At 38.1% G+C, this 144,179-nt stretch overlaps 6 protein-coding genes across 9 annotated transcripts in view; 1 reads left to right on the top strand and 5 right to left on the bottom strand.

The window, feature by feature from the left end:
* Positions 1 to 8,693, bottom strand: part of LOC127446498 (suppressor of tumorigenicity 7 protein-like) — a 21,430-nt gene extending 12,737 nt beyond the window's left edge. Inside the window, exons 1-8 of the mRNA XM_051707462.1 lie at positions 8,488 to 8,693; positions 6,534 to 6,616; positions 5,423 to 5,582; positions 5,287 to 5,341; positions 3,961 to 4,076; positions 3,761 to 3,839; positions 3,519 to 3,607; positions 3,331 to 3,431 (exon numbers count right to left, since the gene is read on the bottom strand). Coding sequence (XP_051563422.1) covers positions 3,331 to 3,431; positions 3,519 to 3,607; positions 3,761 to 3,839; positions 3,961 to 4,076; positions 5,287 to 5,341; positions 5,423 to 5,582; positions 6,534 to 6,616; positions 8,488 to 8,656 — 852 coding nt within the window. The 5' untranslated portion in view covers positions 8,657 to 8,693. The remainder of the gene's footprint in view (positions 1 to 3,330; positions 3,432 to 3,518; positions 3,608 to 3,760; positions 3,840 to 3,960; positions 4,077 to 5,286; positions 5,342 to 5,422; positions 5,583 to 6,533; positions 6,617 to 8,487) is intronic.
* Positions 8,694 to 11,203: 2,510 nt separating this feature from the next.
* LOC127445979 (F-actin-capping protein subunit alpha-1-like) lies at positions 11,204 to 29,715 on the bottom strand. The gene is made up of 10 exons (XM_051706528.1): positions 29,636 to 29,715; positions 25,690 to 25,749; positions 18,886 to 18,949; positions 18,623 to 18,674; positions 18,192 to 18,255; positions 17,696 to 17,902; positions 16,136 to 16,215; positions 14,848 to 14,998; positions 14,489 to 14,551; positions 11,204 to 12,319 (listed from the first exon to the last, which is right to left on the bottom strand). The coding sequence occupies exons 2-10, from the start codon at positions 25,726 to 25,728 to the stop codon at positions 12,179 to 12,181; spliced, it is 861 nt and encodes a 286-aa protein (XP_051562488.1). The 5' UTR covers positions 25,729 to 25,749; positions 29,636 to 29,715; the 3' UTR covers positions 11,204 to 12,178.
* Positions 29,685 to 54,456, top strand: LOC127445978 (putative helicase mov-10-B.1). Of its 4 annotated transcripts, none has more exons than XM_051706526.1 (22): positions 29,685 to 29,831; positions 30,112 to 30,217; positions 30,363 to 30,496; positions 32,246 to 32,487; positions 32,687 to 32,942; positions 33,539 to 33,679; positions 34,021 to 34,183; positions 34,303 to 34,454; positions 41,026 to 41,196; positions 41,374 to 41,521; positions 41,613 to 41,774; positions 42,088 to 42,191; positions 42,361 to 42,458; positions 42,563 to 42,661; positions 45,712 to 45,823; positions 45,922 to 46,039; positions 46,271 to 46,462; positions 49,024 to 49,086; positions 49,188 to 49,313; positions 49,568 to 49,656; positions 51,276 to 51,388; positions 53,031 to 54,456. In XM_051706526.1, exons 2-22 carry the CDS (start codon positions 30,161 to 30,163, stop codon positions 53,981 to 53,983), a joined length of 3,693 nt encoding a protein of 1,230 aa, XP_051562486.1. In that variant the 5' UTR covers positions 29,685 to 29,831; positions 30,112 to 30,160; the 3' UTR covers positions 53,984 to 54,456. The 4 variants fall into 4 exon arrangements, with proteins under 4 accessions (XP_051562486.1, XP_051562483.1, XP_051562487.1 ...); XM_051706523.1 differs by having other exon boundaries at positions 30,360 to 30,496; XM_051706527.1 differs by having other exon boundaries at positions 29,706 to 29,844.
* A 5,198-nt stretch (positions 54,457 to 59,654) lies between these two features.
* LOC127446069 (rho-related GTP-binding protein RhoA-D-like) lies at positions 59,655 to 88,554 on the bottom strand. The gene is made up of 5 exons (XM_051706700.1): positions 88,370 to 88,554; positions 74,794 to 74,951; positions 70,629 to 70,749; positions 66,778 to 66,908; positions 59,655 to 64,583 (listed from the first exon to the last, which is right to left on the bottom strand). Exons 2-5 carry the CDS (start codon positions 74,947 to 74,949, stop codon positions 64,410 to 64,412), a joined length of 582 nt encoding a protein of 193 aa, XP_051562660.1. The 5' UTR covers positions 74,950 to 74,951; positions 88,370 to 88,554; the 3' UTR covers positions 59,655 to 64,409.
* Positions 88,555 to 89,561: 1,007 nt separating this feature from the next.
* Positions 89,562 to 129,417, bottom strand: LOC127446077 (protein phosphatase 1H-like). The gene is made up of 10 exons (XM_051706720.1): positions 128,823 to 129,417; positions 114,671 to 114,788; positions 100,013 to 100,339; positions 99,187 to 99,299; positions 96,408 to 96,492; positions 96,117 to 96,235; positions 95,900 to 95,963; positions 95,032 to 95,139; positions 94,657 to 94,808; positions 89,562 to 92,245 (listed from the first exon to the last, which is right to left on the bottom strand). Exons 1-10 carry the CDS (start codon positions 129,077 to 129,079, stop codon positions 92,098 to 92,100), a joined length of 1,491 nt encoding a protein of 496 aa, XP_051562680.1. The 5' UTR covers positions 129,080 to 129,417; the 3' UTR covers positions 89,562 to 92,097.
* LOC127446076 (uncharacterized) lies at positions 114,795 to 125,594 on the bottom strand. The gene is made up of 2 exons (XM_051706719.1): positions 119,945 to 125,594; positions 114,795 to 117,511 (listed from the first exon to the last, which is right to left on the bottom strand). The coding sequence occupies exon 2, from the start codon at positions 117,472 to 117,474 to the stop codon at positions 115,804 to 115,806; it is 1,671 nt and encodes a 556-aa protein (XP_051562679.1). The 5' UTR covers positions 117,475 to 117,511; positions 119,945 to 125,594; the 3' UTR covers positions 114,795 to 115,803.
* Positions 129,418 to 144,179: the final 14,762 nt, after the last annotated feature.

Here is a 144,179-nt window from a genome sequence, read left to right as displayed (position 1 = left end):
AATTTGTACAACGGCTACATTGGTAACTAAAAACTACTGTGTTTAAATTATGCTGCATCCAAGCCACTAGGTGTCAGTGTAAGTCAAAGATGACATTCTCAAAAATGACTTGAGTGCACCTTTAATAAAACAAATAAGAAAAATGACTGAAAACACACTCTAGTATCAGGCCATGTCCACACTCATACGTTTTCGTTTGAAAACACATCTTTTTCTCTACATTTTGGCCTTCCGTGCACAAGCAGACACAGTTTTTGTCCAGCGAAAACTGAGCTTATCGAAAATACTCTCCCAAGCGGATAAATTTGAAAACGCCGTCTTCACATTGTAGTGTGGACAGGGATAACGGAGATATCTGAAAGCAATTACATATTTGTTGTCATGTGATCCATTCAAACCAAAACAGTCAAGATGGCGGCCAATGTTGTAGCACCGTTGTTGTGCCTGATATTCACTTTAATAGCGCTGTCAAAGATAAATGTTACTTTGAACAACATTCACATTGCATTACTTTAAAGGTGACAGGAATTTTACCTGGAATTGCTGTCTGGCGACGGAACACGAGGACAACTGCATTTCAGACCATACATGGAACGGCGATTTTTCGCATGCGCAGTAAGGGGATTTAAGAGTTTTCATACGTTACAGTGTGGACAAGAAACTTTTGGAAAACGTTTGAAAAACGGCAGTGTGGATGGATAGAGTAAACAATAAAAAATGTCAAATGTGTCTGAATTCATTTGGATGTAGCCTCAAATACAGAATTCATGTGTGTTCATTAACACATTTCTAAAATTAAAAACATTCAAATAGCAATATCAAAAATTAATCCCTCTAATGATTAAAGAACATAATGTAGATGACTTCTTGATTAACCAAAAATGACAAGGAATCAGTATAAATGCATTTATGCGGTTAATATTTCTACTAGGGATGGGCATTTTGGTCATTTTGTCTACTCGAGTACTCGGACTAATTACTCGTCGAGTACTTGAGGGGCAATGACATGTTCATAACTTTATATATAATAACATGTCTGACAAACGTCTATAGCTGCTGCATTGTGTCTTGTTGTTCCAGTGTATTGTCTATTCATCATTATAGGCGGTTATAAAATAAAATGTTACAAAATGTACAAAAGATTGCATAATCAAAATATAATGCATCATATTTTATCATTATGTGAAGATTCATTGCCCAGCTCGGAAAGAATGTGCACAACGCGCATCTGCCTGTTCTTCCTTCAGGTTACCGTAGTAATCTTTGTAATCGCGCACCAGTTTTTTTTTAGTGACTGTCTGAACCGTCTATTTTCAAATCACATTTGGCTTATCAGGAGACGCCATAACCATCGTGTTTTTAATATGCGTGTTAAGTTGAAGTTCAGTTTTGAAGACACTGCATTCGGTTCCATTTAGCTGCGCTCTGTCAAAGTGTTTGAAACACTCGCCTGCTGTATATGCGTTGCTTCAGCGTGTTGAGTCCACTGCCATACTGCCTGGTGTGTGTGTGTGCATGTGCATGCGTCCAAGTGTTCGCTCTTGTGGGGAAAGCCTCGATGCTCCGTATTGTGTTTGCTGTGATTCATGAAGCATTCCATTCAAATCGGAAAGTTGGAATTTCCACCTTTCAACTGGGGAAAGTGCAATGGAATGACACTTTATATCGGACATCTAACTTAGAAACTCGTGCGGAAATCTTCATTCATTTCGTCGAGATGCAGGTGTGTGTTACATCACGCAAACATGACACCACACAGGGCAAGGAGGTTTACAGTCAGTGACAAACATTCACTTTTATTAAATAATGTCCATTAACGAGTCAAAGTTCTTACATTAAATGATAATAAAACATGATTAGCAAACGTTTTGCAGAGACAGGTGTTCAAAACACGGTTAATTACACTCTCTTTTGATTATCGTAATGATAGTATTGCAGCGTAGTATATCAGTTTGGTTGCTATGAGACATCTCTGATAATCAATGTACCCCTCAAAGTCATAACGTAATCAATCTCAAAATTAAAAATAAGCTTCCTCTTTCACACGTTTGAGTTTAGTTGTCAGGTAATTGTCACTGGATTTCGAATTAAGTGAAAAGTCACATCATGCATGATCATGATCGATCATTGCTGCCACGTCCGAGTACCCGAGTACTTGTGCCCATCCCTAATTTCTACTACTCAAATGTTATGATTGGTAACAGTTAAGATCTCTTATTCTGTTATTAAGACAAGGACATTTAATTTAAACTGTATTTTATCATCTTAATATTCTAGAGATAATTATAAGTAAGCCATTAGTAGGTTGATTTCCCCAAAACTGTAACACTGTGGCTCTGTAGCGCTTTTTCAAAATTGTTCTGTTTGTTTGAGCAGCCCTGCCAGCTTGGTTCAACCAATGGCGTGAGTTTGGGGATGGACTATCTCGTATTTCGACCAATGAGAAACAGAGGGTGTATTCAGAAATCTGTTGAAAACAACGTTTATTTTTGCAATTCCATTTGGTGACGCTAGTGTTGCAGAAATTACACACTTCAGCTTTAATGTACATTTACTCTTTCTGTTTATATCCATTACTGCATAAGAATCATGAAGGAAATGTTCAGAAAAGGTTCACCAAAAATTTTAAATATAAGAAACATTTTTATTTTTGCCCTGAAAATATTCTATGAATTTGGAGTGACAACAGGCTTGAATTTGTGTTTCCTGAGTTCTAAGATTTTTATTGTTATGGAATGGAGGAAGTTTAAGAACATGAATATCTCTCTACAAAACAAGTTGTATGTATGTTCTATGTATGCATTTATCTTTGTATGTATTTTTCTATGTATATTTCTATGTATGTATTTTGACTTGGATAAGGACCTTGGTGTGTGGATATTTTTTTTGTGAAAGTGTTTTTAAAGCTTTATTATGCTGTATATCTACACAAGGAATACTTTGATATTTAAAAGCAAGGCTACATTTAAATGTATAATAACATGTTTTTCCAATGTTTTGATTCTGATGCATAGTAGTAGAGTACTTACGGTAAAAGCTAATACTATAAATGATTGCAGGTGTGTTGTTTACAGGTCTTCAGCACTGATGAAGGGGTAATCCCGAAAACATTTTGCACTTTGCATGGTTTTTTACTCTGTTGGGGCCTCTAAATAAATAAACAATTTTTAAGAGATTTCTTCCTACTGCAAGCTCTACTTTCAATTTTATTATGCACAAAACAAGTTAACATGTGGCAAAACATACAAATGCTGTTCGCACCAACCTAACATTGCCCAGTATGTGAAATTCATAACCCGGGAACTCCAGTGGTAAATAGTAAACACTCACATCTCTCATCATCTTCGCAGCTTCTTTGATGCGTCCCAGTTTTCTAGCGCACATGGCCAGTCTGCGCTTGATGTACACTACAAGATTTGTGTCTTTACCAGCTGTAAAAGCGATAATAATAAGCATCTAGCAACAGTGTGATTTAAATGGAGTATATATATGTGTGAGAGTGTCAAAGTGTTTCATACCACTTTTAAGTGCTTGTTTGAATAGCCGTTCGGCTTCTGTGATGGTCGTGGCTTCTTCCTCAGCGAGGAGCACATACGCTGCAGCACATCTACAAAGAACAAAATTATACACAATATAGAGAGTTAGAAAAGCTAGACTCCATAAGCAGATGTTTGAGTAACTTAAGACTGACACATACAGTACAACAAGAATGATTGCTATGTTATATTGAATTTCATTGAAAGGACTGCCTGAAACGCACTCTCGGTTCAGCTCAATGGCCTGGTAAGCTGCACGAATACGTGCTTGTGGATTCCTCTCTCTCCAGCCCTTCTGCATGACTGTGGAAAAAAACAAGAGCGAGAGACAAAACAGGTGAATCAGTGGTCAAACTTGTCATGAGCTTAACAAAACTGTAATAAAATAAAACTTTATAAATAGGTGGAAGGTAAAGAGTTTAACCAGCATCCTCTGGTTTAAGTTGCTGAGTGTCTCCCAAGAAGAAGGTCTGGTAATCTTGTGCAGACAGATTCATGTCGTAGTATGTGAGGGGCTCTTTACCCGTCACCCAGGTGTATCTGAGCAAGGAAAGAAAATGAATGAATATAGATTATGTTTTTTCACTTTTGCCTTTGTTCTTAAAGGTGTAGTTCGCCCAAAAATGAAAACAATTCTCTCATCATTTTCTCACCCTCATGCCATCCCAGATGTGTATGAATTTTCTTTTTTCTGCTGAACACAAACAGAGATTTTTAGCAGAATATTTCAGTCCTGTAGGTCTTTACGATGCAGGTCGACATGGTCAAAGACTTTGAAGCTCCAAAAAGCACATAAAGGCAGCATAGAAGTAATCCATACAACTCTAGTGGTTAAATCCATATCTTGGGTGAGAAACAGATCAATATTTAAGTCCTTTTTTTACTATAAATCTGCTTTCAAACAGCCCTCCAATGTGCATTAACAAGAGTTCTTCTGTTTTATGCAAAACTTTGTGCATATCGCTACCTACTGGGCTGTTGTGCAAATATGATTTATTTATTCCTTATCCCTCACTTTTTTTTTTGTTTCTCCTACCTCCCCAAAATGTGGCGACATGCACAATGAATGTGAATCCCCAAAAAACAGAAGTACTCTCTTGAATGCTGTTTAAATGTAGATTTATAGTAAAAAAGGATTTAAAAATGTAGCTGTTTCACACCCACACCTATCTTAATGCTTCTGAAGTCATGGGTTAAACCAATGGAGTTTTATGGATAACTTTTATGCTGACTTGGTGCTTTTTGGATCTTCAAAGTTTTGGACCCTGTTGCCCTGCATCCTTTATGTGCTTTTTGGAGCATCTAAGTTTTTGACCCAGTTGATCTGCATTGTATGGACCTACAGAGCAGAGATATTCTTCCAAAAATCTTCATGTGTTCAGCAGAAGAAAGAAAGTCATACACATCTGGGATGGCATAAGTGTGACTAAATGATGAGAGAATTTTCATTTTTGGGTGAACTCTACCTTTAAGAGGAAAGTAGAGAGAGGACAAGAAACGACAGGGAGAGAGAGGGGAAACGGGACTTGAGCCGGATTCAAACCTGTGTCGCCTGCTCAAGCACCACAGCTCAGTGTTTTAAAGCATGTATGCTAATTGCTGAACCATGGCTCTGACTCATGGCCAATTTTCCATAATTCACAAAAGATTTTAAATCCCTTTATTCTTCACACTACAATTTTTTTTTAAATTAAAATATATATTTAATGCACATAATTAAAAAAATTAAGCAAGGTCGGTCGCAACATACCTGCTGTACTCCGCCCCTCTGAATAAGTTAAGTGGGTTCCTCCACACTTTACATTCTGAAAGATAAAACAGTTGCATGTTACATTTAATTAATAATGTGTAGAAAGATATTTACAAACAGTAGCTTCCACAAAAACCTGCAACATTGGTTCTTGGCTCCGTATCCCCATTTACTGAAGAGAAGAGGCCTGTTGAGCTGCTGTTCTCCACTCCTCCCAGAAGAGGACGCAAGTGACTGACAGACACCTGCTCAATGAATGAAGTGCCATACTTTCTGAAGTACCACCACTCAAATATCTGGGATGAGAGAGGAGAAAAAGGACCAAGAGAGAGGAAGAACAAGAGAGATAAATTATACTTTACACGTACCCACCTATTGTCACAAACAAAATTTTGCTCTGGCTTTATCTTTAAAATACAAATTTATAGACAAATATAAAGAGCATATATTTACAAAGATTTGAAATGAATAGTTCAACCAAAAATGAAGATTCTCTCATCATTTACTTACCCTCTTGCCATCTAAGATGTGAATGATTTCTGTGTTCTGCTGAACACAAACGAAGATTTTTAGAAGAATATCTCAGCTCTGTAAGTCCATACAATGCAAATGAATGGTGACCAAAACTTTTAACCTCCAAAAAGCACACAAAGGCAGCATAAAAGTAATCCTTAGGACTCCAATGGTTGCATTTTTGTTTTCTGAAGTGAACCAACCGATTTTGGGTAAGAACAGATACAAATTTGATTAAATCTTGACATCAGTAATCTTCTTGGTGACCATTATTTCTAGCTTGATTACACTTCCTAGCACCATCTAGCGCTCTGTGCATGCGTCAAGCACTAGGAAGTGTAATCGGGCTTGAAATCATGATCATGCCTAGAGACTGCAATGGCAAGATGTACAGTGAAAAAGGAGTTACATTTTGGTCTGTTCTCACCCAAAATCGGATTGGATTAAACCACTGGAGTCATATGGATTACTTTTAAGCTGCCTTTATGTGCTTTTTGGATCTTCAAAGTTTGGTCACCATTCACTTGCATTGTATGGACCTACAGAGCTGAGATATCTTTCAAAAAAATCTTCGTTTGTGATCTGAAGAAAGAAAGTCATACAAATCTGTCAATGATAAGAGAATTTTCATTTTTGGGAGAACTATCCCTTTAACTCTAACTTAATTAAATCTGACTGAACCTGTGTCCCAAGTTATTTTGCAACTAATTCAAGACACCAAAAAAAACACTCACCAAAATAAGACCAGAGATGAGCGAGGAAGTTCCAGTCAGTGCAACATAGAATTTAGGAGTAAGAGTGTTTAAAAACACAGATGCTGTGAAGGAATAACAAGATATTTAAAAAACATATTTTTTTTCCATACAACAAACCATTTTCAATAAGTTACAGACAATAAAATCAATGACAATCAATCAATGAAGTAATTTGTTCATAGATGTCCATTATCTAAAAATACTTTGCAAACAATATCACAAAACACAGTTTTTTATGGATAATTTCTTAAAGATCTGATTTCTATAATTAATCGACCAAAACAACACTTACAAATACAATTTTTGTGACCATTGCTTAAACAAACAAACACTCTGAAAAGTGCTTTTCTGTGTGTACCTCAATAAAATACCCATTTAATGCCTGAAAAATACTAATTAAATCTAAAACATGCTTATTTTAAAATGATGTCCATTTTGACATATCAGATTGTTTGATTGTAATTCCTCCAGTGATCAATGCATTTAACCGAAAGTCATATACTGTACACTGTAGAGGTAGGCCGATATATCGGTTTTACTGATTAATCGGTGCCGATAGTTTCTTTTTGGAGCTATCGGTTATCTGCAAATATCTAAGCCGATAGCTGCCGATTGTAACTTTTTCCAGTGATCAATGCATTTAACAAAATGTCATATACTGTACACTGTAGAGGTAGATCGTTTTATCTGCTTTTTGGAACTATTGGTTATCGGCAAACATCTTAGCCGATAGTTTTTTTTTTTTTATTCCTACTCATTCCTCCGTGGCTGGCGCTGGAGGATTCTACAGTTAGAACGGCTTCATTCTACAGTATTACCGCGGAGTCTTGAAGTGAAACAAAAACAATCACTGACCTTGTGAGGATTTACTGTACCTATATCTGTCATTATTGACAATACTTATTTATATATTTTTTCCTCATTTCAATGCCTATTTTGCTATTTTTATTATTTTGATCATTTTGGAATCTTGAAAGCCTTTATGTCTGAGCTGGTCACAGTAACAAAAAAACAAACAAAAAAAATACGATTTGTTTTTTAACATTCTATCAATCGATTTTAAAAACTACCGCCCGATTCATCGGTTATCGGCCTTTTCCACCACTTTAGTTATCGTATCAGCAAAATCCATGTTTGGTCGACCTCTATACACTGCATACATACACAAAAGACCATTTAACCTATATAATATGAATATTTGCATTTATAACACATCCTGTCAATAAACAAAATGTCAGTGTTCTCATGATAAATTTAAGCGAGTTACTGTGAATCAGGCAAATATTCATGTATTAAATATTTTATTATGCAGATTTCACTGTGCCAGAGGGCCATCATAAATCACTTAATCAGATATTAATAGATTAATCAAAACACTTTGATCTCTGTCATGCATTTAGCCTATTTAAGACTTTAAAAACAGATGACAGACATCAACACCAACATACTCAATAACAAAAAGTACGCTGGTATTACAAGGATTTTTAAACATGATAGGGTTTTTAATACATATACCATGATAATACCAGGTTTATTTTGACATGTACCACAGCAATACCATGTTTTTACATGGTGGTATGGCATTACCATGTTTTCTAAGAACATGTACCATAGTGATACCATGGTTATAGACATGTACTATGGCAACACCACGCCATTCTCAGAAGTACCATGGAGTACCATGTAAACACCACGCTACCTGGATATGATACTCATTCAGTCCCATGGTATACGTCAAAGTACCGTGATATTACCCTCTAATACCGTCACTCTACCATGGTACTGCAACATAGAGTGTATAGCTAGCCTAAAACACGTATTAGACACTTTTTACTATAGTGATTTATTTATTTTAACCTTTGTGCACACGGATGTGGAATAAACCCTGTGTTCAACTTTCAAAACATCCACACAGCTGATCATAAACACATACCCGCGTTCACCGTCTCCTGCAGCTTCAGGGGACTCCTCAGCACGTAAATCATCGTCAAGACCATGGCAAACCAGAGCGCACATATGTATGTCCACGACCAGCAGAGCCACGATTTTAATTTCTCGGTGAAACCGGGAGACTGAGGATTACTGCCGCTGCGGTCCGCCATCTTTCACCGTAGCCGTAAACATTAGAACTGTGGGATATTGGAGGAGAGAGTGCTGTGCTCGTACACTCCAGCAGGGGGAGCAGCTCCTGTTTATTTATAGCTCAGAGTGGCAGTGTTTCCAAATCTGAGCATTAACGTACTACGTACTGCGTACTGCATACTGCAGTACCCTAATGGAAAATCCAGTTTAAGTTGATAGTATAGTATATTTTTATATGTCAATCATAGAGTTAAAATACTTAGTTAATCATTCAGTTAATAATTGAATTAATATGTATACAATATGCAGTGATCTCAAATGACTGTAATCAATGTACTATGAATAACTGTATTATCAATGTTATTCAATATGTTACTTATTTAATTATTCTTTTATTGATTTAATACTCTGATTTACTCTGATGCAGTCTGAAACTATGGAAAACAGCTTAGCTTGCAGTCTCTCTGTGTAAGACCTTTCTGGGTCAAGGGAAAATGAGTTGATACAGACAGTGAGAGACCTTGGGAAACAGAAGGGATGCAGGTGTCAATCAAATGAGTAGGGAGTTTTCTATAAAACTTTGTTTGACCCAAAGGAAGTTAATGAGCAGAACTGGTGCTGATGACGCCAAGGTCGCCAAAAAAGGCATTGAGAGATGGTGAAGATGAAACTAGGGGGCATAGGATGATTTTATTGGAGGAAGAGGCCATCACACAAAGAGAGAGGGTGGAACAGAAGCTGTATAAAGGATGCATGATTCTGAAGTGTAATTTTAGATGCTAGGTGATCAACTGGCATCTCGGCTTTGTTGCTTTGTTCAATAAAGTCTAATCTTTGATACCTGGAACCCCTGGACTTTGAGAGTTTTCTTGCTAAGAGGGAAAGAGACTCCAATACTCCACGACATTAGCTGTGTTTTGGAACATGGTAGCTGGTTTCTAGCTGGTCCAAGCTGGTAATTAGCTGGTCCAAGCTGGGAGACCGGCTACCAGCTTGTCATACCAGCTCAAGGTGGTCAAGCTGGTTTTTGGTAGATGGTAGTTGGTGGACAAGCTTGGACCAGCTAGACCATGTTATTTAAAATAGTATAGCTGTGTCCCAATTGACGCACTATACACTATGCACTTACAATATACACTATGCACTCAGCCACATAGTGTATGAATGTTTAAAGTATTGTCCCAAATGGAACACTTAGTGTTTTGTTTTACTACACAGAAGCATTTGGTGTTGGACAGCAGACAACATTTTTCTGTGTGCATTTGTTTGTCCTATCACCAAAAAAATAAATAAAATAAAAAATAAAAAAAAAATGCCTTGTGTAAGCATGAACACTTGGCAATAAAGCTCCTTCTGATTCTGATAGTGACATTTCAAACGTGCAATGTGTTGCTGCTAGTTTTGGCGTGTTAGCCAACCTCAGTTTAACACTTGTATCTCAAACAATGTACATATTCACACAGCGTGGGGTGATGGTTAAGCATTCCACTCACATTTGTAAGGTGCTGCATTCTCCATTATTTACAGTTGTTTTGTCAGACCAGCAATGCAGCCAGGTAACTCCACCCCTTCGCTATGTATGGCAAGCCACGAGCGCTGAGTGCAGGAAGTGTTCAGTATTCCACTCTCCGATCTGACAGTTCATCAAGTGCATCATCCGGGTACTCTTAGAACACTTCTTTTTGTTACATTTTCAGTGTTAACATACTACTCACACTACTTACAAATGGCGTGCAATAGTGCAGAAGTGTGCAGTTTGGGACGCACCTTATGTGAAAAGTTTCATGCAACAATAAACGTTGCAAAGTAGTCTGCTTTTCTGTGCTGGCAATGAAATACTAGCGTACTGAATACTGCATAGTGTACACTGTATATAGCCTATTATATTCTACATTAAATGCATGACCTGAGCATGTTGCAGGTTTACTTCAGCAAGTGCAATCCGGTTAGCATCTTGGAAATATAAATGGTTATTTGGCATTTTTAATCAGTTTTTAACATTTTCTTTATTCATTATTTGATTGGACTGCCAAATGATGAGAAATTTGTACACAAAAGGGATGCAAATGCAAAAAAGAAAAGCAAAACAATGTATCAAGCTATTCCTTAAAACGTTTATTACTGAAAAATGCTGTCTTAGTAGGCAAACACTAAAATTGTAAGAGTGTTAAAATGCATTGCATCGATTACAGAGTATTCAATTATAATTACTACAATAATACAATAATATCCCACCTTCATTTTTTTTATTTTATCCAAAATATTATTTTTTGAGTCTGGGAATGTAAAGCCTTACGTATTATATGTAATATTCAGCTATGGTGTAAATTGTCCCTTCAGTAAATATATATATTAAATAATTATGAAAAAAAATAATAATAATAAATCAAATTCAATTGAATCGTGAAATTTCATATTTCATCATGCACTGCATAAAAGAATCATAAAAAATAATAATTAGATTTACAGACTAATTATAAGTATAAAGCTATATATTTATAATATAAAATATATTATATATAACAATATTATTAGAGCTTTAATATAAAAAGAATGATGAAGTCAAGTTTGGTGCAAATCATTTATTCCTCTGGGATCATATTTGTTCTTACATTTTGTAAAAAATATTTAGCAGTAAAAGCTAGGGTAGAAGGCTGAAGTGAGGGGTAACAAATATTTTGTGTAACTGCATACTGTATATATACCATTCTTAGACACCAGGGTATGACGATGGGACCGTTTCCACACAGAACAGTAACCTGAAATGACTTGTACAAATACAATGCTCACTTTGGCACAACCCTATCTGTGATCAATTGACATCACATTCATACATGATGGTACCTGACAACAATTACTGTGCTGAAAAAGAGCAGAGAGCTTTGACATGCTACATATTGGTAAAGGGATAGTTCATCCAAAAATGACAATTCTGTCTTCACGTACTCCCTCATGCTGTTCCAAATTAAGTCATCCAAGTTTGAAAGAACATGAGGGTGATTCACTGATGATAGATTTTGAATTTTTGGGTGGACTATCCCTTTAAATAATTAAATCTTCTGACTCAACTTGAAAGAGAACTTTTGAATTTTGAGTTGCAGAATTAAGGAAACAAAAAACTCTGACTCAGTTGATCATTTGGGATAAGTGCAGCTGCAAAGCAGCATTAAACTCCGTGTGCGTCAAGCATTGAAGCTGTGTTCTGGGGTGCGTATGCGTGATATTAGGGGGGCTACTTCTGACTCTGTACACTGGTGTCATGGGAGGTATTTGTTTAACAGCAAAAACCTTTGCTAAACCCATTAAAACAAGCTTGACAGCCTCCTACAATACAGAAAAGAGGCAGTCTCTTCAGCTGAGGTCAAACCGTGGCTTTTGGAAAACAAAAAATAAGGACAGACATTTTTTTAGCACACTTCTCGAAGGACCATCTGTCTTGGCCCTGCCCCTTAACTCAGGTTTAGGTTCAGGTTTACATATGAGCCCCTCTTAGCTTGTCTCTTTGCTTGTAACGCGAGCAGGAGTGGCGGCATGCCATGTGTCTAAGCGTTCTGCATCTCTTTGCCGATCTTGTAGCTGAGGATCTTGTTCCAGTCGATCTTGGTACGGGTGACAGGGAGCTGCCGGCGTAAGGCCTTGAAGGTGGTGTCCGACATGGTCTGGTAGTTCTCGCTGATGGCCGTCTGGAAGGTAGACGAAAGTGGAAATTTCACTGTATGGTTCTTCACACATTACAGATATGACTCGAAAGGTGCTAGAAGCAATAAGGTACGAACTCTGCTGTGTGTCGTGGCTTACAACACCCTTCACAAAATAGCACAACCTCGAATACCATGGTATTTCCAAGGTTCTCCAAAATACTTCCATAATACTTTTAGTTAATGCTATTAGTTTTATTATCCACATTCATAAAGTACTGTGGTGGAACTATGGTAAAGCAATAGTTTCAGATGTTAATACCATGGTACTGAAATTCATGAGTTTTGGTATTTACATGGTACTACAAGGTACTTCCAAGAATACCACTGTACTACAATGACACATTTCCAAACAAACATGGCATAAGAGGTAGACCGATATATCTGTGTCGAAATTAGCTTTTTGGGACTATCAGTTATTGGCAAAAAACTATGCCGATAGTAGCTGATTTTTTTTTTACTCTGTTGCCGGCGTTGGAGGATTCTATAGTATAACAGCGGCAGAGGTGAAATAAAAACAATCACTGACACCTCATGGGGATTTGCTGTATCTGCCAATATTCATCCATATATTTTTCCTCACTTCAATGGATATTTTGTTATTTTGGTTAGATAAGTGTTTTAAATTGATGCGAAGGCATGCAATAAGAAAAGAAAAGAAAAGTGAGGATATGGAAATGTGCCCTGTCAGCACATACTGTACATCGTGTCTCCAACTTTCATATCTTGTGAATAATAATAAACTTCATTCCTCATTAAACCTCATCTGGTGGTGTAATATAAATATATATATATATATATATATATATATATATATATATATATATATATATATATATATATAAATAACCCTTCATCTGGTGAATATATAGGCTATAAAAAGCTTAACTTGGTAAATACTTAAATATAGAACACTATAACAGAGCCAAGTCTCCGACATTTCAAAATAAGTCTCCCTGGTGTGTTTCGGGCTTGTTTATAGTTAAAAGTACTGCGCTATGAACCAAATCTTTATTTTTTCTGGTCATTACTGGGATTTAGATTGTACAATAAACTGATTCTAGGATTTTATAAATTTTGGACTCTTGTAGCCTCTGTGACTGTGCCCGTCATAGTAAGGAAAGATAAAGACTTTTTCGTATCAGGTTTTTACATTCCATAAATTGATAAAAAAAATATTGGCCGATAAATCAGTTATCTGCCCTTTCCACCACTTTATTTATCGTTAGATGCAAAATTCCATATCGGTTGACCTCTACATGGAACCATGTCCAAAATAACATGCTGGTACCAATCTACATTTTTTAAAACGTTACAGAGCGCAACAGTCAGATTCTGGACGTAAAGATTTCATTAGCGTTTTTACATAGGCCAATACATTTTAACTTATAACTAACTTATAAACCTTTAAAGACAGACCTACCATGAGCTCTGAGGTTGTTAATCGATGGTTTATACTTCCGTTGAACCCATCAGTCCACATTATTTCAACTTCATTTCTTAGAAATCGCGTTTAACAGCGGAATCCTGGTGAAAAACTACACTACCCACAATCCTGAGTAAAAACGGTCCACCAATCAGAGAACAAAGAGCTAAACAAACGCTGCAAAGCATGCACACTCCCATGACTCAATCTCGACGGTCTTCTTACATTCTTAAACTTATATATTTGCAAATATCTGAATATTTTGCAATAAAATGAAAATGAATTGTTTCTATACTTAATCAACAACTTAATACCAATAGTTTTATGTTTTTCCATCATTTTTAATTCAATTACATCATTCGCAATGTTTTATGGGATTGCAGTTCATGCCCTTATGAAAGACAGTAAGTACACCATCTTGTACCTTTGTCTTTCTGTCCGATTTTCAAATGCTTTTTTTCTTTAAACAAAGTTTGTAATGCTATGATTCACCTCAAAGCTGGTTAGTTTGGTTCATGGTTTAGAACTCTTAAGAAGTATTTTATGAAATCCCTATGGAAAAAAATGTATGTGAAAAATACTTCCGGAACCAATACGACTGAAAAGGTGGGCGGGGACTGTTGCGCTCTATTGCTTTTATAAACAGGATTCTACCTATTAAAAATGTCATTAAAATGCTATTCATAAAGGGCTGGAACCAACCAATCACAATCAACTTGTAAACAAACCTGATATTCATTTTCAGCATTTTCGATGATTTTGACAAACTCCTTGGCGGTCTGGATCTCATTCTGTTTAAGAGAAAGTAAAAAGAAAAAGTTCATTAGAGGCAACACAGATACGATAATGTAACCTAACCTGACAGGTAGATCATAGCACTAGCAACATCAAGGTCAGAACAAGCAGTTTTTGCAGATGTCCCAAAAGGACAATGTGTTTTCTTAGTCACATATATTAGAGCACCACACCCACTTTCATTACAAATCCCATTCATAGGGCAGCTGGTATGTCCTTTACATAGGGCAACAGGAAGCACAGATTCACACACTCACAAAGAACACAAAGAGCTCGAATTTAAACAACTTACAGAGACAATCAAAGACTCCTGAACGTCTTTGTGGCTGACCAGCTGTACGTTGCCATCCTCATAGTAATGAACCTGGATCTTCAACACTCCAACCACCTGTGCATTGGGCTGAGAAATGGAGAACTTCCATTCCGATCGGCAGCGCCCATTCCTGAATATGGAGATTTGTACGTTTTAAAGTGATAGTTCACCCAAAAATGTACATTTCTGTCATTATTTACTAAGCCTCATGTTGTCCCAAACCCATATGACTTTCTTTGTTCTGTGGAACACAAAAGGAGATGTAAGGCATAATGACAGCCTCAGTCTTCATTCACTTTCATTGTATGGACAAAAAGATGCAATAAAAGTGAATGGTGACTGATGCTGTCAGTCCCTTCCAGAGAGAAAGTCATACCGATTTGGAACGACATGACGGTGAGTAAATGCCAAGAGAATGATCTTTTTTGGGTGAACTAACCATTTAAGTTCAATGGTAATTGCTTAAAAGGACATGAAAAACAGGATTAATGGCATGCTCAGTTGTTATGTTGTGAAAGTAAAACCAATGTTATGTACTGCTTATTGGTCAAGATAAAGATAGCACAGAAATTGCTGTACAGCATTATTACTTTGTACTAGTAAGCAAAATAATTTTTGGTTTGCCTATAAAGTCACATTTCAATTCTTTCCATAAAGTTAATGTTATGACTGGATATTTTAGTGTTTGTTTACTTCAGTTTGATAGGTACAAATATTCTTTTTGTGCCTTTAAGCCATGAGTTGTATTGTCTGTATGTGTGAAAGGGCAAAGCTAGTTTGTCAGGTACAGTGCGTGGGCGACCTTAGCTGTCTAGAGCATCTGTTCTCTATACAAAAGACTGATGCACAATAGTTGCTAGTTACAGTAGGGTCATGATCAGGCCAGGGGCGGAGCCCATTCCATTTAAAGATCATATATCAATATACTGGCTGTATAACCCAGGGCATACAACATAGAGGAAGAACTATGATGTTCTGTGCAAGTTACAAAAGCCTAAACACGTTCTTTCCCAGCATTTTTCTTTATTACAGAGATACAATGAAGAGGCAAAATGAAATTACTATGAAGACATGAAATGGAATTTGTAAGTTGCAAGCCAGACTTGAACCTGCATCACCTGTACGAGCACGATGCTACTGCTGCACCATGGCTACAAAATGTATTAACTATTATTCTAACAATACAAAACAAAATATATAACAGATCCATACTCAAAGTCATACAATTTAAATTCAACTGGACAGAATGAATGAAAAAAAAAATTACCAGAAATTTTTGGGTTGAAACTGATGACCCTCGATACAGGCAATGATCGTTTGTTGTCCATCAATTGTTTTCCCATAAACCTAAAATCAACAGTACAAGAATCTGTCAGTTAAAGTGCAACATAAATCACACCCACACATACAAACTGCTTTAGTAAAGCTGAAGTGTGTAATTTCTGTGTGGCTATCGCCACTGAACGGATTAATTTGCACAAACAAACTAGGGATGGTATTTTGATCATTTTGTTTACTTAAGTACTCGAAGTAATTACTCGAGTACATATTTCATAGACATACTGTATGTTCATACAGTATATGTCATACGTCTTTGGTTGCTGTGTTGCGTCTCGTTCCAGTGTCTCGCCTATTCATTATAATAGGCTGTTATAACGTAATCTGTCCCAATAAGTGCAAAAGATGGCATAATGAAATATAATGCATCATATTCCCTATTGGGAAAACTGCAATGGAATGCCACTTTATGTTGGACTTCCAACTTGGAAACTTGTGTGTAAATCTATAACTCGACAAGATGCTGGTACGTCAAGCAAACGTGTCGGCACCCAGGTAGAACATGGCGGCACCAAGGTTCCGCTGAATTTCATAATGTAATCGATCTCAAAAATAAGAAATAAGGCCCCTTTTAGACACGTTTGTGTATAGTTGTCACTTAAGTTTGAATTAAGTGAAAAGTCACGTCACACATTTTCATTATCGATCATCGTTTTCATGATCGATCATCGCGGTCACTTCCGAGTACTTCTCGTGTGATCCTTAAAATAAACGCTGTTTTCAAAAAAGCTTTCTGAATATGCTCACCGTCTGCAGCCCCAACTGATAGTCCCGCCCCCTACTCGCACCAATGGTCGTGTCAATGTGTAGGGCTAGATGGGTTGCTCAAAACAAATGGGAATTTTCATAGCGCCACAAAGACACAGTTTTAACATTTTTGAGAAAATGAACCTACAACTGGCTTATCGTTGTCTCTGCATATTAAGCTTGGATAGGAGAAAGTATTTTAACATTGAAAGTTACACACTTCAGCTTTAAAGGAATAGTTTACCCCAAAATTAAAATCATGTCATCATTTACTCATCCTCATGTTGTTCAATCTCATTCATTGTTGCATGAATACAAACTTGGCAGATTATGTTTGGCGTGACAGATCTTGAGTAGGCAAGATTGAATATGCGCAGGTGGAATGAGATTTGAGTCCTATGGCAGAGGGCAACATTTCCAGCCAATACTGACTTAAATTTCAGTCTGTTTGTCACACAAAGCTATTACATGGCTTTAGAAGACTTGGAATATAGTGCTACTTTTATGGTACTTTAATGATGCTTTTTGTCCTTTTTGGAGCTTGACAACAAGTGGTCACTGCCTACTATGTTTGTGTTGAAAACAGCAGCTTGGACATTATGCTAAATATCTCCTTTTGTTGCTCCACGAAAGAAAGAAATTCATATGGATTTGGAATGACATGAGGTTGAGTAAATGAGAATCAGAATTTCATTATTAGGTGAACCGTAAACAAAGATGAAACAAAAGCTAGTGAACTCACAGTGCAGACTCCAGTGGGGTAGTGGTCTTTGACGTACGCCCTCAAAGCTTCATCGCAAGAATCCCTCCACGGCCTGAGAGCTGCCTCGCCCTCAAAGGACTGGAAGGCACTCGCCTCTTTTCTCAGGTGGTCAAACTTGAATGACTGTTTCTTGCGAGGGTCAAAGAACCGGCCGTGGCCTAGGTCTCCATGCTCAGTGATCAAAACCTGCAGATTGGGGGAACGTTGTTTTGAGGACAGTTTTTACTAATGTAGTTATAGTCAGGTTTGAGAGAATCTGTCTCAGTTTCAACAATTTTATTCAATAATGTTCTCTGAAAGTGGTGGAAAAAATTACCGTGATTTTTTAACTGCATGTGATTTGCATTATGTGTGAAAAATACACATATATTCCACCTTACCTGGACTACTAATACACAACATGTTCATACAATAAAACCAAGTTTAAATTAAATAAACAAAACTTTAATGATGCTGAAGTGAACATGTTAATCACCTGATCTTCTTGTCCCTCAAGTTTAGCAGGCGTGAACTGATCCATGTTGTACTGGGCAAAGGCACTATCACAAAGAGAAAACATTATATATCTTATTAAAAAAATATATAATTAACATTCTAGAGTCTACTACAAGCTCTTAAATTAATGACTTCCAAAATTGGATCTGATCTAAATCTGATTTGATTCCCTACATCAGAATTTTATTATAAAACCAGGAACAGGGCTAAATAAATCACTTTTCTAAAGATCTATTCATATTGTGAAGGAGATAAGGGAATTCTACAGTGAAAAATTCACTGTACTTTTGAAACTGGGCGAGTATTCAGGGTATCTGTCGAACAGAATATCCACTTATCCATTTTGGTTGCAGAAAAAAGATTATCAATGAGACAGTGAGAACAGTAATGCAATAAATCCAGTCTACTCACTGAGCCGCCCCTTCCCTGAGCAGATTGTCATTATTGAGCAGTAGCCGCACGTCTGAAAACAAAGAAAAGGTGTCATGTGATACTCTGAGAACATTATAATGTCAGTGAGTGAACACTTACTCAAACATATAATCATTTAAGTGAATTCCTCTTAAAATACATAGGCAGTATATGGAAAAGCTCTTAAAATAAAGGAAGCATAAAACGTGCAAGGTGTGCACTATATCTTTGATGTCTGTATCTCTGTTGCATGAACTTTTTACCATTGAAGACTTCGTTGAACTCTCCAGGGGGAGCATGGATGACAAAATTTGCAGCAATGCGGACCTGTGGCAAGTGAGTATATAATTAGGAAAACTTGATTTTTACATTTTTGGAAGAAAATACAAGTGGTGCTTGCCGGTGCAAAACTCGCCAACATGATGCAAGGGCAATGCTATGCAGCTGCTATGGTGTTCAGAACTTCTGTGTGGTTTTTAGTGTTGCTATGCGGTTGCTAAGGTGTTGCGTGTAATTTTTTGTGTGTTGCTATTCGGTTATTAGGGTGTTCTGTGTGGTTTTTAGTGTGTTAAAACATTCTTAAGAATTCAATTATTTTAAAGCACTATTTTCTTCTTATTTTCTAACTTAAGAAAAAAGTTACGAATATTTTGTATTCCTGAAGACTTCTTAATGTTCTTATTTTTTTTTTATTAAAGGCACGGTCACATTTACCTTCGCACAGCGAAATTCCATGGGGTGAAATACAGTCATCTCAATGGCAACCCGTACGATCATTAATTTCATGGAATGGGCTTCTGTTGGTGTAGAGTTCATGTTTGGTTAACTTTGATTAGCGAATCTCACCGCATTGACCAATAGGAAGTTGCTTGATTTGGCAGTGACTTCTGTGTGGGCGGTGCTTCGTACACAGCTTCATTGAATATTCACAACAGACAGGGATTTAATTTTAGCCATGTTGAGTTTCTTTTTAACTTCACTCTCCCAGAGTTAAGTGCAGCATTAAAAAGAGATTGCTTAGGGGGGCCTGGGTAGCTCAGCGAATAAAGATGCTCACTACCACCCCTGGAGTTGTGAGTTCGAATCCAGGGCATGCTGAGTGACTCCAAATTAGCCCGGTTACTAGGGAGGGTAGAGTCACATGGGGTAACCTCTTCGTGGTCGCCATAATGTGGTTCTCGCTCTCGGTGGGGCGCATAGGGAGTTGTGCGTGGATGCCGCAGAGAATAGCGTGAAGCCTCTACATGCGCTATGTCTCCGCGGTAACACGTGATAAGATTCGTGGATTGACGGTCTCAGACGCACAGGCAACTGAGATTCGTCCTCCGCCACGCGGACTGAGGCGAGTCACTACGCCACCACGAGGACTTAGAGCATATTGGGAATTGGGCATTCCAAATTGGGGAGAAAAAGAAAAGAAAAAAAAAAGAAAAAAACCAAAAGAGGTTGCTTGGCTTGGAAATTCGCTGTGCAAAGGTAAATGTGACCGCGCCTTTAAACGATCAACTTTTATAGTTGGATACCTTTTTACACTTGTCTCAAGATTTTCATGAATCTGGCCCCCTTACAAAAGAATCTAATCTAGCTGCAAACTTGCCGTAAATTTGCCACTCGTTATTTTCATTTGCAAATTAGCTTTTGATTCGGCGCAAATGTTTGCCAGAAGTTTGCAGCACTTCGCCGGTAGTGGTGAACCTCCAGCAAACCTTTGGCAACAATGGACAATTTGCCGCAAAGCTCATTTGCATGTGAAAATTATCAGTGGCAATTTTGCCATGAACTCTCGATTTTCGTAAGGGCATATGGTTTGGGTCCTTCAGCCGTTTCATTGTTAGCCAGGTAAAAATCGTACTTCCAATGACTTAAGCTACAGATGAATTTGTGTACTGTCAAAGTATGTACTGCATTTGATGAATAATGTACTTCTCAGCAGTTACAAAATGTATGTTTCTTTAGGTATGCAGTAAGCAGTACAAATACATTCCCGGACATACTTTATGCGGGAACATTGTCCCTTGACCTGAATATATGACGTAAATAAACAAAAATACTTAATAATGAAATAATTTACATGTTAAACAAGTACAATTTAACCACAAGGAACAACTTTCTTGGTATGAAAAGCACTTGCAGTCAAAAAGAGCAGCCCAACTTGCGGTTCCACAGCATTTTTTTGTTCATTTATCATTTTGAATATGATGTCTAAGTAAAGTGTCCAGTGGATGCACACTTCAGAATCTCGTCGAATGTAGTAAATTACCCGGGTATTGCCAACTGTTTTATGAATATTGAGGATTCTGACATACTACTCAACTGACATACTGGTTTATTAGCATACTGGCATTCTATACAGTAGGGAAGGGTTAGGGCATACCGGACACAAGGTTAGAAAAATAACAGCACACCTCTCCTCAACAAGCAGCATAATTTAAGGTATAATTTATATCTGTTAGCACAGATATAAAAAATACTTTAAAGAAGGGGTAGTGAAAGAGCATCCTCATAGATGCTCAACACCACAAACAACCTAAATACTTACCAGCTAGGCCTAATTGAACCGCTATCTCTGCGCTATCTTTGACAAGAGGTCAAATGCAGTATGTATGTGAGACTACACATTCAAACAGGCTCCTCTCTGGGTCACTCCTAAGAAGGCTGCAGGATTGAGGCTTTTCTTAGCAGCGCTCATGTAAGCACCAAGGGCAAATGACACTGAGTCCAGGCTAAGGCTACATGGCAGGGCAAAAGGGAGGGCTCCATTCTGGACCCTTTCCAGAAATTCTGAGAGTGAAATCCTCTCAAGAGTCAGTCTGTGCTGACAAACCTCTATCAGATCAATAGCTGACAGCTACTGTTAAGGCCAGCACTTGACGGGATGGCACACAGAAAAATAAAGTGTTGCATATTCGGATAGTATCTGGATATTCTTTAGCTGGATTGCATTTACACCTTGCAGTCAAATGCATCTCCACTGTGATCAGATAGAGATCCAATCAGTTATCCACGCAAAATAGAAAATGCCACTAACGCTGTAGTAACTGAAAATTCTGTCTTTTAGTGAATTTTAAAAGCTGATGGATAATTCAAATGCTTTCCATCACTTTGACAGTTAAGGCCCAGGTATACTTCGTTTTTGAAGTATTTTTCGTTTTTAGAAAATCTTGGCGGCGCGAGGCTGTGGCGATGCCGCAATTTGTGTCACACATACTGTGCGTGGAGGGGTCCGCAATGCGCACACCCAAAGTATACTTTGGCCTTTAGGGTTTTTCCTTCATTGAACATTTTTTGCCGGCCGCCAAAGCTACATTTTGGATCGCAAATGTAATGATACTCATCTCGCATTCGGCGCTTTGTAAGAGCTAAATTTGCTTCTTATCCGAAATGAGCAAGTGAAGCTTGGTTTCATGCGAGCATCACGCATAATTAGAAAACAGGAGAGAAATGCGAGCAAGTGGGGATTTGAGGAGAGAGACTAGATATTCCAAGTGTATTCCAATGGAATAATTCATGGGACATTGTTCGGGTGACAAGATTACAAGACGGCAGTGTCTGTGGTGCTCTTCACATTGCAAATGCAGAATATAAAAAAAAAAGGGCAAGAAACAGCAACACAGCACTTCAACAACGGACAACCAGGGGCGTAGTTTCCAGGGGGGATGGGGGGAGGTAACCCCCCAAAAATCAAAACAAGCAAGTACAACCCCCAATACTTATACAATGATCAATGGAAACATGTAGATGCTTCACGCTGCAAGCCCCACAATATTCAAGCCAAATCTACACCCTTGTGGACAACTGTAGCGTTACCTCATCACATAATTAATAACATACCAAGTTGTTTTCAGATAACTAAAATGCATTTGAATTTACACCTTAAAATGTGGTCAAAACCTCCGAATGTGGTTTCAGTGATCCGATCACAATGCATCTTGGGTGCATTTACACCCGTCATTTAATGTAGTCAAGTGCTATCCGATTCGTTCACCAAAAATGCATATTAATGCAAGGTGTAAATGGGCCAGAGATGGAGACTGACTAAAACAGCTAAATCATTTTATCACAGAGACAAAAGTATAAATATATAAAAAAAAGTAGGCAAAATACAGTTTCATGGCAAGTAAGAAATGTTTATTGCAAGTTAATTTTCTCAATTCGCCTGTTATTGGCAGGTGTGACAAAAAGTTCATTTTGGAGCCTGGTTCTTTTTTCTTTCTTTCTTGCATGATTGCACTTCAAAAAACTGAACTGGAACTGTCTGTTGAATCAAAGTTTTTTAGGAACCCTGCAATGGAATTTGCTTCCTTATACAGTCACATGTTCAAACAAGTTAGCTAACCTTGATTACTGATAGACTGTGAGGTGAAATCAATACATTACTGTGGCTGCATTAGTAACTGGCAGGCGCACACAGAATCTGCATCTGCAAAAAAAGATCCACAAATTTCCGGAGAACCGCAATGCCTGCAATTCATTAAATTCTACAAATCCCTTATCCCTTTTATATTCGCTTATTAAATATTTTGCCTCATTTGACTGTACGTTCACATTATCACTTTTCAGCTCCATCTAAAACTTTGTACTGTTTAATCCATTTAGCAGAAATTCAGTGATTGTCATTCCCTGAAACTAAGATAATCCTCCAGTTCTGGCACAATAACTCTCGAGCAGCAGTCCTGTACAATATCAGCGCTGCATTCTAAATTAAGCTCAATCTGATAAGTAAGAAATTAAGATGAGGCCTGGATAGCTCAGCGAGTATTGATGCTGACTACCACCCCTGGAGTTGCGACATCGAATCCAGGGCGTGCTGAGTGACTCCAGCCAGGTCTCCTAAGCAACCAAATTGGCCCGGTTGCTAGGGAGGGTAGAGTCACATGGGGAAACCTCCTTGTGGTCGCTATAATGTGTGGTTCTCGCTCTCGGTGAGTGAGCGTGGGCCTCCACATGCGCTACGTCTCCGCGGTTACGCACTCAACAAGCCACGTTATAAGATACGTGGATTGATGTTCTCAGACGCGGAGGCAACTGAGATTCGTCCTCCGCCACTTGGATTGAGGCGAGTCACTACTCCACCACGAGGACTTACAGCGCATTGGGAATTGGGCATTCCAAATTGGGGAGAAAGGGGGAGAAAAAATAAATAAAAATAATAATAAATTAAGATAGTGGACAGGCTACATTTGAAAATACAGAACCAGGCAAAACCAGTACGCTACACTCTTACTCCACTGAAAAACATGCTTCTTTCTGCTGTTAAACCACCAGAACCCTATTTTGTTGTTAGATTCTCCATCTTGTTGACACATTTAACAGGAGGAAGGAAATTGTTGATTTTTAGTTAGGTTTGGTGTTCACTTCCGTGCTTAAAAACTTCACCGCTTATAACTGACAAAGATATAAAAGATAAATAGTGTCTTCACCACTATGTTTATCCTATAATAGGACTGTTAAATCCCAAATAAGCTGACAAAACATGTAGCATAAAACACATGTACCCTGAATGCAGGACAAGTTGGGCAACTTTTTCAGAGTGTGTCAAAGATGACAAACAAAATATTATATCAGTGAGATCTTATCAAGTCTATGCTGCCTAAATGTGTTGCTATCAAGCAGTGTGCAGCTGCAACAAGCTTTCCACATCGAAGCATTTCTGAAATGCTTCTTCCCTCCTTCAACTGGTCTCAACATGACTAACTAAATGACGGTTTCGGTTTTTGCAGAGGTGGAGGGGTGGTCCACACATTGGAACAGCCTATCACTTGCGTCAGGTTAGGGGGCAGAGGGAGGTGGAGCAAGACAGGAAGAGCCGCCCGCAAGTAAGAGCATGCAGAGAGAAGGCTGGGTCACCACCATCACACAGTAGGGATGGGCGATACCACTTATTTTCTTATCGATCCGATACCAAGTACTTTTAGGCCAATATCGCCGATATCGATACCTCTATTGAACTGAATTTTTATGAATTATTTGGATAAAATTAGTAACTTTATTATTACTTAAATTTTTTATATATTTATGGGCCTAAACAGAAAATTATTAGGCTGCTTTGTTTACCCTTTAAAAATTATTTAGTATAAGACACATATATAACCTCTAAATTATTATTACTAAAACCAAGTTACCATATGGATACTATAGTAATGCTGTAGTAAAACCATGGTTAATTGTATCCATTTTTCACCACTTCGAAGCTTATGAGATCCATTAATTTTCATGTTATCTAAGTAATAAGATTAGTTTTTTTTTTTTTTTTTTAAACTTCAGAATCGATATTTTTATGTGAGGATCGATATTCTTGATACCACATCAGTATCGGAAGTATCGATACTTTAGTATGGATCCGCCCATCCCTATCACTCAGCTGATAATACAAACAAGACCAGAGAAGAGATTGCGCCCCTATTTCAATGCAAAATAAGCACTTCCTCCTGAGACATAACTTTACATAAATCTGAGATGACAAATGAGTACTTTTAAATAGGACGAGACGACTAAACTAACTTTCTAATACACATATATGTCAACGTAGGTAAACTGATCTGACATAACGTCTATATAAAGAACTCAACTGTCTTAAGATTCCAAATTAGATAATGCAAAAGCAATAATAAGTGCAGTATCACACATTCATCGCACATAATAAAGTTGATGTCAAATTCTAATTAAATTAATTTCTCCTTATTTAGATGTCCCACCATTCCGAGACTCCACCAATAGTCTGTAAACTCAACAATACTGGCTATTTGAATGTGAAACTGCATATACAACAAGTACAATACGTTATTTACGTATACTAGTTGAGTATAAATCATATTAATCGCTAATCTCAGTCGCCATCTACACAATCTGGGGAGTGTGAGAGCATCGATTATATCGAGTATCATATACGGTTACAGTTAGCCCGCTAGCTTCCTTAGCACATTCCTCGCCGCGGATCATAAAGATTTTAAAACATACAATATGCCTAATAGCACATTAGAGTGGTGCAGGACAAAGAAAAAGTGGTATATAAGTAAATAACGGACAAGGACAAGTAAATCGGGAAGTTTGAATCAAAAATCACATACCTTCTCCTCGTCGGTAAGCTGTTCCTCAAAATCCGCCATCTTGGCTCGACTGGACCTGCCCTGTCAAATTGCATCATGGGAAAACAATCATAAACTGATAGTATATATGAAAATACACTATATATATACACACACACACACACAAATACAGATCTGTTATATACAGATGCAAGGGAATGTAATGGTAGAAGAGGTATGATATGTTGGATAAATATAAAAAGACTAAACTGTGTATTGCACATAGTTATTGCTCAGTGGGGCAGTTTTAACTGTTCATGAGATGGATAGCCTGAGGGAAAAAACTGTTCCTGTGCCTGACGGTTCTGGTGCTCAGAGCTCTGTAGCGCCGTCCAGAAGGCAACAGTTCAAAAAGGTAATGGGCTGGGTGAGTGGGGTCCAGAGTGATTTTTCCAGCCCTTTTCCTCACTCTGGAAGTGCACAGTTCTTGAAGGGAAGTGACCGAGACTACCATTCTGCCTAATAGATCCTTTTGTGTTCCACATAGGAAAGAAAGTCATACGGGTTTGGAACAACATGGGGGTGAGTAAATTATACTAGAATTTTCTTTTTTGGGTGAACTGTCCCTTTAAGAGGATATGATAAGTTATTATTCGTGTATTAAACCATTTGTATCAAAGCAAACAATCCCACAAGCTTCTTAAAAGTATTAAGCTTATATGACAGAAGATAAATATTAAATAACCCATATTCTGAGAATTGCAGCTCTTAAACAAATAAAAATAAAAATAAATGGTTCAATACCATCACAAGTAATAGATTGGGAAATAGCAATAGATGAAATATATAGGATGGAATTTATAATTCCTAGGAAAAAAAAACCCCCAAAGATATCTACTGGAAGAAAGATGGCAGATAAAACATAAATATAAACAGACTAATCCAAGGTTATGAGTTTTTTGGAACTATATTTCCTTACATTAAGAATTAGAAATGTTGAAAACATTCAAACTCAGATTTAAAAATATATGTATGAATGTATGTATGTATGTATTATAGTACATTTTTATTAAACATATAAAAGATATTTGTAGAGTAGCCTGGGCATTATGTAAACCAGGAAAACTCTGAAGGCTGCATGGCCTACATGACTATGCTATGGGAAACCCTGAAGATCGCACATATGCTGTCTTATCTTACCTCAGCAATATTATACAGAATGGTACACAGTGGAGCATTCCTCAATCACTGGATGGGACAACCATTAGTCAAACTACTCTATTCTGTTTACATGAAATGTACACTTTCTTGTGGGGATGCACGCCTATTGGCTAAGATAACAGAAATGTATGCTTATTGGCTAAAAGATGATAACAGAAATGTATAAAAATGAGAGTTTGGAATGGGATAGTCAGATGATCAGCTGGCATCTCTGCTTTGTTGCTTTGTTCAATAAAGTCTAATCTTTGAAACCTGGAACTCCTTGACTTCAAGAGTTTTCTTGCAAAGAGAGAAAATACTTCCTTATTCCACGACATAAGCAGGGTTGGGAGGGTTACTTTTGAAATGTATTCCACTACAGATTACAGAATACATGCTGTAAAATGTAATTTATAACATATTCAGTTAGATTACTCAAGGTCAGTAACGTATTCTAAATACTTTAGATTACTTCTTCCGCACTGGTAGATTTTTTCACTTGTTTTGACTATAAAAACTCTGCCAGTACAGTAAGACAAAATACACATGTTAAAAATACATTCTCTGAAAAACCTAAATATCTTATGTAGTGTGTTGTTTCTAAAACAAGATAAATCAAATCGATTTTGTTTTAAGGATTTTTAGATATTTTTACAGGAAAACAATACAAAAATGATTATCAAGAATATGATTTTTGCCCTAATATCAAAGGTCTTACTAGAAAAAAGAAATTATGATCCAACGTGAATTTTTTTAATTAAAAAATATGATCGTGCCTGGTAACATGTGCATGTAAAATGGCTAGAAATAGCATTTTAGCTTAGCGTTTACACAAGGTTTCTTTCTATTTCTTCTGCTCCAAACTTACTTCAAACGTACTTCTCTGTCTGCTCGTATGAATGTAACACTTCATAAGAAAGTGTTTCACCGCTGTTCAAATGCACTTTGGATCGCATCATTTATATGTATAAATGTTTTACATCTGAAAGGACTATATATTAAATGAAACAAATGACAATAAAATGCAAAGTAATCTCTTCAGTAATCAAAATACTTTTTTAATGTAACTGTATTTAATTACCAATGATTTAAATTGTAACTGTAGTGGAATACAGTTACTTATATTTTGTATTTTAAATGCGTATTCTCGTTACATGTATACCGTTACTCCCTAACCCTGGACATAAGACATGTATTTTATGTATGTGTATATGTATATATCTGCATATATATTTAAGTATGTATATATTTGTATATTTATGCAGAATTACATATCTTATAGCTAAGTTTTGGGTAAAATGATTATATATGTATATATGTATTGATGTCTATAGAGACATGTGTATGTGTGTATGTATGATTGTTTGCACGAACATACACTCATTAGAACTGTACCATTTCTTTTTAATTTTTAATTGTATATTGATTTATGCATGATTTATAACTTTAGGACCTAGCTATTTTATTTGAGGTACTTATTTTGTACTGTAAGTTGTTTATGCCTTGCTTTACATTTTATACTCGGTGTCTGAATGTTAAATAGGCTATGTATATAATTTGTTTTATGCTGTACTTCCTCATTCGCCATATTTGGTAATGCGTACACTCTGATAATTATTGGAGCACACAAGTTATGCTGATTTGACGGAAATATAGACACATAATCTCTATAGGTATCATCTACCAGTTTTCATTAAGTTTGAATTTAATAACCTTATCCAGGTAATTAACTATCAGTGAAAAGTGTCTCTCCTGTTCCGCTATTTCTCTCATGTAACGCCCACGACATTTAGGAAGTGTCCCCAAAACTTTGTCTCACCATGAAACGTAATTTACTACGGAAGCTCTGAACCGCACGGTGAAATAAATAAATAAATAAATAAATAAATAAATAAATAAGTAGTGTCTCAGTTCCTTCCTGAGCCTGTCTTACATTTTTTTCTCTCTTCCTAAATTTTTTTTTCTCTCTTCCAAAACAAATTTTTTTCTCTCTTCAATTAAAAAAAAAAAAAAAAAAAAATATTATAATTAAATTCCACCATGAAACATCTTTTTGTTTAGAAATTACATTACTTACAACAATATTAACATTACCAGATGTACCCCTAACACTTCAAAAGGACAGACATAATAATAATTTCCTGTTTTCCTCAATACATTCCTTCACTTCCACCATGTAACACTGAGCAAACGGCATAGATGGTTTAGAAAGACCAACAATTTCAAACAAAAAAAATAACTCCAGTTGTTACACGACAAGTAATGCCATATCAAACATACAGTAACCTGATTTTGTCTTGATTAAGGTTTGCAAACCCTTAAATAAATAATAAATGTATTATTCAGCTATATAGCAACAGAGAAAGCGTTAAAAGCATAAGCTTTTTGAAGAGAGAAAAAAAATCATTTTTTGAAGAGAGAAAAACATTTTTTTTTTGAAGAGAGAAAAAATTTGTTTTTTTTGAAGAGAGGAAAAAAATGTAAGACTTAGGCTCAGGAAGGAACTGAGACCATTTTTTTTTTTTTTTTTTTTTTTTTTTTCACCGTTATTTTTTTTTTCCGCAAGGTGGATAAAAAAAATAACAGTGAAAAAAAAAAAAAACAGAGCTTCCGTAGTTCAGAGCTTCCGTAATTTACAAACATGACATCCAAATGTGAAACGTCCGGAGAACATTCCACTAAATGAGAAAAATATTTACACAACGAGAAGTATTAAATGTAGTTTAGTCCTAAATACATTTCCAGCTGACTTTCGTTTATCCCTTAGTGTTGTAGTTTTTTGACGTACCGTTTTTAAATCTGACAGAGTGAGAACAGTTTCGATTCAGCAGTAGACCACATCCTGAACATACTTAACTTTCACATAACTGACAGCACAGTGTCCTCTCTCAGAGCATCATACGAAGTAGGACTTGACTTCCTAGTGTTTTTGGGGGAGAGGATATCGAAAACTGACAAAAACGAGCTTCGGGAGATTTACAACTGTGAGTTTAAAAGGTTTGAATCAGTGACTAATATTGGTGTGACTGGCTGACTGTTCATTTAACGCGATTCAGTTGTTAAGTTTCGTTTTATTTGTCTCTTAAAGTAAATAGTGTGTTATTTGTACCAAAACTATACGGACTGTGCAGACAATTTATATGTAAAGTGCTATTTTACTTGTCTGTGTCATGTTATTCTTGCCTGTACATTGTAGAAATGCTACATTCACATTCTTAGCAATATTTGCATGTTACTGTGTGTTAAACATCTCTTTTTTTTCAGGGATGGAAGCAAAGAACCTTCATTTTCCAGTGTGATCAATGCTTTAAAAATGTTTAACAAAGCCAGCATAAAGCCTGGGAAAGTTATGTTTCATGGCAAACCAAAGGTGAGGTCAAGTATTGAACTTTTTTTTTATTGAACAAGTATTGGTATATTATATTTGTGCCGTTTCTCTCCTGCTCATCATAATTCTCATCTACTGACGGGTGCACATGTACTACTGCGATCAATGGAAATCTTTCACACAGCAGAACACAAGCACAGCGTCCCCAGACTCTTCACCAGCCCCAGCATCCTCTTCCTCTTCTCTTCCGACCACTAACCCCGTCCTGACACCGAAGAGAAAACTCGCTTCAGAAATCTTCAGCAAACTCAGAGTGAAACGGTAAGGGTAGTAGTAACTGACTGATCATTTTTGGGATATTTGTGGCTTTTAGTCCATATCTATTAGCTTTAGCGCCATCTCCACAGTTTTCCTGAGCAACCTCTGATGATGATTCTAATTTATTCTAAATGCTATAGTATATATATATATATTATAGTATATTTTTATATATCAAACATAGAAAAAGTGCTTATATAGAATAGTTTGAACATTATTTTAATCCAGGAAAATAAGGATGAGACTGTAAGTTCTTCGTAACCTTGCTGAGAGAAATCTGGGCACTCAGCCATGACAGAAAAGTACTAGGGAGAGAGTACTCTTCAAAGCACCGAATGGCACAGACAATAGTTAAAGATTACCACAGCCAATAGTCAAAGTTATTGCATACTTTCATAATAAATTAATTTAAAAGGTTATTGTAAAAGAGGACGCAAGAAGCAGTTTTCCTTCTTCAGGTGAAGCTTTATTTCCCCTCTTCCTCGACACCACTTTACAGTTACCTTTATACGCTCTCTAAACCCTAACACACACACTGTTTCTACAAATAAACTTTCACTACTAGGGAATCGTTGCTCTGGCTCGGCTCTGTCATATCCAGTCTCTCTCTCCACTGAGCGTTGTGTCGCTCTCTTTATGCCGCTCTCCCCGTGCTCACTGAAATTAGAGACAGGTGTTAGACAATTTAGCTCAAGTGTAAGCGCCCTTACCGCTTTCTCTCTCCGGAGAGATGCTTGACCACGCCCCCGCTGCTACAGTTATTTTTAAAAATAGACTAACCGCCAGAATTCCACCATTAAAAGGAAGTCAGAGAGTGAAATAATGGTGGCGAACAAGGAGAGTGGAGAAGCACGCTTATTGGTTAAGATAACAGAAGGGGTGTGCTTATGAGGTAATGTGTTATAACAGAAGTGTATAAACAAGTAAGCTTTGAATGAGAGGATCAGACGATACCGCTGGCATCTCAGCTTTATTGTTTTACTCAATAAAGTCTAACCTTTGACATCTGGAACCCCTGACTTCGAGAGTTTTCTTACTGAGAGAGAAAGAGTCTTCAATGTTCCACGACAATGTTTTGTATTTCTGGTCTCGAGACGTAACGTATCTCTGACCATCTCTTCATGTCATCTACACCCTCATGTGAGGCACTGTATATAAAAATGGTCATCTCGACTCTGTGAAGTTTCGGCATGTTTATTTTTCTTTGGCAGTTTTTTCAAATGTAATAGCTTAAACATTACATTACCCGCTAAGAAAATACGCCGATGCAAGTGAAAACACTGGAGACTGGAAATCGTGAAACACTTCGACTTCTGCGTTCAGGAAAAAGGTGGATATGATGGTGTTCTCCTGAATGAACTTTTAGCATGTATACACATTTAAAATAGTCTTTCTCATCAGTAAATCCGGACCAAAATTATTTGTGACTCAGCTTGCATTCAGGGGTGTGTACACATTTTTGTCCCATGAAGTGTCCTCAAGAAAAACATTGTCTTCTCGCTCTAATTCCACCTGACAATTTTAGAAATAGGAATGAGCCCTTTGATATATTCGATATATATCAACCGTTGTCTCTTCATATTAAGTTGGGAGAGGAGTACGTTAAAAACATTTTTACATCACCTTAGGTACAATATAATCCGTATGATATTGTGGTCACGTATTTTGGGTTGTTTATTGATAAAGTTTTGAAGAGCTTCCCTTCTCAAAGGTACATGTTCCTTTTATAACTCATGTCTCTCTCTCTTTTAGAGCTGAACTCATCAAAGACAAAGGAGGTGTTGAAATAACCTCTGACCCTAAGGACACCAAAGGGAAGGTTACATTCAGTATTGAGGAGCTTGGGAAGCTGTTTGTGGTGAAGTTTCATATCGTAAATCGGGGCCAGAGATGCATCTACTTCAGCGACTACACAGCTCTGCACAGGATGTGCTGCTTCACTCTAGTGGATGAGAGTAGAGTAAATCGTGTTTGCCCTCTTCTCCTGTGTCCAGGTGAGGAGAAACCTGAGACCATCAAATTCATAGACCTATAACATTTGTGCAAAACATAAATTTCTTAACATCCTGACAGTAATCATGATCTTAAAACAACAGTTTTTTAAATTAGATAGATAGATTGTTATCTGGCAAGCCAGATTGCCGAATAAATTGCATATAAAATTAACTTTTATTATTTATTTCGTACTACTAGGTGAGCATTATGTTGTTGAGGTGCATTATAAAGTTCATCATCATGGACACTTTCCAGCCACCATGTACTTTGAGTTCTGCCCAGAGTCTGAGCCCCCAGAAACGGCTAAACCATTCTGCATAGTCCGAGAACTGGAGGCTGTCGTTCAGTCCCAACTAGCTGCACAGCTAGGACCAGAGAGCCCATACAACCCCAAACAGAACAGACGACTCAGACCTAAGAACAGGATTGTTGAAGAAGGTGTACCACCTGAGAGGTTACATCGCTATCTATCTATCTATCTATCTATCTATCTGTCTATCTGTCTATCTACTTTCTATCTGTCTATCTATCTGGTTGTCTGTCTGTCTGTCTGTCTGTCTGTCCTGTCCGTCCGTCTCAGTATCCATCATTATCTATCCATCTGTCTGTCTGTGTCTTCATCCATCCATCCATCCATCATGTCCGTCTGTCTGTCCATCCATCCTTCCATCATGTCAGTCTGTCTTTATCCATCCATCCCTCCATCCATCGTGTCTGTCTGTCTGTCTCTTTATCCGTCTGTCCGTCCGTCCATCCATCCATCCATCAATCATGTCCGTCTGTCTCTCCATCCATCCATCGTGTCTGTCTGTCTGTCATCCATCCATCCATCCATCGTGTCTGTCTGTCTGTCATCCATCCATCCATCCATCCATTATCACACACCTTTGCTCACAGAATAAATTAATAACTGAAACCTTTTGTTTTTGAAAGATGCTACATCTGCCTGTACAGATGTTTAAATGGTTTATAAGTCTGTGTTGTAGACTTATTGGAGGCTCACTGACTAAAATGTGAAGATGATTCAGTTTTGTTGACTTTTTTTTTTAGTTTTGTCACACACACTCTGAAGTCTGTGGTAAAGCTAAAGGAGTTCAAGTACCCAGCATACTTGAAGCAGCTGGCCAGACAAAAACTGGAGGACTCTGAAGGCCTATCCCCCTCAGTAAGACAGCAACTTCCCAGATTCAGGCAAGCATGCATGGACCTCTTTTAAAACAAATTAAATAGTTGTGAAAAGTTGGTAACACTTTACAATAAGGTACTATTCTTACTGCACTAGGGATCAAAAACATTGATCAATGCTTTTTTACATGTATAATTTTTTTTTATTAAGGTTGACAATACTATTCGTGTTAAAAATGTTATGATAAAGGATTGTTACAAATTCAAAAACACTTTCATTCAAACACAAATTAATTAAATGTATAAATGAACTTGTGCACATCACAGCATTTTCCACTCTCCTCTACATATTCTACTCCTCTGTGTGTGTATGTATGTATTGATCATTGATGTCTGTATGTTCTCAGGCGAGTGTTGGAGGCTCAGCTGTGTATGAAATACTATGCTGAGCGCTTCCAGCTCCTCCTACACCTGGAGGAGATTCAGATGGAGGTGGACATCAAGAAGTATGATCTCCATGGCCAGATCATGACCCGTGACAAAACCAACAAAAAGCTACTCATTCTCAAAGTGAGTGACATGCAGTTGTTACCTTTATTACTGCTGTAACACAATCAAGACTGGTTGAATACTTCATATTTAAATTTGTCTGATTGCTCCATCTCCTCCCTCTCTCTTCTTTAAATCAGGTACCAGGTGTGGCAGAGAACAGACCGTCTGTACTGAGAGGAGATCATGTCAGTGTCTGTGTGTCTGCAGACAAGAACCAACCTATCACTGTCTATAAAGGCTACGTCCATCAAGTTGAGCTGGAGAGAGTTAAACTCGGCTTCTCCAAGAAGTAAGAGAGGAACCTGCAAACAAAAAACTTTCAAATTCTTAAGAATACAGTGTTAACATGACATTTAATATTTACAGATAGCAACTACATTTTTAAAACAAATAAATAGAAATTGTAACTACCTTATGCTAACAAATACATTTTGTTCATCAACACTGTACAGTATACAGAACAGATAACAACAAAAACAAAAATTAAAGAAATTTATACAATATATACACAATATACATTATTTTATACTCCATATACACATATATATAATATTGAATGATATATTACATTCGTTACAGATAATAAATCAATAACACAAACATATTTCAAATGTATTTACTTAAATTCAATAATTAATAAAGAAAAAATATTATTTAAACTATAACCTTATAATAATAATAATAAATATAGGTGCAAGCAGCAATTACAGGGCCAAGCACCAGCATGGCAACCACTGCACAACACAAAGAAAACTTAAGAGTACATATGACACACACACACACCAAAGTAACACCATCTTGCCTCAGGGCAGGATCAAACCAGGATCTTCCCTTTTGACATTTAATGGCTCTCACCTCTGCTCCAGTCAGCCATTGTGCCAAGTGGGAATTGAACCCAGGACCCTTGAAACTATAAAACAGTGCTTTAACACACTGAGCCACTCAGTTGACATGCCCACTGAGTGGCAAAGAGACTTCCTGAGGTTAGAGTTAGCAAACAAGTGTGGGTTATCTTTTGAACTATAGGTGGCTCTGTCTCCAAACTGCTTGAGTATCATCAGGACATGATGTCAATGATGCATACCAATTTTCTCTGAAATCCGACAATGTATTTAAAAGATATATAATTTTTTAATAAAAGTAAATATGGTGGAGAGGAATTATGGCCGATATGGGAAAGACTGGTATCGTTGAAATCCGCATGACCTAAGGCAGAGATCCCCAAACTAGGACCTTTGATTTGACCCGCCTTGAAGTATATGACAAGAGTGGAAAAAAACTGAAAAAAACAAAATATTGCTATTGACGCAGCTTTTCATTGCATTAATTTAGCAGATTGCAATGTAATTTTTTTTTTTTTTTTGTATAATGAAATCATAAAGGAGGGGAACCAGGGCAACTTTTATGTTTTAATATAGTACAGTTTGCAGAGCCTGAAATTTGGCTAATAATTCCTGCAATTTCCACATTCATAATACGGGAAATTCGGGCACACTTTTATTCACGTTACAGTGCGGCTGCGAATTAGTAAACCAATAGATACAGATAAACAAATCAAATCAGTAAACTTGATTTGGTATCAAACTGTAATTCCAGAAGCTGCACAAATAAATCTGCTCTGTCTCTCACTTTCTCTCTCGTGCAGCTGTCAACAGTGTCAGAAGTGTGAGCATGCGAAGTGAAAAAGTGCTTTGTTGCATAGTTACTGAACTTAAGATGTTACAGATGTATACACCTTTCTAAACCTGTTAATTTGACATGAAAATGGCATTATAACAGGTTTCCGTAAGCGAGTGGCGTGATAAAATGTCTCGGTTATGTATGTAACCTCGGTACCCTGAGACAAAGGGAACGAGACATTGCGTAGCTACGCATATGGGAGTGCCTTCTTACATGACCTAGTTGAAACCTCTCTACAATAATGCCAATATTCTAATATTGGCAATGGTGTTTGAGCCCCGCCTGTTTTGGTGCGAAACTGTCCGCTATAAAAACAGGCGCACAAACACCATTTCCTCAGAAGTTCTGACTGAGAACAAGGAGCGCATCGCTAATGCCTCAAGAACCCTGAGTCTTGTAGTGCAGCTAGTGTTCGTAATGTCTCGTTCTCTTTGTCTCGGTACACTTGACATTGCAATGTCTCATTCCCTTCGTCTCAGGGAACCGAGGTTACGTACGTAACCGAAATGTTTCCCTACGACTCAATACACTTGACATTGCGTAGCTACGCATATGGGGAATAGAATCCGATCACGCCGCACTACACGACATAACTTCCCAGAGAGGAAACATGGCGCCACGGTCTTGTGGGACGGCGACCAACATGAGTATGCCGCAGTGAGTGATCGTCATGTTAACCAGGAGGAGAGCACTCATAACGAATATATGAACTATAGTCATAGTGTATGAATTAACTCCTTATGAACCCAGTTGGGATGGGAGTTTATTTATAATGAAAGTGCTTGCGACTTTATGGGGTGAGAACCGCATTGATGCACTTTGTGAATGTGCGAGGAGCCAGAGACAGTCCGAAGGGCAGGACTTTGAATTGATACGCTGTTCCCTCGAACGCAAATCTCAAAAACATCCTGTGATTTCGTACAATTTGGATATGAAAGGATGCATCCTTAAGATCTATCGATGCAAACCAATCGTGTGGGCATACATGCGATAAGATCCGTTTCTGAGTAATCATTTTGAATGGCTGCTTTGAGTACGCGATTTAAATGGCTCAGATCCAGGATTGGCCGAAGTCCACCGTCTTTCTTTGGAACAAGAAAATAACGGCTGTAAAAACCTTTTTGTGCTTGACAATTTGGCACAATTTCTATTGCGTTTTTCACAATGAGACTGTGTATTTTGGCTCGTAAGACTGTGTATTTTGGCTGGAAGACAGAACGGCGTTGAAACGGGGTGGCCGGCGTGCAAATTGGATCATATAACCTTGTTAGATCGTTTTTGCACCCATTCTGAAATGCCCATTCTAAAGAAATGGTGTTTGTGCGCCTGTTTTTATAGTGGACAGTTTTGCGCCAAAACAGGCGGGGCTTAAACACCATAGCCGATTTTAGAATATTGCCATTATTGTAGAGAGGTTGCAACTAGGTTGTGTAAGAAGGCACTTCCTTATGCGTAGCTACGCAATGTCAAGTGTACTGAGTCGTAAGGGAACTATATCGTTCCTGTTTATAATCAACGTGCATTGCTTGCGCATGCGCCTTTCATATCTTGGCACTCCCTCATTATTCATAATGCAGCACATTTGCAAGAAGGGCAGAAATAGCAAAAATACTTTGTGTAATGTACCAGCTGGATGGTGAAGAGAGACACGTAAACACCTGTTACATCTCTCATTTTCATCTCTAGTCCCATCCAGGGTCGGAAATTAACAGAGGCTCTGGGCAAAAAAACAAAAACAAAAATCATGTTCTTCATTTGAATCTTCGAATGAATTTTTGTTTTTGAATTTGTTTTGTGGAGGATGCTCGCACTATAAACGTGCACAGACGGGCACTTTGTCTGCTTCTCACGCTCCACATCAATTTGATGTCATGTTCACGTGCTAAAATTATCAAATGCTACAATGTAGTTAATAATAATATTAACATGCTGATATGCAGATGCCGGTGAGGCAGCAGGTATGGGGCTTTTAGTCGGGCGCTGGCTCAAAACAGAGCGAGGGCGAACCGGCTGTGATATACTCCGTTTGGGCATAAAGTGTCTCATAGCCTGTGACTGCTGCTGAATCGCGACGTAACGCTCAGCAAACTTATTCACAGAGCCGCCAAAGAGGCCGGCTGGAGACACTGGAGCATCCAACAGAGTAGCTTTTTCCTTATCACTCATTTCTGTGAGGGTCAGCCATATATGTCGATCCAGAACTGACAGGTTGCCCATGGACTTGCCGATGGCCTGCGCAGTGACTTTCGTGGCATGCAGCGCTAATTCTGTAGCGGTGCAGAGCTCTTTGAATGTCTCTGTATCGAAGCCGTGCTTGTCCATTTGTCTGAGGAGCTTTGCTTGAAATACCTGGAGCACCGCCATTGCATGGTGTACTGATCCAGCTTGTCCTGCCGCTGAGTAAGCTTGTGATCCACATTAAAAAGAATGGCGTCACTGCGCGAGCACACCGTAGAAGTGCGCGCGCCAGGACTTGGATAGTTCTATATGAATTTCGGGGAAGAATGGGGCAGATTTGCGGGACGCTGCCGTTTGACGGCGTCCGGACTGCTGTAACCATTCATCAAGGCGAGACTGTTCAGGTTCCTCTGGGGAGACCACTCAAGGTGAAGCTCTTCGACCGCCCTTGTAAGGACACGGAGCATCTCCCTGTCAGTGGCGTGTGCATGTTCCACTGACCACTCGCCTGATGCAGCGAGAGACATGATGACATTGTCATTATTATCCCCAGCGTCAGAACCGCTGCACGAGACGAGGCTGCCTGCTTTTTCAGAAGGCCGGAGCGCATCTCGCACATAGCATATTGGAAAACATGCGCTTCGGAGAGATTGAGGGGCTCGCGGGGCGTGTGCTGCCACAAGGACCACCTCAAAGTCATCTTGCTTGACCTCGCGTCCCCACCGTGCTTCCTGGTGTGAATCCTCGGGTATCACAGAAGAGGGCGCGTGAGGCTGAATCGTCCCTCAGAATGAGGGTGATTCACGAGCGAAGCGTCTTGAGACTCATGTCAATTGAGACACAATATACAATTGCTTTGTAAGGATACACCATCCCTGCCGAAGTGCTGCGGGGAATCAGGATGCTGAGGCCCGTTCACCAGCGAAGCATCAATTGGCGAGGTGGTGTGATGTTCGCCGGAACACTGCAGGAGCGCGAAAGTTTTCCCGTGAAGATTCCGCCCGCTGACTCATGTATATCGACGGCGAAGGTAGAGGGCTTCTAGACAAGAGATGATCGCTGTCTTGAAGGAAAAAATTCTGAGGAAATGGTGTTTGTGCGCCTGTTTTTATAGTGGACAGTTTTGAGCCAAAACAGGTGTGGCTCAAACACTAATTTTAGAGCCAATTTTAGAATATTGCCATTATTGTAGAGAGGTTTCAACTAGGTTGTGTAAAAAGGCACTCCCTTATGTGTAGCCACGCAATGTCAAGTGTACTGAGTCGTAAGGGAACTATATCGTTCCTGTTTATAATCAACGTGCATTGCTTACGCATGCGCCTTTCATATCTTGGCACTCCCTCATTATTCATAATGCAGCACATTTGCAAGAAGGGCAGAAATAGCAAAAATACTTTGTGTAATGTACCAGCTGCATGGTGAAGAGAGACACGTAAACACCTGTTACATCTCTCATTTTCATCTCTAGTCCCATCCAGGGTCGGAAATTAACAGAGGCTCTGGGCAAAAAACCAAAAACCAAATTCACGTTCTTCATTTGAATCTTCGCTGAACATTATTTGTTTCATGCTGTCCATTGTGCAGATGTTGCTGAGTCAGTGGAGGATGCTCGCACTATAAACGTGCATAGACGGACATTTTGTCTGCTTCTCACGCTCCACATCAATTCGGTGTCATGTTCACGTGCTAAAATTATCAAATGTTACAATGTAGTTAATAATAATATTAACAAAAATTAAATCTGGATGTGTTAAATGGCCTTGATGTTAAATAATTATTATTGTATCATTAATAATGTTTTTTAATCATATCTCTGACTAATGTTGTTTTATTAAATTGGCTTGAAGGAGTTGCTAAATATGTGAATGAGAAAAATTTTTTTTTCAGTAACAGTGCACATTATGCAATGTAGAGCTCATGCAGTTTTGTTATTATTGAAACATGCTATTTTAAAATTGAATTAATTGTTTAAATTAATGTATTTGACATAAAAGAATGACGGAGTCATAAAGCTAGAAAAAAATTACCTTTGTAAAGGTAGAAAAATGCCCCCCATATGAGCCGTGTAAGGAGGGCAATCCACTCCACCCCAGACCACCCCCCATTCATTTTCAGAAATTAATTTCAGGCCCTGAGTTTGTTATAATGCAGTGTTCTCTTCTGGCCCATGGCCCTCAATCAATTTTGATATTTGGCCCTTTGTAGGAAACATTTTGGGTACCTCTGACCTAAGGAATGACGTAAGACACCAGCCCCATGATTTTAGGACATACAGTTCAAAAGTTACAGACAAAGAAAGCAATGGTGGTGCTGTCGCGAAACTCTGCATCTGCTCTCAGACCTCATGAGGCATCCCAATTTTGTTTTGATTGGACACAGCGTTGCCAAGATACAGCTTCAAATCCTTTTTAACAGCCAATTTGTTAACTATGTCTTTGGATAACTTTTGAACAAAGTCAAATATCAAAATTCTGTATCTTTCATTCTGTGCAGCTTGGTCTGGAGATTATTTTGTGTGCAGATTAGGCCAAATTTGAGTAGTAATGAAAAAATTATGAATGACATCATCCAAGATGGCGGCCACTGTAATGGGCAGAGAATCATCAGGAGGAGAGTAATCAGACAAAACAAGAATTGTGTCTGTAGGACAAACGGTTCAAAAGATACTCACAAAAGCAAATTGAATATTTGACATGGTGGTGGCGCTATAGAATATGTCCTGGATACCCCAAATTTGGTATGGGGGCTATTCATGTCCACCGCTATCAGTGTGCCAAATTTCATCATTTTCCTATAAACGGTTCATAGGGCAGCCATAGACTCACAGCCAGAATAATAATAATAATACTAACGGATACAATAGGTGCCATTGCACCTTCGGTGCTTAGCCCTTAATAATTACAATCATAATCATAATAACAACAATAAAATATAAATATTATTCTTTTAATAGAATCCTATCTGAAATGTAAAAATTATGGTTCCTCGGTTCTGTTTTATAGTCTTCTCCAGAGGTTTCTCAGTAACATGAAGTTTGATGTGGAGTTCAACATTAATTGCTTCCCCATAAAGCTTCAGCACAGAGCGGTGGAGCTCGCCGTCCAGCACGGACTGGGAGATGTGCTGTTTCCCTCTGATAATGGCAACAGAAGCTATACACTACCACACCTAAGGTCAGCATGCACACTCAAACACACTGTTACACCTCTGTTTTTTGTGCACAGATACAGTATGAACACGCATGCATGGACATGTGTTACGAATCTCCTCAGTAATTTCCCATTAATCTCCACTCTATCACTAATAAAGATGCAAAAGCCTCATTAAATCTTACTGAGTTTTTCCTACAGAATGTTTAACAAGGATTTAGAGAAGAACCCTGAGCAGAAGGCTGCAGTTCAGCACATCGTGTCGGGCACATCCAAACCAGCACCATACCTAATCTTTGGACCGCCTGGCACAGGCAAAACTGTCACACTGGTGGAAGCCATAAAGCAGGTAAATATATTCAAGGTGATCAGTTTATTCCTGTGTTTATTGCAACCTTAAATCCTTGTGACTTGTGTCTGTGTTGGTTTGTGTGTATTAGGTGAATAAGTCTGTTGCCAATGCCCACATCCTGGCCTGTGCTCCCTCGAACAGTGCTTGTGATCTGTTGTGTGAGAGGTTATTAGGATACGTGGATGCCCATCGCCTGTATCGTCTCTATGCCCCCAGTAGAGACCCTCATACTGTACCACAGAAACTGCTGGTAAGACATTATATTCGGAATGTTCTAAATTTTTCTAGAGTGGAAAATGTGGACTGAACACACATTATTTGATTGGACTGCCAAAGATGAAGCTGTTTTAACACAAAATGTGATTTAAATGCATTATAAGGGCATTTATTTTCTGAGATAATGATAACTGGAGGCTGCTTGCCAAATTAACCGCACGTTACGGAAGTAAAATGGGTTACAGACGCAGTTTCCGCTTGACTTTAACATAAATATATCTCTGACTCGCATACACTCAAATACACACAAAAAAACCCAAGTATTTCAGAATGTCTATTCCCTACAGAAACACAGTAACTTGAATGAGGCTCAGGACAGCTTTCTCCTCCTGTCTAGGGAAGCAATGATGAACTACACAGTCATCGTTGTTACCTTGGTCACCGCTGGAAGGTACAGCGATGTCATTTCTAACTTATTTACCTCATGAATCTTGATTCACTACCATCCTACTTGTGGGCACTACTGTAATAGTCCCATCATATTATTTGTCATGTTACTTTGTGCTGCTCTAAAACAGCTTCTGTGCTGCTGGCTATAAATCTTTGTTTGTTTTCTTCAGGCTTGTGTCAGCAGGCATCGCTAAGGGTCACTTCACACACATCTTTATAGATGAGGCTGGACAAGCTGTGGAGCCTGAGTGTATCATTGGGATTGCGGGTAAATTAGGAAGGGTTTGGGGCCGCTGAGGAGAATGAGAACATTAATTAAAACAAGAGATTGCTTCTTTATACATTTGCCTCTCTCTTCACTCTCTTCTCCAGGGTTGCTCGACCCTGTGAAGGGCCAGCTGATTCTGGCTGGAGACCCACAGCAGCTGGGCCCCATCCTGAGATCTCCATTAGCACAGCTACATGGACTGGGTACTCAGATGTTACACAACAGCATTTCTTTTTCTTTTTTTTAATTTCCTTGTGTTTTATCTTGAAATACTGTATTACCTGCTAGAAAGACCAGCACACTTCCTAACCAGCATATGTTGTGTTGTGGATGCTGGTCTTCAGCATGGGATGATGGTGTGCATGTGTAGGCTTCTTAAATAGCTTAATCAGAAAGATTTCTTTTGTATGTTATACTGGAGAACAGTATTGCTATATCAGAACCAAACCAGCATTAACCAACATAAACAAGCCAAGACCAGTATGGAAATTCTTACTGGTTTAAGCTAGTCTTTTCAACAGTGTTGTGCTCCTTTCAACCGGAACTAAACCCTAGACCAAACCTTGAAGAGTTGGAGTTAAACTACAGTGTTCCCACCCTTTTTGACCAATGAAATTCCATGACTTTTCAATCATTTGGGATTGCTGGTTATGGATTTTGAAAAATTATTTTTATTTAGACCAATTCATTAATTAATCATTTATACAGATTTGTGTATCGATTTGACCTACAGTATTCATTGACTCAAAAGAATGATTCGCTCACAAATCAGAAATCTCTATGGCTTGCAAACATTAGGGCTGGGTCAAAATATGGCTTTTTTTATTAATGGATCTCGATATAGATTCTTAAACCCCAAGATCGATTTTTGACACAATGGGAGGAAATCACTCCTTACTCCGCATATGTGACCAAATTTCGCACTATGCGACTAAAATGTCTGTGATTAGCCACTGCTTGGTAAATGTTCAGATTTCACTCACCAGTAATTGTGTAATATAGTGGGGAAGAAGATCAGTATCGAGATCCTTTCACTGCATGTTGAGAGTAAAATTTTGGTTTGGCTCGTTCCAATAAGTGTCCAAAGACGAGATCCACATAAACCATTTTTCATTGAATAATATCTCTTTTAACAACTTTTCTCTTCTTTACAGTCAGTTGTTGATAATTGTTTTTTTTTTTTTTTTATTCTAATCACGCATAGCACGGATGAGGTAAAGCCATTCAAGTCCTCTCTTGTTAATATGCACTCATTTATAGACATCTAATTAAATCGAGAGCTTGTGAATCGAATCGGGAAATCTATATCAATACCCAGCCCTAGCAAACATGTTTTACTCTGCACAAGAGCAAAATCTGGCTGTAGAGATATTTTAAGTAGAGGAAAATTAGAAAAATGTATATTCACTATAGACATTTCCATGACTTTTCCACGATTTTGAGCATTTTATCGATTTCTAAGACTTCTAGATTCAAAGACTATTTTTCCAGGCATAGAAATCACAATTTAAAATTTCCTTGATTGACTATCACATAGAAATGTCTGGATCATATTTCACTGTGAAATAAACACAACAAAACAAGGAATATATTTTATATAAAGAAAATTAAGCCTATTTTGTTTAGAACCATTAGGATGTTTGCATTGTGACATTTTTCTGGCAGTTGAGTACAAATGTATCCCTCTTGTTTATTTTATTATAAACTCAGCAAAAAAAGAAACGTCCTCTCACATTCAACTGCTTTTATTTGCAGCAAACTTAACATGTGTAAATATTTGTATGAACATAAAAAGATTCAACAACTGAGACATAAACTGAACCAAGTTTCACAGACATGTGGCTAACAGAAATGGAATAATGTGTCCCTGAACAAAGGGGGTGGGGGGGGGGGTCAAAATCAAAAGTAACAGTCAGTATCTGGTGTGGCCACCAGCTGCATTAAGTACTGCACTGCATCTCCTCATGGACTGCACCAGATTTGCCAGTTCTTGCTGTGAGATGTTACCCCACTCTTCCACCAAGGCACTTGCAAATTCCCGGACATTTCTGGGGGGAATTGCCCTAGCCCTCACCCTCCGATCCAACAGGTCCCAGACGTGCTCAATGGGATTGAGATCCGGGCTCTTTGCTGGCCATGGCAGAACGCTGACATTCCTGTCTTGCAGGAAATCACGCACAGAACGAGCAGTATGGCTGGTGGCATTGTCATGCTGGAGGGACATGAGGGAGGAAGATGTCTTCCCTGTAACGCACAATATTGAGATTGCCTGCAATGACAACAAGCTCAGTCCGATGATGCTGTGACACACCGCCCCAGACCATGACGGAACCTCCACCTCTAAATCGATCCCGCTCCAGAGTACAGGCCTCAGTGTAACGCTCATTCCTTCGACAATAAACGTGAGTCCGACCATCACCCCTGATGAGACAAAACTGCAACTCGTCAGTCCTTTTTGCCAGTCCTGTCTGGTCCAGCGAAGGTGGGTTTGTGCCCATAGGCGATGTTGTTGCCGGTGATGTCTGGTAAGGACCTGCCTTACAACAGGCCTACAAGCCCTCAGTCCAGCCTCTCTCAGCCTATTGCGGACAGTCTGAGCACTGATGGAGGGATTGTGCATTCCTGGTGTAACTCGGGCAGTTGTTGTTGCCATCCTGTACCTGTCCCTCCGGTGTGATATTCAGATGTACCAATCCTGTGCAGGTGTTGTTACACGATGATCAGCTGTCCTTCCTGTCTCCCTGTAGCACTGTCTTAAGCGTCACAGTACGGACATTGCAATTTATTGCCTTGGCCACATCTGCAGTCCTCATGCCTCCATGCAGCATGCCTAAGGCACGTTCACACAGATGAGTAGGGACCCTGGGCATCTTTCTTTTGGTGTTTTTCAGAGTCAGTAAAGAGGTCTCTTTAGTGTTCTAGGTTTTTATAACTGTGACTTTAATTGCCTACCGACTGTAAGCTGTTAGTGTTTTAATGACCGTTCCACAGGTGCATGTTCATTAATTGTTTATGGTTCATTGAACAAGCATGGAAAACATTGTTTAAACCCTTTACACTAAAGATCTGTAAAGTTATTTGGATTTTTACAAAATTATCTTTAAAATACAGTGTCCTGAAAAAGGGAAGTTTCGTTTTTTTGCTGAGTTTGTTTTAGCGGTCAAATATAACCCAATTTATTGGCATTTTTGTGAGATTCACCCATTTAGATGTTCTTTACTTTTGATATCTACTTCATTTTGGTTTGACTCAGGGCATTCACTCCTAGAGAGGCTTATGAAACAGAACACGCTCTATCAGAAGATCCAGGATGGTCACCTTAAATATGACAGTCGCTTCGTCACCAAGCTTCTACGCAACTACAGGTGCTGGTCTTGTCTCCCATAATTTCCTGATGTTAAAAGTGCTTTGCAATCACTTACAGTCCAGTTCTACTCTCTTTCATCTCCACACCCCATCCAAGGTCTCACCCTGCCATCCTTAAGATCCCCAATGAGCTTTTCTATGACAATGAACTGCAAGTGTTTGCTAATCAGATGGAACGAGAGGAATTCTGTCACTGGGAGCATCTTCCTAAGAAGGTACCATGCCTGCTTTTTACATGTACATGGTGCTCTACATACCACTGCTGTGTCCTTTAACAAGTCAGTCTGCACAAAATATACTGAATACACTTTTAAGTGGCTAAACCAGTGTTATCTGGTGTTAGTAGTGTTAACCAGAGTTATCTATGCTTTTGTGCATTATCGGTGCATACATCTGAATATGTGTCACTATTCAGAATAGTTTCTGTTTGTTTCTCTGATGAACAGGGATTTCCTGTTTTATTTCATGGAGTGATTGGGAAGGATGAAAGAGAGGCCAACAGTCCATCATTCTTCAACGTGACTGAGATTGTGGTCATCGTCAGCTACTTGAACAAACTCATGCAAACGCAGGGCAAGAAGGGGCTTCCCAAACTCACCGCCAATGATATCGGCATTATCGCTCCTTACAGGAAGCAGGCAAGACTGCACATTTGTACAACAAATGCTTATAATAATTTACATTTACTCACCCTCGTGCCATACCAGATGTGTATGACTTTCTTTCTTCAGCAGAACACAAACGAAGATTTTTGGAAGAATATCTCGGCTCTGTAGGTCCATAAAATGCAAGTGAATGGGTGCCAAATTTTTGAAGCTCCAAAAAGCACATACAGTGCATCCGGAAAGTATTCACAGCACTTCACTTTTTCCACATTTTGCAGCCTTGTTCCAAAATTGATTAAATTCATTATTTTCCTCAATTCTACAAACAATACCCCATAATGACAACGTGAAAGAAGTTTGTTTGAAATCTTTGCAAATTTATTAAAAAAAATAAAATAAACGGAAAAAAAAAAAAAAAAAAAAAAAAAAAAAATCACATGTACATAAGTATTCACAGCCTTTGCTCAATACTTTGCTGAAGCACCTTTGGCACCAATTACAGCCTCAAGTCTTTTTGAGTATGATGCTACAAGCTTGGCGCACCTATATTTGGGCAGTTTCTCCCATTCTTCTTTGCAGCACCTCTCAAGCTCCATCAGGTTGGATGGGGAGCGTCGGTGCACAGCCATTTTCAGATCTCTCCAGAGATGTTCAATCGGGTTCAAGTCTGGGCTCTGGCTGGGCCACTCAAGGACATTCACAGAGTTGTCCTGGAGCCACTCCTTTGTTATCTTGGCTGTGTGCTTAGGGTCGTTGTCCTGTTGGAAGACGAACCTTCGCCCCAGTCTGAGGTCCAGAGTGCTCTGGAGCAGGTTTTCATCAAGGATGTCTCTGTACATTGCTGCAGTCATCTTTCCCTCGATCCTGACTAGTCTCCCAGTTCCTGCCGCTGAAAAACATCCCCACAGCATGATGCTGCCACCACCATGCTTCACTGTAGGGATGGTATTGGCCAGGTGATGAGCGGTGCCTGGTTTCCTCCAGACATGACGCTTGCCATTCAGGCCAAAGAGTTCAATCTTTGTTTCATCAGACCAGAGAATTTTGTTTCTCATGGTCTGAGAGTCCTTCAGATGCCTTTTGGCAAACTCCAGGCGGGCTGTCATGTGCCTTTTACTGAGGAGTGGCTTCCGTCTGGCCACTCTACCATACAGGCCTGATTGGTGGAGTGATGCAGAGATGATTGTTCTTCTGGAAGGTTCTCCTCTCTCCACAGAGAAATGCTGGAGCTCTGTCAGAGTGACCATCGGGTTCTTGGTCACCTCCCTAACTAAGGCCCTTCTCCCCCAGTCGCTCAGTTTGGCCGGGCAGCCAGCTCTAGGAAGAGTCCTGGTGGTTCCAAACTTCTTCCATTTACGGATGACGGAGGCCAGTGTGCTCATTGGGACCTTCAGTGCTGCAGAAATTTTTCTGTACCCTTCCCCAGATCTGTGCCTCGATACAATCCTGTCTTGGAGGTCTACAGACAATTCCTTGGACTTCATGGCTTGGTTTGTGCTCTGACATGCACTGTTAACTGTGGGACCTTATATAGACAGGTGTGTGCGCCTTTCCAAATCATGTCCAATCAACTGAATTTACCACAGGTGGACACCAATCAAGTTGTAGAAACATCTCAAGGATGATCAGTGGAAACAGGATGCACCTGAGCTCAATTTTGAGTGTCATGGCAAAGGCTGTGAATACTTATGTACATGTGATTTTATTTTCATTTTTTATTTTTAATAAATTTGCAAAGATTTCAAACAAACATCTTTCACGTTGCCATTATGGGGTATTGTTTGTAGAATTTTGAGAAAAATAATGAATTTAATCCATTTTGGAAAAGGCTGTAACATAACAAAATGTGGAAAAAGTGAAGCGCTGTGAATACTTTCCAGATGGACTGTATAGCCATTATAAAAGTAATCCATACAACTCCAGTGGATGAATTAATGTCTTCTGAAGCGAAACGCTAGGTGTGTATAAGGAATAGATCAATAATTAAAACATTTTTTACAAAACTTCATGAGGGTCGTGGTCATGCAGCCTCTCATGTGACGTAAGTGCATTGGCAAGTTCACGCGATTCATACATAGATGCCTCATTCAGCTGGTTTGGATATGCCAACTGCATTACCATCTTGGAACGGTAAACAAGGAGAGATATTTGAATACAAGTGAAAAGAGGAGATGCCTCAGACCGCTGCATAAACTGTTTTTGTGTGGAAACAGTATTGTGCTCCATAGGAACAGCTTATAATAAGGTACCTATGTATCAATATCTATGCAGAGGAGGCTTACACGCTTGCGTCATGAGAGAGGCAGTTTGAACTCCACCCTTGTCAATGAGCTGGCCGAAAGCGGAGTTGTATGGATTACATTTATGATGGCTGTATGTGCTTTTTGGAGTTTCAAAAATTTACTTGCATTTTATGGACCTACAGAGCTGAAATATTCTTCCAAAAATATTCATTTGTGTTCAACTATTCCTTTAAGTCTTCTTTCCCAAATGTACCTTTCAATAAAAGTGGCAAAAGGCAAAAAAAAAGTAAAACAAAAATTAAAACCAGGTTTAAATTAAATCCTAACTTGAGATTGTATTTTCATCCACAGGTGGAGAAGGTTCAGAAAGCTCTGAACACTGTGGCAGAATTGAGCAAGTGGAAAGACATCAAGGTTGGCATGTGATTTTTTTTTTTTTTTCCTCTCCCTCTTCAAAAAACTCAATACAAGTCATATGATGAATAATTTGCTGTTTCATTATTTTGTTCTTGTAGGTGGGGTCAGTTGAAGAGTTCCAGGGTCAGGAGAGGAAAGTCATCATAGTGTCCACCGTCCGCAGCAGCATCAACTATGTCAAGATGGACAAAGACTTCAACATTGGCTTCCTTTCAAATGAGAAGGTATACTTTATCATCAATCTTAGTGAATTAGTTATGCACTGTAATACCACTTTTACTTAAGTAAAGGAGTTAATCGAGTTAAAGGTATGGTTGAATAAAAGCTACGGGTCGGCGTTTATGTAATTGGATACCAGATTTGTTTTAGCTGCAGGACTAAAGCTAATCCTCAGAAACAAAAGTAGTGCTCATTAGAAGTTTGGTCTTAGATTAGAGAAATCATACGATCTTGTAATAACCCCTTCTGTTGCCCACAGAGGTTTAATGTGGCCATGACTAGAGCAAAAGCCCTGCTCATTGTGGTGGGCAATCCAGTCATACTAAGCAAGGACCCTACTTGGCAGAGGTAAGACTTTAGAGTTAACTATACTCATGTTAAAGGTACAGTTCACCCAAAAATGAACTGTGAGTAAATAATCTGTAATTATTTACTCACCCTCATGCCACTCCAAACCTGTATGCAATTACAAACAATGGGCATTAGATGGTTTCAGTCTTCCAAAAGTATGCAAAACCACAAAAATAGTATAAAATTTATCAGATACATGAATAATTATGCACACGTCTAAAACTTGGCTTTATACTTTGGGCTACAGTGGTTTGTCTTTTTGGGTACAACACAAACAAAGAGTCAAATCAACATAAAAGATTTGAGAACAAAAAGTTTATTGCTACACTTGGAATCAAATTGAAACCGTTACTGGAACAGTTCTGGTTTATTTCAGTAAACAAAAATGTTTCTCTTACCCAGAGTTTTCACACCTTAGTTGTTTGTGATGGAACAACAGAGGGTTTGTGAGTTTGTAGCAATAGTAAATCCAATTGTTTAAAATGTATCTTTACAAATATTTTAAAATTAAAACCATCAAACCAGGAAACATAAAATATACACTGTAAATGTGTAAAAAAAAAAAATAATTTTTTTTTTACACATTTCAATTTCATAACAAAAATTCCATTCAATTGAATTGAGTAATCTTTAATAAAATAAATTAAAAATAAAAAAACTAAATATTTTAAGTTTTATTAACTTAGTCTAGTTAAAGTTCAATTTAATGTAATTTTGTTATGAAATTTAAATGCATAAATCTTAAAATTAATTGCAAGATTCACTTTTTGACCAATTAATTTGCGTGACTTTTCCATGACCTAGGCATTTGTGATTATTGGATACAGATTTTTAAAAATCATTTTGATTCAGACCGATTTCCTAATTAATCATTTAGACCAATTTAGGAACTATTTCGGCTAATTCGTTAAAAAGAACCGATTTAGAAGAACGATTCACTGACAAATAGTATATAACTATAGCTTGTAATATAAGCTAATAATATATAATACGTTTTTTTTTTTTTTTTTTTACTGTACACAATAACAATATCTTATAATAATTTTAAAGCAAAGAAAAACTAGAAAATATATATTCACTATAGACATTTCCATGACTTTTGAGATTGTATTGATTTCCATGACTTTCCTGGCCTGAAAAAATACAATTGTAGAATTCCCTGATTTTTCATGACTGTGGGAACCCTGAAACTAATTTATTAAAATGTAATAAGAAAAATAACAATTTATAATAGACATTTCCATATCTAACATAGTCCTGTATTTCATAAGTGAATGTGCAAGTATACTGTGAAATTCAATTCAATAAATATTATTTTTATTTATGCATTTGGCAGACGCTTTTATCCAAAGCGACTTCCAGTGCTTTCAAGGTATCCATTTTTATCAGTTTGTGTGTTCCCTGGGAATCAAACCCAAGGTCTTGGCATTTCTAGCGCCATGCTCTACCAGTTGAGCTACAGGAACACAAATGATATTTATTGTAAATTTAACATAACCCAAATTTACTGTAAAATCTTAGGGGGTACCTCAAGTACAGCTGACAAAAAGGTTTGGGAACCCATGTCCAAACCAATAATGTATTCTTTACTTTTTACCATGATTTATTTGTGTCAGGTTTATCCATTACTGTGAACATGAGCAGGGCTGCACTGGTTTTGACTTCAAAGATGCTGAAGGGGAAGAGGATGTGGTCAATCGTCTGGCATCTTTAACAATCACTTCAGATGGTATGCAGCCTTGCACAATACATGCATATCACATGTGTAAAAATGGAATGTGCTCACATGACTTGAATAGATACAGATGAGAGCCCTCTACTGCAGCATGTGCACCCAGAGTGGAGAGGTGAACAATAAGGACCAGACTATCAACAATCAGACATTCCACATACTTAAAGAAATCGTTTACCCAAAAATGACAAATCTGTCATTCTTTACTCACCGTCATGTTGTTCTAGACTGGTATAATTTTCTTGGAACACTGATGGAGATGTTTGGTAGAATTGCAGGCTCAGTCACCATTCACTGCATTGAAAAATTATGCAATGAAAATGAATAAAAATTGCAGCTAACATTCTGCCAAACATCTCATATGGGTTTGAAACAATATGAGGGTGAGTTAATGATGACAGAACTTTCATTAATGATACAATGGGAAATTTTATTTTTATAGGAAAGTACAGTATTGACATTAAATTAAGATTCATCTTAATACTGCCTAGCCAGCAGCAAAGACATAAAACGCAGCTATACAAGATTAATCTTAACACGTTTATAGCAGCAAGTCAAAAATGTAAATAACGTTCAATTCATAATTCAGCCAGTCAATGTAAATACTACTGCTTTTGGAAAGATTTTAGCACTTTGCTGGCAAACCATTCAAATAACTGGAGAAGGCGTCTGGATGATCCATATTCCTATGGATTTTGGCACTCACATCTGACACCGCTACCGCAGAACTGTCACTTTCTGCCATCAGTTAGGCGCTGCCCACAAAAACCATAATCGCTGTTTACAAACACCAAATAGGTCCTTTATAGATTACAGTGGCCAGACATCATCTTATACCTTGTGGAAAAACCCAGCGTCTATACGAAAGAAAAACAAGGCGTGCAAATCTCTTGACGTATATAATTTTGTACTTTGCGGTTTATGTCCAGGACATTGAATACCGAGATTTGTCGAAAGATTTTTGTGTATTACGGACCAATGTACTGCTATACAAGACGTGGGCTGTTATAAACAGGTCAAACAACTATATACTGACGGCAAACTGCTGCTGCTGCTACTATCTAATCTATGTAAAATTTCATTTCTAGATATAGGACTAAATATTATTTCATGCTGTAACTATAGGGCTAACACAGTATGCCCTCTATGAATTGCATATGTGTATATTATCTAGATCTATTGTTTACATCAAATTCATGCTCTAATAGTAAGCTAATCATCGCAGGTTAGGGTCGTGCTGCAGCCATGCTGCTTTTTAAGGTTGAGCTGTATGTCTGGATTGGAAGGAAAGACACAGCAAGCACATCAGGGGCCTGCATGTGGAAAGACATGTCCAGGAGAGAAGTCAAGCCAGCACCCCTTAGTCAGATCAATTTCAGCAAGCCAAAGAGAATAGCTAGCCAACTCAAAGACATTCCTGAGAAAAGGAAAGGCAATGAACATCAATTGATTTAATTGTTATCAAGTTCATTTTCAGTCATATTTATCATTAATGAAAATGGATAGCTAATAGTAAGGGCATTTTTCTGGACAAAGTGAATCTTGAGAGGAAATAAATGTGCAGTTTCAAAATGAACTTTAAAAACAAGACATATAACTGCTATAACTAAGGCTAATGACCATCTTTTGTTACATTTAGAGCTCACCGATAATGACCTAAGGGAGTTAAGCCTTGCACCTTATGCAGCTATTCCCACCAGTATGGACCTCAGTGACGCAAATTCTGCATCTGAATCGGACATTGAAACAAACCTACCTGAGCCACTTACATCTGTTTATGACAAACAGTTAAGAGGCCTCCCACCACATGTTCTAAAGGAGAAGAGTCTTGAGATGTTTCAGAGACTTAGAAAGAAGCTTACTTTAGATCAATGTGAAACTCTCGAGCTTACTACCAGGGAGCAATCAAAATGCAGGGCCTGGCACACACACAGAGAAGGCAGAATAACAAGCACAAACTTCCACCTTTTGTGCACAGCTGCAGAGCCTACAGACAATGACATTAAAAACATCATGCATTACAATAAGACAGAGGATCTACAAGTACCGGCTGTACTCTGGGGGAGAGAAAAGGAGGCTACAGCAAGAAAAGACTACATTGAACAAACGAGTAAAGGTCATGCTAATTTCTTTGCTAGACTCTCTGGTCTTGTTGTTCATCCAGACTACTTATACCTCGGTGCATCACCTGATGGGATTGTGAGCTGTTCATGTTGTGGGAGGGGAACACTGGAGATTAAGTGCCCATATAAATATAGAGAGGGCCTGAATAGATGCAATGAAGACCCACAGTTCTGCCTTGACACAACATGGCAGCTGAAGAGGAACCACCCTTACTATTACCAAGTCCAGCTGCAGATTTTTGTGTGTGATGTCCAATACAGTGACTTTGTAGTTTGGACCAAACAGGACATGGTCATCAATCGTATTGAAAGAGATGAAGACTTGCTGCAAAGAGCCTTGCCCAAGGCTGAACAACTCTTCCTCGGCCATCTTCTGCCAGAGCTGTTGACTCGGAGCATGGATCCCTGCCTCATAGATGAACACACGCTGTACTGTCCAGACTGCAACAGGCCAGATTACGCAAGATGATTCACTGTGCCAAGTGCAGAAGTTGTTTCCACTACAAGTGTGTTCAGATCAAAAGAAGGTCATCTAAGTGGCTTTGCAAACAGTGCAAGACCTAAAATGCAATATAGCTCCACATGGACATAATGTAAACAGTTAAAAGCAAGTTCATGTACATTGTTCCTTTACAATCTGCAACTTAATTTCTCATTTTATCATCTTATCTGTGCACATTTGTCTACAGTGTGTGGTTTCACAAGCATTTGATGTTGCTCCTAACATCTATGGATTTTGGTTGATAGATTCAAATTATAAAAACAAAATGCTTATAGTTAATAGTAGAGAATGTCCAATATACTTAATATGAACCTAGTATATTTTCACCCCAAATGTTGTTGATTTGACAAAATGGCTAGTAAAAGCTGAAACATTGATTTCTGTACTTTTTAACATTTTGACTACTCACAGTAATTAAATTCATTGTTAACAAAAAGACACTTTGAATACACCCTTGTGAACTTTTCTTCTTACTGTTAAAATGAGCATTTGTCACACCATTACATACACAGTGGACTTGCATCGACAACAGTCAAACAATATTTTAAGACTGAGCAGTAGGTTCAACTATTACAGCAATGTAGTAATGAGACCAGACACAAGTGCAAGTATATAAAAAAAAAATCATTATTGATATATATTCATGAAATTGACAATATTAGAACTTAAAATGCCCTATAAAATGTCAATGCAGTACTCATTTAATTGGTGTCAATATAGAATGTCAATCAAAAGCAATTAAAATCATTCATCAAGAGAAGAAAAAAAAAAACATCCCACAGTTAACATTGAAACACTAGAAATGTACCATGTGTAGCACCATCTTAGTTCAACCTGTAAGCAGTTTGCTTCTTTTTCACACTGTGAATGATTAGCTGCCTTGTTAGTGTGTCTATCACTTAGGCAAAGATTTGTTAATGCCCCGCACACTATCACCATATCATCTAGGATGTCTACCTGAGTAAGCGAAATTACAATTTTGAATTTCTTCCATCGACCAATGACTCTTTCCACGTGTATTCTTACATTTGACAGTCTTCTTGATGTGTCAACTTCATGAGCAGAGAGCCGTTTCTTGCCTTTTGTAAAATGTGGGATATGAAGGGTGGCTCCGTATGCTGCAAGGTCTTCCCTAATCAAAAAGCTTCGATCAGCCAAAATTTCATCCTTTGGCACCAGCAATTCGAAGAATCCTGATTTTGATGTTATTTCTTTGTCAGAAACGCAGCCACCCCAACCTGGTGACAAAAAAAAATCGCTCCTGCTGGTGTTACCCATCTAAGTATTTAACTGTATGGTGATGCTTATAATTCGACCACGTCTGTGCACGAGTAGTCAGATTACTAGGTCTATCAATACAAACCTCACTGCAGTCAATGATACACCGACATTGCCTAAATTTCCTTTTAAAACATTTTGGCATTTGATGATTGGCTTTAATGTCTGTGCCATTATAGGGAGCCAGTTTCTTAAAATATTGGAGATGACAGTATCTGTTACATTAAACCTAAAGGCAATGTCCTTATTACTTAAACCCAAGCGCAGTTTCATTATCACAACTAACAGGTGATCTTCCAGGCTCAAAGTTCCATGCATTATCGCTACACTGTCTTTCAATTTTGATAGCAACCACTTAAATATGATAGTGGTTATACCAGTAAAGAAAAGGAACTGTTCAGCTTTGTTTCTGATTGAGCTGAAAGAGAACCTCCTGCTACTAAGTACCTCCTTCAGCTGCTCATTCTCCTCTTTGAGTGTGTTGCATTTTGTGCGCAAGTTGACACACTCTGTCAGAAGCTGTTCATGCTGGACTTTAAGTTCACTGTAGATGGCTTGAGGGATCATGGCATCTTCTTCATCTAAGGGTGCTTCCACACTGGCAGTTTAGTTCGAAACACAGCACGGTTCGCATGAAAAATTGGTAATGTGAAAGCTGTCATGCGGACTGGGGAGCGCACCGCGGTACCGAACCCTAGACTACCTGTAGGAGGTGGTCTGAGTTCAGTTGCAATGGAACTGTAGCGCTATTCACATGAATGTGAAAGCAACTCGGACTCGGGTGCGCACTCCTTCAGGAAGTAAAGTAATCTGCATATGCGTTTTAGCCGATGACAACATCTATCTATCTATACACCTTATAAATACTATTATAGGTTATAAATACAGGGTATAATAGGAGATGACATTGGCGATAACTTCACCTTGGACACGAGTGCAAGTAAGTGTGCAGTGAAAACAAAGATGCAAATGAATTCCTTGCAATCAGCTGTCTCCTCAAAAAATACAGTTTGCGAGCAGCAGCAAGCCGCCTTCCCCTGGACATCTGATGAATTACACCATGAAGCGCACATATACACATTTGTCGTTCACTCTGCTGTGCATAATGGCACCAAAATAAAAAAAATAACAAAAAGTATGACGAGTCGCATTGTGTTCTCCATGCGTGTTTGTGATGACGTAAGATGAACGCAAATGGACCGGGGTTCGATAGAATTAAGTGAGTGTGAAACCAGACCAAAGGTGCCCAGTGTGAAAGCCCCCTAAGAGAGATGGATGATAGTATGTATGATGAGAAAACTTCATACCTTTACCAAAAAGGATTCATCATGCTTCTAATATTAATGAATAATTTACAGCATTTTGAGACTCAGGTCTTCATCCAGTGCAACACTGATTTAAATATACAGAGGTGGATAAATGTTGGACCAGTGGACTGCACCTACATACTCAAGGTGAAAGGACTAATTAAGGAGCAGAGTCTGACTCCCATGACCAGATTACTGGACAATAATGCAATCTCAAACTACTCTGGCAACTATGCAAGCAACAAATGGTTTGCACAGGTCGTTATGAAGTTATCTGTGACTCCACATGATAATAAAAGGAGTTCTGGGTTAACAAGCATATGTGAAACTCTTACTAGTACAAAGCTCCTCTTGACAGTCTGGAGACAGAGTCTGTTGGCTCTACAGTGGAGGAACCTTGAGCTGCAGTGAGAGAGCTTGATGTGTCAGCCAGTGAGGACTTGCTGATAGCTTCATCCCTCTTTCTCTTCCTATTGAACCTATAAACAAAACAATCATGAAATATTAGTTAAAATATACTACCAACATTCCTTAAGGTAAAATTATATCAAATCAAGGAAGTAGATTACCTGGCCATTTTGTTTGGAGCTTCCATACACTGATTCTGCTTTGAATAAATGAATAATGAGGGAACAAAATCTGGACTTTCTGGATCCATGGATGCCTCTGCTGTAAGACATCCTCAGTCATTACGTTGTAAGGTCAATAATATTATGTGGTCCCAAGGCTTAGCTAAGTTTGTGCTCTTTCATAGTGTTAAGTAAATATCATATCACAGATATAATATTGCTGGATGCCCCATTCATTCAGTAAATGCTCGCATAAATACTGAGTGATGTTATAGCTAAACTGTCTATGATCAATTTGGTTTGTTTACATGCTACTTCTGCTTACACACTGATGTTGCTTAGAGGAATAGTTCACCCAAAAATGAAAATTTGCTGATAATTTACTCACCCTCAGGCCATCCAAGATGTATCTGAGTTTCTTTCTCATCAAAACAGAATTTAAGAATTTTAGGATTTCATTTCAGGCCCCCTACTCTAAACAATGCAAGTGAATGTCCTCCATTTTTTGACGGTCCAAAATGCATATTTAGGGTGCATCAAAATAATCCACATGACTCCAGTCGACAAATAAAACGTTCTTCTGAATGCAAACAATTGATAATTTTTGGAAACAAAACAATATTATATACTTCTTAACTACAAATGTTCACTTCCACACATCTCTGTGACGTGCGCTCATGAGAGGGATGACTAAGCTCATTGGTAAGGTCACGAGTCACATGGAGGAGTAAGGAAGCCCGTCATTATTTACAACAGAAACTTGCACAGAGCACAGACCAAGCTGCGTTCACAAACCAAAACAATTTCAAAACGATATAAAAAATAATTTCCAAATAATAATAAAAAACAGTGTAAACAATAACACGCTTCCTGACTCCTCCACGTGACGCGTGACCTTTCCAACGAGCTTACATCATTCCTCTCATGAGCAGGTGTCACAGAGATGTATGGAAGCAACATTTGTAGTTAAAAAGTATATAAGTATTGTTTTGTTTCTAAAAATAATAAATCGTTTGGGTTCAGAAGACCTTTATTTGTCGACTGGAGTCGTGTGGATTATTTTGATGCACCCTTAATATGCATTTTGGACCATCAAAAAATGGAGTACATTCACTTGCATTGTATAGAGGAGGAGGCCTGAAATGAAATCCTAAAATTCTGTTTTGATGAGAAAGAAACTCAGATACATCTTGGATGGCCTGAGGGTGAGTAAATTATCAGCAAATTTTCATTTTTGGGTGAACTATTCCTTTAAGTTGGTCTATGGCGTTCAATATTATGAAATAGTCCACAGAGAATGGCAGCATTGTGGATGCTACTTTTACTATTTTATTGTTATCTACATCACTGATTTTGCTTTTGTGTGCGTTTTAACCGTGGAGACCTGGAAACCTTACCTGATTATGAAATGAGCGCCGCAGAGACGAGAATTCCGGCGATTTAATCTGTCCAGTCTGTCCGTTTAATGGCTTGCAACCATAAACGTCTGCGTCTTCGACGACGGTATTCAATAAAAATTAAGATTATATATATTTTTTGTATTCCTATTCTGACATCCAACGGCACAACAAGACATTTTTTCCTTATTCCGTGGATGTCGCCTGTTCTCCTCGACTTTTTCCCGCTGTTTTTCTGCCACAATGAGCGCGCAACTGCAGTGACGTAATCGTGACGTCGACTCCAAAATAATTTTTTTATAATAATTTATAATTTTATCACACATTATACATTTGCACATACACAGTGAAATTCTTTTTTCACATATCCCAGCTAAGCTGAATACTTACTGAAAGAAATAACGTTATTAATTTGTTTCAGTAGATGCTGCAGTAAATATGACTTTTACACGTCATGTCTTCCATTGAATCGGCTACATATTTCAACGAATTCCAAAACGAATGTAATAAACATTACGAATCAAGTATTAAAAAGGGGATGCACACACAGCTCGCATATAAATAGATCATATATTATGCATTTCATTACTGATCAGTTTTATTTGTTTACTTTCAACTGAATTGAACCTGGTTGGATTTCAAAAGCTTCTTAGCAATGTATTGAAAAAGTATTAGTTTCCTTATCAAAGCGGTCAAGATTTTCTAAATTGTTATTAAAAAATACAAAACAAAATTGTTTCCGTCATTAGTTATTACAAATGTATAAATCAAATTAATCAAACATTTTGGCATAATCTTTAGCTTTTGAGGTTTGTTTTTTTCAGATAAACCTTTTATATTTAGAGAAATGTTTATTTTGTAAATATGGTGCAACATTTAAATGTATGTATGTATGTATGTATGTATTTATTTATTTATTTTTTTAAGTTTGTCTCGTCTGAAACTTGCAGACATTTTATGATCAAATCCCTTGAAGGACAAATTTATGACTGAAAAAAAAAAAAAAAGAAGAAGAAAAAAGAGAGTAAAACAGGATGAATGCAAACAGTTAAATTTAACAAAAAACAACCAAAATGCATAATAATTTTGTTTCGAAAAAATAGTTTATTAACACAAGTTGGTTTTACATCATTCAAACATTTACTACATTACTAGTCCTGTTTACAAAGCATTGTTACTATGAGCGCTCATAAAAATCTGGATGAATAAATCGTATTTAATACTTCCAGAAAAAAGGAAGCAACCATATGAACACAGCAGAAGATTGATTTTAGAGCCCGATAAGGAACTCTGTATGCCAAGACCGGTTGCTGTAGTAACCAGGAATTTGCTCATGCAGACGCCAATGGACCCAGTTCTGTAGTCACATCTACATTTTTTAATAACAAGTTTTTTTTAATGACAAGGTTTTCATTAATGATTCCACAAATCAATACATACAAGATTACAGAACTTGTTCCTCTTATTTGCGAGTAGTGTGGTGTAGTTTGTACTTTGTCTATTAGGATGTTGCTTGTACATTGTATTGTACAGTCAGTGCATTTCAGTATGTGTTAATAATGCCCTGTTTATTAACTTAATATTCCACGGCACAGTGTCCCTAGTGTTCATGAACAACCATCCTAGATGGTAAGTTTAGCGTACTATGTGCTACTTGCCGGATCTAGACATGAAACAACCCGTTCACACCGAACGCGCTTATGCGTCTGTCTGCGCCATTTTGTAATTGTTTTTCTATGTAAATATGCGCTAGATTGACATCTTTGACTGTTGCGCCGCATCCAACTGTTTTTTTCAGTGATGGCTTGTCAAGTTAAAAAGAATGTTAGCTTGTAAAAACGCTTCTTAAGACACCCTTTGTTCGGGGCTGGAATAAGGGGGTGCTGGGGTGGGCTTTGTATCGTCATGGCCTTAACCCTTACGAAATGTGCTGAAACATGAAACATACATTCAGTTGTTTGTTGTGCTGTGTTTTGCTTTTTTTTATTTTTGTTTTTTTTTAGCGCAAGAATGTTCACTCTGAACGGCCCCTTAAATTTTTAAAAATGCATGTCGAGGCACCTGCGTTCAGTTATTTATTTATTATTATAATTTTTTTGCAGTGTCTTGCTTTTTTTTTTTAGCGCAAGAATATGTTTGCTCTGAACGGCCCATTAAACTTTTAAAAATGCATCTCGAGACAAATACGTTCAGGTATATTCATTGCGCTGCATCTAGCTTTTTGTAACGCAAGGACGCGTTGTCTTTACGATCCCTAAGAATATTAATTTAATCTAATCAAGAAATGTACAGGTCATATTTCATCCCAAAAAAAAAAAAATAAAAATAAAAAATAATAATAAAAAAAATAAATTGCGTTAAAAAAATTAAGCCTATGTTAAGGACCATTAAGATTTATTTTTCCTTTGCATTGTGATATTTTCATGACAGTTAAGCAACCCCCATCCCCCCCCCCCCCACACACACCAAAGAAAAAAAGGGTAAATAAAAAAAATGGTAATAAAAAAACAGGCTTCATTTTTTCTTTTAGCAAAATATTATGCTTTTCTTTTGATCTTGGAATGAAGTTTGACCTGGACATTGTCTGAAACCGTCTTACTCTACAGTAGAGGTCGAGAGAAAAAGAGCTACACCATGCTTGCTTGAAGTTCAACACTCTGAAACACTCAACACAGGGCAGATTTGTGTGGCACTACTAACTCAGCTCAGGTCAAATATCTCATGGCACCAGCATGGGACAGCAGAGGAAATTATGTTTATGGAACATACAACAACAATCGAAAGCTACAGATCTTCTAGACAATGACAAATGCAACGCTGCACAGCTTAGCTATGGTTTTACTACTAGAGTTGAGTGTGCTATAGCCCGAACACATGATTGCAATGTTATAACACTGATCATGTGACAAAACGCCTTGGTGCACATAAACATTCATCCGGCTTAGCTCAGCATTACCCAATACTTGCTCCTCAACCCATTTGCATTAAAAGACTGACGACTAAAGGCACACATATCTGTGGGAACTGGGAAGGCATTCAAGGCGTCTTCATACTACCCAAACAAACCTCATTAACCCTTAAATGCATACCTCAGGTCTTTAGTGACCCGGGACCTCATTCCACCTCCTTTACCTCATCCATTTTTTTTGGAGTTATGCCAAAAAAGTCTGTTCTGACCCGAGATATGTAATGGAGTTGCAATATATATATTTCCACTTCTCTGAATAATTGTTTTTTAATTTGTGCATTTTTTTATGATTCATATCTATTTAAGTTTACTTCCATAGGATAACTATTTCTTTGTGTGTAACAGGAAAAATTTGTGGCATATTCATACAAATTATTACTACATTCACATTTAGTCCAAATTTAGCAGATGCTTTTATCTAAAGCGACTTAAAAATGAGGAACATAGAAAGGAATCTGTCATACAAATAATACATCATGTCGACTTTCTGCGCAATGGTGGTGAATTAATAGTATCCTAAATGCGTGTACAAATACATTTTGTACATGTTATTTGTTACTCAAAGTGGCGCTGTTGTTTTAGGGATTGACTTGATTACATTTGACATTGCTATTTGACGAATAAGCAACATGGAAGTAAAATATAGCAAGTACAACACGTGAACATTATTATACGGCTATTGCCATTTGGGTGCTGTACGTCTGATTAGACTCAATAAGTAAGGAAATACGTATATGTAACTTATGTGTAGCTTAGCTCAATATGCGTTTTAAGGCCAGTTGAGTCTCATAAAATTTCAGTGTGGAAGTAATGAATACCATTCTATCATTTGTTCTCCTTGACAGGAAAAATAAAATGCCAAAATATAACAGAATATTCTGTTAATTTCTAATTGTCTTAAAAATGCTTTGAAAATGCTACACTATCTGGGCATTTTGTAGATCAATTTGTGATAGATATGAATGCCGGGTCGCTAAAGATCCGAGGTATGTAATAATGTTTGGCAAAACACCCATTTAAGGGTTAAAGAAATATGAATTATGAACTCAAACTTTTAAACTTGTATTCCATTATTTTTGTATTTTTTTCGGTGGAACAGAAAATTAAATATTTTTGAAGAATTTGTATGCTTTGATAGCTTTGTGTAAGGACCATATAGACATTTAAGTCGTTATTCACTGATAATCTAAAGGCGGTCGCACACTGGACGAGAAGCACCATGCCACGTCACAGCTAGGACACGGCACAGGTAATAACAATATATGTCCATCGATAATGATTTGGGTCGAACTGAATGGAAAATAAGCAAGTTGCGCTCCGTGGCATGGCAGAAATTTGAGCAGCCTCCAGAGTTGTAGGTGGGTGCCGCTGACAGACACCGAGCAGCGGCGGTGGTGTGCGTACATTCATAGAAAACAATCGTTTAGAATTTTAGGACGCGCCATGTCGTCCGGCAGACGCGTCCGGTGTGTGACCCTCTTTACTCTCGGCCGAAGCTCTGAAATATTATTTGCATTCGGATTCAAAAACTCCACATCGACACGTTGTGCCAGGTTGTCGTTATTGCGGAAATGCTATTTGTTCTTGCTTCCATCATAACTGAAAGCTTTGCACCAGTTTGAATATGTGGATATAATATTTTCATTTCAACCTAGCATACGGCTTGAGAACACTCAGAATACAGTGCACATATCGTATTGACTACTTTTACATTGGTTTTGGTTATTTTTGGAGCTGGTTGCTATGATCTGTATGAAAAAGCTACCATAAGATTCTTCAAAAATTCAAAAAATTACAGCACAGGGTTATGGGGTAAATGAGACAGAATTTTTGGGTGAACTATTCATTCAAACAAATATAAGTTTGCTAACAATCACCAGTTTGTCTATTTATTTGACATTTCTTAGGACTAGAAACATTCAAAGGTGATCTCATCTGAAAAAATTAGTGTTTTCCATTAACAAGACTTGAGCATGTGTCCTTTAAGCCAGCTAATGTAACGACAATGCAGTCAGATTAGGTGACAGCTCTCTCAGAGGATACCCGTAGCAGGTTCAACCAGTTTAGTATCTACAGAGCACAGTCAATGTGTACATATGCGTGTTTATGCCTGTGTGGAGGATGGATAGGATAATACAAATTAAAAATGTCACACTCCCATCTGGCAGTTGGCTTTGTGAATGGGCCTTCTCATTATATTTATGTGCTATAATTTCTGGTTCTTAGGGAAGGCTCCTAAGCTATAAATATATCCATTATTTATAAAGATTTTGCATTTTTGAATATATTTAATTAGCTTTAAGTTATTCACTACTCAAAAAGCATGTACAGTCCACAAAAAATTTAAAACTAGCACTTTGCAAAGTACATTCAAATTCTGGAGGGAACGTTCACAAAGGCACTGATTCCATCACCAAATGTTGTGCTCTTTTTCTATTCATTTAGATAAACATAATCTGCAATAGTTCAAAAGAAAAACATTTCCATCGAGGTTATAATGGCTGAATGATAAATGTGCAAAAATACAATAGAGTTATTGTTTACTTCATCCTTACAGGACAAGCTGGAGATTAAACTATTTTTATGCGGAGAAACATTGTGCCACAGAGGAAAACCAAATCAAGGCGTGTCATTTATTGATGTAACCTGTTTTGTTGCCCAGCCCCCATTCTTTTAATGCATATTTTATGAACTTTCTTTACATTTCGCACCTGTTACCTGGTTTGCATGAAATGTGACATACAATACAGTGTATTTATGCTGTTTGGTCAAAAATCTTGTAGAGTTTGGTATTTCCTGGTCAGTTGGAAATAGTAACAGAACATTCCGGGTCATTCTAAAAAAAAAAAAAAAAAAAAAGGCCGGAAATTTCTCTCACAACAGCAGGCAGCCGCTCCTCTTCTTTTTCTTGCGGACTTGCAGCGCTGCTCTAGTGGCCATTTCGAATACCTCCCTCACACCGTCCTTAGTCTTGGCAGAGCACTCCAGGTAGCCAAATGCGCTAATACGATTTGCCATGTCCCTGCCCTCCTCTGGTTTAACTGGCTCCTGAAAGCAAAATACCAAATAAAATTCACACTCAACATGATGCAGAACCAAATTCATGTTTACTTGGAAAAAGTGTGGGGAATTCTGAGGAATGAAATGAAGTCAAGCTTCACGATTGCTGTAGAAAAGTGAATGGCCACAGTCTGCCGGCTAATTAATATTTTGGAGGATTTGAGTTTAAGAGATTTAATGCCCATTGCAATGAAAATGCAACCTATGTGGAGACTAGTTCTTTCAATTAGTCAAACTCCCACTTAGACTTTGGGAAGCATTTAATGTTACTTGAATTGGTGATATTTCAGTGCATTTCTATCTTTATACTATGGAAGGCTTTGTTTTGAAAATGTTAATAAAGCATTATATTGTTACATATTGCTGTGTTTTCTTTCCTAAAAGAGAAATAAATGCATTTTGAAAGAAGTATATATAGAGTTAAATATCAGCACTTTCAAAAACTGTGATTAATCGCACTTAATTATGAAAAGTATGCGATTAATTGCGAATGAAAATTTTAATCGACTGTCAGCACTAATACATACACTACCGGTCAAAAGTTTTGAAACACTTACTCATTCTTTATTTTTTTATTTTTTCACATTTAGAATAATAGTAAAGTCTTCAAAACTTTGGAATAACATAAATGGAACTATGGGAATTATGTTGTGACTAAAAAAAATCCAAAATAAATGAAAACTGTGTTATATTTTAGCATCTTCAAAGTAGTCACCCTTTGCCTAGAATTTGCAGACATGTACTCTTGACATTTTCTCAACCAACTTCTTGAGGTATCACCCTGGGATGCTTTTTAAACAGTATTGAAGGAGTTCTCATCTATGTTGGGCACTTATTGGCTGCTTTTCTTTATTATTTGGTCCAAGTCATCAATTTCAAAAAAAAATTTGTAATTACATTTTAGTTTTATAATGAAATAAATTAATATGGTGGCACAATTATATTTTTGTCTACAAAACTAATTTCAAACATTTAAACATACGCCTTCAGATCATAAGATTTTTAAGATCATGAGAAACATTTCAGTCAAGTGTTTCAAAACTTTTGACCGGTAGTGTGTATATATATGTATATATGTGTATATAGAGTTAAATATATATATATATATATATATATATATATATATATATATATATATATATATATATATATATATATATATATTTAAATATATATATATATATATTTAAATATATATATATATATATATATATATATATATATATATATATATATATATATATATATATATATATATATATATATATTTAAATATATATATATATATATTTAAATATATATATATTTTTTTTATAATTATTTAATTATCATTTTTATTTAGGGGCCTTTCTAAGCGAATATTGATATTTGCAATTAATTTGATTAATCGGCATATCATGTAATTAATTTGATTACAAATTTTAATAGACTGACAGCACTAATGTAAGAATTTAGGGCAGGACTTGATTTTATCCAGCATGAATGGTTTGGATCGTGAAAAATGGGCATTCCATTCCAGAATGGAGGTCAAGATCACATCCCAATCCAATGGTACTGCTTCTTTTACAAATCTATTGCTATTATACTTAAATTAATGCATTAACTATTTGCAAGATTTTAGAGTAGCTGCATTATCTAAAACAGTAGCCTAAAGCAATGTCTAAATAGCTATTTGGCTATTTTTAATATGCAGAAAAAGTAGTCATTTCTGAGACTGAATATTTTGAAGAAAGAATACAAAGAGAAAAATGTTTCAAGTCTTGCACAAAGACCATGAATGTGACCATAAGAAAGTAAATAGGGCCAAATTTGATTTTAAGTTGACTCAAAGGATAAATATGTTAGATGAAGCTGACCGTATTGCTATTGGTAGCTTAAAGAACAATCAAAATATTTGTGAGTAATGGGTGTTCAAAGTTTGCAAAAATCTGCTGAGCTTTCCGAATGGTGCTGACTAATTGAACCCATTTTTCCCGAGTTTTCTGCCCAAATGTGTCAAAAGATCCACACTATTGTTGATGCATCATTTGGGGGGCGAGGCAAGGATAGCATCAGTCATCTGTAATTGAGGTTGGACTGGTGTGTTTGAAAAATGATAATGATAAGGCCTTCTAGAGCGACAGTAACGGCAGCTACCAAGCATTTTTTAATGGGACTCCCCGTAGTGATGGAGCTGGCCCACCTGCTTCATCTTGGTCAGCTCTCTCCGTGTGTGCTCGTCATTCCTCAGATCTTTCTTATTCCCAACAAGGATTATGGGAACGTTCGGGCAGAAGTGCTTCACCTCAGGCGTCCATTTCTCTGGGATATTCTCTATGAGATCACACAAACACACTCAAACTTGATATGTCAAACTTTCTAAACAGATTGTAATCTAAATCAAGGCTTTTCTAGAACCAAAAGAGTGCTGTAGACTATAAAAAGATAACAAAGGTTATACATTACAGCACTCTTTATTTTGTATTTAAATAATACTAATGTTATATATAAATAGTACATATGCGTAAGCACACTACCCACTCTCCATACGTCTACATTTTAGCATAATAGAAAAGACATCAAAACTATAAAATAACAATTGAAGTATATGGTAATTATGTTGAGACCAAAATGTTATTGTATATTTAAAAACCATCTTAAATTTATGCTTATTCAAAAGTAGCCGCCCTTTGCGTAGATTACAGCTCTGAAAACATTTTTTCATCAAAATTTTTTTCTCATATGGAGGTCTTATTAAAACTGAATTGGAAACTTTTTACCAGGACATCATCATTTATTTTTGGTACTTAGGTACAAATGCCTTACATGTATAGATTTGGTTGTCACAGACCAAGATTTTCAATATTTAAATTAAACAAATCCATTATAAAAATGCAAATAATTTTTGTAAAAAGGTTTAACTTTTAAGCTCTGAAGGTGTTTTTAAAGATTTAATGTTTCAGCAGCATGCCCAAAATAAAAAGCTCTAAAAAAAAAAACAAAGAGGGTCAATTGTTTAGTGTTGTTTTAAAGAAAACTCTTCAGATATTTTAATGACATAGGTTATAATACATTCTGAGACTCTCAGCCTAAGAAACTGCTGAAAAAATTCACAAACAAACTTGAACTATTTTTCTTATTTTACATTATATGTCCAATTACACATGCAAATACAACAATGACAAAAGGCCCAGGTATACTTAGTTTTTGTGTGTTCCAGACTGGCTCGTGCCTGGTCGACTGCGTTGCCTTTTGTAAGTATACTCTTCTGACGGCGAGTGAATACGATCTAAAATGCCCACTACAACTTCTTTATGATACTTTTAGTAGAGTCAATGGCCAGCGCATGCACCGACGATGCGCACAGACGATGATCATGTCCGCGATTAAAAAAAAAATCTGGCCGGGATGCAGACTGGATTATGATGAAGTTTTACGGCACGCACACTGTGCGCAGAGACATCCGCAACACGGACGCGCAAAGTATACTTTGGCCTTAAAGGTATGCTCTGTCTCCAAAACATGCAAGCATCAGTAACGAGATCTCATTCAGTTCCATTCTGTCATTTGAGCCATCATTGAGTCTGTGTCATATAGTTAGCACCATCTCCTGATGGTCATATGTAATTAGTGTAAATTATCCTCTCTGCCCATATTTGGATGACTTCCACCTCTGGTTGCAGCTATCTGAATCTTAATACGACTGGTTTAGCATTCCATGACGATGGACAACGTACTACATAATTTCCGATTAAGTAATTTGATCCAGTAAAGCTAACGTGTTTTTTTTTTTTTTTTTTTACCAAGTTAGCATTTAAAGTGCTGTGTGCACACTGTGCTTTGTGTGGATTATCTAATAATCTGTGCATCTGATTATGTTGTGTGTGGGCTTGTTTTAATGGGAATCCCCTCATCTAAGTAATGGTATGTGATATTTGGTTCAATTCTTCTCTTTGAGAGCTTTCCAACAACATATGACACATGGCTATTTGATCAGTTTGATGTTTTTACTGATTATAATAATATGTACGGTGCAAAATTATTAATAAATTATCAAAACAGTACACTTCTGATTTGTCTGCAAATTTCAAAGCACTTGTTCAGTTTTTATCATAATGCCTACATGCATTATAAAGTACAGCTAAGCTTTAAAACGATACCAATTTTGTGTTGGTCAAGACTGTAGTTATTAGTATTTTTATAATAATTTTTTTCTCGGAAAGCCCGCCGGAGGGCCAATCCGAGCTTTAAGTTAGCATAATCCATTTTTATGTTTATAGTGGGGAAAAAAAGATTTCTATCAATTTTACAAAAACTACGTTTAAAAAAACAAAACAAAATGACAGGTTGTGACGTTGTTTCCACCACACCAAACAATTTTGCCCCTATTAAAGTTTTTTCAAAAGTTAATGTACTTGTTAACCAAGTCATCAGAAGTGTCAGTGAAGAGATGAAATATGAGACAAGTTATGTTTGATAACACCCCACCCCCCCCCCCCCCACCACCCAACAAAAACAAAGAAAAATCAAGGTAAATATCAGAATGTTTGAGAATATTCAGCATTAATTTCTGCGTCATTTCCAATCAAATAATTTTGCAAAGTTGAGTTTGGTCACAAAGTGTGTAGTAAAACACTCATAACTGTGTAATTTTAATTATGCTACCTCGTCTTTCAGCATGATGCCGGTGAATCATGTTGTGGCAGTGGGGGCGTGGTCGAGCGTCCGTCCGGAGAGCGAGAAAGCGGTAAGGGCGCTTGCATCTGAGCTAGATTATGTGTAACACCTGTCTCTAATTCCAGTGAGCATGGGGAGAGCGGCATATAAGCAGCCACACCACCAGCAGAGAGAGAGAGAGAGAGTCTAGCACAAAGAAGGCCACGGTGCTCCTGAAGTTGTTACGTTTAACCTGTTATGTTTATGAAGCTGATGTGTTAAATGCCTACGTGCCTGTGAAGCTGATGAGTTTGTGAAGTTGTAAAGCACTGAAGTGGCCTATTAAAAGTCCTACCTGAGCCAGGAAAAACCTGCTTACCTGTGTTCTCCTTCCCGCCTGTTGTGAAGCTGTTACACACTTTCAGTCTCTTTGTATGTTACGACATTGTTTTGGCCAATGCTCGCTTGCGTCCCTATGGAGTGTGTGCACGAGCTACAGCCACTGTAGCTGGCTGCAGTTCACTTAATGACCACAGTTGTCATTAATAACAAGGGTTTCTGAATCTTACATGCTGCACCTTTAATTATGTTCATTAAGTATACATAAAATATTCCTATGAATTTTAAAAATGGCATTTCCACCTTGGAACTCTATTAAACATAATAAAGATTTTGAGATGTGGTGGAAATGACATGGTGGTGGGAACTTTCAGAAAAAATGACAAAAATATTGTAAAATGGTTAAATAATGCTCATTTATGGCCTGCTCTCTTAGATTATAGAACTATGTTTTGTAATGTGATTGTGACCCAAAGTAAAGGCTGTAAGAAAGAAATAAGGGATTTGTCCCAACAACTCAAACCCAAATCCTATTATTCAAGAGTAATTCATGCACAATATAACTGAAGTATGTGTTTAGGGGCTTGGGAAAGTAGTGGTGATTCCATAACAATTATCACTTCAAAAACTCTCGAGGGAATGCTTTGCTGATTACACTGTATGACTGCTCATATTTTTACACAACATTCATTTGCTGAACTCTACTGAATCATGAGGTCTGACGAACAATCTTGGAACAGTCTCCGATTAACTTTTATGTAAGTGCTAGGGAGACACAAAGGTGGTTTCTTCCTGACACTCATTGTAAGGAGAAAGAACCAGGGTGTTCCTTTAAGAAGCTGGAGGAGATAACAGCAGTGATGTCATGCACACAAGGACATATGACGCACTTCAGTTCTCAGACAAAACACAGGAACTTCCTGTAAGCAGTGAGTCATCAAATGTTTTTCCACCAAGAAAGACTCTTGTTGGCCTTGATGCAGATTAGATTCATTAAACGTCAAAGAAATAGGAGAACATTAGGCCAACCATTCTGGTGTATTTGTCAAATGTGATTACCTAAACTGTCTGGACTGTCTATGGAGAAGCACATGAGGATGACGTCTGTATCTGGGTACGACAGGGGTCTCAGACGGTCGTAGTCCTCCTGTCCTGCTGTGTCCCACAATGCAAGCTCCACCTGTTGGTGAAAACTGGACAGAATGAGTCAAACCTCAGCAAAGACTATTCAAATCCTTCCATGATTGGAAGAGCACCCTCTACTTACCAAAACATATGATACAATATGGTATTTTCTATATATATTGATATTATGAATTTGCTCGAAATGACAAAAGGGTGATTTTTTTTTCTTCGAAGACACCATGATTTCAACCACTGTAAAATAATTACTTGCATGTATTTTTTTAAAAATATTTTTTATAACATTAGATGTAAAATATATGAACCATGATGATGCAAATGAATCATTGAGTTTTGAATTGAATTGAGATTAAGTGCAACTGACCTTACAATTTATTATCTTACAAACCTGTATGACTAGGCTAGTCTCAGTGGGTGTCCTCTTAGGACTGTGCAACACACTACACAAGAACTGAGGCAAATAAAAGAGCATTAAACTCTCCTAATCTACACAGTTGTGGCTTAAGAATGGCTAACTGGAAACATGCGAGTACGTGTGTAGCTCCTTCCAACACCCAAGCCAGTGTATTTTGACCTGTTTATTCCCAGTACATCCTCTATAGGAACCGATTGATCATATTTATCCAATAAATCTTTATCTTCTACTACGGGGGGAAAAAAACAGATTAGTTATATTCGATATTTTTAAATATCAGTTTTTATAACAGTATCTTCATCTTTCCATTTCGTGGTGAAACTATTGAGGCACATACACAAACTCATACAAACTACAATGTATTTGCAAAAATATGTTTATATAAATGGAAACATTGTAACAAAATATTTGCTTAAAAATTCATGAAAAAAGGGGGAAAAAAAAGAGAAGAAAATGTGCTCTGTCCACTGACAAGGCTGTTTGCATATTTTGGACACGACAAGGCTGAATGACCACTTCTGCTTATTGGCCAGTCAGACACATTTATCAGCCGATAATGTCAAAATGGTCAAATATCAGACGATAAATTCACCTGGTTGTTATACTGGTCTATCACGGAATTTCACTAAAGGCAAATGTATTGGTGTCTCTGCAGTAGAGAGGCTTCAATATAGAAATTTGGATCATCCCTACTTTTATGATATGGCTAATAACCAATATAATGATCAATATTCTAAATCTATATTATTTGCCTGTTTTTTTAAACAAGTAGTTTCACACTGAAGCTCTGATTTAGATGACCCAATCTACAATTGCATAATAATAATACTGTATTATAAAGGTAAACAATAGAAAATATGGATACCATTTAACTCTTTTGATCTGGTATTGACAGAGACTATATTGTTTGAATTTGAACAAATAAGCCTGGATCTACCTCCAATATCAGTCTAATCAGACCTTTGTCGAGAATAAACAAATATATATATATCACCTGTTACCAAAACGGTCGCCGATATATCATGAATTCCAATTCTAAAGGCAAATTAACTTTATGATATCAATCCTTTGCATATGTCTCTCTTCCCCTCTCTAATCTCTACTGGTCAAAAGCAAGGCTTGGTTTATCCACTCACAAGCCTAATAAACTGAATTAGGTAAACTGGTGATTAGAGGGAATCAAAGCACATTCCTTCTGCTCTCCTGTGGACTAAAGCTTAGCAATGCAGCAGAGTCATACTCTGAGGCTGGTCCCCATCATTACACTACAGTCTGTCCTAAACTCATTTAGTGCTGTTGCCACGGAGAAAAATATGAGAGAGGAAATCAATTTTCCTTCAGTTTGCACTCCAAAGCAAGATCTGAAACTCTGAAGTACAATAATCTGATTGGTGTGGAAGCTCATAATGCTTTGGGTTATTCATCATTTGTGACAAACACATTCTTTGAGCAAACCATAAAAGATATCTCATCAACAAGACCTGAGTGATATGTTATTTCTTCATTCTTCCCATATCACAGTGTTTGTGCACTTGAGAAATTAAAGTAGAAAAAGCAGAAATTAATAAAGTGATTTCATAGTCAACATGAAAACAGCATTTGCAACCCATTTTATTTGACATAAAGTGGGCTGCAAAAGATTACTAGTCCACTAGAGAAAATGCTTCTATTTTGCGCTTTTATAATTTAATTCAAATATTTACATTACGAATTATATTATTAGCTTAAAAATGTAAAAGGTTCAAATATTTACATGAATTTCAGAATATCTTAGTATTTTATTTGAACTGTGCACAATAAGACCAAAAATGTATGTTAAGAAATTAAAATGGGTCAATTCTGATTTCATGCTTACATTAAAATCAACTTCTATCCACAGTGTGAAAAAAGAACAGAATGTTCTCAAAGGGCGGAATGATTTATGCTCAAACTCCACTGAGAAGCTTCTATATTTTGCCCAGATATTCAGCTATAAGCAGAATAACACCACTGAGAGCGCAAGCTGGTAAGCCTTCCTCTTTTGTTCCTTAACTCCAACATTTCCTGTGTTGGAGACATAAACTGAGCCCTCCTTCCCCAAACCCCCCGATTCCATCACAGGAAATGAAGTGGTCTGTTTAATCATGCTGTGGGGGTTAGCCAGTCAAACAGAGGGCAGCGGGGATATCTTGAGTCCAGTCCGGAAACCAGAAAGAACAGCCATTTCCTGCTTTGCCAAGTACCCTTTAGATTTCATAGTGGTCAGTGCAGCAAAACATCAGCACTATGGGCTATCTATCTTTTAGACACATTGAAATAACCCCTTTAAAATTACCAATTCCAAAACAATGACTATTATTGTTCACCTACTGGTGTGACTCAACTATTGTTTGAAGAAATATTTGGATAAGGTTGTCTGTAGAAAATGACTTCATGTTGTTGACATCCAGTGGGATTCAAAAGTGAAAATGCTTCTATTTGGCATTTTTCTAATATTATCAGGATAACAATTTGAGTGCCAATTTGAACTGAAACAATTACATTCATTTGGTATGTCCATAGATAGAGCGCGTTTACATGCACACCAATATGCTAATAAACAGCAAAAAACAGCTTTTTCAAAAAATTCAACAATGCAAGAAAACCACATTTACGAAAGATTTTTATGACAACAAAACATAAAGATGCATGCACACATATAGGACAAGACGGTATGAACACTGGTAAAGGCGTTTACATGCAACGTGAAATCAGGGTGCAAAAATCTACGTGTCCCATTTGGTTTTCGCTTTGACCGTTTATGACATTACCCCAATTAAAAGAAAAGCCTTTTAAGGGGTTTACATGACCTTATGTGGTGTTGGCTTATTAAGCATAATTGGTTTAAGACTGTGCATGTAAACTCACTCGCTCAATGTCACATATTTGCTTACGTTTGATTATTGAGCAAGAAATAGTGCATAATCTTAAATATTTCTTCTGATTATTTAACATCATAAGATTTCTTTGTTTTAAATTATAGAATTTTGAAAAACATTATGTTCATGTTTAAATTAGATTTTGAATCCCAGATTTTCCATGTGGACTCCACTGTATATACTGTAACTGACTCAAAATAACAGCAACAACAGGTGTCGGAATTTAGTTGTATTTGTGGGTAAAACTAAAGGATTATCCCAAAAAAGACAGTAAGAGAGAAGCGTCCATTTATTAACATTAATTAACATGCACTAACAAAAAACAATGCTTTTACAGTATTTATTAATCTTGGTTAATGTTAATTTCAGCATAAAGTAATGCAAATTTAAAACCAAAAGTTGTATATGTGAACATTAGTTAATGCACTATGAACTAAAAATGAACAATTGTATTTTTATTAACTAACATTAACAAACATTTATAAATAATATATTTATAAAAATATATTTTTCATTGTTAGTTATGATACCGAATGCATTGTTAACCAATGGAACCTTATTGTAAAGTATTACCAAAAAAAACATATGCTCTGGGTCATTCATAGTGCTATCACTAATCAGCTTGGGTTTCAAAATCAGACTGAGCAACTCTAAACTGATTCAAACCTCAAGGTCTGGAAATACTGAAAACTAAATTTTCTTAAGACAAGCTGTATAAACAAACGTTTTAAGGGTTTGGAGGCGGGGGAAAAACAAAATCAATACCAACCTGTTTGCCGTCTACTTCAATGTCTGCAATGTAGTTCTCAAACACGGTGGGCACATAGACTTCTGGAAATTGGTCTTTACTGAACACTATAAGTAGACAAGTCTTTCCACAGGCTCCATCGCCCACGATCACCAGCTTTTTCCTTATGGCTGCCATACCTGGACAACAAAAAGAAATTTTGAAAAACATTATGTTCATGTTTAAATTAGATTTTTACTTCAGCAGATGGCTTCACCTAATGATAATCCCTTTTAACAAGGTAGTTCACCCAAAAATGAAAATTCAGTCATTATTTCCTTACTCTCATATGTACGCTGTTTTGTGTGTGTGTGAAACACAAAAGGAGAAATTTGAAAAAATCTTTACTCGGCTCTCTCAATACAATAACAGTTCATAGTGAATGGCTATAAAGTGTCAAAAAGGACAATAAAACACCATAGAAATAGTCTATTCTGTTTTGTGTGCTATATTCCAAGTCTTCTGAAGATGTACTATAGCTTTGTATAGGGAACAGTAAGAAATTTAAATCATTATTCACGTTAATCTTTTCCACCGAAGCGCTGAACTCTCATTTGGTTTTTGTTTAGAACTATCCCTTTAAAGGTGTGTTTACTGACTGCAATTTGCAGCAATAAATCATCAGGAAGTCATTTATTTACAATGGGAGTTGGCAATTTGAGGTGCATTTCATTTGGCTATCTGTGCTTCAGCTAATCACATGCTTTAATGCTAAATGTAACAATGCAAATAATAATTCTAATTGAAAGAAAAAAGAAAATCAATATAACATTGAAACGTGAGTAATCCGAACACTTCTTAAGCATATGCGTGTTATCGTGCTAAATAATTACTGCTGTTTTGGTGAGAGTCTAAATCCATAATTACTTCAGCTGACAGGCCATTAGTGGTGCTATAACAGCAGCCTTTGAACAACCACTTTTCATTTATTTCTATGGTACGTCTTCCAATTTATTCTCTCACATTAAACTAATTCCTGTAGTGCCCTCTTTAAAATGATAGATTGTGTGTTAAATGCACACCTAATTTGCTCCTTCACTTCTAATTTGGCTTTGATTAGTTGGATTACATTTTTTGCGAATAGGACATAAAATAAACTCAAACTGTATTGGACCAATATTATCGTCTTATTCAGCCATATGTTATCCACCATAAAAGAACAACAGACCACAAGGCAAATGCAAACCCCTGAATTAAGACCAGCCCGTAAAAACACGTGTACGCACACATGATATAAACATCTGTTTAACATGAAACCGATATGAAACTTCCCTTGCGGACAAAATCATCATGGGCTATAACAACAATGCAATGCATTCTGAACCCAAACACATCTGTCATCATACTTGCAACAGCTATTAAAATATTAATAATTTTGAACATGCAAATTGCATCAAGAAATTATGCACCTTAAATGAATTTTGTTTGTGTCAGTCATGTATTTGGCCTTTGCTTATGAAACCCTATATGAATGTGCCTGGAATATTTTTTTTACAGAAATGTTCTGGGTTTATTACAAGTTAAGATGGCATAATGTTGATTACCACAAATAATAATTTCGACTTATCCCTCGTTTATTAAAAAAAAAGAAATTTACAGTAAGTTAGGCACTTAAAATGGAAGTGAATGGGCCCAGTCCATAAACATTAAAATACACACCATTTCAAAAGTATAGCCACAAGCCGCAAACATGTCACATGTTCAGGGTCCGAAATGAACACCCTCCAAGCACCAAATGCGGGTACAATTTGGCTGTTGAATTTCGTGGTGTCATACGGCACTTTGGCGGGTGCTTTTTTGTCAGTTTGTATCAGCTTGTAAAATAATGTAACATGTTCCAGTTTTGTCATCAAAGGGGTTCTGTAGGTCTTCAGTCAGTAAGGTGCAGGTCTTTACATGGAACGGCTCTCATTAGCTAGTCCTGCTGCTCATCAAAAGTCTCAGTTAGCAGCAGGGATACCGCAATCATGTACTTGTACTGTATGTTTGGAGCCGGTGTTGTGACGATGCCAAGCTCCTTGCTCACACTCGCGTGCTCTGTTTGTAACAAATGACGTGAGCACAGCGCTAATTCACTTCATACAGACTATATATTAATTTAATTAGCAGCCATTTGCAGTTTAATAATCATTTTGAGTTGAGTCCACCCGGTAAATCGAGTCCCCATGGGGGTAACTTTTATAATGCCTGAGAAAAATCGTTATCATGATAGCATGTCATTGAAATCTAGGCCAACTGAAAAACACAAACAACGACACATCTTTTATTTCACAATCTACACCAATCGGCCACAACATTAAAACCACGTGCCTAATATTGTGTAGGTCCCACTCGTGCCACCAAAACAGCGCCAACCCGCATCTCAGAATAGCATTTCGAACTGCCGCTCACTGGATGTTTGTTTTTTTTTTCTGCACCATTCTGAGTAAATTCTAGAAACTGTTGTGCGTGAAAATCCCATGACATCAGCAGTTACAGAAATACTCAAACCAGCCCATTCAGCACCAACAATCATGCCACGGTCCAAATCACTGTGATCACATTTTTTCCCCATTCTGATGGTTGATGTGAACATAACTGAAGCTCCTGACCCGTATCTGCATGATTTTATACACTGTTGCCACATGACTGGCTGATTAGATAATCCCATGGATGATTGTTGGTATCAGATGGGCTGGTAATGGAGGTGAAAACTTCCATTAAAACACAAAAACAGAAAGGTCTTTAAAATAAAAGCTCGATTTAAATGGAAAAAAGTACCACAGAAATATACCACTACTGTATAGTTAAGTAATATTCACTGTAATACTACTACTACTACTACTACTACTACTACTACTAATAATAAATAAGTAGTAACTGTATAATATTTAAGCATACAATATTATGTTTAAAATTAATTGTTCTATTTTCAATTGATTACATTTTTAATTATATTAATTTATTTAGACACAATTTTGAGGATAAAATTGAAATAGAAAAAAAATTAAAAATTGTTTTGAAAACAAAAACACAGGTATCAGTATCGGCGAGCACTGAAAAGGAAGTATAGGTACTTGTTTTCCAAACAAAGGTATGACGACATCCCTAGCTAGCAGTAAATATATGAGCCGGCTCTGTTTAGTGAATCAGATAGACTTATGAATCAGTTGGAGCTGCTTGAATTAATTGACTCACTCCAAATGAACCAAGAACTGTTACTGAGTTATGTGTATTTAAGACTCATGAAACTCATGAGAGTTACTCACTGGTCGTTCATATGACAACATGTAGTTTAAAATACAAATTTAGTTTTGTTGTAATAAATTAATAATCTGAAAAATTATTCTAAATGGACTACCTGGCAATTAAATATTTCATAAATAATAAAACAAGACAATTCTTTAAAAAAGCAGTTCACTTTTAAACATGCTTACAGTATTGTTTATTTGTCTCTCCTGTCTGAAAAATCCACTTGTAAAATGTAAAAATAAAAAATAATAAAAATGGCCAATAAGAAATCTAACTGGCTGGTATATGTTATCATCTACAAAATTGCTTGCAAACTGTGATAACCCCGATTATTGTGCACTTCAAAATCTATAAACATTTTAATGCCCAAATAAGGGAATTTTAAGCTAATATATACAGTAAATGCCATCAACAGCACGTTTGTGTATCATTTCCTGAAGAGCATGTTAAGCGCTTCTCAAAGGCTCTGATGCGCGTACCGTTAGCAGAGGCTCACGCCAAACTCACGCGAATATATAAACTAACAAATATAAATAGTGAATGCAAAGGGCTCCGGCTTCACTTCAAACGTTTGTATAATGGCAAATGTTCCTGGTCGTAACGGGTTCATATATGCAGTGTTCATGACATGCAGTGCCACAGAGGAGAAGACACATGCTTACTCCATTTCTGTGGAGTGATAAAATGATGAAACTAAATCTCAAAGGTTTTGCTAATCATGAGAAATAAAGGCTTGTGTGTTTAATCAAAGAGTAAATAAAATAATATGTGAAAGTGAAGAAATTAGGACAGACATATTTTACTATTGCATGGTATAATATAAAATAATATATTTTTTAATGAGTTCCAAAAACAACAGTGTAAATGAACAATTGACCCAAACTAAAGTTGGCCAAAAAGAGAGACATATTTTAAGTATTTAGAAATATTTTGATATTTAAAACATTATTTTTTTATGTCATTCATATAGTTTTAAAGCCTTAAAAGGAAATCACATATCCCTATTTTAATATTTGATTTATATATTTGAAGTTAAATATGTAAAAAAATGACTTGTATGAAGCATACTTGCACCTTAAGAAATTTGACAATTTATATGACAATTAATCGTGAAAGCCCTAAGAGAGACAATTAATCGTCATAGCCCTAAAACAGACAATTAATCGTGATAATCACAATTATTTGTTTGACAATTAATCGTTAGCCAATTGTAACAGCCCTAGCCACAACATTCTGTAATCTGGTAAACGCCATAATGCAGGTAGATCTCTGGTTTCATTGCACCAAAATCATTGTAACACCTATATCGTTTACGTCTTTTGGCTATACTTTTGAAACAGTTTGTATTTTAACGTTTATCGATTGGCCCCATTCACTTCCACTGTAAGTGCCTTACTGTAACTTTTGCTTTTTCTTTCTTTTTTTTTTTTTTATAAACAAGAGATGTCTAAATAATTTTTTGTGATAAGTAACAATATGCCACAGATGCTGTCTATAGAGCGTAACTTGTATTGAACCCCAAATATTCCTTTCCCTTGCCAGTTTTCATGTTAAATGTTGACAAAAACAGCAACATCTGCTAAAACCAAAGTAGTGAAATAATTAAAAATTTTCCCCACATCTTCAATTAATTGTGATACTATGATATTATTAATTGTGATAAACAATGAAAAATGTCATTTTTAAAAATGGTTAATGATTATTCCAGTATAATAAGACTTGAAAATGTACAGCATAGTTTAAATTACCCTCATAGTGGTTGAGAAGGTAAAAGGTGTGTTTATCATAATCTTATTGACGTCCCCAAAGAACGTGTATTATCACGTCGATCTGTACCGCATTTGTTCGCCGACATCAATTTCCGCATCAAACCCCTTTATGGGAGCCACTGGCAGTGTGTTAATTCTATGGAAGAAGAGAGGTGAAGTATTTGCCTGGATCTGTATGTGGGTGGTGAGAGAGATTTGTCCCGTATCCATGATGAATAAGTGCCAATGGGAACGCACAGCTGTGCATATGCTTCCAAACGCCCCCTGCACATCCATTCTTGCTTAGTAATCTGACAACACAAACACACACACACACACACACACACACACACACACACACACACACTTCTCCGCTGTCTGGCCTCCTGCACCAAGACCACTTATCAAAAGGCCTCCATCAGATTGTGCTTGGAGCAGAAAGAACTTTATTTTTAGAACAGCCCTCTCCTCATCTCGGCCTAAGTTTGATTCTCACACAAAGGTCCATCCACCCACAGGAAAGGCAGGGTTTTATTTCCAACGAAGTCTGTTTTCAATTGCAACTAACCTGATACAATAGATGTTAACATGACAGAACAAATCAGTCACATTTGTTGGCCTAATCTGATACTATCCAGCAATCATATCAGCAAAGTGAGATTGTTTTGAAGCAAACGAAACTAGTCTTCAGCACAAAAAATATGTTTTAGTCCATAGATTTGTGAAATACACTCACTGAGCACTTTATTAGGAACACCTGTACACCTACTTATTCATGCAATTATCTAATCAGCCAATTGTGTGGCAGCAGTGCAATGCATAAAATCATGTCGATACGAGTCAGGGGCTTCAGTTAATGTTCACATCAACCATCAGAATGGGGAAAAAATGTGATCTCAGTGATTTGGACCGTGGCATGATTGTTGGTGCCAGATGGGCTGGCTTGAGTATTTTTGTAACTGCTGATCCCCTGGGATTTTCACGCACAACAGTCTCTAGAATTTACTCTGAATGGTATCAAAAACAAAAAACATCCAGTGAAAGGCAGTTCTGCGGACGGAAACGCCTTGTTGATGAGAAAAATCGACAAAGAATGGCCAGACTGGTTCGATCTGACAGAAAGGCTACAGTAACTCAGATAATCACTCTGTACAATTGTAGTGAGCAGAATAGCATCTCAAAATGCACAACATATCGAACCTTGAAGCGCATGGACTACAACAGCAGAAGACCACATTGGACACTTTATTAGGACCATAGTGTTCAGTGAGTGTACGTGAACTAACACAGGTCAATTTGAACACATTTTTAGTTATTTGGGTCCCTCCTTCACTCAGTACATTGACAAACACTTTTAAAAGTTTAATTTCTGTCAGAATTCGTCTTTTTGAAATGTCAACGTTTTAGTCTGACTGAAATCGTATCAGTCCAGTTTTTGTGGAGTCAGACTAACAGGCCTAGAAAATGCAAATGAAGTTCGGCTTCGTCCAGCACGTATATCCGTTATTCGGACCACAATTGGCCTCTGCATTGTGCGTGTGCTACGAAAGACAAGAGACGTATTTGATGTCCTTTCTTCAAGTTTTTAATTGTACACTTGGACAGACAGATAAAGACTGTTGCACCACCAATAATCATATTCCAAATACTCTTTTTTACTATAATCTTTATGATAAGAGAGGTCAGGAGCTTCATTATTTAAAATGTTATGTAATATTGTCACAAAAGCAATAAGTGTGAGAAAGTTAGTAGTTACACAGTCCTTTTGGTAAAGAGGTATTAGGAAATCACATTTCAAAATCTGTGCTGTGATGTTAAAAGAGAAACTAAGCTAAAAGGATGTTCATTGATGCTTAGGGAGTACTTTTATTTGAAAGCAAAACAAAAAGATTGCAACTGATCTCAGCTGATAAAGGAAACTTATGCGTATCATCAATGTCTGACATGAGTGGAATTCACTGGAATTCCTGGTTCCCTATCTGTCACTCACTCGATGTTGTGTCGATGTAGTGACACTAGGGGTCACTCTTGGGAGCCCCAAACACCTCTGATCTTTGAGAAAAGGCCAATGGGAATTGGCGAGTGGAATTTGCATGCCACTCCCCCGGACATAAAAGGAGCTGGCTTGCAACCACTCATTCAGATTTTTAATTCGGAGCTGAGTGGTTGATTCACAGAGAGCTGAATTCCACTTCTGGTCCAATCACCTCGGCATACTGTTGGATTTACAGCGCATTACAGCGGTTTCTCCCCCTTGTGCATGGATTGAGTGCAGAGAACGCCCCTGGGCACTTTGACAGCCTAAAAGAGTATATATTCTTGCAAAGAGTATATTTTCTCTAAAAGAGAGGCACTGACGGAGAGCGTCTTTTTAAAGATGCCTTTCCGTCTGTGTTTAGTTCCTGGTTGCGGTCGCTACCTCTCCGCCTCTGACGGCCACGATCGCTGTCTCACCTGCATGGGCCGTGCCCACGCTGAGACAGCGTTTGTGGATGGATCATGTTCTCACTGCGAGAACATGACCATGGCAACATTGCGGTCACGGCTTTCCTTCTTCAGAGGGAAAGCCACTCCAGCTGCTCCCCGCCCCTTCTACCAACGGGTATGAGGCCACGTCGGTTAGCGCTGGGGGCGATTTGGAGACCCCAATGGGAGTGGTTCCGCCGGGTAATCCCCCACGGACCTCCCATTCCTCAGTACGCTCGTTTGCCCCGTCGAGTTCTGGGATGAGACAGTTGACCCACGGCGAGTTTAATGTCTCATTCGGGGCTCGGGAACAGGATGAGCTCTCGATCGCAACATTGGAGAGCGGGCTGATCCAGTCGGACGTGGAGGACTTGACTGAGCTCCCACCTTCAGGTGCAGTCGCCCAGTCTGAGGCCGATGTGGAGCTGGCGGCCATGCTTGCCCGGGCGGCTGCGAGCGTCGGGCTTGAGTGGAACCCTCCACCCTGACCTGAACCCTCACGGCTTGACGATTGGTTCCTGGGCTCAGAGCGCCGCTCACGGCCGCGCCCCACCCCGGTCCCATTCTCCCGGAGGTGCATGAGGAGCTCACAAAATAATGGCAGGCACCTTTTACTGCCCGGACCCGGATCTCTGAGCTCCTCCACTCTCACTACCCTCGATGGTAGGACGGCTAGGGGGTACATGGCAATTCCCCAGGTGGAGAAGGCGGTTGCATTGCACCTGTGCCCGCAAAACGTCACCACCTGGCGGAATCATCCGAGACTCCCGTCCAGGGCCTGTACACTCACGTCATCCCTGGCAACCAAGCCTTACAGTGCCGCTGGGCAGGCCGCCTCCGCCCTGCATGCCATGGCTCTCCTGCAAGTGCACCAAGCCAAGGCGCTGAGAGAACTGCACGAGGGTAGTCCTGACCCGGGATTGATGCAGGAGCTGCGCTCAGTGACCGATTTCGCCCTCCGGGCAGATCAAGGTCCCGCACCCTGTCTGCTCGTTGCCAGGGGCGTCCCCCTTCAGGAAACTGACGCCTCCGTCACACGGTCCACCACCAAGAACCCTAGAAAGCTTCAAAGCGCCCCTGAGACGGGTGACCCAGGGACATGAAGACCCGCTGGTGGAGGGCAGGGAGTAGAATCCTTTGTTTCCTTTGATTTTGCCGCATGCTGCGGTACCCACATTTTCAAAGAAAGAGTGGATTCCTCATTCCCTGGATTACACACCCGGTGTTTACAGCTGTTGTTGTTACGATCGCTGGACACTGCACATTCACGGCAGGCACAGCGCTGCGGAGGCGGGCCCCCTGCCCCTGCGCGCCCAGGCGGTTGTGACGAGTCACGAGGACGGTCTCCCTCCTCCCCCGTCGCTGACCGGTCCTATGGTGGGTATGTGGAGCAAGGTAAGTGCTTCGATGTTCCCCTCAGCACAGCCACGAGCTCAGGATGCGAGGCTCCTCGACATGTCGTCTCCTGCTTCGCCCCGCTGCGAGGCCCCACCCGCAGGTACATCAGATATGATTGTCCCCTTAACAGCCCCTTGCCCAGAGCTTGGAGGCGTGGCTAGCGCTCTCCAACCCATCGCAATGGCTGGCCAGGACCATCCGACTTGGCTATGCGATTCAGTTCACCAGGCGCCCACCCGGGTTCAGCGGCGTCCGCTTCACCTCGGTGAAGGGCGAGAACGCTGCTGCCCTGTGTGTGGAGGATGCGATAGAGCCTGTCCCTCCAGCTGAGATGAAGAAAGGGTTTTACAACCCCTACTTCATCGTGCCAAAGAAAGACAGCGTGTTGCTATAGCGCCGCACCACGACGCAGTAGACGGTAAGTCCCTCAGGAAGCATGACCTGATCATCAGGTTCCTTAGAGGCGCGAGGAGGCTGAATCCTCCCAGGCCGCGCCTCATTCCCTCGTGGGATCTCTCCGTGGTCCTGCGGGGCCTGTGGAGAGCCCCGTTTGAGCCCCTAGAGTCAGCTGAGCTAAAGGCGCTTTCCTTGAAGACTGCCCTCACATCCATCAAGAGGGTTGGGGACCTGCAGGCGTTCTCTGTCAGCGACACCTGCCTGGAGTTCGGTCCGGCGTACTCTCACGTGATCCTGAGACCCCGAGCAGGCTATGTGCCCAAGGTTCCCACGACCCCGTTTAGGCATCAGGTGGTGAACCTGCAAGCACTGCCCCAGGAGGAGGCAGACCCAGCCTTGTCATTGCTGTGTCTGGTGCGTGCTTTGCGCATCTACTTGGATCACACGCAGAGCTTTAGACACTCTGAGCAGCTCTTTGTCTGCATCGGAGGACAGCGGAAAGGGAGGGCTGTCTCCAAACAAGGGATCGCCCACTGGGTTGTTGACGCCATCGCTTTGGCATACCAGGCCCAGGACGTGCCGCTTGGGGCTTCGAGCACACTCCACCAGGACATGACCAATGACGCCTCTTTAACAGACATCTGTAGAGCAGCGGGCTGGGCAACACCCAATACCTTCACGAGATTCTACAATCTCCGGGTTGAGTCTGTTTCGTCCCGTGTGTTGTCAGGTACAAACAGGTAAGTATACTGGGCAACTGGCTGGATGTACCGCTTGCGTACAACGCCTTTCCCCTCCTGGAGGGGAAGACGTGCGCTTTTCCCCCCAGCCGAGTTCACGAGACTGTGGACCCTGGATGTCCTTCCTCCTTAGCCCTACGGCAGGTGAATTCACGCGGAGAAATTCGATGCTGGCCCAGTACATGTGCTAGTAGACCCTGTACTGGGGTAGGTGTTCCACATGCGCTGGTTGCCCGTGAGTAACCCCGTGTGATGTATCTTCCGCGGTACGGTTTCCCCGTTGGTAAACCCGCATCTTCCTTGGGCAAGAGTTCCCTCTGCCACCGGTCGCCGTGTTTGTAGAGCTCCGTCCCCTCCGGGTAGGACCTACAATGGGGACTTCCTCCACATGTGATACTGCTGGTCGGTAAGTCCATATGATGTATTTCCACACAATTACCTCCCCTTCTGGCAGGGTGTGGTCTCTGCGGTGTCTTTCCCCAGATGGGCTGGTTTGAGATCTCTATTCTGAGATGCGGGTTAGCACTGTTTTGGCGGCACGAGGGGAACCTACACAATATTAGGCAGATTGTTTTAATGTTGTGGCTGACCGGTGTATATGTGAAAACATTTTAATTGCTCCGTTGAGTCATTTGAGAAATGTCTTGTCAATTAATGACAAAAGAACTGCACATGAATAGAGAAAAGCAGGTAATTCAGGTTATAGAAGCAAATAAAAAAAACTATATTAAGCCGGGCTTAATACAAGTTTAATCAACAGCATTTATTGCATAATGTTGATTACCACAGAAATTAACTTCAACTTTTCCCTCCTTTTCTTTGAAAAAAGCACATATCTGGGTTACAGTGAGGCACTTACAACAGGAGTGAATGGAGCCAGTTCGTAAGTGCTTCAAAAGTATAGCCACAAGACGTAAACAATATGTGTGCCAACATGATTTTAGTGTGATAAAATCGCATACTAACCTTTTCTGTGTAAAGCTATATCCAAATTTACAACTTCGTTGCTATGACATAACGTAATCATGCCAAAATGAAAATTTAAACAACTTTACAGCTGAAAAATACATGAGTTTTAACAGAAGACTTAATGAAAGTGCTTTTAAAAGTATAAGCTTCACATTTCTGCCTTTAAACCCTCAGAAATTGGCTCCATTCACTTCCATCGTAAGTGCCTCACTTTAACCTCAGTTTTTGCTTTGCTTTTTAAAAAAAAAGTGTGGATGAATCAAAATATATTTTTATGGTAAACAACATTATGCCACAAATGCTGTCGATTAAACTTAAATTGAATTGTACCCGGAATATTCCTTTAAATGCCTATACAGTAAGTAGGCTATTTATAAATTGATTGTATTTTTAACTGACAATACTACTGTAACTCACACTGTAACTCAAAGACACCACATGGTCACAACACAAAACCAACCAAATTATGCATATGCCTTAGAGGTTAAAGACCTCAAAATAAATTTTCTGCTCTATGAAAAATATTTTAAAAGTGTGTCAAAGTTCACCAGTTGGCAGGCTGACAAAATCTGTCAAAGGCTTACTGCGACAAAAAGCGTACACGGGATTCTGGGAGCAGTTCCTCTGATGCAGAAGGGGTCTGAGATCAGTCAATAAAGCCAAACCTACTATCAACTAATTTATCTTACTCTGAGGTCAAATTCCAAACAATGCACCATGTGCAACTGTAACTATACAAGAGGTCAAATGTTCATGTAATCAAACTACTATAAAAGGCAATGTTTTTCCAAAAAGGTTTTAATGTTTCACACAAAAGCAACTGTAGTTCCACCAGCAAACCTTTGATGAAAGAAATACCATTGCACGTGTTTAATACATTTTAAGTCTAAATCTCAAACATTTAGTCTTCGATCAATAGTTTAGTAGCATTAAATTGTCTCGCAAACAACTTCATATTTCTTGCAATGCAAAATGCATTTAATAATCAGGAAAAACAATGAACAGAAGGTGGAAACCTACTTTGGATTTAGTGGAGATCAGTCCTTGTAATTTCCAGACAAGCCTCTTTAATAGCCATTTAATTCTACTTATGGCAGGCATTGTACTGTAGGCCTAGTTCACTTACCTACCACTTGGCCTGTAATGTCAATAGAAAAGGATTGTGAGAAACTGACATACTGAATGTCAAAAATATGACAGCTTTGTCCTGGAGTTTGCCCTGCCATACTCAATCTACTGATTCTTGAATAATTATCACACACGCATTTTTTATGACTTCAAATTAATTGAGAGACTACATGGGATATTTGCATGTCTAAAAATTCATGTTGCACCGCATGATTTTTCTAATTTGGTTCCAATCATGTATGACTTTATTTGGTGATACACAAAAGATGTTAGGCTGAATGAGAGCCTCAGTCACCATTCGTGCTCATTTGTATTGACAAAAATAAAATAAAAAAATGCAATGAAAGTAAATGGTGAATGAGGCTTTCAGTTCCTACAGTTCTGCTCATTTAGTTTAAAAGCTTTAGGCAGCATGTCTCCTAAGACCACTAGTTTACCTGAATTCAAGAGTATGAGTGTAACTGGCCTACAACACCTCTAGGATTAAGGAGCAGGCCTTATCGACCATTCAAAGCATTTAACTTAAATGAAACAGCGTTTCAGGTGGCTGGTTTGAAAGCGCGACAGTGATATAGATAGGCCGACGTGTCACCTTGACTTTGGTGGAACAACAAGTTAGTCGCTTGGCTGGGTATAGGGGAAAACTTTTCAACACAACTATTGAAGCACTGCCGACTATAACGCCCTGAATTGACTGAAGGGAAACTGTTCATGTACAGCGCTCGACTCGAAATGATTCAATGTATCAAAGAATAATCGAATCCCGCGCGGAGCTTGGCAATTCGCAGTGTTTTTGTTACAAAGTAGCCTATTTTATGTCACGTAACACTCAGTATGGAAAACTACAAGGGGACGTTCCCACCGAACACGTTTTTCGTTCGACGGTGCTGTTATTTAATTGTTTTTCAATGTAAACATGCGCTATATTTCGCTGTTTTTATCAGCGTCTCAGCGTTGTGTGTGTTTAGAACCCGCACCACGTTAAAAAGAACCTTAACTTTAAATATTTCGAGACACCCCCGTACTGTTCAATTATTTGAGCTACGTCTAGCTTTTTTGTTTTTAAACAAAAGAAGGCGTTACGTGTGAACGGCCCCTAACAATGTATCGAAAATAATCGAATACCGCGCGAAGCTTTGCGATTCGCAAATGGGTGTGTGGTTTTTTGTTTTACACTTGTATTTTTTATGTTTTTAACACTCTACGGAACTCAAAATGTTGATAGTCGCTGTTGTCCGACTGTTTTTTCTTTTTTTTTTTTACTTTAAATATAACAAATGCCGATTTTATCGCGAACGATTAAAAACATCAACTATCATACGTTAAGAAAAATGACCGATTTTCTTGTTCTTCGAACTATTGCGGATAGCGGTTCACCAGCCACCACCTACTTTTTCCACATCGCCTCTCAAAGCAAAACTTGTTTTCTACCAACATTCCTCAAGTCATGTAAAGTATACAAATAAAAAAAAACATGCATACCTTATTTCCTCGCGCGGTTGAGATTCCCTGTCGTCCCGGCGATCGTGTGTCCAAGTTTTCGGCGCAATGTGGAGAAATTCCCCAGGATTATTGCTAAGAGACGAGACTTGACTCACAGAGGACCCGCCCGCTGTAATGGGAATTACACTCGACCGCTGTGCTGCTGAATGTTGACTGGTTAGGAGGCGCTTTAGCGGGTGAGGATCATTGCGGTCCCTCCCTCCCTCCGCCGCCGATAATAATGACATCATTCTGATAGCTGTGGAGAGAAACTGTCGTACGCCACATGAACTAATGTGCTATTCAGCATGGTTTGAGGTTCACCCTGCTGTAATGAGTGGTTAGGTCAGTACTGGGCATTTACATTTCAAAAGAAATTAATGGACAGTCATTTTAAAGCTAATAATGTTGTGTTAGTTTCAAATTTATAATTTGACGTATAATGGTCAAATGATAATGCACATTGTTTAAAAAAACAAAACAAATGTATGTGAATATTAAGTAAATATTGTGTACAATTGGTGTTAATTTAATTAACATAAATAAAATAAAAAGATATTTATAAAATAGAAAAATATAATTTACTTTAATAATTTTTCAACTATTTTTATTGTAATTATATTATGAAATATGTATTATTATTATAATAAATGATACAAAGAGCAACAATTTATTTATAAAATATAATTTATTTTAAGTAATTAAAATATATATAATTTATATTTTTAAAAATTAAATATTACATATCATTTTGATTATTTTTATTAACTACTATTATCAAATTATTATTATTATACAATTAAATATTACATAGTAGTAATTAATAATGTAAATATTTGTATTTATATATATTTATTTAATTTTATTTATTTCAATTTATGTATGTACCATATGCTACATAAAATGATCTGCTCTCTAGATATTAGCATTGCCCATTGACAAACCCATATCGGCCAACTACATTTACATTTACATTTAACTACTATTCCGAACTTCCCTCATAATGCATTTTAATAAAATGGCCAACCTAGACATTTATGACAACTTAAATGTTTTAATCTGTATTTAATGTGAAAACGCATTATGAAACACATTCAAATAACAAATACTTGTTTGATAAATATGGAAAAGCTACAAATAGTAGGTGTAACTGAAATCAAGAATGGCACACATTTATCTTTCAAGGTTCATTTTGCAGACAGAGTGAATGGCAGTGCGGTTTGGTTACCATTCTGGAATAGCATATAAAAGGATAGGACACTCAGATGTATAAAGAATGTAATAACATATCATTAACTAACGCCTAACATATCCAAACAGACTTTTGTAGAATAGAACTAATTAAAATAGCTGTCAAAAAAAGTAATGTCAGTAGAGCCATTTTAAAAAGGATAGATTTATTTAGAATTAGTCACATAATATTTTGCAAAGAGCAATTCTTTGACAATGAATCATCATTTGAAAAGCAGAACTCAATATTCATAAAGTATACACTACACAGACACAACACTGACATCAAATAAAGGAAATAAGGTACATTCAAGGTGTACAAAAACACTAAAATGACTGATGAAACTAAGTTCGAGTATCTCAGTTTCAGGTCTGGATCTAAATGGTTGTTAGAATCGAGATTCTTCACTGACAAAAGGTTTTAGACCAAATAATGTTTTATCTACAGCAAAGAAATTGGTCATTCAGCAGCTAAAAAACCTACAGCAGTGCAAGCAATCAGTTCAGTTGGGTATAGAAAGCCTGGTACCCATCAATGTCTTATCCCAAATCCAACCCAGATAACGCTGTCTTTTTTAGTCATTTATAAATTGCACATGGCTTTTAGAGGTGTAGGAAAAATGATCTTGGTTCAACTACTTCAACATAAGTTTTATATTTCTACAGTGCTTAAAATAAACATGAAACGGCATTCACGACCCATTTTACTTTCGTAATGTGATATATTTTCTTAGTGATTAGTGCACTAATGAATCATGAAAAATAAGACCAGGAACGGAAAAGTTCACCCAAAAATTACAACTTTGTCACCCTTTACTCACCTTCTTGTTGTTCCAAACCGGTATGAATTTTCTTTCTTCCCAGGAACACAAAAGGAGGATTTTTAAAGAATGTACTGGCTTTTCCATGCATTTCTATTACAATTCATAGGGACTGGAGCTTTGAAGCTTCAAAAAAGGACACAAAAGCACCATTAAAGAGGTCCATATTACCCGAGCACTATATTCGCGAATGAATCAACTCAAAAGAACACATTGGACATCACTACTTCTCACGTGAACTCTCACGAACGTGAGCTGAGATATCTAGGTCAAGATTTTCAGTGAATAATGAAGTAATTTTCGGTCTGTTTCTTACACGAAGCTTTCCTATGACTTCAAAAGACTTGTAATATTGCTCACAAGTCATATGGACCACTGTAACAGTTCATGGATGGGCAAGGAGGCAGCGGGAACTGGCTGAACAGTAAACATAAAGCTTTAATGAGAAACTCAACTTAAAACAAACGTATACAAACACAGACACATATGCAATGCGGCCGCGTGCTTCTCTCTCTCTCGAACTGGCGTCTCCGGCTCCCCTTTATCTTGTACTCCTGCTGATTCAACGGTCTAGCCACGCCCTCCTCCTCGTCACAACCACTTTTTAAGATTGCTTGAAAGCTTCAGTCCCCGTTCTTTGCAAATGCATGGAAAAGAGCGAGCAGTGCATTCTTCAAATGATGACATATTTTTCATTTAGGGTAAACTATTCATTTTTAGAAAGTAAATGGGGTCCATTTTGATTTCATGTTGACTTTAATTCTAATGATCTGTTTCATAATATAGACATTTGCATTGCTTACATGTAAAAGGAGGCTGATTTGAACCTAAAAAGCTAAACAGCCCCAAAAACTGAAGACTGTATTCACAAGAAATACCCCTTCTTTTTGTTGATTGCATCTTGCTATAAAAAACCTTAAATTCAATCAACAGTACAGTCAACAGAAACATTCTTTGGAGACAGAAATAATCATCAGCAGTTTAAATTACAGCTCAAATGGTTTCTGCTACATATAAAGTGCTTTTGTTATTTATTTCCCTTGCCATCAGGGTTTTTAGCAGTATTGGCTTATTTCTTTGCCATACTGAGATTCAGATTTCAAATGTTCCACTGATGATAAAGGGACAGTTCAGCCAAAATAAATAAATAATAATAAAAAGTTCAGTCATCATTTACTCACCCTCATGATGTTCCAAACCTGCATGACTTTCTGTCTTACATGGAACACAAAAGGAGAAGGAATGAAAGTGAATGGTGACTGAGGCTCACATTCTGCCTAACATCTGCTTTTGTGTTCCAAGGAAGAAATATCCAGGTTTGGAACAACATTAGTGTGAGTAAATGATGACAGAATTTTCCATTTTGCACATACTATCATTTTAAAGAATACTCATACATTACAAGCCCTCGTGTTCCGTACTGACTTGCTGAGTATATAGTCGAAAAGAAGGGGAGAGCAGGGGGAGGAATGGCACTTGATGATGTCATCCCACACTTGACATGGGCTTGGCGATATTCATAGTGAAGAGTACAACTCGGAGAAAGGGGTATTGGGTCACTCACATCCGAGCCATGTGATCTGGTATAAATGATTTCTTGGATTCCTAGCCCTTTCTCTCAGATGAAGCCAGGGCCGTGTCCTGGTGTGCTTTTCCAGTGAAGGTGGACCCACCTTGTCATGTCTCTAACTCCGCTCCAGCCAGTGGAATAACAAACACTGTGATGTCATCACCTGAGCCAAGTCTTTCATTTGGCAATCGCCATCCTCGCTCCTTCAGTACTCCACGTGAACGCATTAGGAGATCTTGTGCTGCAAGAGTGTACCTTTAAAACATGGAAAAAATGACAAGCACTTGCACCAATATCTGAGCATTAAACGTTGACAGAATGGCAATAGAAGGGACGCTGGTGCTTTGTGATGACAAACTGTATAGTGACATCTGCTGGTGTAACAACTAAAACACACCCCATTCAGCCAATTCTCTAAGCACAGGGATGTCAGACAAGGGTTAAAGTACTGCTGTATAAAACATATAAGGGTGTTTCTTAAACTTCAGGCACTTTTAGCCTGTTCATTACTAAAAAGCAAAATCCTGTTGAAACATGCACACTATTATATTTGATTACTAACTTGCATCACAGGACATTATGTCATTTTGTGTGAAGTCATGAAAGTTCTCACAACCGTGTAATTTCCACCTCATCTCAAATTCTGTATTGTGTTTAATAGGATTCCGTGGGGGAAATGATGATGATGGAAATTATATTTTCAATGTTTTAGAAATAAAATGTCTGACTCTTTTGTCTTTCTAAGGCTAATTTCATAGCTAAAATTTTATGTACAGTGTCCTAAATACACACAGTTAAATAATATTTAACACATTTTGCATAATTTGGCAAAATTATGGCTTTATTAGAAATTATGTACAATAAAAATATTCGGACCCACTTTATATTAGGTGTCTTCAACCACTATGTACTTAAGCATTTAAAGGTGCACTCAGTCATTTTTTCCTCATTAAAAAGTTTTAGAAATTAAAATTAATTGTTTAAATCATGAGCATTCACATGAGATGAAGACTTAAGTCATATCAGTAACCTTATAAAAGCTGTTTTATTCTACATGGAGAGGGTCCCCTCATGGGGGCTGCCAAGTTAGGACCACATGACCTGCCGAATACTAATGGCTTAATCTCAGTAACTGCTCTGTTAATGGAAACTTTCACTAGTGGATTAAATTAACCATGATTAAGTGTGAATAATGAATTTCTACAGTGACATCTGAAACTGAAAACTAGGTGTCAGTCCAAGACAACATGAACTAAAAAGTTACTTAGTGCACCTTTAAAGGGATATTTCACCCAAAAATGAAAATTCCCTCATCATTTACTCACCCTCATGCCATCCCAAATGTGGATGACTTTCTTTCTTCTGCTAAACACAAACAAAGATTTTTTGAAGAATATTTCAGATCTGTATGGGTACCTAAATTCTGAAGCTCCAAAAGGACATAAATGCAGCATAAAAATAATCCATAAGACTCCAGTGGTTAAATCTATATCTTCAGATGCGATATGATAGGTGTGGGTGAGAAAAACAAAAACAAATTTAGTCCTTTTTACTATAAACTCTCCTTCCTGCCCAGTAGGTGGCGATATGCACAAAGAATGTGAATTGCCAAAAATAAAAGAAGAATGTTAAAGTGAAAGTGGAATTTATAGTAAAAAAAGGTGGATTCGTATGGATTATTTTAATGCTGACTTTATGTCCTTTTGGAGCTTCAAAATTTTGGTACCCATTCACTTGCATTGTGGGGACCAACAGAGCTGAAATATTCTTCTAAAAATCTTCGTTTGTGTTCAGCAAAAGAAAGAAAGTCATACATATCTGGGATGGCATAAGGGTAAATATGATGAGAGAATTTTCATTTTTAACTATCCCTTTAATACAATGTACTCATTATGTGCATACGTGTTGTTGCATTGTACTTACATTTAAAGTACCTGCATTTAATTACATCTGTAGTTACATTGCTAACCTTACCCCTAACCCTAAACCTAACCCTACCTCAACCCTTACCCTGAACCCTAACCCTAATCTAAATCCTAAACCTAACCTTAAACCTACCTGTACCTCAACCCCTGTAGCAGCAAATGCAAAATTTTTGAAAATGAATTTTTGAACAATATGTAGTTATGCAACAAATACATTGTATTGTATTTATTTGAATGCTAATACATAGTAGTTAAAGACACCTATTATAAAGTGGGACCAAATATACTGCTCACAAGTGATATTTACATTGCTTTCTCTTTGTTTTCTTTAAGCAACACCTGTCTCATATCTGTCTCATATTGAAAACACTTTATTAGGGGCACTTTATTATCATAGTTTTAAACATATATAATTGGTATTTTTAATGGTATCTTTTCTATATTCAAAAATACATTCAAAATTTAGCTCTCAAACTGGTTAATGTGTTTTATAGCTTTCTTCTTTTAAAAAGATTGAAAGCAACAACCTCTTGTATCATTTGCGGTTGATTCAGTTGCTTCTATGGAGCTTAAAACCATCATTAAATAAACAAAATCTCTCACTTTCTGAACAGTCGTAACTCCACCCTGTTGAAAAAGGTTGCTTTCAAATTCATATGTACTACATGTGATCTAGTTAGCTACTGTGTGATCAAAATCGTAAAAGTATACCTCTACTATGCCTATGACAGAGAGTCCTACCTCATGGGGTCGTTGGGTTCTCGGCCAGATAGGAAAGTTGTTACTGCATCTGCAACATCTTTATCAGTTGTGACATCCCATAGTCCATCACTACCCATGATCAGGACGTCATCAGGCCCGTGTTTGTGCTCAGAGATGTTGTACACCTTTACCTGGACCATACATGCATATTAGCATGAAACTCAACTCATGGCATTAACTGATTCTGCTTTCAAGCTGCTTTGTAAATAGTGATTAGATTAATTGAACAAGTGATCAAGAAGCTAAATGACTAATTGAATGAAGAAAATAACAAATAAATGGCCTTGTATATATATATATATTATTATTATTTTTTTTTTTTTACAAAAATACCCACTTACTGTATATACTCACCTCTGGGCAGCAGGATAGGAATGGTTTGATGTGAATATTTGAGTTGTACACTTTCAGGTCATGATCGCCCAAACCACGTGTTACACCAATAGTTGCCATGACCCGGGCCTGGGAACACAAATACAAACATAAAGTTGCAGTTTGAGGTGCCATTAGAGCAAAAAGTTTCTATCTCCTATAATTAAATATATGGCTGGTTGACACAAAACATCTCCATTAAGTTTTTTTATGATTATCAACATTTTTGGTTAAAACTTTTATTAATGGATAAAGAAAAATGGATATTTTACATGTTGTGACTGGTCACTATTTCTTTCAGGTTTTTCACCATTCTAATCACCTTTTTGCCATAACTGTCATTTTAAATGTTCCAGTGGTGTTACAAATGAATTCTAAAAAGTGCAAATGTTCCATATTGTTTCTCAATTAATATGAGGTCTTGTCAACAGCCCATATACTGAATATGAATTTTATTACACTTGACATCGTTCTGCTAATTTGCAACAACTCACTACTGCTGCTTTGTAAAAAGTAGCAGTGAGAACTGTGGGGAAAAAGCAGCTTCTCATTTCACACTTTCAGTAGATTATGTGTTAGTCCCAGGGGCGTAGATTCCGGGGAAGATGGGGGGGAGGTAACCCCTCTTATAATCAAAACAAGCAAGTACAACCCCCTAGTATTTAAACCTTGATCAATGGAAGCATGTAAATGCTTCACGCTGCAACCCTCCCCCAATGTTCAAGCCAAATCTACGCCCTTAGTTAGTCCTGTGACAAATGTAACTTATGTAGCTTAAAACAAAATCCATCAACAGCATCTGGACTTTTTAAAGTTATATCGTTAAAAAAAATAAGCAATATTCAGTTACCTTTTTGCCCTCCCCATAAATCAGTGGGAATTTTAGATCATCCTCTACAATTGTCTTATATGCCCTGAAATAATAATAGAAAGTGGTTATGGAATACAATAAAAAAATAATAGATTTAAAGCTTTGAAACAAAAGAAACTGTGAAATATCTAAAAATAACAGCCACCATAATTCATCCCCCTAACACTCTCATTCATTCAAAGACATTCAAACTCACCAGCCAGTCATTGTGTGGTCTCTGAAAAGCATCTTCTTGCCAAGTTCCTTGTGTTGGATACGTCTGGGGAACTCAATATGTGTAAACTCATTCCCGAGCAGCTCTGGTTTGAGGAAGCCCTAGATTCAAACAGCACAAAAGCATGAATACTATCCAATAATTCAAGCAGCAGTCAGCCGCTCTACAGGATAAAGTAATTATACGGAAATCAAATGGAGCCAAATTTGGAACACAAATCATATGGAGACAACTACAAGACTTGGAATTGTACTGGAATTAGACTGAACTCACCAGATGCTGTAACCTCTGTCTTTCACTTTCAGGTGTGAACTCATTGGACATGGGGACGACCTCATTGCTATGGACAATTATCGCTCTGTGGGGAAATAACACTCTTAAAGGAATAGTTCACCCAAAAGTGAAAATTGCCTCATCGTTTACTCACCCTTATGCCATCCCTGATGTGTATGACTTTGTTTGTTCAGCAGAACACAAATGAATATTTTTTGATGAATATTTCAGCACTGTAGGCCCATACAATGCAAGTGAATGGGTGCCAAAATTTTGAAGCTCAAAAAATCACATAGGTCAGCATAAAAGTAATCCATATGACTCCAGTGGTTAAATCAATGTCATCAGAAGCGATTTGATAGGTGTTGGTGAGAAACAGATCAATATTTTTTTATTATAAATTTTCCTCCCTGCTCAGTCAATCTCCACTTTCACGTTCTTCTTCCTGTGTTTTTGGTGATTCACATTCTTCATGCATACACCCCTACTGGGCAGGGAGAAGAATTTCTAGCAAAAATTGACTTAAATATTGATCTGCTTCTCACCCACACCTATTATATAATTTCTGAAGATATGGATTTAACCACTGGATTCTTATGGATTACTTTTATGCTGCCTTTATGTGCTTTTTGGAGCATCAAAATTATTTTGCCACCCGTTTACTTGCATTGTATGGGTGTACAGAGCTAAGATATTCTTCTAAAAACTTTATTTGTGTTCAACTTTATTTGTGTTTCAAAAAAGAAAGTCACACATCTGGGATGGCATGAGGGTGAGTAAATGATGAGAGAATTTTCCTTTTTTGGTGAACTATTCCTTTAATTTTATATTGAAGTGTTTTTACATCTACTACAATGTGTATTTTACATTCTAAAGAATTGCAGTTTGTCATTGATACTAACTGTTACTGTTTGAGTTATTATGATTGGGTCATTTGTGAAATCAATGTGGAAAGTAATGTTGCAATAACAGTAATTAAAAGATAATATAGTCTACCTAAGGACATACTTTAAAACATTAAACTGTAACTGTACCTAGTTCTTGTATTTATTTCTAGTAGTAGCAATTTCCTCCAGCTAGCATTAGCCAGAAAATGTAGTCATTACCAAGGCATATTTAATAGAATACTTTTAGAACAAAATCACTTTAAACTCTTGCAAAACTTAAAATCCAAATATTGCTATTGTTTTTTTTTATTTTTATTTTATCCCCTTTTCTCCCAATGTGGAATGCCCAATCCCCACTACGAAGTAGTTCCTCGTGGTGGCACGGTTACTCACCTCAATTTGGGTGGCGGAGGACAAGTCTCAGATGCCTCCGCTTCTGAGACTGTCAATCCGTGCATCTTATCATGTGGCTCGCTGTGCATGACACCGCGGAGAGTCACAGCACGTGGAGGCTACTCTCTGCGATCCACGCACAACTTACCACATGCCCCATTGAGAGCGAGAACCCCTAATCGCGACCACAAGGAGGTTACCCCATGTGACTCTACCCTCCCTAGCAACCGGGCCAATTGGTTTGCTTAAGAGACCAGACTGTGGTAGTCAGTGTCAATACTCGCTGAGCTACCCAGGCCCCCAACTTTTCAATTTTTTAAATTATGATAAATTCTGAGACTCTAAGCCTAAGAAACTGCTGAAAAATCACCAAAAAACTTGAGCCAAAAATGTACTTTTTTCCTTATTTTTCTGATTTGACATTATACTGTATATCTCAGGGTGTAAATAAGGTAGCTTCAAAGGTGACTGCTTTTGTTTTGTTCCCAATCATGTCACCTGTATCTGAGTAAAATTTTGTGTTGATATGACAAAGCAATCTAAAGTTATAGCATTACAAAAATTATTTATCCTAGTGTCCAAAAACCTCTCCAAACAAATAAAACATAATAACTGTACATAAGAACTAATTACACAACAATGACTAAAGGTATGCTCTCTCTAAAAAGCATGCAAGCATGAGTAACAAGATCTCATTCATTTCCATTCTGTGTTATTTGGCCATCGAGTCTGTGTAATGTACTTGGCGCTATCTCCTGCTGGCCATATGTAATTACAGTGAACGATACTCTCTGCCCATATTTGGTTGACTTCCACCTCTGGTTGCAGCAGTCTGAATTCTAATACGATTGGTTGAGCATTCCATGACGCTGGACAACATACTACATCATTTCAGATGAAGTCCGAAATCTAGGGTCCAGGAAAGCTATCATGTTTTTAGCCAGATAGCACATTATGTGCTGTGGGCTCATTGTGCTGCGTGTGGATTATCTAATGATCAGTGCATCCAATTGTGTTGTGTGTGGGCTAGTTTTAAAGATAATTGCCTCCTTCAAGTAATGGTATGTGATATTTTATGTTCCGTTTATTTTTTGTGAAGTTATAAGCGAAAACACGGCATTTAAGCAACACCTGTTTACTTGTAACATGTATGTCAAAGACATGTACTTAGCTATTACTAGCTATCTTTTTGTCTGTAAGTAAATAGGCTGATTGTATTCTACTCTTTGAGAGCTTTCCAATGACATATGACACATGGCTATTTGGGACAAGGCCCATCCGGGCTTAAAGTGTTAAAGCTATTCTTTGGAATACTGTGCATAAAAAGCCGCTACTATCTGACAGATATCACTGAAATAGGTGTCCTGAGAAATTTCAGATTCAGTGGCTAAGTCTTTGATGACTTACATCGCTTACAGTAGCTTTAAATATCACTATATTGTTAATACAACACATTGAATATCTGTATTTCATTACTTTGATCTGTTTAAACCTCTTACCTGCTGTCTCCAGCGTTTGCTACATAGAGTTTTCCCAACATGTGTATTGCAACCAAGGCACAACAGCCACCAGAGATGCTGTAAGACTCTTTCTCTGTCTCTATGAGGTCATCCTGCAGAGTAATACAACAGAGGTTGAGTATTCTCTACTATTTGCATTACATCTACAGTGCATCCGGAAAGTATTCACAGCGCTTCACTTTTTAAATAATGAAAAATAATGAATTTAATCCATTTTGGAATAAGGCTGTAACATAACAAAATGTGAAAAAAGTGAAGCGCTGTGAATACTTTCCAGATGCACTGTATGGTCAGCACAATCAGTATTTGCTTTTACACGCATATGTAAATTTTATACATACTGCTGATGTCAAATAAATGAGCCCTAGACCAGGGGTTCTTAACGGGGGCGTTCAAAGGATGCCAGGGGCGCTGAGAGCAAATTAGTAAAGAGGGGGGCATTAGGTTACAAACGGGGGGTGTTTATCAGTCATAATAATCAAATCTATCATCAAGTTCCTCTTTGCATTAAAACGTTTATCTAGACTTGGCGTATATCAGTTGGTTCTCAATTATATGGGTTGTACCGCGGTTCATCTGATTTTGAAGTCTAGCATCACATCTGAAGTATCTGGTTTAGCAGCATCAAATACACAGGCGGAAGGGAATGAAGGGGTAAGGTAATGAAGTAGGCGGGCTTTCATCAAAAAAAGGTTGAGAACCACTGCCCTAGACAATATAAATTCATCCATCTACCACATTAGTAGATGAATGGTGGAGCATTTCAAGCAATATAAATTCTAAAGTCTGTGCCCACAGGTCTCACCATCTGTCTGAATGCAGTCTCTATGATCCCCATCACCAGGCTCTCCACACTAATGTCTTTCTCAATGTGGAACCGTGGCTCATCCAGGAGCCCATCCTGCTCCTCTCCATCCAGGCAGGCCCCTTTTTTGGCCTCAGCCTGGAAGGGGCTCCCGTTCTTGGCCAGACAAATGGGCGGTGGGCTGTTCTTGTTTTCAAGAAGATGGGCAACATCACAAAGCCGATCACGGATGATACGATGGAGGAGTTTGGATGCCATGAGAGCAGCCCCGGAGCCGGCATGTCCATCAAAAACACCCCAAAAGTGCATGGGAATACCTGTAGTGTCCTGCAAGGATGAGAGAGAGCCGAAGTTAAATACATTGAGTTAAAGCAAAGTCCCCTTTTAAGACAAGACAGGTCACTATGCGGCCATATTCGTAATGCCCCTGGGCAGCTATTTTATAAGTCATACAAGTAGCTACCAAAATCTCCCTAAATGTTGGTCAATATTATGTTCAAATAAATCTGACCACAACTGTAAAATAAATACAGATTTGTATTTTTTATTTTAATTTTTTATTTTTTTATCAAATCACACAAAAACAAAAAACAGACAAACATTTTTTAGAGCTGATTTAGCTAATGTACATGCCATGTGCTCTTTTAACATGTCCTCTTTCAACTGTAAAACAAAGAGGCAATTAGCTCTTTTAATTATAAGGCGGGACTGTAGTCATCATATTTAAAGGGAGAGTTCATCCAAAAATGAAAATTCTCTCATCATTTACTGACTCTCATGCCATCACAGATACATATGACAAACAGTAAGGCTTGTACCAACAGCAAATGTTTGTGGTTAAACCTGATTCTGCACAGCACGTCAAGTGAATAGCTGCCCTGCTATCTCTTTATCAGAATCAGAATCAGAATGAGCTTTATTGGCAAGTGTTCTCATGTACACAAGGAATTTGTTTTGGTGATAGGAGAAACAAACATGTGTCTGTACATGTATCTCTCTAATTCACATAGCCTGTTGCAGACAGGTAACACAGCAGATGATAGCATGATGTAATTGATTAGATGAGTAGACAGAGGGGTTTAGGTGGGGGAAGGGGAATGTCACGTGATGCAAGCAGAAGGGCAAGGAAGAGGTCACTGTCCTGGTTAATGACCTCTCGAGTAAATACTGCTGATTTTCAATCCAATTTTCACTGTTTGGAACAAATTACCATTGTGTTTTTTCTATTTTGAGAGCTAGAGAGAGAAAGAAAGCCCATAGGAATGAGAAATCACAAATTAGATCTCATTTAATCTCTTAATTTTTGCTCCTAGACTGCAGTGAGATTAAATGGAGGGCAATTGGAGATTTTGCTTCTAGCTGTAGGTTTTAAGTCTAAAGTCTACACTTGTTCTTGTAAACAGGAAGTAAATGTTCAACAGTTGTGCAGTATGTCAGAAATTGACTCATGTTTCTATTTATTCCTCCTAAGCAATTCTAGGAGGAACATCTGAGACAAAGTTGAAATTTAAATGAACTCCATTAAGTTTTCTGGGCTATTAAATAGCTACTTCTTAGCAACAAAATCTTCCTTTGGTATGAGGGAAGGAAAGTATAAAGAAATGAGGTATAAAGAGAGAAATCTACTGTATTTTGTATGTCAGACCACACAATACCAAATCCACCCTTGAACAGATGTCACAATACTCAGAACCCTTATTTAAGTGTCAATGCATCTTCTATCTCAGAAGACGTTCAATCAATCAGACTTAAACAGCTTTACATTGTGGATTATAAGAGTACGTTTAGGGTGAAAGGAAGGGGGGGACCTAAAGATTAGACTACGGATAAGGACCAGAGAGATCAGACCACCACTCATCCCCTCATGCAAACACAAGCAATCACTTTGAAGGTCATAAGTCGAGATTTCTAGGTGAAAACAGTGCCTGAACCACATCACATGACAAATACTCTCACACAGAAAAAAAAAAAAACGCATTCAAAAAGTTCAGTTTCACTCATGGCCATAACCAGATATAAGGTCACCGAGGTCCGGACCTTGGTAAATGTTTCATATTCAAAAATAAATTTTGATGCTATGTACAACTGAATAAAATATAAGTGGTTGAAAACTCCTTTAAGTGACTGCATGCATGTATAATTTAGTTTAGACAGTTGGTTGGATTCTTTAGTGTCAATAAATACTACAAGTGTGACGAAATGGCACTACCTGAAGCTGCGCAGTGCATTTGCCGGGCAGAGCAGAGTAAAAACGGGACCGGTCTCACTAATCTGACAAACCTGCTCTGTGCTTGAGGCGTGCTCTCCCGAGTGTGAGTTGTGTGCAACCCATTTGAATCTGACACAGAATTTTCTATTATAAACCCATCTGATATGAGACACTTAAAGGCTCTGTGCCGAAGCTTAAAGATTAAACAGCCCGTCATATTAAACTACAGTGACGAGGTAAACAGGAAAACATTGTTCCATCCGTGTGGATGCAGCATAATTCAAAATCAATAGTTTTCAGTTACAGATGCCATTGCAGAAATTCACTATTCACATTCAACCATGAGTAATTTAATCCAAGAGTGAAAGTGTCCAAGAACAAAACGGTTACTGAGATTGAGCGAGTAGTATGGCAGCCACCATGAGGGCGTCCCTGCCCCATGTAGAATAAAACAGCTTTTATAAGGTCGCTGATATGACTAGAGTCCTCATCTCATGTGAGTGGTCATGATTTTATACATGTTTCAAAATTATAATTCATTTCTTTAGGAGTAAAACTTTTTTAAAGGGGAAAAAATTACTGAGTGCACCTTTAAATAATTAAGTCTGGCAAAAGGAAAACAACTGAATGTTTTGGATAATATTAATATGTAACGGAGTTAACATAGCCCTAGATAAATTAGTTGTTAATTAACTTTTGCTGATTTTTCTGTAGTTAACATGAGTAAATTTTGCTGCCCAACTCAAAATCAATTCTTTATTGTCAAATGTGCATTTCTATGTGACAAATATTCAGTATTAATATTGTTAAATGCATTTGCGATTAAAAAATAATTTCAGTATTATTATTGGTTTCTGTCCTTTAATTTTTATATTACATTTTTATGTATAGAATATGTTGCGTTTGTAAGTGTAATTTTGTTAAAAGTCTTGACACCTCACCGTGGACATCACTAATTTTCAAACCCTGGTTATGGCCCTGTACCAATGTACTATAAGATCATGTTATCCCAGCATGATTTGAGAATGTTCCACAGAGTACAGTATCTTGTGTGCTTCAATAGATGCGAGGAAAACCGAACTTTTGTACAAAAGGAGTTATCATGGTTAATCAATGTCACAAATTTGCTTATTTGATTTATAACCTAGAAATTGTGTGGAATCTAATGTTTGAATGAATGAACGTTACATTTATATAGTGCTTTTCTGACACTACACTCAAAGCGCTTTACACAGTGAACAGGGGACTCTCCTCAACCACCACCACCAGTGTTTAGCATCCACCTGGATGATGCGACAGCTGCCATAGTGCACCAGTATGCTCGCCACACACCAGCTATTGGTGGAGAGGAGAGAGATAGAGCCAATTAATGGATGGGGATTATTAGGAAGCCATGATTGATAAGGGCCAATGGGGGGAATTTGGCCAGGGTTACACCCCTACTCTTTTCAAGAAGTGTCCTGGGATTTTTAATGACCACATAGTGTCAGCACCTCAGTTTAACATCTCATCCGAAGGACAGTACCTTTTTACAGTATAGTGTCACCATCACTATACTGGGGCATTAGGACCTACACAGGTCCACAAAGTGAGCACCCCCTCCTGGACTCCCTAATACCTCTTCCAGCAGCAAGCTTATTTTTCCTATGAGGTCTCCCATCCATGTACTGACCAGGCTCAGGCCTGATTAGCTTCAGTGACAACCAGTCTTGAGCTACAGGGTCATATGTCTGCTGACTGCTGCTGTTTCTTATTCATTTCATGTCTTATTCATGTCCTAACATTTCTTTCTTTAAAATGGTTTGTTAACATTTTTCTACTGTAGTAAATCATGGTTAATATTATCAAAACCATGGTTTCCACCACCAAAAAAAAAAAAAAAAAAAAAAACAACAACAGGGTCACAGTCATGGTTATAACACTCCTAGATACCACAACATTACTATAGTAAAAGCAAGGTCATTCAGGGCCGGCCCATCCTACAGGTGATACAGGCGACCACCTAGGACCCGATGTGCCTGAGGGGCCCCCGTGAACACATGCAAAGTAAATGAACAAGTCATAAGATTAAGAAACATTGCTGAATTTTATTTTGAAATTTTCTGCAGTCCAATGGTTTCTAGAGAGCACACACGCAGGACAACATGCAACACGTGTGGACCTGATCATTTAACATACAAATCACAATGACGTTGAAAACATCATTTTATGTTTAAAATGAGCTCTGAATAATCACAAAAAGACAAATAACTGAAAGTTACAATAAATAAAATAACAGCAGTGTATCTAAAATCGGCAAGAAGTAAAGCTGAGCAGTACACACTAATCTGCATAATTTATTCATAACGCAAAGCACTGCTGGGAACTGGAGAGCAGCTTCTTTTCACAATATTATTAGACAGGAAGGAATTCGGACACTGCCGATATTAAGACGCAAAATACTCAGAGTGAAAATATGAGCAATTAATCTGGAAAATAACCAAACCATCTGCAAATATGTCAGCTCTCTAAGAGGTATGTGTTTATTCTTTGCATTTGTTTACAAATATATATTTTGAGGTGTTGTCTTCCATAACCGAAGTAGCCCTTAGGTGGGCATTATGCAAATGTGTTACATAGTGACGTAGCTAAGTCACGGAAGTAATGGCTGGACTGCAAACCAGTTGTTTCAGGCAGTTCAGAAGCAGTGTTTCCTGTGGAAGAGAGTAACTCCCTTTGGCGTGGACTTTGTAACTTTGCAGACCTTATACATGCACAAACAGCTATATTACACACTAAAGTAAAAGTAAAATCCCAAAAAGCATAAAAGGGCCACTTTAACATTAGTTAACTACATTAGTTCACATTAACTAACAATGACAATACTTATTTCTTATCCCCATGTCGGCCTTTTATTATGGTTTGATGCATCTCCAATAACCCCGCCCCTAAACACCCTGACCCCGTAATGACAAAACAGACTGTGATTTGTTCCCTTAAAATGTCAGGTAGATGGCGTTTCCTGTCTAATTGGCCGGTTCCTGGCCAACTGAAGCTGCTATACAGCCCAGACCTTTGCCGTAGTCATATGCAAGACTACCATCATTGTGGTTTAAGACGTCTTTGTGCAAGGTTGAAAATCTCTAACATTGATTGTGGTAAATCTTATTTACATCAACTGTTGTTCTGTAAGAAAAAAGTAACAAATAAAACAAGAGAATGTAAGCCGTCTTCCGGTCAACACAACTGACGTAAAACAAGTTAACTTGTAAAGGCCGAAGCATACTCTACGCAAGTATGTGAACACAAATGCTATCGCTTGGCCACTGCACTGCCAACACACGGTCTGGTTGAACAAGCCTACGTGCGTTCTTGTTTTACCGTGGTGGGAATAAACCTCAGTACTCAAGGGGGCGATAGAGTTACCTTCAAACGTCTGTGCCATTAACTTTAACTTAAGGTTATTATTCTGGTAAATTGCTATAAATACATTGACTATAACTTACTTGCTCAGCAATACTCTCTTTGAACATTTGCTCTGCCATGACAGTAGTTGACTTGAAAGAGAAAACTCAACTTAGAAGCTATAGCACCCCTTGTGGTCAAAGCGACTAAACAACAAACAGCAATTTGTTGAACAAAATTCAACAATATCTGCAGTATCACACTGCCAAGTTCCAAGAGTAGCTAGAAGAGTATAGAAGCTAGAGCAGAAGACAGAGATAGACAATAATCTTTTTATTATTATAATTAAATAATTAAATAGTAAGTGCAATTAGTGTGGACTGGTCAAGTGCTTGTGGAAGAAATGTGTTTTCAGTTGGTTCTTGAATTTTTATACGGTTTTAGCAGATCGGGTGGAGGTTGGAAGCTCATTGCACCATAGAGGAACAGAGAAAGTGAATGTTCGTGAAATGGACTTTGTGCCTCTTTGCGATCAGACCACCAGGTGGCACTCAGCAGAGAGAGAGTGGGGACACAGACCTGGAGGAGTGAGTTGAAGTAAGAGGGTGCTCTTTCATTGGCTGTCCTTATGGCCAGAGTCGAAACCTTTGATTAATTTTATGCATGCAGCTACAGGTAGCCATTGGAGTGAAATCAAGAGGGGGGTCACATGAGACCTCTTTGGTTGATTGAAGACCACACGCACCACTGCATTCTGGGCCATTTGCAGAGGCTTAATCGCGCTAGCTGGGAGGCCGGTCAACACAGCATTGCATTAGTCCAGTCTTGAAATGACTACAGCTTGGACCAGGAGCTGTGCAGCATATTCAGACAGGAAAGGTCTGATTTTCCTGATGTTGTAAAGCGCACCTGCAAGACCAGGCGGCTCATAACTAAATAAAACAAGCTTTGTGATCATGACGAAGGATAACATCAAGAGGTAGATTGGCATGCAGGTGCGAGAGACTTATATACTTACATACTGTATAAATGAAATACATACCCCCCTCTCTCGATGTTGCTCACGTGCCAATGATTATGTCCCCATAGGCTGCCGACCCCTGATCTAAGTCAAGTGACCTTATGTTCTATAACCTTTAGTTCTACTAAGATACAAAGCACTTCTAAAAATCCATCTGTAAACTGGGTTTGCTGGAGTTTATAGCCGGCCCTGCTGCAAAGATCAGAATATGTTTTTTTTATAATGGTGGTCCCCAGCATAGAATCCTGGTGCTGTTGTCTCCAAAAGGGTTTCAGAAACAGCTTCACTAGAAAGACAATCTATGGTCATGATGGTCTACCAGCTTTACCAGCTAAGTTTTGATTGTGAAAATCATGGCTATGCTGGTCCACTAGATATACCAACACTAAAAGGGAGGTTGTACTGTGACATTTTAGATGAACCACTATTAAGTCTATTAAGTATTAAGTTTTTTGTAGGCAGCTGCACTATTAGTGACACTATTAGTGAGTTTACCTTTCATTATGACAGAACAAAGCCTAATCTGAGACCAGGTGATTACGATTTATCCGACATATTACATAGCGTTTTATAGTTATATAGAATATAGTGCTTGAGTCATTACTTTTATTATGCTTTTATTCCTCCTTGGAGCTTTAAAGCCTGTGGTCACAAAAATCTTTTGTTGTATGGGAAAGAGCATCATTAACATTCTTCAAAATCTCAAAATTTGTGTTCCACAAAAGAAAGAAAATCATGTAGGTTTGGAACGACATGAGGGTGAGTAAATGATGAGCTAATCCTTTAATTGGGTTACTTTTTTAGATTTTAGAATTTTGGTAAATCATGTTTGCAGCGTCAACAAAATTACAGATATGTTTGTTTTGTCAGCGATAACGAAGATGAGATTATATAGTAAATTATCTTTATTTGGGGGCCTTCCTTAGTAAATACTGATGCACGATTAATTACGATGAATTATTTAGATTATTAACATTTAACAATTATTAAAATTGTAATCGATTGACAGCCCTTATATTTTTACATCCTGTTTTAAACCCTTGTCTTAAGGCCTGGGTATACTTTGTTTTTCTGCGTTTCAGATCGGATCGCATCTGGCCGACCACGTTGCCTTTCAAAGTATATGTTTCTGACCGCAAACTATTACGAACGTGTTCGACGCATGCCCAACTGCTTTGTGATATTCTTTAAGTACAGTCAATGGCCGGTGCTTGCGGCGACGATGTGCACAGACGAGGACCGCGTCCAGGGGTCGAGATTATGTTGCACGGTCAGGCCGCACGTACCGTGCTGATGACGAAATTTGCATCACGCATACTGTGCGTGGAGTGATCAGCAACGCGGACAACCGAAGTATACTATGGCCTTTAGTCAGCCATTGGCATTTCTGACTCCATTGATTGACTATTTGTTATGGCTTTGACAACGACAATAACTAAAAAATGTAATTAAAACATACACTATATTGCCAAAACTATTCGCTCACCCATCCAAATAATTGAATTCAGGTGTTCCAATCACTTCCATGGCCACAGGTGTATATAATGAAGCACCTAGGCATGTAGACTTCTTCTACAAACATTTGTGAAAGAATGGGCCGCTCTCAGGAGCTCAGTGAATTCCAGCATGGTACTGTGATAGGATGCCACCTGTGCAACAAGTCCAGTCGTGAAATTTCCTCGCTACTAAATATTCCACAGTCAACTGTCAGTGGTATTATAACAAAGTGGAAGTGATTGGGAATGACAGCAACTCCAAGGCCACGTAAAATGACAGAGTGGGGTCAGCGGATGCTGAGGCGCATAGTGCGCAGAGGTCGCCAACTTTCTGCAGAGTCAATCTCTACAGACCTCCAAAGTTCATGTGGCCTTCAGATTAGCTCAAGAACAGTGTGTAGAGAGCTTCATGGAATGGGTTTCCATGGCTGAGCAGCTGCATCCAAGCCATACATCACCAAGTGCAATGCAAAGCGTCGGATGCAGTGGTGTAAAGCATGCCGCCACTGGACTCTAGAGCAGTGGAGATGCGTTCTCTGGAGTGACGAATCACGCTTCTCCATCTGGCAATCTGATGGACGAGTCTGGGTTTGGCGGTTGCCAGGAGAACGGTACTTGTCTGACTACATTGTGCCAACTGTGAAGTTTGGTGGAGGGGGGATTATGGTGTGGGGTTGTTTTTCAGGAGCTGGGCTTGGCCCCTTAGTTCCAGTGAAAGGAACTCTGAATGCTTCAGCATAGCAAGAGATTTTGGACAATTCCATGCTCCCAACTTTGTGGGAACAGTTTGGGGATGGCCCCTTCCTGTTTCAACATGACTGCGCACCAGTGCACAAAGCAAGGTCCATAAAGACATGGATGAGCGAGTCTGGTGTGGAAGAACTTGACTGGCCTGCACAGAGTCCTGACCTCAACCCGATAGAGCACCTTTGGGATGAATTAGAGCGAAGGCTGCGAGCCAGGTCTTCTCGTCCAACATCAGTGTCTGACCTCACAAATGCACTTCTGGAAGAATGGTCAAAAATTCCCATAAACACACTCCTAAACCTTGTGGAAAGCCTTCCCAGAAGAGTTGAAGCTGTTATAGCTGCAAAGGGTGGGCCGACGTCATATTAAACCCTATGGATTAAGAATGGGATGTCACTTAAGTTCATATGCGTCTAAAGGCAGATGAGCGAATACTTTTGGCAATATAGTGTACCATTAAAAAATATTACTGCAAGATATTAACAGTGCACAAACAGAAGAAGAAACTAATCTTACATAATTTCAGTAGTACATCCAAATGACAATAATCATATCATACTGTTCATGTGTTGTAATTGCTATAGTTTACTTCCATGTCGTTTCTTCGTCAAATAGCAATGTCAAATGTAAATCAAGTCAATCACTGAAACAACAGCACAATTTGTGTACATGCATATACTGATAATTCACCATTGTCACACAGAAAATCAACGTGATATAGTATTTATATGTACAGGTGCATCTCAATAAATTAGAATGTCGTGGAAAAGTTCATTTATTTCAGTAATTCAACTCAAATTGTGAAACTCGTGTATTAAATAAATTCAGTGCACACAGACTGAAGTAGTTTAAGTCTTTGGTTCTTTTAATTGTGATGATTTTGGCTCACATTTAACAAAAACCCACCAATTCACTATCTCAACAAGTTAGAATACATCATAAGACCAATAAAAAAAAACATTTTTAGTGAATTGTTGGCCTTCTGGAAAGTATGTTCATTTACTGTATATGTACTCAATACTTGGTAGGGGCTCCTTTTGCTTTAATTACTGCCTCAATTCGGCATGGCATGGAGGTGATCAGTTTGTGGCACTGCTGAGGCGGTATGGAAGCCCAGGTTTCTTTGACAGTGGCCTTCAGCTCCTCTGCATTTTTTGGTCTCTTGTTTCTCATTTTCCTCTTGACAATACCGGTCTGGTGAGTTTGCTGGCCAGTCAAGCACACCAACACCTTGGTCATTTAACCAACTTTTGGTGCTTTTGGCAGTGTGGGCAGGTGCCAAATCCTGCTGGAAAATGAAATCAGCATCTTTAAAAAGCTGGTCAGCAGAAGGAAGCATGAAGTGCTCCAAAATTTCTTGGTAAACGGGTGCAGTGACTTTGGTTTTCAAAAAACACAATGGACCAACACCAGCAGATGACATTGCACCCCAAATCATCACAGACTGTGGAAACTTAACACTGGACTTCAAGCAACTTGGGCTATGAGCTTCTCCACCCTTCCTCCAGACTCTAGGACCTTGGTTTCCAAATGAAATACAAAACTTGCTCTCATCTGAAAAGAGGACTTTGGACCACTGGGCAATAGTCCAGTTCTTCTTCTCCTTAGCCCAGGTAAGATGCCTCTGACGTTGTCTGTGGTTCAGGAGTGGCTTAACAAGAGGAATATGACAACTGTAGCCAAATTCCTTGACACGTCTGTGTGTGGTGGCTCTTGATGCCTTGACCCCAGCCTCAGTCCATTCCTTGTGAAGTTCACCCAAATTCTTGAATCGATTTTGCTTGACAATCCTCATAAGGCTGCGGTTCTCTCGGTTGGTTGTGCATCTTTTTCTTCCACACCTTTTCCTTCCACTCAACTTTCTGTTAACATGCTTGGACACAGCACTCTGTGAACAGCCAGCTTCTTTGGCAATGAATGTTTGTGGCTTACCCTCCTTGTGAAAGGTGTCAATGATTGTCTTCTGGACAACTGTCAGATCAGCAGTCTTCCCCATGATTGTGTAGCCTAGTGAACCAAACTGAGAGACCATTTTGAAGGCTCAGGAAACCTTTGCAGGTGTTTTGAGTTGATTAGCTGATTGGCATGTCACCATATTCTAATTTGTTGAGATAGTGAATTGGTGGGTTTTTGTTAAATGTGAGCCAAAATCATCACAATTAAAAGAACCGAAGACTTAAACTACTTCAGTCTGTGTGCATTGAATTTATTTAATACACGAGTTTCACAATTTGAGTTGAATTACTGAAATAAATGAACTTTTCCACGACATTCTAATTTATTGAGATGCACCTGTATGATTATAGTAGATTATTTCTCTTGTAATAAACAAAGAAAATTTATATAGATATGAAATAATCATTAAACTATAATTTATATATATATACCTAGGGTCTCTAATGACCCTATACACTTTTGGTACTTAAGCCATTATAAGCAATTTTGGCAGTTCTTTTGTTAGTTTTTTTATGTTCACACTATTTCTAAGAGAAAGATTGAGGAATACTAAAGAGGTGTGGGCTCACAAAATGGATGAGGTACAGGGGGTGGAATGAGGTCCCGGTCACTAAAGACCCAGGGTATGCACTTCAGGGTTAAAGTGGTGGAAATGTTATATTCCAATTATATCCTGATTTACTTGTTAGCTTTAAAATGAATGTGCTCCATGAACAGATGTCTTCATCAAGCTTAATGGGGTTCCTTGGGTCAGTGAGGTCAGCAGAGCTCCTTCAGCAAATCTAAATCTTCCATAATCTTACCTGAGACCGGTTTTGCCCAGTTCAATTGATCCACAACTATTCCATTAAAAATAAGACTACGAGATTTTTTTTTTTTTTACACCACGTCTTAGGAGAAAAGAAGCATTCTGCTAAAGATGTTTGAAGTCTTCAAACTTCATATTTAGCTCCTTGCCCAGCTCCACAATATTCAATAAAATGAAAGTATTCTAAATGACAAAGTATTCTAAAAACCTGAAAAGCTCAAACACTTTGACAACACATTACAAACTGGCAGTGGGACTGACAATAAAAACCCCAGCTCAGTCATCACTAGGGCGTTCCTCGTCCATAGCACAAGCAGTTGTGGGCCATATCAGCCCAAAAATGCACCAGAATGCATGCTATCTGGGAACATCTCGTAGTTTAATGCAATATGATTTTAGACATACTAATCCTAATCTCAAAAACAATTAAGGATAGTTAGTATGCACACCTGGACAAAATAAGCAATCATTTGCTTCACTTACCTCACAACATGAAGCGACTGTTCAACAATTATCTTACAAGTGGTCCAACATCAGAAACAATATAGTGTTTTGGATTAATAAATATTGATCCCAAGAATCGAGATAATAACCATACTAGCATTTTGAATAATCTGAGAGCATAAGTGAATTTTGTGTTTTAATACCATGATTATAAAAAATAAAGTTTTTTAGCAATACACAGTTTTCTAACTGTGCCACTCAGGGGTTAAATTGGTGTTTCGGATGTGCAGGAACCGAAAGATCTAATGGTAATCCTGGAGCCCCGGTTTGCATTTGGTTGCATTTTAATTTGTGATTTTACTGGATGAGAGCTGGCTGTAGATGAGCAAGACCCATGTTGCAATAAAAACGATGCCACTCTAGGTGAATGCCTATATTTCCAGCCTGATCTCATTAATATACATAGCTATTTGTATGTTAATATTTGTAACATTTAAACATACATGTTTGTACATTTGGATAGACACTAAAATGTACAATATGGACGTTTGAAAGCATCTAAAACGTAATTTGTTTAACATATTTACAGCTTTAGAAACGTAAAATATTGTCAAATCCATTACAAATATATTTGAATACACTAATCGATTCTAAATATATTTGTATATTTTTACTGTTTTATAGATATTTTAGATCCCTTAACCCTACCCCAACCTCTAAACGTAATCACATTTCAACAATATAAAAACATGTAACAAGCAGATTAATACAGTAGCAATAATTTTTATTACAATATATTAATTGAGATATATTTTACAGCCACTAATTCCACACCTACACTTAAACCTAAGCATAACCATTTATTAAGCATATAAAACACTGTAACAGTTCAAGGACGGGCAAGGAGGAGGCAGGAACCAGCTGAACAGTCAAAGTAAAATTTAATCAGAAACTTAACTTAAAACAAACATAAACAAACACAGACACACGAAACGCGGCTGCATGCGTCTCTCTCTCTCAAACCGGCGTCTCCGGCCGGCCACTCTTCCACTAATCAGCTGATTCAGCGCTGGCCGTGCTCCATCATGGCCCGGCCATGCCCTCCTCCTCATCACACTCCTCCCCCGCCCGATTCAGAGAGGACAGAGAGAAAAACTTGCTCGCCGGTTCCTGGACATGCTGTCGCCTGGTCCTCAACCACTCCTCCGCCCTCTGGTGGACGACAGCTTGCTCCTCCCCTAGCGGACGGCAGCGAGTCCTCCGGCCCCTGGCAGATGGAACCGCTCCTCCCCTTCATCGGTGGACGGCAGCGGTTCCTCCGGTTCTCGGCGGCCAGCATCGACCCCTCCGTCCCCAGGCAGATGGCCGCGGCTGCTCCCCTGGCGGATGGCAGCGGCGAAGACTCCACGACAGCGCATCCCTCCTCCCTCCCGGGTTTCATCACCACTGTAACAGATAAACGGACGGGCAAGGAGGAGGCAGGAACCGGCTGAACAGTCAACATAAAGGTTTAATGATATAAATGATCTACAACATAAAACATAAACAAACAGACATACACAATGCGGCCACGTGCGTCTCTCTCTCTCTTATGAACTGGCGCCTCCGGCTCATCTTTATCCCCCTACAGGCTGATTAGCCCTGCCCTGCCCTCCTCCTCATCACAAACACGTAACAGACAGATAAATATAATCACAATAATTTATTCAGAAAAATGGCAAAATTCTGCACAAAAGTAGTCCAAAGGGCGATGCACTGCATCCGATGCGCTCCCTGACGGCACTCTACCATTGTGTGAGGTAGACAGTGGAATTAAAATTATTAATCACTGTAAAATTTCTCCTAATGCACAGCATAACAGTGCCGTTATATCTCATTCAAACATATACATCGCCGAATACGACAGTCGCAAATGGTCACGAGACACTTGAGAGCCAATGAACATGCGACATCACTGCTGTAAAACCGGTGGTTGTAATGCTTCTTGAGGTGGCAATTTTTGAATTTTGAAAACGAAACCAAACAACGCGGGTGGACGGTTACGGTGGGTGTGACAGCAGATGGAGACGAAGATCACTGAATAAAAGGCTTGAATTTGGGGTTGCTGAAGTGGGTTTCGCCCAGGGTGCCATACAAGCAAGAACCGCTATTTGTACGTTTCTATGGGCGTTAATTTGTAAAATTATGATGTTTAGATGCTGTCAATACGTCAATATTATACGTTTCGGTGTCTTTGCAAACGTAAGAGAATGTACATTTGCTAGAACCAAACTTTACGTAAGAATACATACAAATTCTCATGACATCACATTGACAATTCCCACTGACTAGAGGGATTATTAATACGAATTTGTAACAAACTATAAAGGTGTTTTTAAGCAAGCACATTCGCTACATGGAGCCGGAGTGTGTGTACAGGCACAAACAAAACTTGGACAGGAGCATACCAATGGAATGGATTAACAAGAATACCAAAAATTTTCTTTTTTGTATCATGAAAGTGGCAGAATGCCATTCTGGACTAATTCAACCCCTGAAAGCATCCCATTTTATTACCTTCAGGATATTATATTATAGATGCTTATTCACTTACTCCAGTGTCCTCCTGTAACATGGAGCAGCGTTGCTGTTTACTGCTGATCTTCCTCACATACAGCAGCTCACAGGACGCCTGGTCTTCATTCAACATGCTCTTTCCAGCATTTATCACCCTGAAAGAGAGACAAACCAGATCACTGCTAATACTTTCACCATTATATTCTATAAAATGTTATATTATATCAACAAGCCAAGTCATATTATAATGAAAACACCATAAACACAACACAAAAGTGCATTTAGTGGTGTTTGCTAAGGCATACATAGGTTTTAGTGATTTTTAGAAATCCCCTAACATACAGTAAGTTCTACATTTTGAGGTGAAACTTGTCCCCAATTTGTGCTATTAACCACCTAGCAACCACCCGGAACACCCTAGCAACCACTCAGAACACCTAAGCAATGCAAACTGGTATTCTTATATCTCTAAATGTATTCTTTTCCATTATATAGATTTGTTTGTACTACTAAGAGTTATCCTCAAACAGTCTCAATAATGTCATTGCATCCAGCTTTAAAATGTCAAGGATTTCATTTTCAATAGGAGAGAGAGACATCTTTAAGCCCACAGGTTATAGAAAAAGAGTATCCCTGCACAGCACAATAATCTAAGCCATCCAGGAAGAGCTGGTCTGGCTTACAAACCTGATCCGTACATGAAAGCACGCAGAGAGAGAGAGAGAGAGATTAATAGATTTTATACAGCAGTGTAAAAGAAAAGGGGGTATTCAATTCCACAAAGAATGGTAAAAATAATGCACATTTGGAAAAAAATGTGTAACGATGGCTGGCACTGGCAATGACGAAAACGATGAAGACACGATAAAGATGAACCCAAGTGCAATTTATTTACATAAGTGATATCCAAAACCCTAACTATAAACGTGAACTAAACAAAACATAAACATAAACAACTAACATGAACATAAACTTGACCTGACTTGAACTTAGCATGACACAATACCAAACACACAATACCTAACAAAGAACAATGGAAAACATTAGGGCTTAAATACTTGGACATGGGAAAACATAAACCAATGAACCAACAGACTAACAAGATAATCAAACAATGAACCAATGAAAACAAGACACATGAACATGGAGGGAAAACAGGACATCACATGACTATGGAACACATGACATGAAACAGGAACTAGAATACAAAATAAAAGACATGAACCCAATGCCCCAAAACATGAACAAACACATAACATAACACAGTTCCAAAGTTCTGTAGGGAGTTGGGGGGGGGGGGTCTTGAGGCGTGGGGTGTGGCCTAGCGAAACAGGGCGTGGGGCATGGGACCAGGGCAGAATCAATGGAAGGTGGGGCCCTGAGAAGCTCGAGGGGTGGAGCTGTGGAAGGTGGGGTTGTGAGAGACTTGAGGGGTGGAGCCATGGAAAGCGGAGCCGTGAGAGACTTGAAGGGTGACACCATGTAACCTGGTGCCCAGAGAGTAGCTGAAGACTCAAAGGACCAGTGTGGAGCTGATGGCAGGGAGGACCAAGGCGGTACTGGAGGCTCAGAGGTGCAAGGCGGAGCCGGTGGGACTGAGGACCAAGGCAGAGCCGTAGGGAAGGAGGTCCCCAGTAGAGCTGAGAGATCGGAGGGACGAGGTGCAGCCAGAGGATCGGAGAGCCAAGGCGGAGCCAGGTGACCGACAGACCAAGGAGGAGCCGGAGGGAAGAGGGACCCCGGCAAAGCCGACAGGCTGAAGGACCGCAGTGGAGCCGAGGGAATGCAGAGCTGAGGCAATGTCAAGGGACTGACAGGCCAAGGCGGAGTCCAGGGCTCGGAGGGTCCAGGTGGGGTCAGAGGGTTGAAAGTTCCCCTTGCCTGCTCAGGAGAACTAAGGGTGGGTACAAGGGCAGGAACCATCTCCGGGTCCAACTTCTCAGATGTGGCCGTGACATGGTGTGGAACAGACTCAGGCGTGGCAGTGACGTGGCATGGAGCAGGCTCAGGCGTGGCTGTGACGTGGCATGGAGCAGGCTCAGGCGTGGCTGTGACGTGGCATGGAGCAGGCTCAGGCATGGCTGTGAAGTGGCATGGAGCAGGCTCAGGCGTGGCTGTGACGTGGCATGGAGCAGGCTCAGGCGTGGCTGTGACGTGGCATGGAGCAGGCTCAGGTTTGGCTGTGACGTGGCATGGAGCAGGCTCAGGCGTGGCTGTGACGTGGCATGGAGCAGGCTCAGGCATGGCTGTGACGTGGCATGGAGCAGGCTCAGGTGTGGCTGTGACGTGGCATGGAGCAGGCTGAGGCGTTGCTGTGACATGGCATGGAGCAGGCTGAGGCGTTGCTGTGACATGGCATGGAGCAGGCTGAGGCGTTGCTGTGACATAGCATGGAGCAGGCACAGGATCAGGAGCAAAAGATGGCGCTAGCTCAGCGACCATGACGAGGAACTCTGGCTTGGCGGCCATGACGTGAAACTCTGGCTCGGCGGCCATGTCGTGGACCTCTGGCTCGACGGCCATGTCGTGGACCTCTGGCTCAGCGGCCATGTCGTGGACCTCTGGCTCGGCACCCATGTCGTAGACCTCTGGCTTGGCATCTGCCTCCCCCACAGTGAACGTGGAACCAAGGGCGAGGTCAATATATTGAGCCAGGTTGTAGGTACTCTGACCGCCTGGCATCAGAGAAGAGATGGGCTCATTTAATCCAAATCGGAAACAGTCCTTGAGGGCCACCTCATTAAAGTCCACCCGGCAGGCCAGAATGCAGAAATCCTCCACATATTCCTCCAGGGGATGGTTCTCCTGTCGTAGGCGGAGTAGTTGAACTGCTGGGTTCATATGTGTCAGTTAGGTATTTCTGTAACGATGGCTGGCGCTGGCAATGACGAAGACAATGAAGACATGATAAAGATGAACCCAAGGGTAATTTATTTACATAAGTGATATCCAAAACCCTAACTATAAATGTGAACTAAACAAAACATAAACATGAACAACTAACATGAACATGGAGGGAAACAGGACATCACATTACTAGGGAACACATGACATGAAACAGGAACTAGTATACAAAATAAAAGACATGATATACATGAACACACACATTAAACATTACAACATGTAAAGTTACTTATATTTTTAGACACTTTGGTAGTATCATACACTAACTTAGGTTAATGAACAAATAAAACGTAGCATGGTAAAAGTATCTGAAAATTCATGTACACAAAATATTACATCTAAACCTACTGAATACCTACTGTATGACTGAATATAATTTCTAATGTGATGCAGTCTAACATGAAGAGAAACATAAAGCCATTATTTCCCAAATCTGGATTATGAAAAGCCCTCCTCTTCCTAATCTACAAAGAGCAGTAAGATGCTTCAGAGGGCACCGTGATGACCCATGACATCTGATGAGATATTTAGAAATTGGTACGGTTTTCTCTTCAAAACTTTGTGTTTCACTATTTCTCAACTGTACTGCATTATTGAGTGGTTCGCATAAAGTCTGTGTCCCTTTAAAATTGAAGTTTTGCCATTTTTCTTTGTTAAAATACTTTATCCTGACCTAAAAAAGTGAATAGTAATATTTACTTAATTTTTTCCGCAAGAGTAAATTAATAATAGCATAAAATAAAGTAAATTCTACTTAAACCTCATGACATAATATTGAATAAAGTGAGTCATTTTGAACTCACTTTAACTTTTGCCAATTTAACTTTTAACATTTCAGTTAATACAGTAACTTTTACATACCAATCTGTTGTCCAAACTTTGTAAACATGCAATTCTGGTTCTGTTCACTCTACCTCACTTTGAAAAGTCTAATTTTAATTTTTTTTCTATCACATTCCATCACAATATATAGATCTGAAATGTAGGTGGCGCTCTAATGCATTTTAGCCCTCATAGATGTGCTTGTCCATAGGCATTCAGTCTAATTTTCAGTTCAAGCACCACCCTTGCTGTTTCATTGAATATCTCGGCCTCTGAGTGGACAAGAAACTCAGTTTCATTAAAAAGATCAGATCCTCCCCTTTGCGATTATATAAAAAAATGTTTTGCATGCTTTTCCTTCTGGATGGCATGTTTTGTTCTGGACACCTAAGATATACAGTAACATTGGATTATTCAGCCAAGCAAGCTCACAGACAAATAAACAATGGCTCATTTTTTAGAGACCGTCCTAAGGTAAAAGCAGATATAAAACTATTTAGCTATTTGGGGCTTACAGCAGCAGTTATCGAGCAGTTACAGAGACGTTTGTATTTGATGACTTACAGAAACCATATTTCACTTTGTGATTCTTTTGAAAATCTTTCCAACTGTGGTATTAAGGCAAAACTGTACAGTCACATTCCTGATAATGAGAGCTTTCACTGTATATATGACATGTCCATTTATGTGCTATATGATGGACTTTTATTTTCATATAAATATTTCTACCCCATTACCTCTAGAGGGTGCTAATTTTCAATGCGAAAGTTTTGAGGCCTTATTTTGTTGTTTCATGTAACATAAATGCATAAGTGTTCTTTTCTAGTGTTCTAAAAGTTCAGATTCTAAGCTTTCAAATGATACCTCATATACCTCACTTGTGTACAGTATATATAGACTTTAACGTTTTAAACGTAAACTTTTTTCGCAATATAGCTCATAGAGTTTAAAGGAAATTAACATTTTATTGGATCATTTTACATTTTGAACTTTCCATATAAACACGTTTAATCATCTACTACATGACATAAGGAAGCCTTCCACGGGGAAGCTTATTGCATGCTATGTAGTCTATTGGATGACATCATCTTGCATTACAGGTGATAGAAACAAGATACAGGGATGCGCACGCAGACCTCAACACTTGGTGCGCAAAACAAGATGATGGAAAAAATCTAAAGGTAATTGTTTTGATCATGAACAGGTAATTTTGAGTAGCAAATGAAATCAACAATAAAAACATTGTAAACAAACTTGCAAACAGTCAAACCCGTTGCATGCTGGAAACACCAGCTTCGAAACGTTATAAACTTTATTTTATTTACCTGTGAAATTTACTCAAATTAGTGAATACATATGACAAGCTTTTCTACTTTAACATGATGATGCATTGTAAAGATAGCAGACAATCATAAGCAATATTTACTTATAAGCTATTAATTTTATAAAGCTTATAAAAGTATTAATTTTTAAAATTTTTACAGTTTGAATTTAAGTACAAATGTATAATTTACTTTGTATTTCCAAGTTCACGCATAAAGGATTAGTTCACCCAAAAATGATAATTCTCTCATGATTTACTCACCTTTAAGCCATCCCAGATGTGTATGTCTTTCCTTCTTCAGTAGAACCGAAATGAAGATTTTTATAAGCACATTTCAGCTCTGTATGTCCATACAATGTAAGTGAATGGGTGCCGTGAGGCTGCTGGCTTTTTGACTGTCCAAAAGGCATATTTAGGCAGCATAAAAGTAATCCACATGACTCCAGGCAATCAATGAATGTCTTCTGAAGCAAATCGATAGGTTTGTGTAAGAAACAAATCAATAATTAAAACGTTTTTAACTTTAAATTGTTGCTTCCGCCTACTGCTGTATTGCTGTTTGAAATGACCTAACTCTCGCGTGACGTTCGTTCCTCTGTTGTATACAAAGCACGCCCTTCCGACTTCTTGCGTGAATGCGCCATTATGCCTGCATCACGCGACAGCTCCGTGATGGGACGACTAGTAGCAGGAAGTGTTTATTTTTCGAATGGAGTTGTGTGTATTATTTTTATGCTGTGTAAATATGTCTTTTGGACCGTCAAACAGCCTGCAGCGTCATGGCACCAATTTGCTTTAATTATATGGACAAACAGAGCTGAATATGCTTATGTGTCCCCACGGGACGCCGGGAACGGGGAGGGGCGTTCTGTCCGCTGGGGGTCGGAGGTCTGACTCCGGTCCGCCCGGAGAGGAGCGGCTGCAGTCCGCCTGAGAGGGTGGAGTAGTGATCGAGGACCGCGCGACGGCGCATCAGAGAACCGGTGAGTTTCTTTTTCTCTCTCTCCTCTCTCTCTCTCTGTCGCTCCATGTTGGCCTTTCCCTCGCCATTTTGTTTTGTTGTTTTTCCCCTCCTGTCTCCTCCCAGGTCGAGGAAGGCGGGGATGACCCGCCGACAGTCGGGCGTAAGGCATGCCCCCCCCCATTATTTCCCCACATTAGGGTGGGGGATGTACGTCATGCCGGGGGCTCCCCGGCCTGAGGCAACGCCGGGAGAAGTGTAGAGCTGAGGAGGGCGGGGCCGGGCTGGAATGAGACACACCCGGTCCCCAATCAGCCTGATGGGGCGCGCGAGGGACAGAGGCGGCCGGGGACGACAGTTCGAGAGAGAGAGAGAATTGCAGGCAGCTGTACTGTGTGTTTTTGGTTGTGTGTTTTGTTTAAACTGTTTATTAAATTATTATTTATATTATTAAGCCGGTTCTCGCCTCCTCCTTTCCACTGAACCCCCTTACAGCTTATAAAAATCTTCATTTCATTTCTGCTGAAGAAGGCAAGACATATGCATCTGGGATGGCTTAAAGATGAGTAAATCATGAGAGAATTATCATTTTTGGGTGAACTAATCTTTTAAACTAAATTATTCAATGTAAAAAGTACTTTATCTTTTCTGTTACAGTATATTTAGTTCATCACATAATATTTTTTTCAGTGTGTCCATGCTTAATGTGCATTTGCAGGTTGATTTCCCTGAAAAGTGTAAACTGTGGCAAGCAACATGTTTGATGTACATTTGAAACAAGGAAGTTGGAGTTGCAATGCCTGTATCAAATACAGTAACTTGTCAGTTACAAGTTACATGTGAATACTACAAAAATCATAAATATAGTATGCTTTTGTTTCAAGACAATATATTCATAGTTATATTTGAGGACAATAGTGCATCATTTTGATTATTGAGCTATAAACATTTATATATTACATGCTGTAGTTTACACTGAGATTCTGATGACAAAGCCCCACTCTAAGTTCCTCTCAAAAGAGGAAGTGTCTCCTTACAGCAGGCTCCTTCTTCAGAAGTCACAAGCCATTTATTTTCTTTACAACCATTTCTACCAAATTCTTTAAAAGTAACATAAAACATGAAACTAAGGGACAACTATTGCTCAATCACTTGTACAGGAAGTCCAACAAAAGTCATACTGTCAGAACAATATATGAAATTAAGCAATGTGTTAAAACCACAAAAATGTAACCTATTAGTAAGGTTACTACTACACTGGTTTTTCTCCTAACAACAAAAAAGTAAAAACTAGCTTTTTCTGCCTTGGGTGACTTTGGTTAACGGACAATGTTTTTCTTGAGAAGAGGGAAAGACTCCACTCTGTCAAAGCATTCAGTAATACACTAGATATAATTGTGCTCTTTTACATTTTATCCATGTCTGTTATGTATTATTATCCACATCTATCATGATCTATAACTCTACATAAAATTGAATGGCATCTACGCTAATATTATTCTATTTGTTTCCATGTCATATCCCGAGGTTACCAGAGCCGGCCAGATCCAGCTCCGTTCCTGCTTGGTGTCGGACTCCACTGCTACGTGTCGCTGAGTGATGACGACAAACTACAGCCGATGCTAGCCAGACATCACTTGAGTCTTTTGACTTCAGATGAACTGATGCCAACACCAACTGTAAGACATCGGATTCTTCATATGCCACCGTCTGAACCTCGGACTTAGGATGGACCCCAACGAAACTCACCAAAATGACCCGCCGGTTGAACTGCGATGCACTGATCTCTGCCTGCATCACCTTTGTCTATTGATGGACTACACTCTTGAAATGGAATACATAGACTATCATTTAATTGCCAACAAAAGCCTTCATCTGCCAACTAACAAAGGACAATGCATCTATGTGAACTTGTGCAGTTAATCCAGGATGAACTTCAAAGACATTAGTCATTAATCTTAAAGTTCATAAAAAATTTTAAACCATGACTTGCACTGCACACAAATAACTAATATTGGCATTATATTCATGCTGTTAGCCAGAGGGTGAACTGGCCCCCACAGTGAGCCTGGTTTCTCTCAATGTTGTTTTTCTCCATTAACCAACATCTTATGGAGTTTTGTGTTCCTTGCCATAGTCGCCTTCGGCTTGCTCACAGGGGTTCTAAATACAATTATTATTTAATTAATTAATATTTATACACAATTTACAACCATATTTTATCAAACTACACAATGATCACTCTAAGACTTTATAGATATTACAGTTTCATTTTTTTATTTATTTATTTATTTTTTTGTATATGCATGATTTCATGTAAAGCTGCTTTGAAATGATGTGTGCTGTGAAAAGTGCTAAACAAATAAAAAATTTGACATCGCAACATTGGCTCAGCCAATTGCCAGGGTTTGGGGTGGGAATATCTGTTTGTACGACCAATGGAATATAGGGGGAGTGTTCAGGAATCCTATTTGAAAACAATTGTTATTTTTGAAATTCTGTTTGGTGCCACTAGAGGCAAAGAAATTATACACTTCACCTTTAAAGGAATATTTCACCCCAAAATGATAATTCTCTCATTATTAACTCACCCTTACTCACCTGCTGCCATAGTAGCCAGCCCTCCTTTTCTGTGCTAACAACATGACGTAAACACGCAAGGAGGAAATAATGTAAGCCAGCAATATCGCGCCAAATCCAACCTAATAGCTCAAAATAAAAATCATTGTAGGCTTACCGCAGTGAATCAGGGAGAGGAAAGGATAGGGTTTTGAACACTGATTTTTTTTATATGCTCACTCAATAATGGACTTTTGTTCATTTTAACCAAAAAAATCTTCCGTAGTGCAGCTTTAACAAAGATGAGAAAAATGTGTCTACAGATCAAATTAACCTACCAATCTAAAGAAAAAAGCAGGACATTTCAACCAAAAACATCTTCACCAGCAAAATGCGATCTTAAGGGAAAAGGGGGACTGAAGCTAGGAGGGTGTGAACTAGACAGTACACTACATATGAGAACAGTATCATGTTTCTAGTCATTGATCTGACAGTCTCAAAAGCACAGAAGTGTGTCATTAATGCAATACATCAGATGGCACACTAGCAGCATGTAATGTTTTCCTGCAATAAAATTCAAATGTTTCAAACTCCTTAGTCATGGATTTAAACTTACAGTGATCTCCCTACCACACTTATAAAATATGTGGTGATGGCAAGGTACAGTGATGGTTCAGATGCCAAAATACCATGGTATTGAAACATTACCATATTTATATACCATGGTATTCTTTGAAGAACTGTACCTATGCATGTTAACATGGACATACCATGATACCATGTCCAAAACAACAAAGGTCCTTTTTGTTTTTTTACCATACCTCAAATTACAATATAGACAATTGAGCTTTGAATTTAGTCTACATTAGGTACTCTGTGCAGAAGTTAACTTGAGCCCTAAATGTATAAACTGTACTTATAATCTCTCCATGAGGCATTGCCAGGAAATGAATGCTAACAGCAAATATGCTTCTTCTAGCAGTACATGTACAACTGCAGAGTATTCACAGCCAAGCCCATCAATGACTTTAATTACCTCTCAAATGAAATGTGGAATATGCATTATATAAATTACTGCTCTAGCTTAGTATTGCTGTGAGCCCAGGAGAGGGACGCAGCTTTAATATAACTTGAAAAACCTGATGAGCAATTTTTCACCTCCACACACAGAGCTTAAAATAAAGAGGAAATGAGTTCCTTTTTATGGCACTGTGTATCTTTGAATTGGGCCTCCTGACATGTCTTGTATTTCTTGTCTTCATCTATTGAGGCGTGGCATGGCTACTGTTGATCAGTTTGACTTTTCCAGCTCAGTAACACAGTGTTAATAGAATGCCAATTTCCAAGAGCCACAGTGGATGACACAACAATATCTTATAGAGAATGAGTGTGAATGAGTAAGTGAGTGAGTGAGATTTTAAGTTAGAAAGAAACAGGAGTAGTGACAAAGTCCTTTAGAACAAAGTCTGTCATGGTTTTGAAGACTTAGGTCTAGTCACAAATGCCATCCTGAGCCTCCAAGTCTATAAAGTCCACACAAGCATGGGCTTGGCAAAAAGGTGCATCAAGGATGCATAGGAGGTTGTCATGACTCTCTTTTGAGTCATAAAATGACAAATGAGACACCCTGTTCTCTTCTAGACTAAACGGACATGCACAATCAGCAAAAAAGCCTTTTGGGACTTTATAGGTATGAAGCATTACAGGTATTTAGTGTCATATTTGTATTGTAGTGCAGTATATTAACAAAAGAATACCAAACAGTACAATGGTACTACCATGGTTTTATAGACATCTCCTATGGTATTCTTTGAAACATCTTGGAGTACCATGTAAATAACAATGGAATATGGTAATCATTCAGTAGCATGGTATATATCAAAGTTCTATGGTATTACCATGACACCATCACTGTACCATGGTATCATGACAGTAATTTTAGAAATCAAAGGCTCATTAAAAGCTGACATTTTTCTAAAAATAAATATTGGCATAAGTGGTGCACGATCATATTTTATTATTTCTTTAAAAAATAATACATTTTAACATTTATAAAATACTATTAATATTTGAAAGACTTTAGTCAGGTGGTGTAATCATGTAGGTTGCCATTTTGTTGTCATGTAAAAAATATCTTTAGACCCTCAAGACTGTTTGTGAAGTAAAAAAATAAAAAAATCTGATATTTTGACTTTTTTATGGAAAGGCACATTTTGTTCAGGTCATATGGAGTAACCCTGAGAACACTTCTTGATATTCTTGATTAAAAAATTCATAACATTAGTAAAAATATATATTTTTTTACCTTGAAAATATGTTTGAATTTTTTTAATTAATCATTAATTTGTGTACACTCAAGGTGCAAGGAAAGTATTTTAATACCATTACTTGATGTTCACATCACATGATATTTTTAAAGTCATTCAATATTTTTTCAATATTTTGTTTTAGAAAATGCTATAAATATATACAGTATATACAGTATATATATATATATATATATATATATATATATATATATATATATATATATATATATATATATATAAAATATAAAACCAACATGGACACAAAGATTACATTTCTACAAACTTGAAACATGTTAAAAGATTTCTCATTTTTATCACGTCGGACAACAAAAAACAACGCCTAAAGATTTACACTCACTGAGCACTTTATTAGGAACGCTATATGGTACCCGATGTGGTCTTCTGCTGTTGTAGCCCATCCACCTCAAGGTTTGACTTGTTGTGCATTCTGAGGTGCTATTCTGCTCACTACAATTGTACAGAGTGGTTATCTGAGTTACTGTAGCCTTTCTGTCAGCTAGAACCATTCTGGCCATTCTCCGTTGACCTTTCTCATAAACAAGGCATTTCCATCCGCAGAACTGCCGCACACTGGATGTTTTTTGTTTTTGGCACCATTCTAAGTAAACTCTAGAGACTGTTGTGCATGAAAATCCCAGGAGATCAGCAGAACCAGCCCGTCTGGCACCAACAATCATGCCACGGTCGAAATCACTGAGATCACATTTTTTCCACATTCTGATGGTTGATGTGAATATTAACTGAAGCTCCTGACCCGTATCTGCATGACTCTATGCATTACACTGCTGCCACACGTTTGGCTGCTTAGATAATTCAATGAATAAGTAGGTGTACAGGTCTTCTTAATAAAGTGCTCAGTTAGTATTTTTGGCTATTGGTTAATATTTATTTTCCCCACCTGCACGGTCTAAGTGACATTAAGGAAAGTTTCAAGGCAGATCTAGTTATTTTATTTTGATGGAAGCAAAAACATATTTATTTGAAATAACATTCACTGATCATGCACAATAGGACCAGGAATGGTGTATTAAGAAAGTACTAAATATCAGATCAATTTTGATTTTATATTGACTTTAACTTATTGCCTAAGATTAGGGAGTATCAGTGTGAACTAAAACCTTTATCAGTGTGTTTAAGTGTGCACTTGCTAAAGCTGTCAGCTGCAAACATTGTTTGTTTTGAGACTTGTGAAAGTACTTTCAGTTTCAGATGCTGTCATCACACTGCCCCAAACAAAGTTCTCCTCTTGTACTGTAATTAATAATAGATTAAATAACCAGCGGCTAACTGGGATTATTTTATTATTGCTCAGGGCCTGTTCTCTCTCAGTCTCTCTTCCTAACTATCCCTTCCAAACCCTCACACACTTTAAACAAAAACACACATACACCAGTGACAGCTGCACTCAGAAAAGGTCTTTGGGCAGTCTCTGTCACATAAATATTTCAACTCTCCAGAACCACATAACATAATATTTTCTAATTTGAGGGTATGACTCCAAGACTGCATAATTTTTCCTGCTTTGATCTCAGGCACTTTGTGCAACTATGATCTTGATCTTTACTTAACAGACAATGAAAGCTAGGGTTCCCGCATCTTTTAACAAATGAATTTCAGCAGTGCTCCACAAGGACAATAGTTCAAATTTTTACTTGCCCTGCTAATCTTTTAATTGACAAAAGCGATTTAATGTGAACACGAGGACAGTTGCGTTTCAGACCGTACATTGCCGTGACGTTTCAAAGAGGAGGAAAGTAAATAAATGCCTGACGGAAATGACGCATGTCGAAGCGTCTTACGTTTTACTCATGCGCAGTACAGGGACGTAAGCGTTTTCAGATGTTTCAGTGTGGATGAGCAACTTTTGGAAAATGCTTGAAAACGCTAGTGTGGACGGAGAGCATTTTGAAACGAAAACGCTGTTTTCAAATGTATCCGGATTAATGTAGACGTAGCCTAAATGTTTCTTTTTCTTTCTTTTTTTATCAACTGACTGTTAAGAGCAGAAAGGGTATTAAAAGAGACATTATTCAATGACAAATCGATTGCATGGATCTCGTCTTTGGACACACATTACACAAAACATCTTTTACTCTCAACACACAGTGAAAGGATCTCGCTGCTGAATACTCCACCACTATACTACACAATTACTGGTGTGTAAAATCTAAACATTTACCAGCCAGTTGCCAAATATATACATTTTTAGACGCACTGCGTGACATTTGGTTGCAAATGCGAGTGATCTCCTCTCATTGTAGCCGGGGGGTAGCGCACAGAGTAAAAGATCAATCTTGGGATTTAAGAATCGATATCAGGATCGTTCAAATGAAGATCACCATGCATCGGGAAATCAATATTTTACCCACCCCTAATGGATTAAACCACTCGATTCATATACAGGTATAATACTTTTATGCTGCCTTTATGTCCTTTTTGGAGCTTGAAAGTTTTGAACCCCATTGACTTATATTGTATGGACAAAAACACATTACACAACCTTCACAATATCTTTGTTTGTGTTCTGCAGAAGAAAGAAAGACATACAAGTTTGAGGATGAGGATGAGTAAATGATTAGAGAATTATTATTTTGGGGTGAACTAATTTTTCTTCACAGACAAAAAAATTATTCAAATAATTTCAAATAATTTATTAGGCTTTAAATTTGCTAAATATCTGGAAATCATACAGCTATATAATATATCTCAAAAAACTATAAATTCATAAGCACACTTTAGCTGGTCAGCGGTGGCAGACAGTCATTTGTTTATAGTTTTAAACCCATTCTAACCAATGCTTCAAAATAACAGAAATGTATAAAATTTTATTGAAATGTCCATGATGTTTTAAAGATTTTATTATATTCCATGACTTTTCCAGGCCTGGAAATCTCAAATATAAATTATTCCATGACTGTGGGGACTCAAAAGCTTAGGAAATGTAGTACAGAATAAAAAATTATGCACTCAACGATTATTGCTGTAATAATCTATCGATTTCCAGTTTGTCATCCAAGCTGTGTGTGGGTGTATAACCTGCTCTATGCCGCAATTCAAGTGTTTAAACTGTAGGCTACGTCATCAGATTCCAAAGAAGCATTCCAATAATCCAGCTGACTGTATAGCGCTCAGAGGAGGATGATGATAAACATTTGCCCTTGGCTATGCGTGACATCTAACCTTCCTCAGCAATGACGTCACTCCAAACGCGTCATTTTTAATCAACAATATTTTCAAGTTAAGCAAAACAGAATATTAAAAATTAAAACATAATAACACCACGACTCACTCCGCGTATCCCGTTCGCCATGGCAGCCTGCTGTCTCTCTTGAGCGTGATGACCGGTCTGGACGCGTGCTCGGTGGAGTACTGCAGCAGCTCCTGTGTCAGGTCCAGGAACTCGGGTCGGCTATACGGGAATCGCGGTGGAAGCCCGTCTGTTCCGCCGTTCTGCGCGGATCCGTGCTGTTGCTGATGATGGTGGTGGCCGTGCGGGATAATTCCGCTCACCATCGAGGACATGGCATTTTTAACTTTGCTTATCATCGCAATAAAATATGTGACATCGGCGGCGCGCGAGGAACGGAAATCGTATCAATATAAACCAATCAAATCAGTATCAAATCCAAGCGGCAAAACCGAAACGCGCAAAACTGTAGCTGAGGCGCGATGCAGGAAGCGATCGCGTTGACCCCATGTGACGTTTTGACAGACAACGTTTTCCTCATCGAAAAAATCCTCTCTATGTGTAGCCTATATAATCACCCGAGAGGCTTTACGGAGGTAGAACTGCTCATCCGCCTATAGAAGATCTGTGTGATGTATAGCACTCTCAACCGACCAGATAGTGTACGTACACAACCAAGGGAGGGTGCATTGTTAATGGAGACTGATGCTGCAATGAATGTGGTACTGCCTCTGTTGCAATAATGCAACGGAATGATGCAATAAAGTCCATGATAGGCCAAATAATAAACTACAATAGTGATGAAAATAGTTCTAGATGTAGAATTATAAGTAAAGGCTTGTTATTTTTTTATTTTTTTAAAGAGAACACATTATTCGTTATTCAGGAAAAACTCTCTTGGATGTAAATATGAAGTGAATGAAAATTCTGTCATAATTTGCTCATCCTCATGTTGCTCCAAACACATGAATTTTTTCTTCTGTGAAGCACAAAAGCCGACTGTCTTAGCTCCATACAAAGAAAGTGGATGAGGGCAGGGGCTATCAAACTGCAAAAGGAGAAACAACATAACCCCATAATTAGTCCATACAAATCATGCGCTATATTCCAAGTCTTCTGAAGCCACAAAATAGCCAAGCATCATGGTTTTCGCCAAAGGTGGGCTAATGCGGCTTATGTTTTTTAGTAAAGCCCTGAATGTTTTTATCATCTTGTAATAAAAATGAAATACTAACATACAGTATACGACATCACTGCAGCATGATTATTGTGTTTAGTCCCACAGACACCCTACCCCTACCCCTAAACCTAACCTTCCCTTAAAAAACATAATTTTACTACAGAAACCATAGTAGCACACTGGTATTTTGTAGTAAAATCATAGTAACCAAAAATTGGTTACTATATTAACACCATATTACTGTAGTAACAACATGGTCAATTGCATAAAAACTATGGCTTCCACCAAAAAATATGTTTACTACAATATTATTATAGTATAATGTTTAATTTTGGTTAGTGGTTAATTTTACCCAGATAACTCCCCAACATTCACTGTGACCAAATCACTGTGAGGAAATCAACCTTTATATTTATTTTTATTTATTATTATAAATAGTATCAAAAGAAATATTAAGAGTGGAGACAGGAAACAGGGTGGGAATAAGTGGGACAAAAGACGGATTAGAACCCGGGTCATCCACATGAAAAAATTCATTTCTACACTATTGTTACACCCCACAACACTGCAGCATCACTAGTGGGTGCAGTTTGTCTTCAATTTCTTTTTTTCCACCAGACTACTGGAGTACAAATAGCTGTGCTGTGCTGCAGGTGCTGTTTACACCTAGTGTCTATTTGCACACAAACAAAAAGAGCGCTGGCGACTTGCGGTCGCGGCTGTGTGTGTGAACGGTCAAAATACCTGTACTGGTAAGACATTATTGACTTGGTCCATCCAGACTCAATAAGTACCCGAAATTTAGATACATAACCATGAAAATATAGAATAATATATAGGCTTAGATGTGCTCAAGAAATTTGCAAACACCAAATCACAAGCCAGGACATTAGCGTTTTATGCAAAACTCCATGAACCTCGCAAACTTTGGCAAATCCAGCAATAAAGTTTTCTCATAAGCACATATTTTAGCCTCTTTACATCCTCCTAACTTCTTAACTAACGTAGAAGCACCTGACAAATAAATGATATGGACAAAACTGTCAATAGACCCTATTCACAGTATAGCGGCATCTTTGATTTTTTGACATGAATGAAAACAAGGCTGTGAGGGATAGACTTACTGTCTCTTCAGTGGCATTCACTGTATAAAGCTATAAAAAAAAGCTCCTAGATCGCATCTAATTTTCCACAACTCATATTGTCTGGAGTTTTTTGTAAACTGAATTTTCTTGGAAACATATTTTTTCAATGTTTAGTCAGCGGAACAATCCAAAAACATTTTAAACAACTGTACAATCCATTGAAAAGACTGTACGTCTACCCCTCACAGCCTCATAAAGATGGCGCTACTGTGAATAAGGTCTATTGTCCACAATATTCGTTGAACTACGGAAAGCTGAAAGAGACAAAAAGATTGCTTTTTAAAATCACATTTTAAAGTGCACACTGTTAAAAGAATGCAACTTAATGTAACGTTTAAACTTTCCCATATTTCATCAAAGGATTGCCCCATGTGTGTGCAAAGAGGTCTGGGCTAAGCCAAGAGGTCTGTCCTATATCCCCAGACACTAGATCTGACCTGATTTTCACACTGTTCGTGTCCTATCACAACAGCTTTCCTATGGGTTGTGAACAACATAAAGGTGAGTAAATTATGTCAGAATATTCAATTTTGAGCAAACTATCCCTTTCAGATGAAATAAAGGAACCACTCTATTACGGTGTGTAATTGCAGAACTAATGTCCAAAAGTGTTTGTCTGTCATAGACAATAAGGCAGACAACATCCAAGACAAAAACCATAAAAATTGTAAACAAAACAAACAAAAAACTACAATGTTGTGTCAGAGCTTGCAACGCAGCAGCCATACTCGGCGCCATCTTGAGTCTAGGAGATGTCTTTAAAAGAAATAATGCATTAATAACTGAATCTGAAAACCCACACTTTTTTTTTCTCACTACCATTCACAGTCAAAGACAAGAAAAGAAATGCGATAAATCAAAGATGTCTTCAAATGCTTTTTACTTTCTGAGAACCCTGGGGTGAATTTTCTAAAGAATTTTGCTTTTCTTGATGTACTGAGACCATTAAGTTTCAGGCACTTCCCAGACGTGCTGTTTAATACATGAATAGCCAGTAAACATTCTTTTTTGTTTTTTAAATGGAACACAAAGTTTAACACTTATATCATCAAAGTGTGTAAGGGTTTAGCCACACTGGTTCTCTTTCAGTTCTCGCTTCATGGTTGCTAAATCAACCAGTGGTATAAACCACAGGCTTCCTTCCTGCATGCAGCCGAACTCTACACTCAGTATGACTGTTTATCTAAAATTCTCCCATACGGCTTTAGATTTGCACTGAATCTAAATATTCTGGATTAGATTTATAAAGGATTAAAATTCCTAAAAGGGCACATAATTTCAGAGCTTTTCTCATATAAATATGAAAAAGAAAATCTTTTTTTTTACAACATTTAATTTTTCGTAAAATATGGCATCATTTGTGTAAAGGACACTCATGTTCTAGTTAGTTGCTAAGGCAAGCATCACTATTACTATTGCTTAAATTTAGGGTAAGAGATTTCACTTAACTTCTTATCCTATGTGTTAAACTTTGGCACATAACCAGCCCAATAGCATTTGCACTATGGACAAGAATGTTGCATTTGGACTCTATATCAAAAATTCCCATAGACTTACACTGAAGGAAGGACCCAGGCCATATAGTGACCATAATATCATAGAGACCCAGGAGTGGGCTCTTTTGATTGGGTTTGGGGCAGTAATTTACCACCTAGCAACCACCCAGTGCACCCTAGCAACCACATAACAATCCCAAGTCACATCAGCTAATGGGGTACCTCAGGACTTCTCTTCTCAATATATATAACATCACTGGGACTCATCATTCAAACACATGGGTTTACCACTGCTACGCCGATGACATGCAGCTCTACTTGACTTTCCAAACTGATGACCCCACTGTGACTGCACGGATCTTGGCCTGCCTGACAGACATCTCGGCCTGGATGAAGAAGCACCACCTTAAATTTAACCGAAGACCGAGCTCCTCGTCTTTCCAACCAACCCTGCTGTTGAGCACAACATCATTGTTCAGCTGGGTTCATCTACAATTCCACCATCCAAAATGGTCAGAAACCTAAGGGTAACCTTCGACAACCAAGTCAGTTTCACCAACCACATCTTCAAAACAGCCTGATCCTTAAAATTCTCTCTGAACATGCCACACAACTCCTTATCTAGTCTCTTGTCATATCTAGACTTGATTACTGCAATGCTCTTTTAGTTGGTCTTCCTGCATGCTCAATTATGCCTCTGCAAATGATTTAGAATGCAGCAGCAAGTCTGGTCCTCAAGGAACCCAAGAGAGGTATTTGTACTTTTCTAATACAATTGAAACTTTGTAATGCAGAAATTTTTGTGTTACTGTCTCCTTAGAATGAATTGCTTATGTTGTATCCTTAATAATTTTGTAAGTCGCTTTGGATAAAAGTGTCTGCTAAATGAATAAATGTAAATATAACAATGCTCTAAAGACCACACAGAACATCTTAGTAACTGCATAGCAATGCTCCCTGACAACCAGCCCCTCAGCATCATGGCAGTAACTTTTACATGGACAAACACCACTCACATTTTCTTCAGAAAATGTAAACATCCACCTTTGCTATTACTATTATATTATAGTTTTCATTAAAAATTGTATTTAGCTCAGAGAATGATAATGTTATAAGAGCGAGCCAGAGCTCATGATGCCTTGTAACCCATGATGTTGTTCAAATGGCTCATTTGTTGCTTTCTCTCTCTAACCCATTCTATCTCTTGATGGGAAAATGAAGCAGGTACTTGAAAACAATAATCTTTGAGTATTATCATTAGAATTATTATCATTGCAATTATGCCCTGAAGAGTAATTTACATTTAGTTGCCTAGCAAGTGTCCTAATTCAGGTTGACTAGAGTGCAGAGAGCAGCTCAACCACCTCTTCATCTTTGCATATACTGTAGGCCTATACTTATCTGTTAATTCATGCAATAAGTATGGGCCCAGCAAATACAGCATAGGTCTGGAAAAAATGATTGGATTCCTCTGATATTACAGGAATAGTTTACCCAAAATGAAAATTCTGTGATTGTTTCAAAATCCATGATCACAGAAAAGCATCCTCTCCGCTACAGCTCACAAATCTCATTCAAACTGGTGTGCCATGTTTATTTAATGCAACGTACAACACCCAGATTTTGAAGTCTATATAAAACGAATATAACGATACGTTCTATCACTATACTCAGTTTTCTGGTTGGCTGTTCAGAATAATAACTGATTCGTGATCAAATCGCTCTTGTGACTCGGTTATTTTCAGTGAATCCCTCAAAAGGGTTAACAAAACTTTTGAATCAGTTCACAATTTTGTCTGAATCATTTGCTCACAGCTCACTGATCCACCGAATTGTTTGGAGCAGTTTTATTGTAAACTACAACAGTACCCAGATGTTTTAGAACACAGTGAATCACCCACTTAATATGGGTGTAAAATCAATCATGCCGGTAAAACTGTCAACTAACATTAGTCGCTTTATCTGGTTAGGGTTAGGGGTGAGTGAAGGGATGGGCTTTAGTGATAAGGACGAATCGGGTAAGGGGGAGTAAGAATCTGGCGTGTAGTCGGATTTCAGCGCCCATTGTACAAAGGTGCCTGGGTTTGTTCCTGACAGGCAGCAGATGACCTAATCCCACCCCTATCCCTAATCCTAACCATATGGAGCCTGTAAGGTTAAGTACCCTGCCAGGAACAACCTGAAGCACCTTTCTCCCATTGCTGATTTTGGAACATCACCTGAAATACCAGACATAATTGTCAGGGAGAATGTTAAAGCATAGCATGATAGAATGTAATCTATGAATCCTAACTAGATTAGGGAGTCACTGGTCCCTATACCTAAAGGCCAAAATTTACACCTTACCACAACCATATTAGGGAGTAAAAAATCGGCACAACATCGATCAGCTGTTTAGAATCAAGAGACATCTCTTAGAGTCTTAGAATAAATCACTCTTTTGAATCAGTTCTTTTCATTAAATTAGTCAAATGGGTTAGAAAAACAGTCTGAATTGGTTCACTCACACCCTGAATCGTTTGGAGTGGTTTCAAAGTTAAAGACCTCGTGATATCAGAATTAATGTTTTGCTGCTTTTAGTCCACATCTGTTAGCTTTAAAGTCATCTATATGCTATTGTACTTCTAAACGTTGACAAAATTCATTTTCAGAAGATTTAAAATGTAAAATCTGCAGTCTCTTTCTTCCACCTAAAAAGACTCATGACATCATGTCATCCATGACATCACATAGAGGTTGAGAAACCTTGTCCAATCAAATGCATTCCATGAAGTAGGGTCATTCTAAACAGATTTTTCAATAAGAATAGCTTAAAAGAGTGTTCTGACTGACCGTTATCAACTTTTCGCCACCTGAAGTTCTCAAAATGAAGGGTAATTGTCTTTGAAAGGAACAGGGCAAAGGGATGATCATTTGTGAATGGGATGCACCGATGCTGGAGCTGGACGGCAGGAAAATTGCTGGAGTTTATTTATATTTTTTTTGTGCAGCTGGAGGATTCTTGGGATGTACAGCTCAAGTAAGTGTTCTTTGTTCTTTATGCATAGTGTACTGTGATTTAAAACATGAATGTATTTTCTTTTTCTCGCTTGTGTCTCATTTATCTACATTGGACTTGCACAACATCTTCAGCCTCGTCATAAGCAACGACCGCGATGTGCTGAGTGTGTTTGTGGGCTGGTTATGGAATAATGTTGTCATTTAGATCATCATTTGGTTCTCAAGTCTTTGGAAAAGCTGGCCGGTAGTGAGATCGCTTCACAAGTTTCCCCGGTAAGTGGCTCTCACATGAGCAGCATGGTAGAAAGGGGTATGTGTTTTTGTGGCTGTAAACTAAAGCCTATTGGCTATTTTTTAAAATGGGACAGGTCGAGCGACATGTCCCGCCCCCACATCCTGGCACTTCACAGAGACTTTAACAACTCACTCAGTAAAACAATAACATGATGCTTTCTAAAAAATCTTTGTTTGTGTTCAGCAGAAGAAAGAGGTTGAGTAAATGATGAGAGCATTTTCATTTTTGGGTAAACCATACCTTTAAGTTCAACACGTGTGTGCAGCTTGTAAATGGCTTTTTGCTGCAGGTAAAGACATTTTCAGACTAAAGAAAGTATAAAAATACTAAAAGTACCCTGGCATTGAAGTATCTTGCAAATACCATGGTATATGAATATGCTCACCATTCAGTATGTAAGCTATGTTCAGCTTTAATTGAAAATTCTATTACTTTTTCACTAATGGGTTGTTATTGTTTTCTTCTTTGATCTTGCACCATTTTTTATGTTGAATTTGTTTAATGACTTAGGGTTTTTGTACAAAGGATCAGAATTCTGTTGGACTGACCATAACCACATCACTTCATAAGCAAATCTAACATATGTGATGCATCATTTGGATGGACTAATCACAGGTCATGAAATGATTGCTAAAAAGTGCCTGAAAATACACCATATGAATGTTGCTCAGTTATTGCATTATGTTGCATTACAATACATTTTTGCATTGTATTACATTTTTGCTTAGCACTACTCCTAATTTCTTTTGACTCTTGACATTTTGTACTTTGAGCTTCAACTTCTGCAAAGGTATTGACTTTGCTTTTATAAAAAGTCTAAAGAGCGTGTAGTAGTACCACAGGACTCAAGGCGTATACTGCAGGCTTTAGATTGGATATAAAAAATTAATTAGAAGAGGAAACCCATCACTAGAGACAAGAGAAACCTTTAGTGAGACATTTTATAGGTCACTGAAGTGTTCTCAGACTCTCTCATTCTAAGCTAAAGACTGCCATCTATTGACCGAAGTTGCAAAGGATTGACCAACCAACCAACCAACCAAATTTATGTTTTTGTATTTTTAGTCTCATTGTTGCCATGTCTCATTGTGTACAGATAATCACACATTACACATTTTTTAAATATTGTATAATCCCATTCTGTTTTAAACCATAAATATGAAGCATCTACGGTGGCCCCAAATACACTATATTGCCAAAAGTATTCGCTCACCCATCCAAATAATTGAATTCAGGTGTTCCAATCACTTCCATGGCCACAGGTGTATAAAATGAAGCACCTAGGCATGCAGACTGCTTCTACAAACATTTGTGAAAGAATGGGCCGCTCTCAGGAGCTCAATGAATTCCAGCGTGGTACTGTGATAGGATGCCACCTGTGCAACAAGTCCAGTCGTGAAATTTCCTCGCTACTAAATATTCCACAGTCAACTGTCAGTGGTATTATAACAAAGTGGAAGCGATTGGGAATGACAGCAACTCAGCCACGAAGTGGTAGGCCACGTAAAATGACAGAGCGGGGTCAGCGGATGCTGAGGCGCATAGTGCGCAGAGGTCGCCAACTTTCTGCAGAGTCAATCGCTACAGACCTCCAAAGTTCATGTGGCCTTCAGATTAGCTCAAGAACAGTGCGTAGAGAGCTTCATGGAATGGGTTTCCATGGCCGAGCAGCTGCATCCAAGCCATACATCACCAAGTGCAATGCAAAGCGTCGGATGCAGTGGTGTAAAGCACGCCGCCACTGGACTCTAGAGCAGTGGAGACGCGTTCTCTGGAGTGACAAATCACGGTTCTCCATCTGGCAATCTGATGGACGAGTCTGGGTTTGGCGGTTGCCAGGAGAACGGTACTTGTCTGACTGCATTGTGCCAACTGTGAAGTTTGGTGGAGGGGGGATTATGGTGTGGGGTTGTTTTTCAGGAGCTGGGCTTGGCCCCTTAGTTCCAGTGAAAGGAACTCTGAATGCTTCAGCATACCAAGAGATTTTGGACAATTCCATGCTCCCAACTTTGTGGGAACAGTTTGGGGATGGCCCCTTCCTGTTCCAACATGACTGCGCACCAGTGCACAAAGCAAGGTCCATAAAGACATGGATGAGCGAGTTTGGTGTGGAAGAACTTGACTGGCCTGCACAGAGTCCTGACCTCAACCCGATAGAGCACCTTTGGGATGAATTAGAGCGAAGACTGCGAGCCAGGCCTTCTCGTCCAACATCAGTGTCTGACCTCACAAATGCGCTTCTGGAAGAATGGTCAAAAATTCCCATTAACACACTACTAAACCTTGTGGAAAGCCTTCCCAGAAGAGTTGAAGCTGTTATAGCTGCAAAGGGTGGGCCGACGTCATATTAAACCCTATCGATTAGGAATGGGATGTCACTTAAGTTCATATGCGTCTAAAGGCAGATGAGCGAATACTTTTGGCAATATAGTGTATATTTGAATGCTTAAAGGGATAGTTCGCCCAAAATGAAAATTCTGTCACCATGTACTCTCCCGTATGTTGTTCTAAACCCATCATATGGCATCTTTCTTCTGTGGAACACAAAAGGAGATGATAGCCAGCATGACAGCCACAGTCACTTACACTGTTTTGAAAAAGATGCAATGAAAATGAATGGTGACTTATGGTGAACATATTTTGTGTTCCGTGGAAAAAAGTCATACGGGTTTGGAACAACATGAGGGTGTGTAAATGCCAATTTTATCAAGCAAAACTTTTCACAAAAAGTCTAAAAAGTAAAAAGTATTTTTCAGCTTCCTTAGGAAAGCAATTACAAGACTGAATCATCTTTACCATTCCCTGAACTGTTTCGACCAACAACATACCCGGATATATAGGGAATGTGTATTGATTTTAGAGTAAACAAGCCCATCGTAATGAGTACATATGCCTTGTTGCTCGTGTGTGTTCGTGAACCTGTTGCATTATGTTGGCAATAAAAGCAACCAATGTTGAATTATTGATGTTCTGTTGCTTTCACCGGAGCCATTACTTATTCTCTCTTTCTCTCTTTCTCTCTCTCCACATTACATTTCCTCATTCTTAAGCACATGTCAAGCTGTACTCATCACATTCATGGAGGAGACATGCATAAGTTAAAATGAGGGACACTGTGGTTGTGTTCAAGCTGTCTTATTTTAGACTCACCAAATATAGTCTTACCCTGTTTGGCTGGAGAACACTTCAGATTCTTCTCTGTACAGTTACACAGGGGAGCAACGAAATAAAAGTAACGGGATTACGTATTTAAAATACAAAATATAAGTAACTGTATTCCACTACAGTTACAATTTAAATCATTAGTATTTAGAATACAGTTACATTCAAAAAGTATTTTGATTACTGAAGAGATTACTTTGCATTTTATTGTCATTTGTTTCATTTAATATTTAGTCCTTTCAGATGGAAAACATTTATACATATAAACGATGCGATCCAAAGTGCATTTGAACAGCAGTGAAACACTTTCTTATGATGTGTCACATTCATACGAGCAGACAGAGAAGTCAGTTTGAAGTAAGTTTGGAGCAGAAGAAATAGAAATAAACCTTGTGTAAATTGTCAGCTTTACACTAAGCTAAAATACTATTTCTAGCCATTTTACATGCACGTTTTCAGACATGATCGTATTTTTTTATCAAAAAAATTCACGTTGGATAATAATTTTTTTTATACTAGTAAGACCTTTGATATTAGGGCAAAAATTATATTCTTGATTATGATTTTTGTATTGTTTTCCTGTAAAAATATCTAAAAATCATTAAAACAAGATCAATTTAATTTATCTTGTTTTAGAAACAACACTGCATAAGATATTTAGGTTTTTCAGAGAATGTATTTTTAACATGTTTATTTTGTCTTACTGTACTGGCAGAGTTTTTATAGTCAAAACAAGTGAAAAAATCTACCAGTGCTGAAGAAGTAATCCAAAGTATTTAGAATACGCTACTGACCTTGAGTAATCTAATGGAATACATTACACATTACATTTTACAGCATGTATTCTGTAATCTGTAGTGGAATACATTTCAAAAGTAATCCTCCCAACCCTGAAAATGTATGATAATTAAAATAATTCAAATTATGAATGAAACATTGTTTTTAAATTAAACATTGTTTTTTATTTTTTATTTAATTCAATATTAATCTAACACATTATGTCAAAACAATGATCCTGCTGTATTATTATAGGTCAAGACCTCTGAGGTAAGACCGTCCAAAATCACCATTTTAAAATAAATTGTATGTGTTAAAACTAGCTGTTTTTTTTAATGCAATGTTAACTTTAAGTTAGATAATAGTTCATCTAACTGTTCTAACATATTACAAAATTGGGACAGTAAGTTGTACCAAAAAGAACAAAGTTCAAAGTCTGGAGTTGCTATATAAAAGGACACCTTGCTTGTGATTTCGCCGTATTCCACAGTCTTGAAAGCACTATTCCATCAGCCATAAGCACAGCTGTGGAATTGCTTCTTGCTTCTTTTAGAAACCATGTGTCTATATCCATTGTGCCTTAACCTTTAGAAAGCAACAAACTTCCGTACAGTGATTGACTGCTTGGCCCTGAAATGAATGGATTTCAGGAAATATCTTATAATAACACATTTAATCTCAGAGGCTTGACTTTTACCCTTAGGCGAATGGCCTAGATGAGATATGTACCAAAAGTTTTGACTCCAAATTGTTAAGAACCAATGTGTGCAACTTATTACACAACTCTATGGAATATAAACTCTGATTTATAAAATGCGGTGTGCTGCAGTCAAATATTATCATATGATGACCACTAAACTATATTATTTGAAGTTTGGGAATCTGATGTCTCAAATCACTCCATAATCTCTTTTTCCTCACATAATGAAATAATTTTGAATTGAATCATGTTCATTTATTTATTTCGTAAGTAATCCCCATCTTTGGGGTCCTGATCACCCTGTCTGTGTATTTTGCAATAATGACTGTTTTTTAAGCCATTTGAAATGGGTGTATTTGTGCAAATGACCCAAGTGCATGCTACTACATCATACGTGCCCTCCATACACTCATGCAACTGTTATTTTACAATCATGTCATGCATTGCCCTAAACCAAATAGCTGTGTATTCCTTCAATTGTGTTTTGAGGCAACACCATCAATTCTTTTGGAATATTACGTGACTGCACCTTCAGTACAAAGCTTATATAACACAGTTCCACAGACACACATCCATCACTGATAACAAGGACATATTACCCCAGAATTCAGCTCCTTCACGCTGTTCATCTTCCTTGTGGCACAAAAGCACAGCTGAGATAGGTTATATTAGGTAAAGGTTTATGTTTGATTTTTTTGTTTTCTTAGATCAGTTTTGCCTGATAATTTCAGTGGTTTAGGGGTATGAAGGACTGTTGATATGAGCATTTAAGATGCAAATATTGGTGATTTCCCAAATCACATAAATATTTAAACTATAATATATATGTTGATCTATTTGGGTTAATCTCACAAAACCTATCAAGATTGAAATTTCACTCCGAAAGAAAGAAAAAATTATATATTTCTTATAGGAAATGGAGCCTATTGTAGGACTATTCAGACTTTTTTTTTTTTTTTTTTTTTTTTTAACTGCAAGATGATTTTTATGACAACTGTAATGATGTTGCTGGCACTGGCAATGACCATGAAGTAAAGAACCCAAGTGCAAATTTATTCCAACAGTGTAATCCATAAACCCTAACTACAAACGTATATAAAACATAAACATGGCTTGACATAAATTGACTTGGCATAAACTTGACTTGGCCTAACCACCAAAGTTACAACAACAATACCTGACAATGGACAATGGAAAATATGAGGGTTAAATACATGAACAGAGAACACATGACAAAGAAAACCAATAAACATTAAACACTCTAAACAAGATAACAAGACAATCAACCAATGAAAACAAGACACATGAACATGGAGGGAAACATGAAATCGCATGACAAGGGAACAACATGAAATGAAACAGGAACTAGATTTTCAAAATAAAAGACAAGAAAAACATGAAACAACAGAATACACATGACAACAACTAAACACATTTCCCCTCAAATTCTCATAACCATTATGATTTTTTTTTATTATAATGTGAAAACAAGAATGACAATTTAACTTATAAAATTTAGCAAAATAGGTTATAATCTTTTTTTCCATTGCAATTTTTTTGACAATAAAGCACATTTCCCCCAAATTCTCATTACCATAATGAAACATATTATTTAACTATTTATTATTTAATTATTTAACAAAATAGCAAAATAGTTTCAATGTTATTTCTTTGCATTGCAAGATTATTTTTATGACAATTAAACAAATTGTCTTCCAAATTCTCATTACCGTAATGTATTTTTTTTTACATTTACATTACTGTAATGCAAAAATAATGTCATTATTGTATAACCTGTAAATTGAGCAAAATAGAGTTGCTTATTGTTTTATGCATTGCAAGATTATTTTTTATGACAATTAAGCACATTCCCCACAAATTCTCATTACATTAATGCAAAAATGATTCTTATTACTGTAATGTGAAAACAATTATCACATATTATTTAACTATTTAACTTGCAGATATTAGCAGTCGTTTAAAAACAATTTCTTTGCATTGCAAGATTATTTTTTATGACATTTAAGCACATTTTTACCTCCAATTTTCATTACCTTAATGCAAAAAATATTCTTATTACTGTAATTTGAAAAAAATTAGGACATATTATTTAACTTGTAAAATTTAGCACAATAGTGTTTTAAAAATGTCTTTGCATTGTAACATTCATTTTTATAACATTTAAGCACATTTTCCCTGAAATTTTCATTACCTTAATGGTTTTTGTGAGATTCAAGATGCCAACCTTGGATTGGACTGAATTCGGGTTACACAATGGTCTTTGAAAATCAATTTCTATATCAGGATACAGTATATGGATGCTTACCTGGTGTGATTTATTAATTCCATTGGAATACCTTAAGACACTGGATAGACGACAAGAAATGTTTCATTTTCTTGCTATGTCGGTGAAACTGAACTGTTCTGAAAGCTGACAACTAACAACAATTATAATTTAAAAGCCATCTTATTTTTATAGTATAATGGACCAACTGTACAAAAGACAAAGAGCATTGATCAGTTTGTACAGGCTATGAACCATCAGAGAAGGGTTTTGTTTATGGTGCCAGTAGAGTGTCTATGAACATTAAAGGTGAGCACTAATATACTGTGCATTATCTCTGAGCCAAAGCGATCACTGACCTCATTGATTAGTCCTGCCATCTGCTTCTTATGGAAGTGGGAAGCCAGAACCACTCTGATGAAGTAATAATATTACTGCAATTACCATATGGAACTCTTTTATGATTAAGACCTACTAGAGTTCGATACAAGATTGACAGTAGAGTAACTGAACAGCGATACGTACACGAAAATTGCAACCATACTCTATCAAACCCAGTTTCATACTGTGAATGCCTTTCAGTGCGAATCATTTTGCAATTGATTTAACAAATTGAATTAGTAAGGATTAGCAGACAAATTATCATGCAATCCGGGATTCTTTAATTAAACATATGCATTTTAAAGTATTTACTCTCCACTGAACTACAGAGGCCCCTAAAAGTATTTGGATGCTTGGCACTCAAAAATGATATAAATGTCATTGCATTCACTGAGAAACTAAGTGTCATCCACAAAGAAATTATGATAGACAGTTCCTTAGATCTAACCAGACCTTTGAAGCTCCAAAAATCACATAAATGCATCTTAAAATTCATTCATATGACTCAAGTGGTTTAAAATATTTCTTCTGAAGAGATGCAATCACTTTGTGTGAGAAACAGATCAATATTTAAATCCATTTTTTTTTTTTTTTACCATAAATCCCCACTTTCACAATGTGAAAGTGGAGATTTATAGTAAAAAAAAAAAAAAAAAGGATTTAAATATTGAACTGTTTCTTACCCGCATCTATTATATTGTTTCTGAAGACATAGATTTAACCACTGGAGTCTTATGGATTACTTTTATGCTGTCTTTATGTAATTTTTGGAGCTTTAAAGGTCTGGTCACCATTCACTTGCATTGTATTGACCTACAGAGCTGAAATATTCTTCTAAAAATCTTCGTTTGTGTTCAGCAGAAGAAAGAAAGTCATACACATCTGGGATGGCATGAGGGTGAGTAAATGATGAGAGAATTTTCCTTTTTGGGTGAACTATCCCTTTAACATTAGTGAATGTTTTAGGTGTCATGAACTAACAATGAACAATATTTACAGGACTGATTAACCTTAGTTAATGTTAATGTATGAGAATGCA

The sequence above is a fragment of the Myxocyprinus asiaticus genome, chromosome 9 (genome assembly GCF_019703515.2).
Source record: "Myxocyprinus asiaticus isolate MX2 ecotype Aquarium Trade chromosome 9, UBuf_Myxa_2, whole genome shotgun sequence".
Classification (NCBI taxonomy): domain Eukaryota; kingdom Metazoa; phylum Chordata; class Actinopteri; order Cypriniformes; family Catostomidae; genus Myxocyprinus; species Myxocyprinus asiaticus.
This window is presented reverse-complemented; position numbering and strand designations above follow the sequence as displayed.

Excerpts from the sequence above, each read along its gene's own strand:
- LOC127445979 (XM_051706528.1), bottom strand. The coding sequence starts at position 25,728 with ATGGCGGATTTTGAGGAACAGCTTACCGACGAGGAGAAG. Across the intron at positions 18,675-18,885 it reads GTTCAACGAAGTCTTCAATG|ACGTGCGGCTACTGCTCAAT; the intron begins GTAAAAAGTTCA and ends CTTTGTTTTCAG. Across the intron at positions 14,552-14,847 it reads AGGAGTCTTTGATTGTCTCT|AATGAGATCCAGACCGCCAA; the intron begins GTAAGTTGTTTA and ends TCTCTTAAACAG.
- LOC127445978 (XM_051706523.1), top strand. The coding sequence starts at position 30,161 with ATGTTTAACAAAGCCAGCATAAAGCCTGGGAAAGTTATGTTTCATGGC. Across the intron at positions 32,488-32,686 it reads CCCTCTTCTCCTGTGTCCAG|GTGAGCATTATGTTGTTGAG; the intron begins GTGAGGAGAAAC and ends TCGTACTACTAG. Across the intron at positions 42,192-42,360 it reads ACCTTGGTCACCGCTGGAAG|GCTTGTGTCAGCAGGCATCG; the intron begins GTACAGCGATGT and ends TGTTTTCTTCAG.
- LOC127446069 (XM_051706700.1), bottom strand. The coding sequence starts at position 74,949 with ATGGCAGCCATAAGGAAAAAGCTGGTGATCGTGGGCGATGGAGCCTGT. Across the intron at positions 70,750-74,793 it reads TTGAAGTAGACGGCAAACAG|GTGGAGCTTGCATTGTGGGA; the intron begins GTTGGTATTGAT and ends TTTCACCAACAG. Across the intron at positions 64,584-66,777 it reads AGCTGACCAAGATGAAGCAG|GAGCCAGTTAAACCAGAGGA; the intron begins GTGGGCCAGCTC and ends TTTTGCTTTCAG.
- LOC127446076 (XM_051706719.1), bottom strand. The coding sequence starts at position 117,474 with ATGAACCCAGCAGTTCAACTACTCCGCCTACGACAGGAGAACCATCCC.
- LOC127446077 (XM_051706720.1), bottom strand. The coding sequence starts at position 129,079 with ATGATAAGCAAAGTTAAAAATGCCATGTCCTCGATGGTGAGCGGAATT. Across the intron at positions 100,340-114,670 it reads TGTTACAGGAGGACACTGGA|GACACTACAGGTATTCCCAT; the intron begins GTAAGTGAATAA and ends TCATCCTTGCAG. Across the intron at positions 95,140-95,899 it reads TTTATGGGGAGGGCAAAAAG|GCCCGGGTCATGGCAACTAT; the intron begins GTAACTGAATAT and ends TTGTGTTCCCAG.